Source organism: Musca autumnalis, unplaced genomic scaffold (genome assembly GCF_047663935.1).
Source record: "Musca autumnalis isolate F117 unplaced genomic scaffold, ASM4766393v1 scaffold_5, whole genome shotgun sequence".
Taxonomy (NCBI): domain Eukaryota; kingdom Metazoa; phylum Arthropoda; class Insecta; order Diptera; family Muscidae; genus Musca; species Musca autumnalis.
Window position 1 is genome coordinate 126,559,189 of NW_027412088.1, and position 121,896 is coordinate 126,681,084.

Below are 121,896 nucleotides of genomic sequence, written 5' to 3' on the forward strand. Positions count from 1 at the left end.
AATTCAGATTGGTAAATGGCATCCCCCAAGGTTCTCCGCTGTCTGTAATACTTTTCCAAATTGCGTTCAACCAGATTAGCTACATCATAAATAAATGCCCAAAATTGTATTTACGCCGATGATATTTATATTTTGAGCTGCAACGCGGACAATAATGCAACGAACACGCAGTTTTCCAATATATGCCTTTCATTAAACTGAAAAAGGATCTGCTGCTCAGGTCTTATGTAATCAAGTACCTGTCCTCCAGAAGTTTTGTACACATAAACACTCTAACCTACTTAGTTAAAACCTTGATATTGAGCAAAATTGACTATGGTTTATACCTAATCGGCAACAATCCCAAATCTACGCTCAGCCAAATTAAAGCAGTATACCATGATAGCATCAGAAATAGCATATATGCCTACAGAACAACTCCCATAAACACATTATTAATCGAATCTTGGTTACCTTCCCTTGATCAGAGAATCGCTGATGTGCGTAACCGTTTGTTACCAAAAATTCTGTCATCTAAGTCCTCCATCAAAGACGCAGATATTTCAACAATTTTGAAAGCAAAAAGAATTCCAAAAGTTCCATCGGTTTTATATCTGTCAATAACAAACAACATTCTCAATAACATAGCATAAAGTAAAATACCCCGCATTGCTGTTTTCCGAAAGACAGTGTAATATATCTCTAAGCTTTCTTGGCAAGAGTTCAACCCCCAACGATATATATGCGCAAAATTTCCAACACTTCTGCACACAACACTCTGATTGGAAAATTATCTACACTGATGCTTCCAAAACAGATTCTACAACATCGTATGCAGTAGATGATTGCAATGGAAACATTTTAGCCACAAAAACTCTTATGGACTTTACATCTATATTTACAGCTGAAGCCGCCGGTATTATTGAAGCCATCAACATAGCACTTTTGTCGAAACAGAAAACAATCATTTTTCTGACTGTCCGTGCTCAAAGCGGTCTTAAACGCCTCCAATACAAATTGGGTGTCGGTGAATGAAATTCGAGACTTATTAACAGATGTACGCAACGTACAACATTTTTGGATACCTGGTCATGTCAGCATTACAGAAAATGTAATGTACATGCTGATACAGCTGCTAAGTATGCATGCACAGCACCTTTAATGTATGAGGACATCGTCGAAAAAATAGACTTGAAAACTCATATAGAAGCTGAACTTCGGTGTATATCCAAGCAAAACAGCATGCTCTTCAATCATTTCCATTATAACAACATCAATCGCATTAGCCCTATTTATCCTACAAACGTAGAAAAAAGAAAAATACGGATGTTTTCCAGACTTCGTATGGGCCACACATCACATCAACACCTCCTTAACAAAAACATTGACAACAAATGCCCAAAATGCGGCAATATTAACACCATAGAACATATGCTGCAATCATGCAACTCAATCGGAAATTTACACCATATATACCTCAATCCAATCCAATAAAAAAAAAAAAATCCACGGTAGCGGGTTCTAACGTACCGGATTGACCCGGGACCATAGAGTTTCGGCCAACGGCTGCCAAACCAGCATCAAACCTATGCTTCTACGTAGGTTTCATGCTGCTACAACAACCATATATACCTTAATAATAATAGATTAGAAATTCTTAAGTCACCAACTCCTGTTAACATTAATGCTGTATATAACATTATAACACATTCTCCTATTATTATAGGTCTGTACGATAACTCAAAAGTTTGTACAAATATGCACAAACTTTTACAAAATGCTGTTCGATAACAAACTTGTTCAGTAAAAGAGAAATGGGAAGTACCTGCAAATACTTTTTACTTGCGAAGTTATCGAACAGGCCTTATATAACAAACTTCTTTAAGTTGTAATTAATGTTATAAAAGCGATAGCTGATGGCCTTAGTAGCCAATGCTACCTACTTATTAACTTTGTATTTACTACTAGTTAATGTAAATAAAATAAATTGCTCTTTATTGATATTTTCCCGCAACATGTGAGGGTCATCCGATGCAAATAAATTTAAATACTTTCGCCACTAAACCGCACCAGTTTTAAAATCCAATTTTATAACTTCAGAGGTCATGACAAGGGATTATTATTTCTCTATATTTTTCAATTATTTTCTATTTTTTTTCTTGCTACATAACCGTCAATATCTCTGGATTTTGAAACCTTGTTGACACTTCATCCAAGACATTGGTTCCGAGATTAATATTGAAGACGCGATTAATTTTTTGAAACGGCCAGGATTTTTCAAATAATTTTTTGGCTCTGTTTTTGATTTTCATAGTTCTAAACCATAGTTTCCTTCACTATTTGCGATGCATCTTAGCTTATTATTTATTTTTACGCATTTGTTATGATTTGAAGGAAGCGGCGAAATCATTTTTCACTGATTTTCTTAAAAATTAATGTCGGTAATGACCAAAATTAATGTAACATATCGTCGAAGAAATTAATATAGGAAAATGGGAGAAAATAACCGCGAAAAATATGTCGCAAGATGTTGGAACTAGTGCCAAAACGGTTGTAGAATGTGATAATCTCCAACGGTTGCTATAAAAACCTTTAGCGTGTAACAAAAATTTTATTTTCTCAAAAAAATATGTAAAAGGCAAAATACTTTTTTGAGGTAAAATAGTTTGTGTTGTTATAGATTTTTGCCAATATCTAGGAGACCAATATCATTCGTGAGAATTTGCTTGCGGTAGACGGTTCACGGTAACGCAAAGTTCACACCATCGCCAACAAATCGAATTTGTAAATTCTACAAGGGCAAATATGTCGTTTTGTTCTTCTACCCATTGGATTTTACATTTGTTTGCCCCACCGAAATTATTGCTTTCTCTGATCATGCTGCTGAATTCCCTAAAATTGGCTGTAAAGTAATTGGTTGCTCCACCGACAGTCAATATAACCCCCATTTGGCTTGGATTAACACTCCCCGTAAACAAGGTGGCTTGGGCGAAATGGACATCCCATTGTTGGCTGATAGGTCAAAGAAAATTGCCCGTGATTATGGTGTATTGGATGAACAAACTGGTATCCCGTTCCGTGGTCTTTTCATCATTGACAAAAATCAAAACTTGCCCCAAATAACTGTTAACTGAGTAGTATTGTTTGGTTTGAATGGCAACAATGGGTGTTGCCCCAGCCGGGGATAACGATCTTGGCGCGATGCGGGGGCTAGACGTCACAATGTTCCACTCAGCTTCTTATAGTGTTGATCTGGGGGTTGTGACCGACCAAAGATTATCCACCTCTACTGTCACAAACCAATACAGTGCACTGAACACCCACAGTGTAGGTGTGGATGCCTTGGCACCCTCAGTCTTCACACTCACAAGTGCAACAATTACAAGTATGGACATTGACAACGATTCCCCTAACCTTACGGCCAGCAGCTCTAACTCTGCTACAAATCGGACTGGAAATATGGGCGGGGCCGACGCTCCGGAACTGGACCATATTAACGACAGTTTGAACAGACAGAGCCTTGTACTCCTCAATTTAATTGAGGAAAGCGTCCCCTTGACACTCAAGGAGGAAAGCATGGGAAAAGTTATCGCTGACTGAGGAGGAGGAAGATATGGACGCGACTGTGATCCATGTCCCTACCTCAGCTAATGACCCCCATCCGGTGATGCTTTGGTGTCAGACAATTCCGACAAACCTGTGCGTCTAAGGAAAAAAGCAGTAGAGGAGGAAAGTGGCGCGAGCGAAGAACCTGTCGAAAAGATGGACGATTTGCTGAATCCACAGACCTCCACTTCTGCAAAAGCCAGGGAAACAAGAGACAGAAAATCTTACCGAAGGGCAACTAATTATTGCAATCGGTATGCCAATTAGGACCCCAATACCATCAGCGTAAAGGCATTTCAAATAATACGGTCTAACCTCAAGTACGTGAGGAAATTTGAAAGAGAATATCCTCACGTACCAAAAAGGGAAGTGCGTGTCAGTGAAATCCCTACGGGATCGGGAGTAACCCCCATCGAAACCTCCAAAGAGGTGACGATGGGAGGAGACTTCAGCTCGGACACCCCTTCTTCCAATGCGGCAACGTCGCAGCACTCAAAGAAGGCTGAGAAGAAGCCAAAAAGGAAGAAGAAGGGGTCCAAATCCTCTGGGAGGGTATCGACTGATTCTGTAGCTGGCCCATCTTCTAAACCCCAACAAAGGGCGATAGAGGTGAGTAGGCTGATGATACAGAAGATACCATCCGACACAAGTGGTAACACGAGCGGGCGGAAAAGTGATGGGTCAGTGACGGCATTGGCTTCCTCCAAGGAAAGTGGACCTCGGTCGACCGATCCAAAATCACAACCAGTGGTTGTGAAGAGGATGAGGTCTTCCGAGGAACAACCTCCTTCAGCGAAGTAGTCTACGTTGACACAGCCGATCTATCCGTCGGCATCGTTTGCTTTGGTGACTAGGAAGGCTAGTGAGGGGAGCACTATTGAAGAGTTTTTCGCGGCCTTGAATGGGGACAAGATGAGGACATGTATAGTTGCTAAAAAGAATCTTAACCTAATCCTTCTGTCCAATTACAGTAGAGGTGACATAACCACGGTACGGATCGAAGAAAGTCGGAGCAAACCCTTAGTTTTGTCTTCGATTTAACTGAGGACTCTTGTCCAATCACCTATCCGGGGAAGAAATCCCCACCGGTGTGGTGGACTAAAAAATTAGCCAAGCTGCGTAAAGCAGAAATCATACAATAAAGCCAGTAAGACTAAACTCAGTACGGATTGGGATGCCTACAAGGTCAATTTCAATAAGTACACGAGTGAAATCAAGAAAGCTAAACGAAATTCTTGGGTTAGTTTCAGTGAGTCTATAGAAGGATTTAGTAAAGCTGTCAGGTTTCATAAGATACTATCTAAGGACGCAAAACCCATAGGTAGTATCAAACGGAGCGATGGTTCCTGGACTAACTCCGGTCTAGACAATTTGGATCTGCTGTCAGGGGTTCATTTTCCCGGTTGTGTTGACTTTGACGGAGAATTGCCAACAGCAAATCTCAACAGCTGATTAACAGAATAACTAATCACACAAGAATTCGGTGGGCGATTAATGTGTATTTATTTATTGAACAAATAGAATATGAATAAAATAATTTAATGAAATATTACAGAACTCAAATTCAAAGCATACTATGTAGTTAATAATTATATATTCTACAGTAACAAACATATCATTTCCTCCTTGCCAATTTCTTTGTAATTAACGCAGAATATCGTTCTGGCTTGCGCTTAAACCTTTGTGATCTTCTTACTTGTGGGTTATGCATCTGAAAATAAAGATGACTGTGAACCCCGGCCTAGTTCCGGCATTGCAAACTGGTCAACATTGTGAGCTTGTTCTCTAGTTTGGATTGGACTCGTGGGTTCTTCCAACATATTCCCCGGAAAACTGGCATTCGCACTTAAAGTTGGCTCCAAACAATTTGGTACGAAATTTAGTGATGTGGGATAGTTCGAAATACTATTCGGCTGTTGCAACTCTAATTTGATTTCGATGCTTTCTTACAGTCTTGTTTTCAAATTTAATAAGGTACATGACATTTCCAAGACGTTTCAAAATAGTACCATGCAACCATCTTTCTCCCACCCCAAAATTCTTGAAATATACTTGATCATTAATTCGTAAATATTTTACAGATGAATAATGATCCGAATCATTATCCTCTGGATCTTTTGATGGGCTAAGTAGGGATAATAAAGTTCGAGGTTGACGGCCATGAATTATTTCAGCAGGGGATTTACCAAATTTATTTGGAGTTGTTCTATATGTAGTAAGATATGCTAACAGTGAAGTTTCTATGTTACTGCCACCAATCAATTGCTTCTTCAATGACGTTTTGAACGTTCTAACAAATCTCTCAGCTTGGCCGTTAGATGCAGGATGAAAAGGCGATGTTGTTAAATGCTGAACACCATTGGCTTCACAGAATTTCTTAAATTCTTTGGCTGTGAACTGCGTTCCATTATCTGTAACGATAGTTTCTGGTAAACCTTCAATGGAAAATATACTTTGCAAGGCCTTTATGGTCGTTTTCATCTTAAACACATATGGGTACTGGGAATAGGAATCGACAACAATCAGCCATACGGAATTGTTGAAAGGTCCAGCAAAATCTAGATGTATTCTCTGCCAAGGTGCAGTAGGTAAAGGCCAAGAAAAAAACTGTTTCGGTGGATCAGGGCTACAATTGATGCAGGATCGGCAAGTTGAAACTATCTTACATATATCGTCGTCAATTTTGGGCCAGCAGCAATATCGTCTGCTTATTTGCTTCATGCATCAAATCTAAATTTTTTGATCTAAGTAATGGAATTACAATTCGGCTGTAATCTTTTTGCAAAATTAATATGCCTTTACAATGCGTAAAATTAAGCCGTTGTCGGAAATATGGAATCAAATCCGAATCTGTTACTTTTTCAGGCCACCCGTTCATTACATAATGCATAATTTTTTGTTTTGTTCATTACATAATACATAATTTTGTTCCATCTGAATTTCATTCAACTCAATCGATTTATCAAATTCATCATCTCCTTTAAACGGAAGTCTTGAGAGAGCATCAGCATTCTCGTGGTCCTTTGTATTTTTGTATTGTATTGTATAATTATATCCAGAAAGAGTCAAAGACCACCTTTGAAGTCGGTGCGCTGTCGTATTATTGATTCCCTTCATTGGACTGAATATTGAAACTAGTGGCTTATGATCTGTTATTAAAGTAAAATTCCGACCGTAAGTAGTCATGGAATTTCCGAACTCCAAAAATAATCGATAACCCCTCCTTCTCTATCTGACTATAATTTTTCTGATTGTCTGACAAAGTTTTTGATGCGTAAGCTATAGGGCGCTCTGATCCATCAGGAAATCTATGTGAAATCACTGCACCCACACCATAAGATGATGCATCTGTTGCTAGCACTATAGGTAAATTTTCATCGAAATGTACTAACTGAGCTATGTTCACCAACTGCCGTTTTAATTCTTGAAATGCTTCTTCTTGTTCACGCTTCCAAACAAATGCATTTTTCTTACGAAGTAAATTAAGAGGACCGCAAACAGTAGAATAATTCTTAATAAAACTACAGTAATAATTAACTTTTCCCATAAATGACTGTAGTTCCGAAACATTCTTGGGACGCGGAAGGTTTGAAATAGCTTCTGTTGTCGTCTCCGAAGGGTAAATACCAGATTCAGTAATTACGTGAGCAAGATACTCAACATTTGGCTGTAAAAACGAACATTTGGATGAATTACACCGAAATCCGCTTTCTTTTAATCTGTGGAACAAGTCTTTTAAGTTATGCAAATGTTCTTCTTCGGTCGCTCCTGTAACTATTATATCATCTAGATAATTGACACAGCCAGGAATACCACTGATTACCTGCTCAATCAGACGCTGAAAAATAGCTGGACCACTGGCCACTCCAAATGGCAATCTTTCATATTGAAATAAACCCAACGGTGTGTTAACCACTAACAGTGATTTCGATTCTTCGTCCATTTCTACTTGCATGTATGCATCCGATAAATCTATCTTTGAAAAGTATTTACTGTTCCTTAACTTGTGAAAAAGGTCTCGAGTTCGAGGAATAGGATATTGCTCTATATCCATCTGGGGGTTTATAGTAAGTTTGAAGTCTGCACAAACTCGAATCTTGTTATTGGGCTTCGGAACGATAACAAGTGGCGAGGCCCACTGGCTATGTTTGATAGGTTTCCATATACCAAGTGCTATCAAACGCTCCGCTTCTTCTTTAAACGAATCCATTAAAGCATAGGGTATTGGCCTGGGTTTATAGAACTTTGGTCTTGCATCGGATTTAATGTAGATGTGACCTTTCATGGTCTTGCATAATTCAAGCTCGTTCGAAAATAATTCACGGAACTCATTGCAAATAGACTTCAATCCAATATTCTCCTCTACTTTGAAAACCTGAATGGCCTTAAATTCATCATACCAATTTAGTCCAAGTATATTTGAACATTGCATAGAATCCGCCACAATAAGTTCTACCCGCTTGCGTTCGTTTTGGATTTGAACATCAACTTCTAACGAACCTAAGACCATGTTTATATTATAGCCTTTTGAAGGGTTAACCTTCTTACTGAAGATTCGTTTGACGTATACGTAAAGGAATTGACATTTGAAACCCAATGGGTTTGTTAAATCCGGTTATATATAAACGTACTATAATACTGGAATCTGGGCATTACCATATCCAAAAAGTTTAACTGTTGATGACTTTAGGGGCGGGCTACTGAAATTTCACATCTTTGTCATTTAATTTAAGATCTACAAACAATTTATTGCCAGATCTTGCAATTGCTGTTTCTTTGGCATCACATGACAATATTACGTTATCTTCTTCTATTGATCCATTATTGTTGTTACCATCGGGTGGTGACTCATCTAATGCTTTGAGGTTTGTGTTGATCTACAAACTGGTGCAATGTGTCCTATTTTCTTGCAAATATAACATTGGGCTTTTAGGTACTTACTGTTCGCCCTATCGTGGTTTATAAAACAACCGTTACATGCTGGCCACTATTGTTTTGTCAACTGCATCCTGTTTTCCTTATTTTGATATTGCTGATTTGATTTTCTCGAGGCTTGTTTTACAGCGAATATATTATTATCGTCATTACTATTCGCTTTTATATTGCTTATTGTTCTTTGTGTGGATTCGAATGTTTCTGCAATCTGTACAACCTCTTTCAGAGTTGGTTCATCCTTATGCAAAGCTGCCGTTCTTACAGGCTCGTCTGGCGTATACAAAATAACAATATCTCAAATGAGTTCATCAGAAAAATCACATGCACAATTTGCGTTTTTGCATACAAAATTACATTCTCTAGTCATACCTCTCAGTTCAGCAATACATTGTTTATAAGTCTCGTTTTCAAGTTTTGATCTTTTATAAACATCATACCTTGACTTGATTACATGTATCTTACTCTTGTAATGGCCATCCAAACTTTTAATTATTTCGGAATATGCTATTGTTTGCAAACTCTCTTTGCCAATCAATTTTTCCAATAGTCGAACAGTTTTATCACCAATCCATGACAGCAAAAATGACCTCTTTCGATCCTCATCTTCCACGCCGTAAGCCTTAAAGTGCTCCTCCAATTTTCTCCTGTATGAACCAAAATCGCTGCACTCTTCGTCAAAATGATGAAATTTTGGAACTACATTGTTGGTCGCTGTCACGCTGGCAACCGGACTTGACATCCGCTGATTCAATATCCCAGTAAAGAATTCTTGCTGCTGCATAAGCATTTGCTGTGCCCAGGCTTGTTGCCTTCCCATTAATTCTTCAAAAACTTTTTCCATTTGAAATATTTTATTTTTTCTCGTCGCCAAATAATGTGTATTTATTTATTGAACAAAGAGAATATGAATAAAATAATTTAATGAAATATTACAGAACTCAAATTCAAAGCATACTATATAGTTAATAATTATATATTCTACAGTAATAAACATATCAGCGATCAACAGTTTCCAGCCTTATAAATCACCAGGACCGGATGGTATAATACCGGCAATGCTACAGAATGTGGCTGAGCCGGCAATATCAATCCTGGTAGAAATTATCAAGGCTTTTTTATTGTTATCGTACATACCTGGTCTGTGGAAGGAGGTTAAGGTGACTTACATCTCCAAAGCGGGGAAGCCAAGTCATACTTTGCCAAAAGACTACAGACCAATTAGTCTTTCTTCCTTTCTTTTGAAAACATTAGAAAGGTTACTGGATCTTGAAATTAGAACACAATTAAACCCCAATAACATCAGCAAATCACAACATGCTTACACTAAGGGCAAATCAGTTGAGACTGCCCTGCATGAGGTGGTCGGGCATGTTGAGAAGCATATGGAAAATTCACACTTCACGCTGGCGGGCTTCCTTGATATAGAGGGGGCTTTCAATAACGTGAAGCTTGAATCAATCCACAATGCTCTCAGCAACGCAGGTGTTTCCTCCATCCTTGTGGAATGGATTCATTAGTACAACTCGCAAACTGGGCGTAAACCCGGAGAAAACCGAGCTAAGAAACGCAAAGTTCCCTATTTTGAGCCTCCAGTCCTGTACGGGGTGGCCCTGGAACTTTCTACGGAAGCTAAATACCTTGTCCGTGATCGCTTGTCATGGAAAAGAAATTAGAGGAGCGAACGAAGAAATGACTCATGGCACTCTATTCCTGTAAGAACTCCATTGCGAAGCCCGGGATTGAGACCACAGATCATACACTGGCTATATGTAACCGTGGTCCTGCCCGTACTTACCTATGGTGGACTGGTCTGGTGGCAAGCTCTTGGGAACAAAGCGTTACTCTCCAAATTATCGAGTGTACAAAGCACCGCGTCACTGCTGATTACCGGATCGATTGAAATCACTCCTCAAGCTGTTTTAAACGTCATCCTTGATCTCCAACCTCTGGATATCCTAATCCAGTTTCAGGCGGCGAGAACTGCTTTTAGACTCCGGGAGTCAGGGTGTTGGCGTGGTTCACACTTTGGACACTACTCGAATGTCCTAAAACTAGTTGATAGTCGACTTGAGTTAGGTGACAATGGTTGCGTGAGCGATTATATGCCTACCCCATTCAAGTTTGACTCCTTAACTGTTATCTCCCCAAGCAGAGACGCATGGGCTCAGTACATATCTCCTCTGGACGGACTGGCAATTTACACAGACGGGTACAAGATGGAAGAAGGTACTGGCGCTGACGTCTTCTGCGAGATTCCACTAATTAAAAATCCATATAAGCTTGACGATAATTATTGTAGTGGTTTTCAGGCGGAGATTCTTGCTATCAGGAAAGCAGCTGAATTGGTGAAATGGCTTGAAGGCAGTCTTACAGGACCGGTGACTATATATGTATGTCGATAGTAAAGCGGCCCTCAGGGCTCTCAAGTCACGGACCATAAATTCAAGAGCTATTCTTGATTGTAGAAGAGCTCTGCAGTATACACACGATATCGTAAAGCTATGTTGGGTTCCGGGTCATAGCAACATCATGGGAAACGAGATAGCAGATGAACTGGCTCGAGGTGGCTCTAGGTCTATCGACTTATCAGTTGATGAAACCATCAACATCAAATGTTGCAGCAAACACCGAGAAATAAAATAATAATAAGTAATTTTTTGAATTCTTTCCATTTGATTCATTTTCATTAAATACAAATGAAAAATAAATATACATACATCTACATTATTGAATTTCTTTTGTTCTTTGTATTGATATCAAATAAATGAAATGAAATAAATAAAATTAAAAACAAATAAACACAGTTTATTTTTTAATTCTCTTAGTGGACTAAATACCAAATTGTATTCGTGATACATACATATATACATATGTTCCCACAACACCCCCGAAGGAACTAGGACCTTCTCTCAATATCAATAATGCAAGCCGATTCACATTAGCTAAATTATTAGGACCTATTTTTTCCACTTACACCACTTATAGAGAAGTTTTTCATAGCTGAAATAATGAGGAAATATAATTTTATGTTCTGTTCATAGATTGAACAGCACACCTTCTGAGATGACGTGCCAATATAAGTATATAAGTAGGGAGTAAGATGTTTTTTACAGGGGTGAGTTAACCCGAGTTAGTTAGTTCTGAACGAGTACTATAACTTATTAATTGCGTGTTTTTACATTTTTGGGACTAATGATGCAATGCTGGTACACATCATACACATCTATATATCTAGATAGACTATGCGATACTATTAGGAATCAACGTAAAGGACATTATTTACAAAATAAGTAGAAAATGTTGAAAATATTGAGTATTTGATTTCAGTTAGATTGTTATCTGAGATCAGATAGAGGAACTTGTACATGCAAGGAACATCCTGGAAAAAGATTACAAAATAAGTAGAAAATGTTGAAAATATTGAGTATTTGATTTCAGTCAAATGCAAATTGGAGGCAAACTAGAACACAGTTTCATCCTGAAAAACTATTACCTTCAAATGTCAATAGGACCTCATTTGCAAAGTAACTTAAATACAATGAACTTATTTTAGGCATTAATACGCAAAAAGTTAATTTGTTCCCAGTCCTTCTTATCCTTCTTATTCTACCAGTGGAAATCATTTTTGATAAAAAAGTGGGACAGCGGGACTCGAAGTGAAACGGGAACAATTCATTATTATTACCAAACTTAAGAAATATTCCATTCGATACCCTCTTTTCATGCGCTTCTCAACAACAGAAACTTTAAGATGTTTGTAAAGTAACATTTATTGCCAGATTTAAACCAAGGAGCCGATATTGAATCATAAAGAAAAACGACGTCGAGAGAAAAACGAAACAAAAAACAAGATGCGAAACAAATGCCGAATTGCCGAATTCAAGTCAATGTCTGGAAATGTTAGTTGGAGTTGGTTGGAGATGGATTGTCATTTAGAAACATTGCAATATTGTTGTTTGGTTCCTGCCAGGATTCCATGTTTGTATGTTTGTTGCTGTATTCGTAATAGCCGAATATTTAGTATATTTCATAAGTAAATGAAGAATACAAAAATAATTTATTTATTTATTTATCCAATCAATACAAAAATACAAAGAAAGCAAATAAAAGTTGAAATTGTTCCCAACAAATCAAAACAAAATCAGATGTTTTCGTATTCCTGTCAGATTAGATTTGTTTTGTTTACATTTGGTCTGTTCCTTTACTTTTGAAAGTGGTAAAACCGGCAAAAGTAGCAAAAGTTGTAATCTGCTTCCATATGAATTGTATGGTGCCTGAAGTAAAGGAACGATTTTCGAGTAAAAAGTTGTAAAACTTGAAGATTCTTGCACGTAAAGGAACAGAGCTATTAATGTTATTCCCGTCAAAACAGAATCAGATGTTTTCGTATTCCCGTAAGAGACCTGCGCCGAGCAAATTTGTCGACGGCGGCTTATGTTGAAAAATCGACATTTGTCGTACGAAATTAGTGTATGTGATAGATTTTGAGCTCCTATTTACTAAAAATAAATAAGCGATGATGAAGATCAAACAGTTTTTGAAATAAATCGCCAAAATATTAGAATATTATGATCATAGAAAAAGAGAAAAATCTCATGTTACATATATTTTCGGCCGATTTCCTATTTTTTATGCACCAAGCACGTTATACATATATGCCCAATTTCGCTGAAATTTGGAATGTGTTACAGAACTTGGTCTAGAAATAAATATGCCAAATTATATGGAAATCGGTTCAGATTTGGATATAGCTCCTATATATATTTTCGTCCGATTTTCCACATTTTATGCACCAAACACGCTATATACATATGTTCAATTTCGCTAAAATTTAGAGGGTCTGACGTAATTTGTTCTAGAAATAAATGTGTTAAATTATATCGTGATCGGTTTAGAATTGGATATAGCTCCTACATATATTTTCGGCCGATTTCCTGTATTTTATGCACCAAACTCGCTATATATGTCCAATTTCGCTGAAAATTGAAATGCGTAACGGGATTTGGTGTAGACATAAATGTGTCAAATTATATCGAGACCGGTTCAAATTTGGACACACTATATATGTCCAATTTCACTGAAATTTGGAAAGCGTGACGGAATTCGTTCTAGAAATAAATGGGACAAATATTGAAATATTGGCCCACCCCTTAGATTACCCCACATAAACACAAAACATTTTTACGCAAGTGCAGTTTAGGGACTCTTGTCGGGTCGGCATGAAATTTTTTGCAGCAGTAGATTTTTTTCGGGAGATCTTCAATGAGAGGGCACATCAAAGATGGCTATTGGAACCTGGTTGTAGGGTATCCAAGGTAATCTGGCCTGTGGTTTCTCGTTGAAGAACGGCTTCCCTCCTCTCACTTGATAAGTTAGGGATGAACATCGCGGTGGGACTTATAACAGGTCACTGCAGAGTGAGGTCCCTAACTTCAAAATGGGACGACAGTCGCATGGACTACTGCAGACTATGTACACATACATACATGCATACATGCAAGACATCTGCCCAGTATGCGGCATGGGCCCGCACGACACACAACACCTTTTTAACTGCCCCGCCAAACCTACCCATCTAACTCCAGTGGATCTGTGGCTACATCCCATCGAAGCAGCCACTTTCTGGAACTGGAGATAGACCCAGAGCCAGATTGAACAGAGGAACGAACAAATAAACATAACAAAAACACTGTTACAACAACAACTGCAGACTATGTGAAGATGCTGAGGTGATAGAGACTGTCGAACATCTTCTTTGTAGGTGTCCCATGTTGCAAACAAGGAGATACCGTACACTAGGCAGATATGAGATAGACACTCTAACCTTCCTGTCTAACATAGATCCCATCGTCCTACTCAACTTTGCATGGCTTGGCAAAGGTCCTTGGCATAATTCCTTGGCGTCAATCTCTACATATCCCATCATCACTATTCATCATCTCTATCCTATCATTCTCATCTCATCAAGCTGCATCAACACTCTATCATCTCCTTCATCTTAAATCATCTCAACAACACCCCTCCATCATCTTTAAATCATCATCTCCATCATCTTTAAATAGCCTACACAGAATGAACACAATGAACCAACGGTCTCCGAGTGAAGCAGTCACCTATTCTAATAGAGGGCTGCGCATCCTTAAACCTAACCTATGGGTGTTGAGATTTTTGCTTTTTATAAAAGCAAACACGATCACGACTTTGTTAAAAATGTTTCTAAAAACTATTTTCAAAGAAAAGTGCCCTGATTATACCCTACACCACCCTGTATCTCTTTCTGAGCCGATTTATGCACGTCCGTCCGTCCGTTCGCAGCGACATTGATGAAATTTGGAATGAGTGATGGAATTAGGTCTATAGATAAATGTTCCAAATTATATCGAAATCGGTTCAGATTTGGATATAGCTCCCATATATATTTTCGCCCGATTTAAGGTATTTGATGCACCAAAGACGCTATGTATTTCTAATTTTGATGAAATTTGGAATATGTGACGGTGTTTCGTCTAGAAATATATGAGTCTAATTATATCGTAATCTGTTCACATTTGGATTTAGCTCTCATATATATATATTACCTATTCACAGTGGTGTAGGGTATCATATAGTCGGCCCCGCCCGACTTTGATCTTTTCCTTACTGGTTTTTACCTCTATCAGAGCAACTCCGTTAAAAGCTATGTTCCTTTAGGTTCAAGAATCTTCAAGTTTTACTAATTTTTACTCGAAAAGCGTTCCTTTACTTCAGACACAATACAATTCATATGGGAGCAGTTTACAACTTTTACTACTTTTGCCGGTTTTACCATTTTCAGAAGTAAAGGGACAGACCAAAAGTCTAGTATAATATAGGGCAAGCCTGGCTAATACAGGACTTTACATATGTATATCATTAGATTGTACGTACTCTGGACATAAGCCTTAATGATTTTTCCAAGTTATTTTTTGAAAAATAACTTCATAAACTATAAATTTCTAGCTAAATTGCCTACAAAGGGACATTAATTACAATCATGCCAAAATTACGTCAGGAACATCATTTTTCTATCGGAATCAATGACAAAACGATAAGGAACCAATTATTGCACCATTCTGACTAAAATTGCGAAAATTTTGGAAATTATTAATCGATTATTGTGGTTCATCATTTTCAATACTCAATTTAAAAATGACCATTTGCAAGTTTGATCAGCTGATTTAAAGTCAAATGTTTTGTGGCGGACTTTGCTTCTTGGCAAAGCATAAACAAACATATGGTTATTAAAATAATTACAAGATAAAAAGAGAAGAAATAACCAAATAAATTATGGAAAACGACTTATTTTGTAAAATAACTTATTTTGCAGTTTGTGGTGATTGTTTTTTTTTTTTTAAAGTATCAAATCCCAAAAGCGGCGCATACATTGAGTAGGAGGAACACAATGTGGACGGCCAGCCGTTAAAATTTATGATATGGAAAGAGAATTATTTTTGTAGCTATTTATAATCAAATAGTTTTCGTAAACAAGCTTCGATTGTTAAATTAAATCTAATCCGCCAAACTTATTCTTTAAATCAGCTGACTTCTTGCAAGTTTTTGCAAATTGTTGTTCGATAGATAGCATTTCGCAAATTTTGAGCTTCGGTAGAGTAAAATTAGTGGAGAGAAGTTACTGAGAACTTATTGAGTACTTGCAAGTACTTTTTACTTGCGAAGTTATCGTACAGACCTAACTTTTCAGCCTATAAAATTGTTTTTTGATTTTTTAAAAAGTCTCCACTCGTTTCCAAGTTATGAAGGTTTGCATTTTTTATTTCAGATTGCATCATTTTCAGTGACAGTCACTGTATGTATTATCAAAAAACGACGTTTTTAAATTTAACATTATTTTTTGGCATTTTAATATTAATTTTAACATTTTTTAGCATTATTTCAAAGCAGATTTAGCTGCAACACTTTTTAAGATCTCGTAAAATCGTCTTACGCAATTTTTTCAAGTGAGCGGTAGCTCAAGTAAATAGTATAAGCCTTGGAACAAATTGATTATACGAACATCTGGCAGAAAAATCTGAAATTTTTACAACAGGTAGTTCTTCTCGTCCTAATTAAGTCCATACTTGCCGAGAAATGGGCCTTTGAAGTTCCGAAAATTCCCTTGTTTATAACTTCGTCATAAAGCTTGCGGAATACACTATTATATGCAGTACAATGGATATCTAAATAGCCGGCCTTCGGCCGGGGATTTAAAACTTTCTCCTATGAACAGGATCAAACCTCGGGCACGGGAACAAAATTTTCCTTTAAATAGTAATTTTTTCAAGTAAACAAGGGAATTTTCGGAATTTCAGATGCCCATATCTCGGTAAGTATGGACTTCTCTTTTCATAGAAACAGAATTGAGCCCCTGATACATAAAGCTAAAATACCTGCTCTGGAGTAAGTGTGTCACATGGAAAAGTCAGAAAAGTGCAACCTAATAAGAAGCACTCATCACGAGTGACTAGGTAAAACCATTGCCCTCCCAGCACAATATATAGAAACTATTCCGACTTGTTGCAGACAAGTTTTAACGCCATCTTTAGTATCGGCATGACGTTATATTTTCTGATGAGATTAAAATTATGCTGTACTATGTACTACGATGGGTCTCAAAAACTGTTGCGAAAACACCTTACAGCCATGGAAAACAAAAATTTAATACATGCCGTAAAGTTCGGAAAACTATCATTTATGCTATGGGGCTGTATACCAAGAAGTGACGTAGGAAACATGCAGATTTTGGAGGAAACAATGACAGAGCAAGTTTATTTAGATGTTTTAAAACATGATTTAACCAAAAGCGTCAAGAAATTTAGGCCTGTTGGTCCTGAATATTCAAACAAATTGCAATATAAGGGCTTAAGTTGAATGTTTTCATTAAGCTCGGATCGGGACCAAATTTATTTCACAGGTAGGTCTCGTCACCCTGATCACAAATATATATAACATTTATTGCGGAAGTCCATACTTCCCGAGATATGGGCCTCTGAAGTTCCGAAAATTCCCTTGTTAAAGGCCGACTATTTAGACAAAAATGTATGATTTTAAAGGAAATGTTGTTCCCGTTTCTTAGATTTGCACCTGTCCATAGGAGAAAGTCTTAAATCCCCGGCCGAATTGTGATTTTAAAGAAAATTTGGTTCCCGTTCCCTAGATTCGAATCTGTCCATAGGAGAAAGTCTTAAATCCCCGGCCGAAGGCCGGCTATTTAGAGTAAATGTATGATTTTAAAGACAATTTTGTTGCCGTTCCCTAGATTTGCACCTGTCCATAGAAAAAGTCTTAAATCCTCGGCCGAAGACCGTCTATTTATAGTAAAATGTATAAATATTATAGTATATTCCTTAAGCTTTACAGTAGTATCTATTATCGTTATCCGTTCAAAAATAGCGAAGTTACACACAAAGGAATATTCGGAACTTCAGAGGCCCATATCTCGGGAAGTATGGACTTCCGCAATAAATGTTATATATATTTGTGATCAGGGTGACGAGACCTACCTGTGAAAAAATTTGGTCCCGAACAGAGCTTAATGAAAACATTCAACTTGCTCCAATATAAGTACTATCCAAGACAACGCCCCTATGTTGAAAAATCGACATTTGTCGTACGAAATTAGTGTATGTGATAGATTTTGAGCTCCTATTTACTAAAAATAAATAAGCGATGATGAAGATCAAACAGTTTTTGAAATAAATCGCCAAAATATTAGAATATTATGATCATAGAAAAAGAGAAAAATCTCATGTTACATATATTTTCGGCCGATTTCCTATTTTTTATGCACCAAGCACGTTATACATATATGCCCAATTTCGCTGAAATTTGGAATGTGTTACAGAACTTGGTCTAGAAATAAATGTGCCAAATTATATGGAAATCGGTTCAGATTTGGATATTTTCGTCCGATTTTCCACATTTTATGCACCAAACACGCTATATACATTTGTCCAATTTCGCTAAAATTTAGAGGGTCTGACGTAATTTGTTCTAGAAATAAATGTGTTAAATTATATCGTGATCGGTTTAGAATTGGATATAGCTCCTGTATATATTTTCGGCCGATTTCCTGTATTTTATGCACCAAACTCGCTATATATGTCCAATTTCGCTGAAAATTGAAATGCGTAGACATAAATGTGTCAAATTATATCGAGACCGGTTCAAATTTGGACACACTATATATGTCCAATTTCACTGAAATTTGGAAAGCGTGACGGAATTCGTTCTAGAAATAAATGGGACAAATATTGAAATATTGGCCCACCCCTTAGATTACCCCACATAAACACAAAACATTTTTACGCAAGTGCAGTTTAGGGACTCTTGTCGGGTCGGCATGAAATTTTTTGCAGCAGTAGATTTTTTTCGGGAGATCTTCAATGAGAGGGCACATCAAAGATGGCTATTGGAACCTGGTTGTAGGGTATCCAAGGTAATCTGGCCTGTGGTTTCTCGTTGAAGAACGGCTTCCCTCCTCTCACTTGATAAGTTAGGGATGAACATCGCGGTGGGACTTATAACAGGTCACTGCAGAGTGAGGTCCCTAACTTCAAAATGGGACGACAGTCGCATGGACTACTGCAGACTATGTACACATACATACATACATGCATACATGCAAGACATCTGCCCAGTATGCGGCATGGGCCCGCACGACACACAACACCTTTTTAACTGCTCCGCCAAACCTACCCATCTAACTCCAGTGGATCTGTGGCTACATCCCATCGAAGCAGCCACTTTCTGGAACTGGAGATAGACCCAGAGCCAGATTTAACAGAGGAACGAACAAATAAACATAGCAAAAACACTGTTACAACAACAACTGCAGACTATGTGAAGATGCTGAGGTGATAGAGACTGTCGAACATCTTCTTTGTAGGTGTCCCATGTTGCAAACAAGGAGATACCGTACACTAGGCAGATATGAGATAGACACTCTAACCTTCCTGTCTAACATAGATCCCATCGTCCTACTCAACTTTGCATGGCTTGGCAAAGGTCCTTGGCATAATTCCTTGGCGTCAATCTCTACATATCCCATCATCACTATTCATCATCTCTATCCTATCATTCTCATCTCATCAAGCTGCATCAACACTCTATCATCTCCTTCATCTTAAATCATCTCAACAACACCCCTCCATCATCTTTAAATCATCATCTCCATCATCTTTAAATAGCCTACACAGAATGAACACAATGAACCAACGGTCTCCGAGTGAAGCAGTCACCTATTCTAATAGAGGGCTGCGCATCCTTAAACCTAACCTATGGGTGTTGAGATTTTTGCTTTTTATAAAAGCAAACACGATCACGACTTTGTTAAAAATGTTTCTAAAAACTATTTTCAAAGAAAAGTGCCCTGATTATACCCTACACCACCCTGTATCTCTTTCTGAGCCGATTTATGCACGTCCGTCCGTCCGTTCGCAGCGACATTGATGAAATTTGGAATGAGTGATGGAATTAGGTCTATAGATAAATGTTCCAAATTATATCGAAATCGGTTCAGATTTGGATATAGCTCCCATATATATTTTCGCCCGATTTAAGGTATTTGATGCACCAAAGACGCTATGTATTTCTAATTTTGATGAAATTTGGAATATGTGGTCTAGAAATATATGAGTCTAATTATATCGTAATCTGTTCACATTTGGATTTAGCTCTCATATATATATTACCTATTCACAGTGGTGTAGGGTATCATATAGTCGGCCCCGCCCGACTTTGATCTTTTCCTTACTGGTTTTTACCTCTATCAGAGCAACTCCGTTAAAAGCTATGTTCCTTTAGGTTCAAGAATCTTCAAGTTTTACTAATTTTTACTCGAAAAGCGTTCCTTTACTTCAGACACAATACAATTCATATGGGAGCAGTTTACAACTTTTACTACTTTTGCCGGTTTTACCATTTTCAGAAGTAAAGGGACAGACCAAAAGTCTAGTATAATATAGGGCAAGCCTGGCTAATACAGGACTTTACATATGTATATCATTAGATTGTACGTACTCTGGACATAAGCCTTAATGATTTTTCCAAGTTATTTTTTGAAAAATAACTTCATAAACTATAAATTTCTAGCTAAATTGCCTACAAAGGGACATTAATTACAATCATGCCAAAATTACGTCAGGAACATCATTTTTCTATCGGAATCAATGACAAAACGATAAGGAACCAATTATTGCACCATTCTGACTAAAATTGCGAAAATTTTGGAAATTATTAATCGATTATTGTGGTTCATCATTTTCAATACTCAATTTAAAAATGACCATTTGCAAGTTTGATCAGCTGATTTAAAGTCAAATGTTTTGTGGCGGACTTTGCTTCTTGGCAAAGCATAAACAAACATATGGTTATTAAAATAATTACAAGATAAAAAGAGAAGAAATAACCAAATAAATTATGGAAAACGACTTATTTTGTAAAATAACTTATTTTGCAGTTTGTGGTGATTGTTTTTTTTTTCTAAAGTATCAAATCCCAAAAGCGGCGCATACATTGAGTAGGAGGAACACAATGTGGACGGCCAGCCGTTAAAATTTATGATATGGAAAGAGAATTATTTTTGTAGCTATTTATAATCAAATAGTTCTCGTAAACAAGCTTCGATTGTTAAATTAAATCTAATCCGCCAAACTTATTCTTTAAATCAGCTGACTTCTTGCAAGTTTTTGCAAATTGTTGTTCGATAGATAACATTTCGCAAATTTTGAGCTTCGGTAGAGTAAAATTAGTGGAGAGAAGTTACTGAGAACTTATTGAGTACTTGCAAGTACTTTTTACTTGCGAAGTTATCGTACAGACCTAACTTTTCAGCCTATAAAATTGTTTTTTGATTTTTTAAAAAGTCTCCACTCGTTTCCAAGTTATGAAGGTTTGCATTTTTTATTTCAGATTGCATCATTTTCAGTGACAGTCACTGTATGTATTATCAAAAAACGACGTTTTTAAATTTAACATTATTTTTTGGCATTTTAATATTTATTTTAACATTTTTTAGCATTATTTCAAAGCAGATTTAGCTGCAACACTTTTTAAGATCTCGTAAAATCGTCTTACGCAATTTTTTCAAGTGAGCGGTAGCTCAAGTAAATAGTATAAGCCTTGGAACAAATTGATTATACGAACATCTGGCAGAAAAATCTGAAATTTTTACAACAGGTAGTTCTTCTCGTCCTAATTAAGTCCATACTTGCCGAGAAATGGGCCTTTGAAGTTCCGAAAATTCCCTTGTTTATAACTTCGTCATAAAGCTTGCGGAATACACTATTATATGCAGTACAATGGATATCTAAATAGCCGGCCTTCGGCCGGGGATTTAAAACTTTCTCCTATGAACAGGATCAAACCTCGGGCACGGGAACAAAATTTTCCTTTAAATTGTAATTTTTTCACGTAAACAAGGGAATTTTCGGAATTTCAGATGCCCATATCTCGGTAAGTATGGACTTCTCTTTTCATAGAAACAGAATTGAGCCCCTGATACATAAAGCTAAAATACCTGCTCTGGAGTAAGTGTGTCACATGGAAAAGTCAGAAAAGTGCAACCTAATAAGAAGCACTCATCACGAGTGACTAGGTAAAACCATTGCCCTCCCAGCACAATATATAGAAACTATTCCGACTTGTTGCAGACAAGTTTTAACGCCATCTTTAGTATCGGCATGACGTTATATTTTCTGATGAGATTAAAATTATGCTGTACTATGTACTACGATGGGTCTCAAAAACTGTTGCGAAAACACCTTACAGCCATGGAAAACAAAAATTTAATACATGCCGTAAAGTTCGGAAAACTATCATTTATGCTATGGGGCTGTATACCAAGAAGTGACGTAGGAAACATCCAGATTTTGGAGGAAACAATGACAGAGCAAGTTTATTTAGATGTTTTAAAACATGATTTAACCAAAAGCGTCAAGAAATTTAGGCCTGTTGGTCCTGAAAATTCAAACAAATTGCAATATAAGGGCTTAAGTTGAATGTTTTCATTAAGCTCGGATCGGGACCAAATTTATTTCACAGGTAGGTCTCGTCACCCTGATCACAAATATATATAACATTTATTGCGGAAGTCCATACTTCCCGAGATATGGGCCTCTGAAGTTCCAATATAAGTACTATCCAAGACAACGCCCCTAAGCAAAAATCTAATTTATGTAGGACTTGGTTGTTATACAACTGTACCAAAGTCATTTACACCCCGTTCCAATGCCTAGATATTAACCCCATCGACATTTCATGGGTACACCTGAAGGAAAAAGTCGGGAATAGGCCGCCCACTAACAGGAAATTTCGTAAAGGACCAATGCAATCATTTTCACTTTTACTCAAAGTGGTAGGTAAAAAATCATTTCCATCGGGACTAGGAATCCATTTAATATTTGGTAGATTGAAATCTCCAAGGGCCAACCAGAATATCATTCGGGTTCGCTGTTTGAAAGGCATGCATAATAGAATTAGTTTGTTTTACGTAAATGTCAATGTTTGAACCAGGAGGAATATATGAACAAGTCACGAAAATACATAAATTATTTAGACGAATCTTCACGCCAACTATTTCAATATCAATTGCTAAGGGGAAAGATATTGATTCGGAAGGATATTGTGAAGAGACAGCAATGAGAACACCACCGCCTCTGTTTTTTGAATTGTCATTACGATCCTGTCTGAAAATCTGGAATTTTTGACATAGAATTTCAGAATCATAAATATTTTGTTTTAACCAAGTTTCAGTAAATGCTATCAGATCTTGATTTAAATCGTAACTATCCTTGAACAGGGATGATAATTTAGAGTTCAAACCTCGGACATTTTGATGTACAATATTAAAATCATGATTACTAACAGTAGGTGCAGTATTTAGTTTTTTGATGAGACAGGTGGTAGATATACTATATCGGATTGCGGATCATCTTTATAAATATATTCTTGAATAATTGCTTTCGGAGGCCAAAATGATAGATTAACAACTGTTTTAAATACGTCTTCAGGAACAATAATTTTGAAAGAGGCCTTGCTTCGCCTTTGGGCATAATTGCATTATTGAGCTATAATTTCAATGTTAGAGTTTAACTTATTTCTTACATATGAGATTATTTGATCAGCAGCAAATCGATCGGCGAATATAGTTCGTTTAGGTACAACCACTCTTAAATTGGTAGGACTTGGAGAAACAGGTGTCCTTAATATATTTGGAGATTTAGGTGTAGCCTGAGGCGAAAAGAATGATGATTTTGAACAAGACGGAGTTGGAGTTATTTCATTTGAAAGATTACGGCTTTCTATTGGTAAATTAGTTGATGTACTTTTAGAAGGCGTATCATTTATTAAAATCGACGGAATTGTTTTGGCTAAAGCACTCTGCGAAGATTCAGACGTATCATAAAATGGTTCAGTCGTATCATAAGATGGCTTCTTCCTTTTTCTAATGGAGTCTAACGGAGATTCTATAAGATCTTCTAAGGGGGAAGCTTTATAAAATAACTCTTTATATTTAATAAATCTGTCCATCAACGAATTAAGATCAAGGGTTATTTGATTGAATTCGGTGCGTGTCTTCTTGAAGAAAGAGTAAAACTCTGTATTATATATTCGGCATTTAGGGCAACACCATCGCAAACCCTTATTCTCCATTAGATGATCAGCAGTTCGTGGATTTAACTCAACACATTTAATGTGCTGAGCATCAAGACAGAGCCAGCATGAAATCATTCTTTCGGTGATATCAGTAATTCGGCAGTTTACATGTGAACAACTCATTTTGATAAGTATCTTTGGCAGCAAGGGACTTTCAATTTCGATTAACAGAATGTTAATGTGACAGGTGTAGAGCTTTAATACTGTTGTGTTTATGCTTGTTACGAACCACGAACAAAAGGTAATACAGAAAGCTTTGAGACAATTGTGTCTATGTTTGGTACTAATCACGCACAAAGAAAGAGTGAATCAGCTTGTTCTTTATGAATTGTGTTGAAACAAAGCTTTTCGCAGTAGACACCAGCTCCGGTACCTTCCATCTTGGAACCGCCTGTGTAGAAAGCCAGACTTCAATATCTTCACATATTTGGACTGGTGATATATAGTCGCTGAATTTCCCCTGTGGATTTAAGCTAAGGTTTGGTGCTAGCTCCTGAAGAATGCATCAATGTCCATAGAAGCTGTCGCGCCATAGGACATGTAATTCTACTGTAACGCACATATTGATTTGTTTACTTTTGATAAAATTCGGTTTTTTGAAAATAAATGCATTATATTATATTAAATACATAACACATATTATTATATTAAATATATAACACATACCATTTCAGCACTAAATAAATGTCAATTGCCAGCGCAATACAAATCGTAACACAGCACAAATTTGCAAATACTGCGCAATGTGACGCGTCGCGTGACATTTATGAACTCGAGGCGTTGTCTATAAAAATACACTGCATTTATGAAGTCAAGACGATATCACGAATTGCATCATGTTGCGTTTATGAAGTGCGCCACAATTTTTCAAAACAAAAACAAACCCTGTGGGAAGCATGGGGTCATGTGTCGACATGTCACTACTTTGTCTACTATGAGGGCGCTGACAACACAGTTGGTGAAACTTAGACAATTAGACATTTTGTGGAACCTTAAGAGAAGATTGTGGAGCCTGACAAATACAGTTAGTCGACTAAATTTATGCAAACGATGAATTTTTAAAAATTTAGATTTTTAATTAGGAATTACTACAAGAAATTTTTCAATAATGTTGGGTTTTTGTACATATCTGTTGATTTACCTGTTAATGAAAACATCAAGCCAATAAATGCAGAAATCGGTGGAAATAACGAAAACAACGAGCAAAAAGGATAGGTACCTTGTTTTTGTGGTGTCAACTAAATAATTGTAAGATGAATAAATGTGCAATAAAATCGTAAGATTTTTTGCAATTAAGGAATTTCATGATATGCGGACATTTAGATCGATAATTTTTGATGATAAATTAATTGTTGTGTGTGTAACATAGACGGTATATTCAGAAAAAGAGAAAGTCAGGTAAACGGATTTCGGAAAATCCGCCAGAGAAAGCGCTAAAATTGTCTCTCATAAGCTAAGAACTGTATACAACATACTATACCATACCGAGAGAGAAGGCAGGCTCAAACTAAAGAAGTTACATGGCACGCCCAAAATAGTAATCCCACGAATTGACAGGAGAATGATAAAGGAAATTGACGAAAGACCCCAAAGCAGCACCACAAAATTGACTTTTCTAATTAAAAAAGATTTTGAAGTATGTGCAGTCCCCCCAAAAATATATTGACTACCCAAAATCCATAAGGAGGACACACCTTTGCGTCCAATATGCTCATTCCTCCCAGCACAATATATAGAAACTATTTAGACTTGTTACAGACAAATTTTCACGCAAACTTTAGTATTGTGATGACGTAATATTTTCCGATGAGACTAAAATTATGTTTTTCTATAACGATTGACCCCAAAAAGTATTGTGAAAAACCCTTACAACCATGGAAAACAAAAATTTAATACATACCGTAAAGTTCGGAAAACTTTCAGTTATGGTATGCAGTGACGTTGGTAACATCCAGATTTTGGAGGAAACAATGACAAAGTAGGTTTTTTTAGATGTTTTACAAAAATTATTTAACCAACATCGCACAGTGGTGCCGCTCCCTTGTAAAGATGGACAAAAATAGAAGGAGTTGACCTAGGTCAATGAATTTTTGTACAAGTACTTATGAGCGCATAGGAATGAAAAATTCAAACTTTGGTCCAAATCGGTTCAGATTTGGATATAGCCCCCATATATATCTTTCCCCGATTTTGCTACATCTCAGTCAATTTTGATCGAATAGCCTTCAAATTAAATACGTGATATTTTCATAAGCCCATAATTAGATCTACCGATTTTGAGAAAAATCGGTTCAGATTTGGATATAGCCCCCATATATATCTTTCCCCGATATTGCTATATCTCAGCCAATTTTGATCGAACAGCCTTCAAACTAAATATGTGATATTTTCATAAGCCCATAATTAGTTTTACCGATTTTGAGAAAAATCGGTTCAGACAACGCAAAAATGCATTAACAAATATAAAACGAATTAGTCAAATAAAGTGAATTGGTAAAGTGAGGCAAAATAAGAAAACATGGATTTTTTGTTCAAACTGTCTATGATAATCTGGTTGTGTCTCAAAGAATCGGATTTTGTCGGATGTAATTTTTGCATAATTTTATTCGAAAGGGATATCTGTTTCATGTACGAAATGGCCGAAGCTGCAATTTGCTCTAATTTTTAAATACGCTTCATGAAAGAAACGAAATGCATTAGTTTTGTATAAAATGTTATTGCTTCAATCAACATAACGGTACTTTATATATAAACATTTTTTTCACAAAGAGGAATTCCATTGACCACTCTTTAATTCCCATTTCAAAAGATGTAATAATTCCATTAACTTCTTTAAATACAGTTCGTTGAACATGTGGTCTGTTTTTATATAAATTTCAATATAAATTACCAACGAAAAATGTTATATGTTTGGGGGGCTATAACTTTAAAGTAACACCATATATCGACAAAATTCTTTCAGAAATGTCCTATTTGAAGTGTTCTCTATAAAATGAAATCATAAAATTTTAAAAAAGTCAACAACACATTTTTCGATTTTTGTCCACTGGGGCATCTGTGCATCGTCAACAAATTTAGGTCTGTTGACTCTGGAAATTCAAGCAAGTTGCAATATAAGTACTACCAAGACAACGATCCTAAGCATAAATGTTATTTATGTAGGACTTGGTGGTTGTTGACACACCAGTTCAAAGTCTATATATTAACCTTATCGACAATTCATGGATTCACCTGAAGAGAAAAGTCGGGAATAGGTCGCCCACTAACAGGAGGGACTAAATAAAATGCAATAAAGAAGTATGGCAAAAATACCATTGGAATATGGCATTCCTAAACTTCTTTATTAAATTCAGATACGTTTACAAGCTGGTTTTGATGCTAAAGTTGGGCATACGAAATATTAGAACCAAATTTTCGAAAAATACCGTGAAAGACTGAAAAGTTGTGAATTTTGCAATTCTTTAGTTGACAGTGCAAATAATGAGTTGTTCTCATTTTTGTTAATTTTAAGAAAATGTTTAGTGAAATTTAGCTACTTTTTATTTTATTATATTAATAAACATCTCTAAGAATTATACTGTTAACAAAAATATTAAAAATTATATTTATTTACACCAATAAAATGATGTTTTATTTTAAATTTGTAACAATTTTGGTTTTGCAATAATTAAGTTGACTAACTGTATACACAACTGTCTGCAAGTTACTTGCATGTGTAATCATTAGGTAAGCCTTAAATATAAACTCAAACTCTGTGTTACATCAAATAATCTGAGAGTGCTTATAGACGCAACGTACATCCCTATAATCGTACCTCTAGTTAACTAGAAGGATAATGAATAGCACGAGCAATGTGGTCCCTGTGCAGCGGATTTCTTACAATATACACTACAATATCAATATGATAAAATTCTTCAGCCGAATGTCAACAACTTGAGACCTGCGCCGAGCAAAGTTTGTCGGCGGCGGCGGCTTATGTTGAAAAATGTCAGCGGCGGCTATCAGCCGGCTGTGAGCCGATGTTTAAGGGGTGTTTACACTATCTATCAATGTCATATGAGCTGTCACTCTTTTATCCATTCGACATCCTTTATGTTTGTCAAAGTCCATGCCACTTTTATTTTTTGCGTTCACACTAGCATACAATTGCATATTATCACAAAATATAAATCACTCCTGAAATCTCATAGGGATTTCATTTGACGTTTAACCTATGGATTTGACAGTTGAAATCGAGTGGATTTCGTAAATGTAAACCAAGCATTAACAACTTTAATCGCACTCACATTTTCGTTTTCTCTATGGGTTTTCTACACGGTATGTTTTTTACATATTCATGCATAGCAAATGTCACTTTTTTCGCCAATATGTAATTCCTTCTGCAGGGCAAAATTTTATTTTTCATTCCTTTTCTGTTGTTTTTTTGTATCGCGTACAAACAAAACAGCTGTTTTATTTTTAGGTTTTTGCCTTTTTAGGGGCGAAGGCCATTATTTGTGAGATTTAATTAATTTAATTAATCGAGCTTTTTATGACCTAAGGAGATTACATTGAAAAATTGATATCTAGCGAAGTCCTACACACACATCAACCACTATGCGACGATCGTTTCGTTAGCTGGTTAGGCTAACATCATCAGGCATATTAGATGTTGTTGTTGTTGCTAGACAATTTTCGCCATTTGGAACTCCTATTTATGCATCCAAGATTGCAATTTTGCATTTGTGAAGTTCAAATTGAAGCTTTTTATTTCCAAAGACGACTCATTTGTCCCCCTTCTATTGCAGAAATCAATTTTTTCAATGTTGCATTCATATTACAGTCGATGGCTTTTTTCCACCGTAGACTGTAAATATGTCTTTCACATCGAAAGATTTTTTAAGTGGATTGTGGTTTAGAACGCTAAGACGTCAGCAACATTGTCTGTTAGTTGGCGACGACCCAGGTTCGAATCCCAGCCGGGCTCAGCTGAATGTTTTATTTTTAGGTTTTTGCCTTTTTAGGGGCGAAGGCCATTATTTGTGAGATTTAATTAATTTAATTAATCGAGCTTTTTATGACCTAAGGAGATTACATTGAAAAATTGATATCTAGCGAAGTCCTACACACACATCAACCACTATGCGACGATCGTTTCGTTAGCTGGTTAGGCTAACATCATCAGGCATATTAGATATTGTTGTTGTTGCTAGACAATTTTCGCCATTTGGAGCTCCTATTTATGCATCCAAGATTGCAATTTTGCATTTGTGAAGTTCAAATTGAAGCTTTTTATTTCCAAAGACGACTCATTTGTCCCCCTTCTATTGCAGAAATCAATTTTTTCAATGTTGCATTCATATTACAGTCGATGGCTTTTTTCCACCGTAGACTGTAAATATGTCTTTCACATCGAAAGATTTTTTAAGTGGATTGTGGTTTAGAACGCTAAGACGTCAGCAACATTGTCTGTTAGTTGGCGACGACCCTTTGGTTTTTACATATTGTTACGAATGTAACTGATAGGTTTAAGTTAGTTTAGTTTAATTTCCGTTAATTTAAAAATTTGAATTGTAACGTAAAGTTTTTATTACGCAGTTACTTTATTTAAGCAACAACAACTACCATGTAGAATTCTCTTGATCATTCTAGTTGTCACATTACCTTTTTGTTAATGTTCTTTTGTTTGTTTTGCCATAATCATGTAATTATCGTTTAGTTTGTTACTTCTTTTCTTGCATTTAGTTGTTGTTGTAGTTACGTCATTACTGTGCTTGTATGTATGTGAGTATAGTTGTTCGCTTAGTGCGAATGTGCGTCTGTGTGTTCATTGCACAGATTCGAGATGTTGCCAGATTTCTAGATATTTCTAGACCAAGGAGATTTTGGGTATAAATAGAGTTACGAATGGCAACATTGGGTGAGTCGTGTTTTAAGCGTTGAACTGAACAGATCGGTTAAATAAGAGCTGCGTGCTAACTAGAGACTTGCTGTGTGCATTGTAATTAAAGTCGGTTCTGAATAAGTGTAATAAAGTAAATAAAGCATTGTAGAAACGTAATCTAAAACGAACCCTGTTTTAATTTGTACAAATCGTATCGGGGAATAAAACAACGTCTACACGGAGATTAGTTAAATCTAATTCCGTAACAATTGGTGTCAGCAGTGAGATTACGATCATCCTACAATGAAGTTTAAGGATCTGCGAGTGGAAGACTTGAAGAAGGAGCTAAGTAAGTTGGAGTTGTGTTCTACTGGCAACAAGGCCGAACTACAAAAACGCTTGTTGGAAGAGTTCGAGCGCCGTGGAATGAACATCGACGCATATGAGTTCGACAGTAAGGAGGAAGTCGAGTTGTCGGCAAAGGGCGAATCCTCCGTTGAGGAAGTTTCATCGGTAGCTGCCAGTGGAGACGATTTGAAATCAATGCTGGCTATGATGATGCTGGAAATTAAGAAAATAGAAGGTAGCTCCATGGAAATGAATAAGAAAAATGAAGAAACTTCCAGACTTATGATGGAGAAATTAGATGCTAAAATGGAAGAAAATTCCAGAAAGAGTGAAGAATATTCCAGGAAATTGGAGGAAAAGTTAGAAGAGAACTCTAGAAATATTAACGAGAAACTCGAGAACATCACGTTAGTGATTGAAAAGAGAGTAGAAAACGTGGAAGTACAAATGAAAGAGTTGGATAAAAAGATTTTGTCTGTTGACGAGAAAGTTCTGGCCCATGATGAGAAATTTGTGAACCTTGAAAAGAAAATGTCGGAACTGGAAATCAAAGGTGGCCCAGTGAGAGCTATTCATAACACGTTAAAAATTAAGCCTCCAGTGTTCGACGGCTCTACCTCTTTCAATGTGTTCAAATTACAGTTCGAGACATTGGCTGCTAGAGATTCTTGGAACGACAACGACAAGGCGGTATCACTCCTTATGGCATTGAAGGGTGATGCTGCTGACGTATTACAGAGTATTCCCGCCGCTTCTAGGAACAACTATGGAGATATAATGGCTGCTCTTGAACGTAAGTACGGTAGTGAACACAAGCAAGAGATCTACCGAATGGAACTGAGGGGAAGAGTCCAGAAGCCAGATGAGACCTTACAAGACTTTGCGGCTGATATAGAGCGATTGGCGCAGCTGGCATATCCAGGAGAGACACATCCATTGGTGGACCGCATAAAGATTGAAACATTTGCTAGTGGTATTCGTGATCCAGAGATAAAATTTGCGACGTATGCGGCACCGATAGGAACATTTGCAGAAACCGTGTCATTTGCCCTGGCCCAAGAAACCGCGAGGATGCTGGTGAAACCTAAAGCTTACAACGTGCGGAGGCTGCAAGTTGAGGACAACAATTCTCAGACCGTTGTCGATCCGCTAAAGGATGCACTAATGCGTGTGAAACGAGGGGCTGGTAAAACGAGAAAGACTTGCTACAACTGTCGTAAAGCTGGACACATTGCACGAGAATGCATATTGCAACGACCAAGGCTCAGATCTACCTCACCGCCTTCAAAAAGCGACGGCCAACCGGTGGCCAAGAATCTGGAAAGAGAGACATCAGGTGAATCAAATAAAGTGAATTCCGTCAATCACGAGACGCCGATGGCAGAGGATGAAAACGATGGTCCCACTATCTCTATAGCCATAGTCCAGCAGGAGAATCACAACTTGACGGTTAAAGGCTTCGTCAATGGTGTATTTCGTACCTTGACATTGGACACTGGTGCAACAAAGTCCATTATTAGACCGGATTTGGTAAAAGGGAAGGTATTGCCGTTAAATGGAGTCAAATTGCGGACGGCCACAGGCGAGACTGCGACGGTGCATGGAAAGGCCTACCAAAGGCTGAGCATGGGTAGAAAATCGGTAAATTTCGATTTTATAGTGGCCGATATTGTGGACGAAGTTATACTTGGTGTAGACTTCATGATTGCCTTCGATATCAACCTGGACATAAAGCACCATGTGATGACATGGTCCAATGTGGAAATACCGATAAGTGTGGGCTACAACGAGAAAAGCAAACATCGCCCAAAGGCAGAATCCGGAGAGATCGCTGTCGATGTCCGTACGCTGAAGGTGGAAGCCGCCGACAATTGGCCCGTAGGAAAGCGGAAGAATCCAGCAACGAAGACGAGAAAGCGAAGATGTATGTCGAGGAAAGGTCCATCGAAAAGCGGCCGTACAACAAGGAAGGACAAGTCCGATGACGACCAGGTGGCACTTAGGAAGGTGACCACAAAGAAAGAAGGTATAACGTCAGGATTCCTGGAGAGAAAGCAATGTCGTTCAGAAGAGCAAAAGTCCAAAGCTGACGCAGTAGAGGGTACATCAAAAACAGTTGCCATCACTACGGAACGAGAATTGCGTCTAGTCAAGAGGAACAGGCTTAAGCGGGAGGCTGTGTTACCATTGCCCATACCACCGAGAGGGAACTGTGCCTATTCGGGACGAACAGGCTTAAGCGGGAGGCAATGTTACGAATGTAACTGATAGGTTTAAGTTAGTTTAGTTTAATTCCGTTAATTTAAAAATTTGAATTGTAACGTAAAGTTTTTATTACGCAGTTACTTTATTTAAGCAACAACAACTACCATGTAGAATTCTCTTGATCATTCTAGTTGTCACATTACCTTTTTGTTAATGTTCTTTTGTTTGTTTTGCCATAATCATGTAATTATCGTTTAGTTTGTTACTTCTTTTCTTGCATTTAGTTGTTGTTGTAGTTACGTCATTACTGTGCTTGTATGTATGTGAGTATAGTTGTTCGCTTAGTGCGAATGTGCGTCTGTGTGTTCATTGCACAGATTCGAGATGTTGCCAGATTTCTAGATATTTCTAGACCAAGGAGATTTTGGGTATAAATAGAGTTACGAATGGCAACATTGGGTGAGTCGTGTTTTAAGCGTTGAACTGAACAGATCGGTTAAATAAGAGCTGCGTGCTAACAAGAGACTTGCTGTGTGCTTTGTAATTAAAGTCGGTTCTGAATAAGTGTAATAAAGTAAATAAAGCATTGTAGAAACGTAATCTAAAACGAACCCTGTTTTAATTGGTACAAATCGTATCGGGGAATAAAACAACGTCTACACGGAGATTAGTTAAATCTAATTCCGTAACAATATGTATGCACATAACGCTTTGATGAATTGAAATTTCTGCATGGTTCACACCATGGTACAATAATTCTTAGGTAGGCCACAGCTAACAGCTAATTACAATTTTTTTTTTGTTATGGCTTAATCTGTCAAAACCGTGTTGACATGCAGAGTTGATATTTATTATTGATCAAAAAATTCAACTCTGTTTTGTTTTCATTTCAACATTTTGTTCTTCTTCTTCTTTGTATACTCATCCGTTATCATTCATCAACACAATTTTGACGTTTTAAGCCATAGCAACAGGGTTGTATTTTTTTGGCGATTCTCATACCTGGCCTACCTATGAATTATTGTACCATGGTTCACACCATATGTACAAAATTCAGATTTGTGACAGTTGGTATGCACGAATATGTAAAAACCATACCGTGTAGAAACCCCATTACCGATTTCCTTCATTTTTGGTAAAATTGTTAGGGGTAGTTTACACTATATGTAAATTCACCCCTGCACCCTGTTTATCGTCAAATGCTTAAATTTGACCTTTTTGCTGTCATTAACGAGCTAGCACTTGAAAAAGCTTCTTCTGATGATGCGCTCGTTGGTGGGATACATAAAAGTGAAGAGGCTAATTTCGCCATTTTGTCTTTTATGTTATCGAAAAGAATAATAAAATTTTTTAGATTCTTGCAGTACTGGAACAGACCATATACGTTCAAACTGGAATGGCAAATTTTCTTCTCAATTTCTTTTAAAATTAGTAGTTTAGGCACGCAAATAATGTTTTTGTCAAGTTTCTGTTTCTTCTTCACACTCATTTTCTCATTTGATCATTCAAAGGCAATAGAAATGTGATATTTATTATAGAAATTAAATTTAATTAAAAAATAAAAAATACATATGTACATATATGTTTACTATTAATTGGTCTGTTCCTTTACTTTAAAAAATGGTAACAGTGGCAAAAAATGGTAAAAGTGGTGAACTGGTCTCATATAAATTGTATGCTTCTTAAAGTAAAGGAACGCTTTGCAGGTTAAAAATGGTAAGAAATGGTAACCTCAGGCAGGTAAAGGAACAGAGCTAATTTTTACTGATAATTTGTTGTTCAATTTACTTTTCATCACAAAATTTTTTAATTCAAATGTATGCGCTGCTGTTTATTTGCCAGCGGAGAAAATAAAATGATAGAAAATTCAGAAAAAACTGCGAAGAATAATGAAACAAAACATAATTTGCGAGTACAGGGGTGTGTGTACCCCCTTAATTCCTCTCTACTCCCTCTCCCATAAACTCAATTTTTATTTCCCATAACTTTGAACACCTAAACACCGAATAAGGAATTTTTAATGTTGTTTATAACACGTGCCGCTACTCACAACGGACCGTATATGCCGAGCCCTTTAGGTCCAAAATTCAACGGATTTTTTGCGTCGGTTTGATAGAGTAAAGCGAAGAATGCTAGCAACGAGCTAATTGAGTTTGGGCCTATATATTTTCAAAAATTACACGCCACGTAGAAACCAAACTCGTCGGTATAGACCACTACCTACCCGTTATATAGGCGTTGAAATTACGGACATAAAGGCCCCGGCACATAAGGTCGGTTGAGCGTCGCGTTACAACAACCGCATGAAAACTTCAAGAACAAACTGAGCATCACTTATAAATTGTTCATGTGGTTGTTTTCAACTCGCAACGCGGGCTTAAAGGCCCTGGCACATACGGTCCGTTGGATGGCACTTTGTGACACCAAGTCTTTAAAGGCCTAGGCACATACGGTCCTTTGTGAGTCCCGTAACGCGTCGAATACAACAACCACATAAAAATGAGTAAGTGATGCCAAGTTTGTTCTTGAAATTTTCATGTGGTTGTTGTAACGTTGTATATATGTTGTAACGCGGCGCTCAACGGAGCGTATGTATTTGACACTTTAGTTATCTTTACCTACGCGTTTGGTAATTTCTACATGTCATTTATCAAGCGTTTACGCATGACAGGACAGTTGACTTCATGTATTGATTGTCAAAATCCCGAAACTTGCCTGTGTGACGTAGGCGTCCCGACAACTGCAAAAATAGTTGTAAAATTATGAATGTTTTCCGTTCACATATTCTGTTTTTGTTCAGGTTCTTTTGTTTCAACACATTTCAATTATTATTCCACTAAGTTTTACAAAAATGTTAAAATTTATTTACCCGACTGTCTATGGAAAAATTATGGACAACTGGAAGACACCCAGCAAAAAAATTTGGAAGTTGTGCAGGTGGAGTTATGATTTCAATACATCCTTCGATGCAATCAATACGGAGTTAGGAAAAATGTACTCCGTTGGATACTTTTTATAAGCAGATGCTTTAGAGATCCCTACAAAACAAAATCAGTTGGTTGATCCCTACCCGCCGCTGCCGACAGCAGCCGACAAATGTACCATGCAAAAAGTTTGCAGTTTAATCAGTACAAGTGTACAGTGCAATTACCGTTGCAGTACATTTTTTCCTACCCAGCAAAAAGTTTGCATCCGCGGATGCAGTTGAATCACTTAAAGTGTACAGTACAAGTGCCGTTGGAGTACATCTTTTCCTATGAATTCACTTATGAATTTTACAAGAGAGCGCGCAGGTAGGATGCACTCCATTTTGCTTCCACAGCACACAGCTAGGATGCACTCCATTTTCGATCCAAATCACAGCTTTTGATGTAGTGTTTCGGATTGAATTTAAAGGCACTCTTCGGATTGCATTTTTAATCAAAACAAGAACACAAAGAACTTTATTATATAAACACAAATTAAAAAGTTTCCATTAAATTCAATCACATTTGAGCTTACTTCCTCCGTTTTCGATTTATTCCAAGCGCATCTGATTTTCTTTCATCATCCTAAAGTTGTTTTATGTTGCCTTCCCATCACTAGTTCAGCTTTCGAAATGGACTTCAACTCCACTCCATTAAAAATTTCCGTCTCGTGAATTACAGCAAAAATGTTCGCAACTTAAGTTGTTATTTCTTTATTTTATAACAAATTCTTCGAAATGTATACACTCTTGTTTATCTTTTGAAGAAGTGTGTAGGGATCAACCAACTGTTTCTTCTGTAGGGATCTCTAGAGCAACTGCTTATAAAATGTATCGAACGGAGTGCATTTTTCATAACTCTGTTAGACTACATCGAAAGATGTTGTGAAATCATAATTCGAATTGCACAACTTCCAAAATTTTTTGCTGGGTTGTTTATCATTTGAAGAAACAAAGACATAAATACAACTAAAACATGACAAAATGCATGCAACAAAAAAATGTTTACGAAACTTTGTATAGAAACATTACCCTTAACAGGTTGCAGTTAATTCAAAATCGCAACCAAGGAGGAACATTTCATGTAATGGTATCAGAAACGAAATTTATGAATTCAAGGATCTATTCAAGAATAATTCTATGTCAATTGGATCGGTAAATTCGGTTAAATACGTAAAAATGTATAAAAGAAAAAAATGTTATATCACCATATCGTGATATAACATTATGTTAAATTCAAAAGCCATTCACTGAAGAATGATAGCAAAAACAATGTCTTATCTTGTTGTATTTATGTCTTTGGAAGAAATGTCAACCAACTGTTTTTTTCGGTAGGGATCTCTACAGCAACTGCTTACAAAATGTATCGAACGGATTGCATTTTTCATAACTCGGTTGGACTACATCGAAAGATGTTGTGAAATCATAACTCCAATTGCACAACTTCCAAAATTTTTTGCTGGGGTGATTTCGATGTTGACTTCGCTGAAATCACGAAATGAGATGATTTCATTTTTGTATGCAAAATCATGATAAATTTTGCTTGACTCCGCGCGAAATTACGAAACGCCTTCGAAATCACGAAACGGCGCCGAATGTAAACCAAACATAATGCCCGTAATTTCAACGCCTAGGTAAACTTGTAGGTAGCTACCTACCTATTAGTTATCTTTACCTACGCGTTTAATAATTTCTACTTGCCATTTACCGAGGCGTGTAGTTTTTGAAAACACGTGGTAACATTGGTGATTTTCATTCATGATTTCGCAAAATCATTGCCACACAGAAGTGTTTTACAACTTTTAACACAATAGCAACGATCAACCAGGTAAACACGGCCGTTTTCGACCCGGTAACGTTACTTATGGATTGAAACGGGGGGTATCTATGAACTCATAGATAACTACGCGTAGAAATTACGGGCATAAATGGTCTTCTATATATTGACAAAAATCTATAACAACACAAACTATTTTACCTCAAAAAAGTATTTTGCCTTTAAAGCCTTTACCTAATTAACTGCGTGTGCGTTCAAAAAAACAAAAACAAAATACATACATGTATTTCAAATTGAAAACAATACATGTATTTTGTTTTTTTGAACGCACACGCAACACGCAGTTAATTAGGTAAAGGCTTAACATATTTTTTGAGAAAATGACATTTATTTTACACGCTAAGGATTTTTATAGTAACTGTTTGCGGAGCAATAAAAAGAAATAAAAAAACCAAAACGAAAAACACCAGTATCAATTCTTTTGATAATAAAAATAATAAAATCTCTTTATTGAATAAATATTGTTGGAAACAATATTTTTACCTTTTTATTTACAGTGGTGTTGTTTGGTGGACGAAAATCCAAAGAGAAGTGAAGTATAATAGTAACGAGTAAGCTAGGTGTTGCAAAGTGGCGCGAATTTAACTCGTTAGAATTTGACATATATCACTTGGTGCGAATGCACAAAGTTGCATTTGGGTTAGAGATACGCAAATTCTAACGGCAGAAGAAATTAAGTTTCCTAAAATGCGGAAATCATTTGGAATTAAACATTTCTCGGCCACCTTGGAACATCCAGCGATGTTACAACTAAAAAAACTTAATATCTAGTTATGAATGTGTATATATATATATGAAATTTCAAGGGTAGAACCGTCAATGGTGAGCATTTGTTTTCAATTAATTTATTATTCATTTTTTCTTAAACAACTGACTCGGAGAGTCCATGCCAGCTAACATTGGCGCTACAACTTCAACTTACATACTACAGGGCCCAGTAATAACCCACCCAAATATGGTGAGTTGAGCCAACGGAAAACCCGGGTTCGAGAAGGTTTGCATCTTTATGATTCTGGGGTAAACCTCAGACCCAAGAATGAGACCTATGTGTCCCGCCCTATAGAACTCGGGATCTGCTAATTGTAGACCAGCATATCTTTCCTTAATACTCTCTGGTGCTGACGTCGAAGGTTTCACGATATTTCGTAACGGCATGACCTGCGCAAACACCGTCACGTTTAGGGCCCGTTCATACAAAGACCCCACATTTATTTGGGAAAACATGCCATGTCCCATTGGCACCACACCCAACTGAAGCTTCTCCGCAAGCGACTGGCAGATCCGACTGTGCCCCGAACACGAGTCTAAAAGAGCCCTTACGGGTATTCTTCTCTCACCTATATTGATGTTCACAATCATTGTTGGGGTCAATGTCACGGTTGGCTGGAAGGAAAGCAAAGGAGCGGACATGGGGATGGGATTTTGGAAGGGAGTGAAAGATATTTCGTTGTTAGAGGATGGGACAGAAGGATGTGAACGCACATTTCTGCGGTTTGGCCTCCTAAGATCCAGATTTGGTGAATTGTTTGTGGGGTGTAGCAGAGTGTGGTGATCACGTTGACAGATCTGGCATCTTTTTGGGTTCCGACAATTCCTGTAAAAATGGTCCTCATTAAGACAGTTCGAACACAACCGTTTGGACACCACGACCCGAACTTTGCCCTCATGGGACAAACTTTGAAATTTACCACAGTCACGAAGTTTGTGACCGTGATTGCAGAATGCGCAGCGCTGTTCACTTCTTCTCGAACCTGAGTTTTTCCGAATAGATACAGTCGACGGAGCCGACTTACTTTGGTCCGCGGATACGGAATTCTTCAACGGTTCACCCGAAGCCTTTGGTGCAACCTCCCGGATAGGAGCGGCTTCCGTGATATCTAAATCAAAGCTAGGAGCCCGAGGTGTGTGTGCAGTCTCCCGGATAGGAGTCACCTCGTCTCTATTTGCCTTAAGGGCACTACCATCATCTACTGGAGGACGGGGTGCAACCTCCCGGATAAGAGCCGCCTCCATTTTCTCCGCAATATTCGGATCTTCCTTATCAATTTTCTTTTCAGGAGCCATCTTTACATCGCAGTCCCTCTCCTCATCAGACATCAATAGCTCGTCTTCAAAGTTGGGGAGGGTAGCGGCAATCTTGCTCATATTTTCCATTCTATGAAAAAGAGAGATGCCGCGATAATATTATAAGAAACAATTACTCGTTGGCCAGAATGACCAACTTGACTACCGGTCGTCTTACAACACCGTTTTCTGTGCGGACATCCGCCACGCGTACGTGTCCGTCGACACCCGGAAACACGTTGATAACGCGACCTAGTTTCCACGAAGTGGGGGGTAATTGTTCATTACGAATGACGACTAAATCGTCCGTCTGTATATCGCGCTCCGGATATTTCCATTTATAGCGCTTGTGAAGACCTTTCAAATACTCTTCCTTCCACCGAAGGCAGAATTGTTGAGTTAAAGCTTTCATTTTTCTAAACCGGTTAACGATATGCAGGGGAGATTCATTTATTGTTGGCTCCGGAGGAGCAAGAATTGGAGATCCTATCAAAAAATGTCCCGGAGTAAGTGCCACTTGAGAATCTGGACTGTCGTTCATAGGACACAGTGGCCGCGAATTTAAACATGCTTCTATCCTACATAGAAGTGTAGACAGTTCCTCAAACGTATATTTTATGTTCTTTGCATGCTTCTTAAAATGCATCTTGAAACTTTTCACAGCTGCTTCCCAAAGGCCACCCATATGTGGAGCCCCAGCAGCTATGAAATTCCATGTTATTTCCTGATAACTCAATTCAGAACATATACGCTCACGACTTTCCCTCAAGAAACCTTTGAAATCCTCCTCTAGGTGTCGCGAAGCTCCAACGAAGTTGGTGCCGTTATCCGAAAACATCGTTTTAGGACAACCGCGACGCGAAATAAATCTATGAAATGCTGCTAGGAAAGTTGTTGTGAATAAATCAGAAGCAGCTTCTAAGTGTACGGCCTTTGTCGAAAAACAAACAAAAACGCAGATGTATCCTTTAGTAATCTTGCAACATCTGCCCGTGAATGACTTTATGTCAGCAGGCCCTGCAAAATCTACCCCTGTGGTAGCAAATGGCCTAGTGAAAGTTGTTCTCTCCGGAGGAAGAGCTGCCATGATTTGAGTACAAACTCGACTTTTGTACAATGAACAACGCATGCAACGACTAATTACTGTACGAATCAATGTAGTGAGACGAGGTACCCAATATTCACTACGAACGAGACGCAACATTAATTGAATTTGTCCATGGATTGAACGAATGTGAATATCCTGCAGTAACAAATAAGTAAAGCGACTATGATATGGAAGTAGTATAGGATGAGTCTCCGAAGGAGAAAGAGTTGGCGACCTAACTAAACGCCCATTGATTCTCATAACACCGGCTTCATCTAAATACGGATTTAATGACAAAATCGAACTTTTAGGATGCAACGGCTTTTTATTTAACAGACAATCATACTCTTCTGCATAATGTACCTTCTGAGCTAAAATTGCTAAACGTATTTTAACACAATGAATCTCAGAACTTGAAAGAGCTATTTCCTCAAAATTATGATTTCCTTTATGCAGACGATGAGTGTTGTGGAAAAACCTAATCATGTATCCAATGGCCCCTATAGCCGTTTTCAAACACGAAAATCTTTCTAAAATGTCAGAATATTCTGAAAAGAACGAGACATGACTTTTAACACCTCGCATCTCTACATCCGTATCAAGAGACGATAAATCAGGAATATTCCATTGCGACCTATCAGAACGAAGCCAAGTAGGACCACACCACCACATTTCAGATGCAGCTAAGTCTGCCGGCGAAAGTCCACGACTACCTAAATCTGCGGGATTGTCTTCTGAGCGCACGTGATACCAATTTTCTTGACCAACGTTTTCATGAATTCTGTTCACCCTATTGGCAACGAACGTTGTCCAAGTTGAAGGGGTTTTTTTTAAGCCACGAGAGGACGATCGTAGAATCTGTCCAGCAATATATCCTATGAAAATCTATACCAATCTCAGAAATAATTGATTTCACCAACTCTGAAGCCAAAACTGCACCACATAGTTCCAACCTAGGCAATGAAATCGACTTAAGCGGAGCAACCTTGGTCTTACAAGATAGTAAATTTGTGTAAATTTGCCCATTCGGTGTGACAATACGAATATATATCACCCCCGCGTATGCCTTTACTGAGGCATCAGAAAAAACGTGAAGTTCGGCTTGACAATCTGGGGCATAATTAACCCATCGAGGAATGTTATTGTAATTAACATCCTTATAGGTGTTCACAAAACTTTGCCATTCACTTGCCGTCGAAGATGGTAGTGAATCATCCCAGTCAATTTTATCTTGCCAAACCTTTTGCATTATAATTTTGGCTACCACTATCACTGGTCCTAACCAGCCTACAGGATCAAACAACTTTGCGATAGTGGATAAAACTTCCCGTTTGGTATATTTATCTTTGTGAGCGAGAGGGTTCACACTGAAATAGAACAGATCTGTTTGCGCGTTCCATCGAATCCCTAGAGGTTTGGAACTACTCGCTTCTACGAATGTAAGAAGCTTTGTGTCGTACAAATGTTCAGGGGGCAAGCTTTCTAGTATGGTACGGTCATTCGACGTCCACTTTCTTAATTCAAATTTGGCAGATAATAATGCTTGAATCAGTTCATCACGAGCCTTTTGAGCGGAGCCCAAATCGTGATAACCTGCCAAAACGTCATCCACATACATACACCTACGTAAGATGTGGGCTGCAAGCGGAAATTCCCTTTCAGTATCGTCAGCTAATTGTAATAAAGTCCGTATAGCTAAATACGGTGCACAGTTTGGAGCTGTTTGGAGCTCATAGTCTTGAATGTCTTGGTCGGGAGAATCCCTAAAAACTATTCTTTGAAGAGGTGTGTGTTGGGAACAAACTCTAATTTGGCGATACATTTGAGTTATATCGCAGTTAAAGACAAACTGGAAGAGTCTCCATCTTAATATAAGCAGGACTAAATCTAACTGCAAAGTGGGACCTACATACAAAATGTCGTTAAGACTTTTGCCACTAGAAGTTCCGCTAGAGGCGTTGAAAACGACTCTTAATTTGGTAGTGGGCTTCTCTGGATTTATCACAGGGTGATGAGGCAAATAGCAAACCATGGAAGTGGCTGAAGAAACAGGCTTCATGTGACCTAACTCTAAATATTCCTATCGTACACCTCCTTAATTTCTGGTTTTCGTAAGAGGGAAGCCTCGTTACGAAGGAATTGTCGTAAAGAATTCGTTCTTGAATGTCCTAACGCTGATTGACCTAAATATTCTGGCTTAATGGGAAGGGTGACCACATATCTGCCCTCAGAGTCCCGGACAGTAGTGGACTTGAAATTCTCCTCACAAAATTTGTCCGATGGAGACAAAATTGACCGTTTAGGGGGTTCCTCTAATTCCCAAAAACGTAACAATGCCTTGTCTACATTTGCCTCTTCTGAATAGTTAAGAGTAGTGGAATGTACCCTCACACTGGAATTTGGAACTGGGCCGGTAACTATCCACCCGAAAACTGTCTTCTGCGCCACTAATGAATCTAACAGATTAATATGAGTTCCCTGCAATAAAATTCGTGGGTATAAATCTGCTCCTATTAACATATCTACCGGTCTACAGTCGAATAACTGTGTATCTGCCAAACGAAGATTTGGCAATCGTGAAGCGAACTCAGGACTAACCAAAAAGGATGGTAAATTGCCTGAAATACTAGGAATCACTAGCGCCGTTAACTGAAATACCAAAGAATCCTGTATAGGAGAGGCAATATTCAGCGAACATATCTTCCTAGAAGTAGTGGCCACTGTCTGATTTACCCCTGAAACCGTGGCAAGAGTCGAACTTGCGGAGATACCTAACTGACGCTGCAATTTTTCGGTTATAAAAGAGGCTTCAGACGCTGGATCGATGAGAGCACGAGCAGGATAATTAATACCGTGATGAATAATGTTCACCATGGCCGTGCCCAATAAAACATTTCTATTCTGGGAAACATGGAGGGTGTTAAAATTTGACTGACCAGACGTCAAACCTGACGAAGTCGATGGACCATTTTGATCAATAGCGGAGGAAGAAGGTGGAGCTGAAGAAGAGTTCGAATTTCTTTGTAGTGGAGCAGCTGATCTAGAAGCATTTGAAACATTTGAAGATTCTCTATGAAGTAGCGTATGATGCCGTTTATTACACTTACCACAACTATGCTTACTAATACATTTCTTTACTTCATGCCCAACAGTCAAACAATTCAAACAACACTGGTGTCTACGAATCACCGAATAGCGACTTTCGACTGTCATTTTTATGAACTCTAGACATAAACGCAAGGAATGAACAGATCTGGGACAGAGAACGCAACATTTTTGAGAAGGAGCGGAAGAAGATTTAGTCGAGGCTTTAGTTACGTGAGAGCGAATCTTTTTATCACCTTTTTTGGAAGAATCTATACCCCTTATATCTCGAAGACATGTTAAAGTTTGAATTCTTTCCGAAAGGAAACAATCCAAATCTTTCCAAGTTGACAATGCAGATTTGTCCTTTACTGTATGTTCCCACAAGGTGACAGTATCTTTGGGCAACCTTTGAATACAAGTGAAAACTAATATTGGGTCCCAATCAGCTGTAGAGACATCATAAATGGCCATTGCAGAAATGCAACCATTTATTCCTCTTTGTAAATTTTTCAATCCTGAACAAGATTCGTTTTCAAGGACCGGAAGATCGAATAGTAATTTCAATTGATTATTGACAAGTATACGAACATTGTCATAAGTGGCCTTTAATGCCTTCCACGCTAAGTCAAAACTCTTATGGGTAAGAGGAAACTTGGAAACTATATCCTTCGGTTCGCCACTTGTCTTTTTCAATAAGTGACATAACCTTTCAATGTCACTTAGACTGTTATTTTTAATAAAAACAGCGGAGAAGAAATCCCTAAATGTCGGCCAGGAAAGGAAATCCCCGTTGAAAACATCAATATCGCAAGGAGGTAGATGCAAATTATGAAAATTACTTTCACCTAAGTACGCTGACGCTCCCATTGATGATCCCGTGCGATGAGAAACCTGAGAAATAGGTAAACTATCATCGGAACCATTGTACTCCGATCGCAGGGTACTATTTCCATTGTGCCCAATATTGGCCGAAGAGGTCTTCGGTGTTCTAACTTTATCCAATTTCCTATTAATCATGGCAATGCTATTTATGAATGCCTTAAACGCTACCTGGTATTTACTCTCAGCCGAGGTAACATCTGTAGGATCAGGATGATCAGAAGTTTTTAGGTAATTAAGACATTCATCATACCTATCTTTGACTTTTCCCCACATTTCCTTTACTTCAACGGCTTGCGCCTCAAGAATGTAAACATCAAAATCTTCATCTCGGAGAGCAGATAGATTTTGATCGAAAGTGATAAGGAAATCAGTGGCTCTAATGAAAAAGTCCAAAGGAGTAAGCGACATTTTGATTAGAATTTAAGTTAATTGACCGAAAGCACAAAAAATCCAAAAAATATACAAATCTTCTAAAATCGCCAAAAAATTAGCCAAACACCAAATGAATTATAAAAAATTCACTATATTCTGTTTTCGAATAAAAATTCTAAGATCCAAAAACCACCAATGTAAACAAAAATTTATAGAAACGCTTCAAAAAATTCGAAAAAAATTGAGTAAATCCAAAAATATTTAGAATCGGTATCGAAAAATACCAAAATTTTCTTTTAATGTATCGAAAAATACTCCAAACCCCAAGAAAATTCAACAAAAATTACGAATTAATTTTTCTCAGTGTAACGAAAAGTAACACAATTTTCCTCAGTGTATCAAAAAAAATCGGTTAGCTGTGTCGAAAAATACACAACCCAATTATTTTTCAAGAAGAAGGGGAAAAAATTCAAAAACTTCAAAAAATCTCGAAATTCGAAAAAATTTCGCCCAAAAGTAGGGTGTACGGACTGTAAAATACACCCGAACTACCAACAACAACAATACATTTTTTCAAAAAATCAATAAATTTTATAAGTAGTTCAGATAAATATAGAAATATATTTATAATAATCAAAATTATTCACTTATTTAATTTTACTTTATACCGAGTGTAGGGTGCACCGTAGGTCGACCCGTTTAATAATTTTTTCACTCGTATAAATTCTTCAACAAAAATCGATAAAAAAATTTAAAATTTTAATGTAAGACTTTCGTCAATTGGGATAGATGACAAAGAACTCAGGTGCATTCGGAGTCTGTACTGGCATCAAACTGCACAGATTGATGTCAACGGCAATCTTACCGACGATATACTGATATCAAGAGGGGTCAGGCAAGGCTGTATCTTATCTCCGTTGCTGTTTAACATATACTCAGAGAGAATTTTCCAAGAATCCGTCAAAAATATAAAAGAAGGAATAAAACTAAACGGTACTTATATTAACAACATCCGATATGCAGATGACACCACAGTATTAGCCGATAGTATATCCGGACTTCAAAAACTAGTAAATGCACTCACTTCACGCAGCGAATCATATGGTCTTAAAATTAACACACACAAAACAAAACTGATGATTGTTAGTAAGAAAAATTCGCACAATGAAACAATGTTAAAAATAAACAACGCACACGTCGAAAGAGTACAAAGTTTTAAATACCTCGGGGTTCTAATTAATGACCAATGGGATCCCTCAAAGGAAATAAGATGTCGTATAGAAATGGCAAGAGATGCATTCTTCAAATATAAAAAAGTTTTGACCAACCATGATATAAACATTGAGACAAAAGTACGATTTATTAAATGTTATGTATGGTCAGTCTTATTATACGCTGCAGAAGTCTGGACCATTAAAGCTGCTGACATAAAAAGACTAGAAGCCTTCGAAATGTGGATTTATCGAAGAGTATTAAAAATACCTTGGACTGCACACGTCACAAATCTCGAAGTACTGACAAAAATGAACCAACGGAGAGAACTTTTATCTGTCATCAAAAAACGAAAAACGGCATACTTAGGACACATCATGCGACATGGAAAGTATAAGCTCCTGCAGGCAATACTTAAAATTACCATTGAAGGACGCCGTACCAGAGGCAGAAAAGAGATGTCTTGGATAAAAAACATAGAAGACTGGACAAATATCAACAACACGGCTAATCTTCTCAGTATATCAAGAAATAGAAGCAGTTTTGAAAGAATTATCAATAATTTATAAATGTCATGAAAAAAATATCACATTTGTAATCTATGTAATTGCAATGAAATATGCTACAATTGTATGGTCGCTTATATTCGAATACCGAATTTGCAAATAAAGAAGAAGAAGAAAATGCGGAAATCATTTGGAATTAAACAGTAACAGTTGGTGGTTATCACATTCTACAACCGTTTGGGCAACAGTTCCAACATCTTGCGACATGTTTTCGCGGTTATTTTCTCCACTTTCCTACATATATTAATTTCTTCGACAATATGTTACATCAATTTTGGTCATTACCGACATTAATCTCTAAGAAAATCAGTGAAAAATGATTCACCGCTACCTTCAAATCATAACAAGTGAGTAAAAAATAAATTAAAAGCTAAGATGCATCGCAAATAGTGAAAGAAATAACAGTTTGGAACTAGGAAAATAAGGAGCAGAAACAAAAAACATTAAAAAAATCGCGAAGATCTTTCCTGGCCGCTTCCAAAAATTAATCGGGTCTCCAATATTGATCTCGGAACCAATGTTTTGGATAAAGTGTCCATAAGTTTCCAAAATCCAGAGATATTGATGGTTATGTAGGAAGAAAAAAATTAGAAAATAGAGAGAAACAATCATCCCTTTTCAAGACCTCTGATGTTATACAATCGGATTTAAAAAATGGTGCGGTTTAGTGGCGAATGATTTAAATATATGTGCGTCGGATGACCCTCACATTTTACATGAAAATAAAGAGTAATCTATTTTGTCATATTTATTTCAAAAATAGTAGCTCTGTTCCAGAACTAAAAAGTTTTTACAATTTTTACCACTTTTACACATTTTGCGTTCCCGTACACAAAATTTATATGAAAATCGTTTACAACTTTTACGACTTTTACCACTTTTAAAGTACGGTAACAGGCCAAATATGTATTTTTCTTGCCATAATACCGTCAATATCATTAGATTTAGCACCTTGTGGACACTGCATCCAAGATATTGGTTCCGAGATCAATATTGAAGACCCGATTAATTTTTGGAAGCGGTCAGGAAAGATTTTCGCGATTATTTAAATGTTTTTTGTTTCTGCTCTTGATTTTCATAGTTCCAAACTGTTATTTCTTTCACTATTTGCGACGATCTTAGCTTTTAATTTGTAAACATAGTTGTAGCGTGTAAAATAAATGTCAAATGAGGTAAAATAGTTTGTGTCTTTATAGATTTTTGTCAATATATAGAAGACCATTAAGCCTTTCGCAGCGCTTTTTGCTGACATTGGATCCTAAACTATCCACAAACATACTATCAGGCATGTCACAGATTCCGATCGGAATGGTTTCAATTCCGTAATTTCATTTCGATCGTTTTTGTTTTAGCTTCTTCAGATGGGTGTAATGGTATGCACGCCCGCCTTGCACGCAGAAGGTCGGGGGTTTGATTCCTCGGCCAAGCAACATCAAACATTTTTCAACGGTGGCAAAATACCCCTCAGTAATGTTGGCGACATTTCCTGAGTATTTCAGCCTTGAAAAACTTCTCCACAAGTGGTGTCTTAAGACACGCCGTTCGGACTCGGCGATAAACAGTAGGTCCCATATCATTGAGCTAAATATGAATCGGGGTGCACTCATTGATATGAGAGAAGTCTCCCTTGTCCCGTATGGGATGTTGTGGAACAATGTTTTTTTCTTTTTTTTTTTTTCTTCAGATTCCGATCGATTTTGTAAAATCGGAAAACTTCATTATTTAGTATAAATAGGAAATTAAATGTCAATTTGTTAACAAAACAACATTCTTATTATTTCTAAGTGTTTTTAGAGTGTTTTAAAGTGGCTAATGTAAAAAAAAAATAAAAATACAATTCCGTTTGCAAAATCAAAGATGGTTTCATTCCGAAAAATTCTTCGTTTTCTGAAGAAGCTAAATACGGAATTAATTCCACTTTCGATCGGAATTCGTTTCTGTGACATGCCTGTATATACAAATATTCCACTTTTTGAACTCAAATTGGATGGTTTTAAACGATTTTTTTTTAAATTTTTTTTAATAATCTAAAGAGCCCAAACACTTAACTGACTCACTGTATATATTCCCAGCAAAAAGTTTGCATCCGCGGATGCAGTTGAATCGCTACAAGTGTACATTACAAGAGCCGTTGGAGTACATATTTTTCTATGAATTCACTTATGAATTTTACAAGGGAGCGCGCAGCTAGGATGCACTCCATTTTGCTTCCACAGCACACAGCTAGGATGCAGTCCATTTTCGATCCAAATCACAGCTTTTGATGTAGTGTTTTGGATTGAATTTAAAGGCAATCTTCGGATTGCATTTGTAGTCAGTCTAAAGATGCAATAAAAATGCAAGATATTGCAAAATATCCCAGAATAAATAAAATTAATTTATTATTTGTGTGAAACAATAATACAAAGAACTTTATTATATAAACACAAATTAAAAAAGTTTCCATTATATTCAATCAAATTTGAGTTTACTTTCTCCGTTCTCCAATTAATCCAAGCGCATCTGATTTTGCTTCATCCTCCTAAAGGGTTTTTATGTTGCCTTCCCATCACTAGTTCAGCCTTCGACGTGGACTCCAACTGCACTCCACTCCATTAAAAATGTACGTCTCGTGAATTACCGCAAAAATGTTCGCAAGTCCCGGTCCACACTAGCGCGAATTTCATGAAATTAGCTTTTCTTAAATCGAATTCCCCACTAAAGCAATTTTATGATTTTTCTCTACCACGGAGGTCGATCTAAAGACGCATAATTTCATGCAATTTTTTCAATGAAATCACTCTAGTGTGGACCGGGACCAACTTAAGTTTTTATTTCTTTATTTTATTACAAATTCTTAGAAATGTATACACTCTCTCTTATTTTTACAATAAATGATTTCGCCAGCGGCGGGTAGGGATCAAGCAACTGTTTTTTTTTGTAGGGATCTCTAAAGCAACTGATTACAAATTGTATCCAACGGAGTGAATTTTTCATAACTCCGTGTGGACTGCATCGAAGGATGTTGTGAAATCATAACTCCACATGCACAAATTCCAAAATTTTTTGTTGGGTTTTTATTGGAATTCAAACTTCAAATGTGTGTTTGTCAATATTTCGGCGAATTCGTACTACAACCATTTGTTTTGACGTTTCATATTGGAACAACTGTGATACCACTAATCTAATGTCCACTTAAAAATTCCACTTTTGAGGATGCTCTAAAGTAAATTGTAACACAATCATTTTATTTGTTATTCAACTAAACTAATTTTCTCTATTTTCATTAAAGAGTACGAAATTCCTGATTCCCCCACTGTGTCTAGTGATCGGCAACAATTGACAAATGGCTAATGGGTACTTTACACGATATGTATTTTACATATGGGTTGCCACTTTGCGTATACATTTTGTATATAAAAAGTGACAACCCATATGCAAAACACATATCGTGTAAAGTACCCATAAGCAATGTTTTGGATCCACACTACTGACCTGGGGCTCAATTCTTGTTCTATGAAAATTTGAAATGAAAACTTTTATAAAGGCAATAAATGTCAAATGAAAAATTTTATAAGGCAACTATTTTTCATTTCAAATTTTCACAGAACAAGAATCCAGCCCCTGGACCAACTTCATTCAACCTGCACATACAACTTAAACCCGAAGCTGTTAGCAATACCTAGGTATTTGAATTGAATTTGAATTGGTTTCATCATTTATGGACTTTATCAAACCCAATTGGCACAAAAATTGTCATTGTTTGGAAAACAAATGATTTGAGGTACATGAATGAATGGTTGATCTATAGCTTCACATGGCCAAGACGGAAACTAATTGAAGGTCCACATATATTCATAGTTTGCAGTTCATAGTACGGAGTTAAAAACAATGGACCAATTTTTCAAAACGTATGCATTTGATCTCGAAAAATTGTACCATCATAACTGGGACTGTATACAGAACATGTTACCAAAAATTAAAAATCATCCCAGACGAGTCCTTAAACTGCACTCTTTCTGAATTTTTTAACTTTTTTCTTTTGCCATATTTATTTCATTTGCATAATTTTGTTTGTATTTTTATTTCTTTCTTGTACGTATTAGTTGATAACCATTTATTGTTATTAAAATAATACGTAATAGTTTTAAGTTCTTCATTGTAACGTTTCGAATTCTTTAATTGTTATACAAGTCTCAATAAACTTCAACTTCAACTTCTTGTACGTATTGCTTGTTTTCCTTTTAATATGACAATCAGCTGAAATTCAACATCATTACATGGAAACATTTTCATTTTTCGGTAGTTTATGTCAAAAAAAAACAGGATTGCTTATAATATAATTTTCGTGCGTTGTTTAGAATAAATGACGCAGCTATCGTCATTTATTTTTGTATGGTAAATGACGCAAAATGTTGCCTGTTTTAGCAAATAAATGGCAAAACAGCTCTAAATGACGAAAAAGTAAAAAGTCTCTAAAAATAATAGTGTATACATATCTAAGAATTTATTATAAAATAAAGAAATAAAAACTTAAGTTGTGAACATTTTTGCGGTAATTCACGAGACGGAAATATTTAATGGAGTGGAGTCCAGTTGGAGTCAATGTCGAAAGCTGAACTAGTGATTGGAAGGCAACATTAAAAACCTTTAGGATGATGAAGCAAAATCAGATGCGCTTGGATTAATTGGAGAACGGAGAAAGTAATCTCAAATGTGATTGAATTTAATGGAAACTTTTTTTAATTTGTGTTAATATAATAAAGTTCTTTGTGCTATTGTTTGACACAAATAATAAATACATTTTATTTATTTTGGGATATTTCGCAATGGCTTGCATTTTTATTGCATCATTAGACTGACTAAAAATCCAATCCGAAGAGTGCCTATAAATTTAATCCAAAACACTACATCAAAAACTGTGATTTTGATCGAAAATGGACTGCATCCTAGCTGTGTGCTGTGGAAGCAAAATGGAGTGCATCCTAGCTGCGCGCTGTCTTGTAGAATTCATAGGTGAATTCATAGAAAAAGATGTACTCCAACGGAATTTGTACTGTACACTTGTAGCGATTCAACTGCATCCGCGGATGCAAACTTTTTGCTAGGGATGTACTCCAACGGCACTTGTACTGTACACTTGTAGCGATTAAACTGCATCCGCGGATGCAAACTTTTTGCTGGGTTTATTTTTGCCTAAAAACCCAGCAAAAAGTTTGCATCCGCGGATACAGTTGAATCACTACAAGTGTACGGTACATTTGCTGTTGGAGTACATATTTTCCTATGAATTCACTTATGAATTTTACAAGAGAGCGCGCAGCTAGGATGCACTCCGTTTTGCTTCCACAGCACACAGATAGTATGCAGTCCATCACGGCTTAAGATGCAGTTCTTTGAATTGAATTTATATGCGTTCTTCGGATTGCATTTTTAATCAGTCTAAAGATGTAATTAAAATGCAAGCCATTGCGAAATATCCCAAAATAAATAAAATGCATTTATTATTTGTGTAAAACAAGAACACAAAGAACTTTATTATATAAACACAAATTAAAAAAAGTTTCCATTAAATTCAATCACATTTGAGCTTACTTATTTCGTTCTCGATTTAATATAAGCGCATCTGATTTTCTTTCATCATCCTAAAGTTTTTATGTTGCATTACCATCACTAGTTCACCTTTCGACATGGACTCCAACTCCACTCCATTAAAAATTTCCGTCTCGTGAATTACCGCAAAAAATGTCGCAACTTAAGTTGTTATTTCTATATTTTATAACAAATTCTTCGAAATATATACACTCTCGTTTATCTTTTGAAGAAATGTGTAGGGATCAACCAACTGTTTTTTCCTGTAGAGATCTCTACAGCAACTGCTTATAAAATGTATCGGACGGAGTGCATTTTTCATAACTCTGTTGGAGTACATCCATAGATGTGGTGAAATCATAACTCCAATTGCACAACTTCCAAAAATGTTTGCTGGGAAGTATCAAAAGTTGCAACACTTTTCACGTATCAGAATAAACAAGGTAGATAGTGAATTGCTGCAAAAAATTTTAGTATCAAAATTTTTAAACAAAAACAAAATTTACAAAAACAACATTGTTGTTGTTGAAAATTAATTGTCAAAGAAAATATTGAATAATAGGGTCGTTCCAAATTCTTTTTCAGGGAAAACATAAAAGATTTTTGAAAATCCTCTAAAATAGAACAAATTTGAATCAAAATGTAAATATAACGCAATTAGGACTCTCGTAGCTAATTTTTATTCATGGTGGAATAAGAAGGTGTTACATCAAATCATGTCAAACGTCAAATTTGCTCACAATAATACATTACTGTGAATTGCTTGTTTACATTTTGTATGTGATTTTATTCACAATAACGCATTTTGACAACTGGTATGAAGATCAGCTGTTGTTGGCGTTACACCTTATTATTCCACCATAGCTCTGTTCCTTTACGTGCAATAATCTTCAAGTTTTACCACTTTTTACTCGAAAAGCGTTCCTTTACTTCGGACACCATATCATTCATATGGAAGCAGTTTACAACTTTTGCCGGTTTTACCATTTTCAAAAATAAAGGAACAGACCACATGTTTTTATTACACGTTTAGGATTAAAAGCAGTATTTTATGGTAGCAAATTTCGATATTTCAAATTTAATTTTGAAAACTCTACTTACACTTCTACCTTATAAATATAAATATGATTTGGTTACAATTTTATTTTTCATTGTGTTGCCGTACTTTTTTAATGGTAATATTAGAAAAAAGAGCTAATTGTCAAAAATTGCTTCCCCATACAAATATCTTAAAAAATACGGGAACGGAAATTGCAAAACCTACAGCAGAAATGTCAAAATTAACGTATCAGCTATCGTATTTAGATGCCAATGGACATGCTGCAAGTTTCTACTAGACCAAAATTGTATGGTGAAAACAGGAGAAGAGGGTGTTATTCGGCGCTATTTTTGTTCAAAAAGAAGTGCAAGTCTTGCTAGATTTCGGAGTACGGTTACGCATTTTTAGCACTAAACGGGAAAACTGCTGCAAGTTCCCAGCAAAAAAATTTTGAAGTTGTGCATGTGGAGTTATGATTTCACAACATCCTTCGATGCAGTCCACACGGAGTTATGAAAAATGCACTCCGTTGGATACAATTTATAAGCAGTTGCTTATAAAAAAGCAGTTGGTTGATCCCTACCCACCGCTGGTGAAATCATTTATTCTAAAAATAAGAATGTACACATTTCTAAGAATTTATTATAAAATAAAGAAATAAAAACTTAAGCTGCGAATTTAATGGGAACTTTTTTTTTTTTTTAATTTGTGTTAATATAATAAAGTTCTTTGTGTTATTGTTTTACACAAATAATAAATGCATTTTATTTATTCTGGGATATTTCGCAATGGCTTGCATTTTTATTGCATCATTAGACTGACTAAAAATGCAATTCGAAGAGTGCTTTTAAATTCAATCCAAAACACTATATCAAAAACTGTGATTTGGATCGAAAATGGAGTGCATCCAAGCTGTGAATTCATAGGAAAAGATGTACTCCAACGGCAAATGTACCGTACACTTGTAGTGATTCAACTGAATCCGCGGATGCAAACTTTTTGCTGGGAAATATCCCAGAATAAATAAAATGCAATTATTATTTTTATAAAACAATAATACAAAGAACTTTATTATATAAACAAAAATTAAAAAAAGCTTCCATTAAATTCAATAATATTTGAGTTTACTTTCTCCGTTCTCCATTTAATCCAAGCGCATCTGATTTTGATTCATCATCCTAAAGGTTTTTTTATTTTGCCTTCCCATCACTAGTTCAGCTTTCGACTTCCAACTGGACTCCACTCCATTAAAAATTTCCGTCGCATGAGTTACCTCAAAAATGTTCGCAACTTGAGTTTTTATTTATTTTATAACAAATTCTTAGAAATGTATACACTCTCTCTTATTTTTAGAATAAATGATTTCGTCAGCGGCGGGTAGGGATCAACCAACTGGTTTTTTTGTAGGGATCTCTAAAGCAACTGGTTGCAAATTGTATCCAACGGAGTGTATTTTTCATAACCAAGTGTGTACTGCATCGAAGGATGTTGTAAAATCATAACTCCATTTGCACAACTTCCAACATTTTTTCCTGGGTTACTATTTGTAGGTATGTCAAGCTTAATCTCATATTTGTTGTTTTCAAATTTAAAAACAACAGGTTCATGGTTTAATAATAAAGGTTAGCCAAAGCTTTGTGTCAATTTAAATTTTTTTATACGAGTATGCCTAAAACTTCAAAACAATATAAACAAACTGTGTATGTGTGTGTGCTGTTTGAATAATATGCCAAACAATTTTAAAAACAATCGAATTCAATGATTTTTAAAAATGTTTTTAGATCATTTGTATGGAAGAGATTGGTGAGATTTGCATTGAAACAATCAGTTGATCATATTCACAAATCGATTATGTGGAGAAAACATAACTCTTCATTCATTTTTCTCGTTTTTTATAAAATGCTCAAAAAATGCATTGTAAACAAACTCACATGTTGCTTTTATTTTGAAGTTTTAGGAATTCAAGAAAAACAAGGGTTCTATAGATTTCTTTCATTTAAATCTACCTCTTTACTTATACCATGAACAGGTTTAAAGTGGGATGTAATTAAAATTGCTTACTTTAGGGGATGGCAGAGAAGATTTGTTTCGTCCAACGCCACTTTTACTCATCAGTTCTCTTAGTCCCGGTCCACACTACAGTAATTTTACTGACATTTTGATATGAAATTATGCGTCTCTTCCCTCGCCAAGGGTAACAATCTTGACGCGATGCGGGGGCTTAAGGTCACAATTTCCTCAACCCAATCTTCTGGAGCTTGGGTTGAGGAAATTGTGGCCGACCAAAGGTTACCCACGAAGTGATCTCCGTCGTAATAGAGATCCCCTAATGCCGGGGTGTCAGGCGAACGCGTGCCTATCGGTGTTCTTACGGTTTGCAGTTAGGGTACCAACTGTAGTAGAACGGAGCCTCATAGAATAACCTGGACGCCTCAATGCAGTATAGACTTAGTTGTAAAGTCCTTGCCATGGTACTGGAGGGCTATGACATGGTCGACCTCCATTCCCCCAATAAATTAATGACTTATGGATTCGAAATTATTACAAAACAAAACAAAAACCCCAAAACCCACAGTTGACAACAATCTTGCAATGCCCACGGATTATGATATGACCACAACCAGTTCTGACGCTAATCAACCTGCGGTTGGTAGGACATCAGCGCTGGAAGGGGACGGACGAATAACGCCTGATTTTAAAGTCGTAGAGGACAGTCTTGCTGAGCAGACAGCTCCTAGCCATGCTGGAGCGGATAGTATCCCCAAGTCCAGATCGGAGATGTGTTTCCGCTGAGGAGGAGGACAGCTTATCTGACGACGAACTCAACAACACAGTCGTTCCAGCGACTGTAGTTGCAGATAAGCTGTCCTCCGACTCAACGAAAATTACAAAACCTGCAGACACGAGGCTACCAGAGACCCGGGATATCAGAATATCGGCCGGAGCCGATAAGCCGAAACTACAGAGGCAACAGGCCACGGAGGATGGAACAGCGACAAAGTCTTGGACGAAAAAATTCCCACCACCTCAAAAAATGGCGGTAGTCGACTGACGAAAGAGAGGAGAGGTTACCGAAGGTCATTGCATAATCTTGTCCATCTCAATGAGAGACTGCAAATTAATAAAAACCAACCTCAATGTGGTGAGCAAATTCGAAAGGAAATACCCTCACCTACCAAAGAGGAATGTTGATATTGATAGGCAGTCTCGCATCAAGATGGTCGATAAGATCCTGCTTGAGTCAACGCCAACAGAAGCTCCCACAGCCCACAAGGCTCAAAACACGAGCGATGTTTGCTTGACTCAGCCACCTAAGATGATGCCACCCTCGAATGAGAAGCCTCAAAATCCAGGGGAGGTGAGAACCGGGAAGCCTGTCCCAGAATCGGACTCTGTAATTGGGCATGCGCTTAACCCTACTTCACCGAAAAACCCGGTGAAGAGGGTTAGATCTACGGAGGAACCGCATCCCAGTGCTAAGAGACCCATTCCGAGACAGGGCTCAAGGCCCTCTACCTCCTCTGCCCGTTACCAAAGGAACGAGAGCGAGAAGACCACCAAGACGAACTTGAGTCACAAGGTGACTTCTCGATCTCCTCCTAAAAGTAACGAGATGAGGAAGAGAAACAAATCGGAAAGACCGATGGTGCCGGATGAACTGCGAATAGCAGTCATCGACAAAGCTGATCCAGAAGGCAGGATCAGTGATGGACACTGGCGGCTGATTGAGAATCAGCTGCGTGATATAGTCTTAGCAGGAGAAGGGGAGCCTCCAAAGCACACCCGATTCGGCAGTGCCGACCCCTACAGGGGCATCAAGGTCATCTGCTGTGAAAACAGGGAATCTCTGAACTTCCTTGTCGACACAATAGATGACCTTGGTGAACTCTGGGAGGAGGGTTGTCAACTGTCGACCGTGGGTGTAAATGAAATCCCTAAGAGAAGGGTATTGTCAGCATGGGTACCACCGCCCGCGGTCGAACCATCAAGAATACTGACAATACTCAGTAGACAGAACCCGGAACGGAATCGCGAGGGAAAACTGCACTTTGGCCTAGGATGTATAAGGTTCCGCCTAGGTCAAAGACAGTAAAGGAACGACAGCAGCAGCCGCTTCGCATCATGCAGATCAACCTGCATCACTGCAAAGCGGCTGCTGCTGAACTTCTACTTTCCCTCAAAAAATCCGAAGTTGACACCGCTTTGGTACAGGAACCTTATCTCTATAAAAATAAGGTTGCCGGCCTTAGCGATGGCAACTATACTACCTTCGCCACATCCAGTGGAGACAAGGTAAGAACCTGTATAGTTGCCAAAAAGAATCTTAATCTAATGTATCTCTCCAATTACAGCGGAGGAGATATCACGGCTGTTATAATGCAAGATAGGTCACAAAAATCCACCATCTTCGCGTCAATTTACATGCCATACGAGAGCCCTGACCCACCTGGCCAACATGTTGAAAGTCTCATAGAAATGATGGGAAGCACCTGCCTAATTATCATGGGGTGCGATGCCAACGCCCATCATTTCCACTGGGGAAGCAGTGACACGAATGCTAGGGGTGAGTCTGTATTCGCTATTATACTGAAATATAATATGAGAATATGTAATAGGGGAAATGAGAGCACTTTTCAAAATAAAAATAGGGAGGAAGTTATTGACATAACCCTCATCAATAAAGACGAATCCCAATCATTGACTGGAAAGTATCCAAAGAGTGTTCCTTTTGTGATCACCGGAAGATACTCTTCCAAGTCTCTGTTGACGGAATTCGGCAACCACCACATAGGAATCCGCGGAAAACCGACTGGGACAAGTTTGCTGAACTAGTAACCTCAAAGCTGGAGGCACCCCGCTATCCCACAACTACTAATGAGGTTAATAATGCAGTGAAACATGTAACAGAGGTTTTAATGGATAGCTATGAGGCCTCCTCCCCACTTACACACCCTGGCAGGAGAAGCCAACCGGTTTGGTGGTCAAAAGAACTTGCCAATCTTAGGAAAACAAGCAGAAGATTATATAATAAGGCCAATAAAACAAAGTTGTCCACCGATTGGGAGAACTATAAAGTGTCTTTCAATAAGTACAACAGCGAAATTAAGGAGGCTAAACGCAAATCCTGGATTTGCTTTAGCGAGACTATAGAGGGAGTTAAAGATGTGTCCAGATTCCGTAAGGTACTATCAAAGGACCCGAAGACCATTGGTAGCATCAAACGGGACGACGGCACATGGACCAACTCGGCCCTAGAGGCTTTAGATCTCCTAGCTAAGACTCACTTCCCCAATTGTATGGATGTATCAGAGCAACCTGAAGCTCTAACGATACACAACCATACCACCGAAGACTTGAATGTTATAGAGGAAATCATAAGCCGACCAAAAATTAAATGGGCCATTAACACATTCAAGCCCTTCAAATCACCAGGTCCGGACAGAATCATACCTGCAATGCTGCATAATGTATTGGGGGCACTGATTCCACATCTGGAACTTATTTTCAGGGCTTGTTTGTGTTTATCTTACATACCGGTTCTATGGAGAGAAGTAACTGTGGTGTACATCCCAAAAGCGGGGAAGTCAAGTCACACACTTCCAAAGTATATAGACCAATTAGTCTCTCTTCCTTTTTATTAAAAACTCTAGAGAGGCTACTAGATCTTGGCATTAGGGCCAAGCTTTCGGCCACAGATTTAAGTTCTGCCCAACATGCCTACCTGAGAGGCAAATCGGTAGAAACAGCGCTGAATGAAGTAGTAGGACATATCGAGAGGAATATGGAGGGATCGAACTACACGTTAGCAGCCTTTCTTGATATTGACGGGGCCTTCAATAACGTTAGACTCGAATCCATTCATAGCTATCTCATAAATTTAGGTATCTCCTCCACACTGATCAATTGGATTGACGGCATGCTCATCAGTCGAATAATCAACTCAAACATCGGTGGGAGTTCCATTCGGAAATATGTCACTAGAGGTACACCTCGTGGTGGTGTCATACTACTGTGGCTTCTAGTGATAAACGAGATACTGATGAAATTTGATAGATTACACATTACAACGGTAGCATATGCCGACGATGTCGTCATTATGTTTAGCGGAAAGTTCCCACAAACACTATCGGAACTAATGCAAGGAGCTTTAATCAAATTGTCAAGATGGGCATCCAACAATGGTCTTGGAGTGAACCCATCAAAGACTGAACTAGTTCTTTTTACGAACAAAAGGAAAGTCAGACCTTTCACCCTACCAATGCTGGACGGAGTTAATCTTGAACTCTCCTCGGAAGCCAAATACCTCGGGATCATTCTGGACCACCAATTAACGTGGAAAAGAAATGTCGAGGAACGCGCCAAGAGAGGTCTAATAGCTCTATACTCCTGCAAAAATTCCATAGGCAAGAGTTGGGGTCTGAAACCAACGGTCATCCATTGGATATATACGACCGTAGTACGCCCAATTCTTAACTATGGCTCTCTGGAATGGTGGAATGCTCTGAATAAAACTACATATCTTAGCAAACTGAACAGCACCCAAAGAGCGGCATCACTTTTAATTACTGGTGTCACAAGGAGCACTCCACAAGCGGCTCTAAATGTACTACTTGATCTGCATCCGCTGGACGTTGTAGTACAAGAACAAGCGGCAAAGAGTGCAATCCGGCTCAAGGAGCTAGGTTCATGGCGCAGCTCAGACTATGGTCGAACTGCAATCCTACGTCGATTCGAACTACCAATATCCTCCGGGAACGTCAGTGACTATATATCACCACAAATGTGCTTCGAGGAAACGAAGGTGCACATACCCCATAGGGATGAGTGGACACGTAGCAGCCCACCTCTAGACGGTATAGAGATCTATACTGATGGCTTTAAGATGGAAACAGGCACAGGAGCAGGTGTCTATAGCGAATCCCTCGATATACAAACCTCATACAGGCTGAACGAATATTGTAGTGTCTTCCAAGCCGAAGTTTTTGCAATCAGGAAAGATGCGGAACTGATTAACAACTTGAAAGAGGACTTATCTGGACCGGTGACTATCTTTGTCGATAGCCAAGCGGCCCTTAAATCACTCAAGTCACATCATATCAACTCCGCGGCGGTTCTAGACTTCAAACTCGCTTTGGGGTCACTAAAATCAATCGTCACCTTGTTTTGGGTCCCAGGACACTGCAACATCAAAGGGAATGAAGCAGCCGATGAACTCGCACGCCGCGGATCGGAGTCACCAAACATCACAGCTGACAACTCCATCAAGCCACCAATGTGCCACTTCATGAAAATAATAGAACAGGGCTGTCGGGATAAGTTTCGGCAACTCTGGCAAAATACGTCAAGCTGCAACACTTCAAGGGCCATCTGACCAAAAACATCCCAGCAGAGAACCGCCTCACTGCTCACGTTGAAGAAACTTGACATTAGACAAGCAGTGGGCATTATTACTGGCCATGGCAGAATAAGAGCAATGACGTGCAAGTGGGAGGAAAGCTCGGCTGAACACTGCAGGCTGTACGATGATGAAGAGGAACTAGAAACCATCGAGCACCTGTTATGCAGGTGTCCTATGTTAATCTCCAGAAGACTGCATACCATAGGAGAACATATAACTAATGTCCTTAACAGCTTTCTGCGAAACAGAACCGTCAAAATTGCTCTATCTCGCAAAGGGCCTGATATGGCTCCAACAAACAGCATTTAATCAAACACAAACTACAACCACAAACATACAATAACCCGGAAATTCTACCCACACTCTACCAGCTAACACCATCTACTATCTTGTTCTTTCTCTCTTCAGTTATCTACCAGGATGAACACAATGGACCTCAAGGTCTCCGAGTGGAGCAGTTGTCTACTAAGACAGACACCTAATTTCATGAAATTTTTTAATGAGATTCACGCTAGTGTGGACCGGGACTATGTAAACCAAATTAACTACTCCCACTGTCATGTGTCTCCACATTGCAGAGAATGCACATAACTATTTTGATAGTTGTCGAAAAATAACAACAACCAATCGTCCACTGTGCTTTGTGTGTCTATTTTTAGATTAACTTTGGCTGTTTTGTTGAGATGTGCGTTTTACTTACTATTTGTAGGTAAGTCAAGCTTAATCTCATATATGTTGTTTTCAAATTTAATAAAGTTGTAAAGTTCTATATTGTCGTATATTTTTGATGATTAATTCAATTTACAACAACTTGTTTTGAAAATTCATGTTCATCTACCTTGATTATTCTCAGCAAAAAGTTTACATCCGCGGATGCAGTTGAATCACTACAAGTGTACAGTACAAGTGCCGTTGGGGTACATTTTTTTTCTATGAATTCACTTGAATTTTACAAGGGAGCGCGCAGCTAAGATGCACTCCATTTTGCTTCCACAGCACACAGCAGGGATGCACTCCATTTTCGATCCAAATCACAGCTTTTGATGTAGTGTTTTGGATTGAATTTAAAGGCATTCTTCGTATTGCATTTTTAATCAGCCAAAGATGCAAAAAAAAAAATGCAAGCCATTGCGAAATATCCCAGAATAAATAAAATGCATTTATTATTTGTGTAAAACAATAATACAAGGAACTTTATTATATAAACACAAATTAAAAAAGTCTCCATTAAATTCAATCACATTTGAGTTTACTTTCTCCGTTCTCGATTTAATCCAAGCGCATCTGATTTTGTTTCATCATCCTAAAGGTATTTAATGTTGCCTTCCCATCACTAGGCCCCGGTCCACACTAGCGTGAATTTAATTAAAAACATGGTTTAATAAGAAAGGTTAGCTAAAGCTTCCTGTCAATTTAATTTTTTTCTTTCGACTGTTCCTAAAACGTCAACACAATATACACAATCTTTGTATGTTTGTGTGCTGTTTGAATAATATGCCAAACTATTTTAAAAGCAATCGAATTCAATGGTTTTTAAAATAGTTTTTAGAACATTTGTATGGAAGAAATTTGTCAGCTTTTAATTGAAAAAACATTTTATCATATGCACAACTCGATTATGTGGAGAAACCTTGACCTTTCATTCATTTTTCGTGTTTTTTATAAAATGCTCAACATTGGTATTATAAACAAACCCACTTGTTGCTTTTGTGTTTACTAATTTTGATGTTTTAGGAATTCAGGAAAAACAAGGGTTCTATAGATTTTTTCCATTTAAATCTACCTCTTTACTTATACCATGATTACAAATTTCATGAAATTAGGCGTTCTTAAATCGAATTACCCACTACAGCAATTTTATGATTTTACTCTACTATGGAAGTCGATCTAGAGACGCATAATTTCATGCAATTTTTTCAGTGAAATCACTCTAGTGTGGACCGGGACCAACTTAAGTTTTTATTTCTTTATTTTATTACAAATTCTTAGAAATGTATACACTCTCTCTTATTTTTACAATAAATGATTTCGCCAGCGGCGGGTAGGGATCAAGCAACTGTTTTTTTTTTGTAGGGATCTCTAAAGCAACTGATTACAAATTGTATCCAACGGAGTGAATTTTTCATAACTCCGTGTGGACTGCATCGAAGGATGTTGTGAAATCATAACTTCACATGCACAAATTCCAAAAATTTTTGTTGGGTTTTTATTGGAATTCAAACTTCAAATGTGTGTTTGTCAATATTTCGGCGAATTCGTACTACAACCATTTGTTTTGACGTTTCATATTGGAACAACTGTGATACCACTAATCTAATGTCCACTTAAAAATTCCACTTTTGAGGATGCTCTAAAGTAAATTGTAACACAATCATTTTATTTGTTATTCAACTAAACTCATTTTCTCTATTTTCATTAAAGAGTACGAAATTCCTGATTCCCCCACTGTGTCTAGTGATCGGCAACAATTGACAAATGGCTAATGGGTACTTTACACGATATGTATTTTACATATGGGTTGCCACTTTGCGTATACATTTTGTATATAAAAAGTGACAACCCATATGCAAAACACATATCGTGTAAAGTACCCATAAGCAATGTTTTGGATCCACACTACTGACCTGGGGCTCAATTCTTGTTCTATGAAAATTTGAAATGAAAACTTTTATAAAGGCAATAAATGTCAAATGAAAAATTTTATAAGGCAACTATTTTTCATTTCAAATTTTCACAGAACAAGAATCCAGCCCCTGGACCAACTTCATTCAACCTGCACATACAACTTAAACCCGAAGCTGTTAGCAATACCTAGGTATTTGAATTGAATTTGAATTGGTTTCATCATTTATGGACTTTATCAAACCCAATTGGCACAAAAATTGTCATTGTTTGGAAAACAAATGATTTGAGGTACATGAATGAATGGTTGATCTATAGCTTCACATGGCCAAGACGGAAACTAATTGAAGGTCCACATATATTCATAGTTTGCAGTTCATAGTACGGAGTTAAAAACAATGGACCAATTTTTCAAAACGTATGCATTTGATCTCGAAAAATTGTACCATCATAACTGGGACTGTATACAGAACATGTTACCAAAAATTAAAAATCATCCCAGACGAGTCCTTAAACTGCACTCTTTCTGAATTTTTTAACTTTTTTCTTTTGCCATATTTATTTCATTTGCATAATTTTGTTTGTATTTTTATTTCTTTCTTGTACGTATTAGTTGATAACCATTTATTGTTATTAAAATAATACGTAATAGTTTTAAGTTCTTCATTGTAACGTTTCGAATTCTTTAATTGTTATACAAGTCTCAATAAACTTCAACTTCAACTTCTTGTACGTATTGCTTGTTTTCCTTTTAATATGACAATCAGCTGAAATTCAACATCATTACATGGAAACATTTTCATTTTTCGGTAGTTTATGTCAAAAAAAAAACAGGATTGCTTATAATATAATTTTCGTGCGTTGTTTAGAATAAATGACGCAGCTATCGTCATTTATTTTTGTATGGTAAATGACGCAAAATGTTGCCTGTTTTAGCAAATAAATGGCAAAACAGCTCTAAATGACGAAAAAGTAAAAAGTCTCTAAAAATAATAGTGTATACATATCTAAGAATTTATTATAAAATAAAGAAATAAAAATTTAAGTTGTGAACATTTTTGCGGTAATTCACGAGACGGAAATATTTAATGGAGTGGAGTCCAGTTGGAGTCAATGTCGAAAGCTGAACTAGTGATTGGAAGGCAACATTAAAAACCTTTAGGATGATGAAGCAAAATCAGATGCGCTTGGATTAATTGGAGAACGGAGAAAGTAATCTCAAATGTGATTGAATTTAATGGAAACTTTTTTTAATTTGTGTTAATATAATAAAGTTCTTTGTGCTATTGTTTGACACAAATAATAAATACATTTTATTTATTTTGGGATATTTCGCAAAGGCTTGCATTTTTATTGCATCATTAGACTGACTAAAAATCCAATCCGAAGAGTGCCTATAAATTTAATCCAAAACACTACATCAAAAACTGTGATTTTGATCGAAAATGGACTGCATCCTAGCTGTGTGCTGTGGAAGCAAAATGGAGTGCATCCTAGCTGCGCGCTGTCTTGTAGAATTCTTAGGTGAATTCATAGAAAAAGATGTACTCCAACGGAATTTGTACTGTACACTTGTAGTGATTCAACTGCATCCGCGGATGCAAACTTTTTGCTAGGGATGTACTCCAACGGCACTTGTACTGTACACTTGTAGTGATTCAACTGCATCCGCGGATGCAAACTTTTTGCTGGGTTTGTTTTTGCCTAAAAACCCAGCAAAAAGTTTGCATCCGCGGATACAGTTGAATCACTACAAGTGTACGGTACATTTGCTGTTGGAGTACATTGGCCTGTTCCCGTACTTTATAAAGTGGTAAAAGTCGTAAAAGTTGTAAAAGTCGTAAACGATTTTCATATAAATTTTGTGTACGGGAACGCAAAATGTGTAAAAGTGGTAAAAATTGTAAAAACTTTTTAGTTCTGGAACAGAGCTCATATTTTCCTATGAATTCACTTATGAATTTTACAAGAGAGCGCGCAGCTAGGATGCACTCCATTTTGCTTCCACAGCACACAGATAGTATGCAGTCCATCACGGCTTAAGATGCAGTTCTTTGAATTGAATTTATATGCGTTCTTCGGATTGCATTTTTAATCAGTCTAAAGATGTAATTAAAATGCAAGCCATTGCGAAATATCCCAAAATAAATAAAATGCATTTATTATTTGTGTAAAACAAGAACACAAAGAACTTTATTATATAAACACAAATTAAAAAAAGTTTCCATTAAATTCAATCACATTTGAGCTTACTTATTTCGTTCTCGATTTAATATAAGCGCATCTGATTTTCTTTCATCATCCTAAAGTTTTTATGTTGCATTACCATCACTAGTTCATCTTTCGACATGGACTCCAACTCCACTCCATTAAAAATTTCCGTCTCGTGAATTACCGCAAAAAATGTCGCAACTTAAGTTGTTATTTCTATATTTTATAACAAATTCTTCGAAATATATACACTCTCGTTTATCTTTTGAAGAAATGTGTAGGGATCAACCAACTGTTTTTTCCTGTAGAGATCTCTACAGCAACTGCTTATAAAATGTATCGGACGGAGTGCATTTTTCATAACTCTGTTGGAGTACATCCATAGATGTGGTGAAATCATAACTCCAATTGCACAACTTCCAAAAATTTTTGCTGGGAAGTATCAAAAGTTGCAACACTTTTCACGTATCAGAATAAACAAGGTAGATAGTGAATTGCTGCAAAAAATTTTAGTATCACAATTTTTAAACAAAAACAAAATTTACAAAAACAACATTGTTGTTGTTGAAAATTAATTGTCAAAGAAAATATTGAATAATAGGGTCGTTCCAAATTCTTTTTCAGGGAAAACATAAAAGATTTTTGAAAATCCTCTAAAATAGAACAAATTTGAATCAAAATGTAAATATAACGCAATTAGGACTCTCGTAGCTAATTTTTATTCATGGTGGAATAAGAAGGTGTTACATCAAATCATGTCAAGCGTCAAATTTGCTCACAATAATGCATTACTGTGAATTGCTTGTTTACATTTTGTATGTGATTTTATTCACAATAACGCATTTTGACAACTGGTATGAAGATCAGCTGTTGTTGGCGTTACACCTTATTATTCCACCATAGCTCTGTTCCTTTACGTGCAATAATCTTCAAGTTTTACCACTTTTTACTCGAAAAGCGTTCCTTTACTTCGGACACCATATCATTCATATGGAAGCAGTTTACAACTTTTGCCGGTTTTACCATTTTCAAAAATAAATTAAATTCAATCACATTTGAGTTTACTTTCTCCGTTCTCGATTTAATCCAAGCGCATCTGATTTTGTTTCATCATCCTAAAGGTTTTTAATGTTGCCTTCCCATCACTAGTTCAGCTTTCGACATGGACTCCAACTGCACTCCACTCCACTAAAAATTTCCGTCTCGTGAACTACGGCAAAACTGTTCGCAGCTGAGATTTTAATTTCTTTATTTTATAACAAATTCTTAGAAATGTATACACTCCCTCTTATTTTTAGAATAAATGATTTCCCCAGCGGCGGGTAGGGATCAACCAACTGTTTTTATTTTTTTGAAGGGATCTCTAAAGCTACTTATAAAATGTATCCAACGGAGTACATTTTTTATAACTCCGTGTGGACTGCATCGAAGGATGTTGTGAAATCATAACTCCACCTGCACAACTTCCAAAATTTTGTTGCTGGGTTGTGATATGTTTGAAATCAACAAGTGGATTTAGAGCGCAAGTGTAAACTTGGCATTAAAAAGAAATACCCCAAAAATCGTAAAATCCCAGATATTTATTCCCCTTTTCCAAAGAAAATTCCCAATACTGACAACGTTGTCCCTTATGGAACGCAAATTTTTTAGACTTTCACTTTTATCTGGAATTTTTCAGCTGTCAAAATATTTGAGGTTATGTTTCTAATATACATATGTTCTCGAAGTTTCAGACAAAACAAGAGAATAAGTGAATAAGTTTGCGGAAAAATAAAATAATTAAAAATGGCAAAGTGGGGTGAAGGTGATCCACGCTGGATTGTTGAGGAACGTCCTGACGCTACAAACGTAAATAATTGGCATTGGACAGAAAAAAATGCCACACCTTGGTCAAAGGACAGATTTCACCAGCTCTTCAAAAATATAAAGATTGGTATGCTTACAGAACTTTGCCGGAAATAATAAATAATGTTTGTAATTTTTTAGGTAATGCAAATATTGAATGCGTTATTGAATCTATAGACAAATGTAGTGGTGAAGCGACTGCGAATAATCGTAAAGGAAAACTTATATTTTTCTACGAATGGGAATTGACACTAAACTGGGTTGGTTTCTTTAAGAATAATGAAAAGAAACATAAAGGTAAAGCAACTATACCAAACCTCTCAGAAGAGAATGAATTGGACGATGTGGAAATAACTATTACCATTGATGAATCCAACGAAGAATCTGAAGCTTTAAAACAATTTATGTATAACAATGGTCGAGAGAAAATAAGGCAATTATTGGGCATTTATATAAAAGAGCTTAAGGAGGAGTACTCCAAAAACCTGATTCTACCTAACAAGAACTCGGAAAAAGCGCAAGCATCGTATAATAATGAACCCAAAGGAAAAAATTCATTCAATTATGATGGTTCACGTTCTAACGCATCAAAAGAGGTCACGACCCTTGGCTGTAAGTTAGACGTACGAACGCTTACTATTGAAGAAGAATTTCAGTGTAGTGCAAATGATCTCTATAACGCTCTAACCAAACCGGATATGGTTACATCCTTTACAAGGGCTCCAGCGAAAGTCGAAGCATCACGCGGGGGAGAGTAAGTAAATGTATATTATTTATATATTTTGCTCATGTGAATGCCTAAAATCAAAACATTAGACACCATCTCGAATGCGTGCAGAAATTCATTTCGTGGATAAATAATGTTTCTTTTTAGGCACCTTAATGGAAAAGGTAGTTACATTTGAAAAATCCCATATTCGTTTTAGGTGATTGCACTTTTGCTTTTTTGATGTCTTGCCACAGCTACTGCATTATTTGAAATTATTATCATTTGAAAATATTGAGAAGTTTTAAGAACATCGCTGACTTCATTATTTCGATATTACTTCCGTGCACAGTGGTCCCACTTGTGTGAAATAGTGTTAAAAATAGTTCTAAACGAGCTCCTGGATATTTTAATCAAATGTTTATAACGAGCCAAAAATAATAGAAAAGGATTTTCGACGCTTTGAGCAACATTTTCCAACTGATGTGACTGTAATTTTGCATTTTGAGCTCTCAGTGAACAAAAAACCTCCTTGAAAAAAATGCTCAACATCCCAGTAAAATGTTAGCATCTTCATCGATTAATTTTATATGAGGGTGGACCTCAAAAGATTTTTCATTTTTGATCCAAATGTTTTAACATGCCATATTTACCAACCCATTCACATGTAATTTTCACCAATGCTATAACATGCATGCCATTTTCATCAATGGTTTGACACGAATTTCTAGTTCGTGAATTACTTTTTATTTCTAATTTTGTTATATTATAACAAACATTTTGGAAAATTTATTTAATAATATGAATTTTATAGTGAATATAAGATTAATATAAAAAGACAATAGCATTGGCTGCAGAGGCCATCAGCTAATACATTGTATATAAATTAACTTATTTAAAGTAGCGAACAAGTAAATTACTGTTTTTGTATTCGGTATGAAATTGTAGATAGATTTGATGTTGTCAGCACTGGGGTTTCTAAGCATTTCCATTCCATTATTGTGGAGTGTTGTTGTTGCATGATTGATAGGCTGGTGCAAGAATCTAGTATTTGCTGGACGGATGTTATGTTGCCACAGTTAATACATTTGTTTTCAAGGTTCTTGTTTTGATTTTCGTATAATTGACCTTTGATCACTATCTTCTTCTGTTCATTTGGCTTTAGGTCAGTAGAAATAAAAAACACAAAGTTCGTTTTTTAATGTTGATTTATTTTTCCGATATTTCGACTATCATCGATAGTCATCATCAGGGAGTTGTTGGCTTTAAAAAAACAAATAACTATTTTTATAAAAATATAAAACAATTGTTGCGAAAAATAATTGCATAGTTTTGTTATTCTCTCAACTTAACACATCTTCTTTTATTGACAAGAGTTTTCCATCTAAATTTTCTTGTGCTTTTCAATGACATCCTGTAAGTCTGCGCACAGTGTTCGGTGTCTGTCTTATAATTCATACGTTGATTATTTGGTACGTTTACAATATGTAGCATTTCTAGGCTATATCTGCCTTTATAATTGTTTTCTTGTGCTAGGATCTCTACATCTTTGAAGTTAGGTGTATGTCATTTCTGTATGCAGGCTGTTTTTTAATCTACCGGCTTAATTTTGGCTTTTTGCTCCGATTTATGGGAGATAAGTCATGTTTTTAGTTTAGATTTTGTTGTACCAACATATTTTTTTTTTGACATACGTTGGATCCGTCACCATTACATTTAATCTTATAGACAAGATTTGATTTGTCTTCGTGGGGTATTTTTGATTTCGTTCGACTGAAGAAATTGTTATTTGTGTTGGTGGTTTTGAAGGCCAGTTGGTATTTTTCTTTATTATACATGTTGGAGGAAGAAAATCTCTCCGAAAACCCAGGTATGTATGTAGCTCTTTTATATGTCTTTTCCGAGGTTTGTGTAACTTGACGTGGACCATTATTTTGTAGATGTTGATGTGTGGAATTTGTATGTCCCATTCGGAGTTGGTAGAAAGTCCAAATTTGTTTTTTATTCATATTAGTAGGCTATACGGTGTTGATAATATCTAATATCTTGGAAATGTTGATCACGTTTGGAACAAATACGGTTTTTTAGATCAAGCTTCTCAATCAAGGGATCATTTACTAATGGTGCTATACACACATACATATTTGGCTGCCGAATTTGCATTTACATTTCCTTTTATTCCAACAGAATAGCTTTATAATGTTGATATAGGAAATAAGGCAGTCTCGTATTTTATTAATAGATTTTCATTTTGTGTTATAAATGTTTGCAACTTCCTTTAAAACTGATCGAATGTCGGAGAAAATGACAGTCTTACATTTGGTAATATCTATTGCAGATAAAATTCCAGCAGCTTCGGCGCTAAAAATTGAAGACATATTATTTAGTCTTCATCTACTGCGCACACTGTGTTACAATGGTCTTTTGATGCATCGGTGTAAAAGAAATTCAACACCGCATGCTAACTAATAAAAAGTTTGACATATTGCGAATATACATTGGTTGGCGTACAATATTTTTTTATTTATTTATTTCAATTTTCATATGCCCAGTAAACTACAGTATAATGTTCAATTTAATATTATATAAAATAGCTTAAATATAACAAGGGAGGGATATTAGAACTACTCAAAAAAAAAAAAAAAAATGCTATGTATAAAAAAGGTGGCTGTAATTATAAAATATAAAATGTAAATAAAAAACATTTTGATTAATTGAATTTTGATACTCCAAGAATGGAAAGGATTTTAAACTACTCCAAAAGAAATACAGCATTCATAATAAGAGCAATATAAATATGTATAAATAATATTAAATTTTTTATTTTTTTTTGATTAATGAGAATTTCAAAAACAAATATTCTATGAAAAGATCATTAAATGCAAAGTAAGAATTTGAACTACTCCAATAAAACTACATTTGCATCTGAATATGAAATGAACCACTCAGTGATGTGCCTAAATATTTCAAGCAAAATACGACACAGTGACTACATTCAAATTCACATGTATGCAGCATAGGAAAAAAAAATATTTAAAGCATTTGAGCAATAAGCGGATAATATAAAAATTAATATCAGATCAAAATTGGGAGTAACGTGAAACAAGATACTCCAACATTTTCCTGCGGAATACAACTAATGAAAGACCAAACACTTATAAGGGTAGCGGCAATACATTATATACTCTAGCTACTCGAACAAGAAACGATCGCTCTAATGAAGGTGTGAGCAAAGGAATGCGAATTTGGGGGTTCCGACATGATCTTGTAAAACTGAATAAATTTACAAAGTAAAGTGGCGCCTGCATCTTAAAGCATTTGTAGAAGAGAAGGAACATTCGTAATTTAATAAAATCATGAAATTTGCAACCTAAAAAATCAATAACAAAAGGAGTGACATGCTGCAATCTTTTAAGCGAATAGACAAATCTTACTACTTTATTAAAGGCAAATTGAAGCTTCTTAAGTACAAAACCAAAGGTTCCTGAAAAGACTTCTATGTTTTACATGATTATTGGCATTATCAATGCTTTTACAATGTATTTTTTTATATTATTCGAAAGTCATAATTCGGTGCTATAAAGCTTCCTTAACATAAAGTTAATTTTGGAAACCAATGAATTGATTCAGTCTTGTTCTTCTTACAATTGAGAAGACGAGAGGCAAAAAATAAAAACAAGCAAAATTAAGAGAACGTGCGATAATGCAGTTGCTGCCCCGTCAAGGCATTATAACATGACAAAAAAACAAAAAACTAATGATTCTCCTCAGAGAGGAAATCAAAACTACTTTCTCCCTCTCCAAGTGGTGGATCCAGATGATGACGATAACATAAATGATGATACAGTTATCGATAATCCAATCAAAGATAAAATTCCTCCAATAACAATATTAAAATGCAAAGTGGAACAAGTCTATGAAATGTGTAGAATTCTGAATGTTACTTCTTACTCAGTAAGAAAAATTTCAATAGGATTAAAACTTTTCTTAACCAAGAAAGAAGATATGGAGTTAATGTGCAAGGCATTAAGTGAACAATTTAGTATGGAGTTCTTCTCGTTTCTTCCTAAACAGGAAAAGCCATTCAAGGCAATTTTACTTCAAATGGATAAAATGGATCCAAAGATAGTCAAAAAATATCTCATTGAAATGGGACTTAAGTGCGTGGATGTCAAGTTGGTGATTAGGAAGTCTAATAATTATCGCCCTTATGAAAATATAATTTATGTTGTTTATTTCGAAAGGAAATCGGTAACATTAAAAGAGTTGCGTCAAAATTCTGACATTAATAAACTTAGAGTCCGTTGGGAATACCAAAAACCCAATAAAGGAAAAATTACGCAATGTTACAACTGCCAAATGTTTGGCCATGGATCTAATCGTTGTAGGGTCAAAACCTTCTGTGCTGTTTGCGCAGGCAATCACTTAACCACCGAATGTAATGCTACAATCCAGAAATGTGCCAACTGTAATTGTGACCATAAATCTTCGTCATCAGGTTGCCCAAGTCGATTGAGATATATTGAATTGAAGAAACGTTATGAAACTCGCAGCGTTAAAAAACCGTCTGCGCAGTTCGAGAAAAATCTTAATTTCTTTCACGAATTTCCAAATTCGTTGAGACAGGAAAACGTACCCAATTTTTCTGGATGGAATGTTCCCCAAAATAATAGCCAGTCCAATAATAATTTATTTTCTCTTGAAGAGATGAAAAATATTACTTTTGAACTAATTTCGAGTTTGAGGAAATGTAAGTCTAAAGCTGACCAGTTTGAGGTCATCACTAATTTAGCATTCAAATTTTTATCATGAACACCCAAAACTTAAATATAATGACATGGAATGCCCGCGGCATCCGGAATTGAAGAATTATTGCACTTTATTGAAAAACACAATGTTGATATTTGCCTGTTAAACGAAACATGGTTAAATAGAAATTGCTCTTTAAAAAACAGGAAATGCAACGTCGGCGCAGTTGCCATTCTTGTTAAGAAATGCATAAAACATCAACTATTACCACCTCTAAATACGAATAATATAGAGAACATTGGAATAAAAATATACACAGGTGACGATTACTTACACATATATTCCTGCTACTTTCCAGGTGGAAGTTCTAACGCTATATTAAGAAATCGTTTCGCATCAGATTTACGCAAATTGACGACAAATTCTAACAAGTTTTTACTTGGAGGAGATTTTAACTGCAGACACTGTTATTGGGGATGTTCAAGAAATAACGCATGGGGTAATTTGTTATACGACAATCTTCAACACAACAACCTTCAGATAGTATTCTCATCAAAAAACTCTTATATACCAGCTGATCCAAGAAGGCGTCCATCAAATTTGGATATTTTTCTTACAAACATATCTCAAAATGTGATTTCTATTAATAGCATCAACGATCTAAATTCAGATCACTTACCAGTCGTGTGCGAAATAAATTTGAACGTAAGAACTACTACTGGTATATACCTTGACTATAATAAGGCAAATTGGTCCCGTTATAAACGTTTCATCAGTGAACATTTACCTAATTCGGAAGAAGCCGTGCTATGTGGAAATACAAATCAAATTGACACACATATTGAATCATTTACGAACACCATAAAATCCGCAATTGATTACAGTGTACCTAAACTTAAAATAACTCCACAGAAAAAGTCGATACCAAACTTTATTAAAGTTTTAATCCTGCATAGAAACATATACAAAAGAAATTTCAAAAGATTCAGAGATGTTGGCGATAGACTTGCTATGAACCGCTTAAATAAAAGGATAAATCATGAATTAATTATGTTCAGAAACCAATCTTGGAACAAAATGTTATCAGAATTACATCCTTCCTCTAAACCACTATGGAAAGTCTCCAAAATCTGACTAACAACCTTAGTGACACCGCAACGATTTCTGAAGTCAACGCAAAAATTGCTGGAATTAATCAACAGATTGCAGTCTTAGATAATGATTCTTTTATAAATTTGGCTCATGTGGAGGTCATATTGCCTAAGAAGGGGAAACAATACCTTACACACATTTTAAACTCCTGTCTGAAACTTTCATACTTTCCTGTTGTCTGGAAATGTTCTAAAACCATTCCTTTGCTCATCCATAAGTAAAGTTTTGGAAACCATCATCAAAGACAAAATACTACATTGTATTAATACGAATAATGTCCTCCCACCCCAACAATTCGGCTTTAGGAGAGAACATAATACAGCTCACCCAGTTTACAAAATTAAAAAGATGGTAATGGAAAATTTCAATTCTGGTAAATCCACCGGAATGGTACTGCTAGATATTAAAGCTGCTTTTGATTCTGTTTGGCACGACGGCCTCATCTACAAACTGAGAAAATTAAATTTTCCATTATTCCTCATAAAAATTATTCAAAGCTTTTTAAAAGAGAGATCCTTTAAAGTATTTATTGGAACAACTTCTTCTGATGAAATGTGTATAAATGCTGGAGGCCCTCAGGGATCATGCTTATCTCCAATATTATACAACATTTTCACTTCTGACATTCCAACTTTTAGTAGCTGCACAACTTCCATATTTGCAGATGACACTTCCATTTTATGTTCGGATACTTACTTCACAAATATCATTAATGAATTGGAATCAGCTTTATCGGTCCTAAACTTATATTTCCAAAAATGGAAAATTCTATTAAATCATGAAAAAACTGATGCCATATACTTTACCAGGAAGCGTAAATCATGTTTCTTACCAAATAGGCCATTACTTTTCAATAACTACAGCATTGAATGGAAGGATAGCGTCAAATACCTCGGAGTTGTACTCGACAAAAGAATTAACTTTAAGCTCCACATCCCATATATCGTGGACAAAATCAACAAGGTCACCAGAATGCTGTACCCGCTAATCAACAGGAAATCTGAACTTAGCTTGGAGAACAAATTGCTCTTATTTAAATCAATATTTCAACCCATAATGTATTACTGTGCCCCTGTTTGGTCTTCTTCTGCCAAATGCCACATCAAAAAGCTACAAGTTTCACAGAACAAACTCCTCAAAATGATTTATAACCTTCCTTGGCTGTACTCAACAAATAGACTACACTCGTTAACTGGGATTATCATGGTACAGGATAGGATAAATATCCTGACAAGCAATTTTAAAGAAAGATGTCAAACATCACAATACCGTCACATTAATGACCCAGCAAAATTTGACGGAAGGGGTTCTTTGCGATGACGTGATTTCATGTCATCTTTTGCATTGGTTCAAAGGAAGTCGTGAAAGATCCGATCTTTTCATTAGGATTTGAACCAATGCCAAGGAAGTCGTGAAAGATCCGATCTTTTCATCAGCATTTGTACCCATTCCATCGATCCAATAGAGATGATGTTTGTGTTTTTATTTACACACCTGTTTATTTTCATTTTGGTATGTTCCAGTACTGCAAAAATCTACTAATTTTTACTATTTTTTTTCGATAACATAAAGGAAAAATTGTTATCGTAGTAAAAATAAGTAGATTCTTGCAGTTTCTGGAACAGACCAAAGTTGTAAGAACTGTCGTCGTGATGTTGTCTTACATTTCCTGCATATCAAACAACTAAAATTTCTAAACAATTGGTATTATATGAAGTCCCAACCATCGAGCTAAAAATAGTATCGGACTGCACACATTGCTATTTTAAAAGTTCCCTTGTCTGTTCTAAATCTGACATAGAATGAAATCAATAAAATCTCGCTTCTTGGAATTTGAAAAAAAAGTCCGAAACGAAAAGGAACAAGAATCTGAAAATAAAGAAGAAAGTCTCTCCTCCTCGTTCGTTACATTTTGTTCTTAGAGATCCCTAAAGCAAGCCGGGTTGTAGATCCCTACATATTTCCGTCACTAAACAAAAGAGTATAAATTACCAAAATGTTGTTATAAAATAACAAAATTATAAAATAAAAGTAATTTACGAAATAAAAATACCTAAAGGAGTGCATTTGGAGTCCATGTTGAAATCTGAACTGGTGATGGGAAGATACTTGAAAAAACCTTTTGTAAGATGAAAGAATATCAGTTGCGGAGAACGGAGGAAGTAATCTTTTGCGTTGCAGCGGTGGTGATTACATTGCAATTTTGGATGTAAACTTTTGAAAAACTAAACTAATAAATTAATTGTAGCTATTTCATGAATTCGTTTGAATTAATAAAGAGTTTTGTTTTTCATGAAAACCATATTTCAATGCAGCATTTCCATTTTCCAAACAAGACATGAAAATTTCATGCCAAGGGGTTGGTGAAAATGACATGCCAAAGCATTGGTTAAAATGACATGTCAAAGCATGGGTGGAAATGACATGCCAAAGCATTGGTGGAAATGACATGTCAACGCATTGGTTAAAATGACATGCTTAGGATCCAGAAAAGAACGTCATCTTTTGGGGTCCACGCTCATATTAAATTCATCGATGAAGATGCTAAAAAGATGACATGCTAGATCACTTGCACCCATGATTGAATGTCATCTTTGGCATCGAACATTTTGCTGGGTATAAAAACACAAACATCATCTCTATTGGATCGATGGAATGGGTACAAATGCTGATGAAAAGATCGGATCTTTCACGACTTCCTTGGCATTGGTTCAAATCCTAATGAAAAGATCGGATCTTTCACGACTTCCTTTGAACCAATGCAAAAGATGACATGAAATCACGTCATCGCAAAGAACCCCTTCCGTCAAATTTTGCTGGGCGAATAATACACAGAATATTTTGGCCAAGAAAAATCAAAAACGAAGAACTACTCCTATTAGCCAATGAGGAACCTATAGGAAAGCAAATAAAAAGACGGAAATGGAAGTGGATAGGACACACACTTCGTAAATCACAAGAAAGTATTGCAAGAGCAGCATTAGAATGGAACCCACAAGGCACTAGAAGACCGGGAAGACCAAAGAACACAGGGCGACGAACAGTGCTTGCCGAATTGAATAAGATCAACAATTCATATAATGAAATAAAAGTAATATGTAATGATAGAATAAGTTGGAAAAACATTGTAGAAGTCCTATGTTCCCATGAGGAATAAATAAAGGAAAAAAATGCAATCAGGACGTACACTTTTTATAGGTTTAAGGCAGGATAAACCCTTTGAAATGTCTTCAGTTCTGAGAAACGACATACTAAGGTTATCCATGTTGGGTAACTGATATGGATATTGGGTATCCAAGAAACTATTGCTATACGAATATGTTGAAGCATAAAATTTAGTAAAACATTCAGCGATATCACGATCGCTAACGAATTCATTCCCAGCAAAATTTGACGGAAGGGGTTCTTTGCGATGACGTGATTTCATGTCATCTTTTTCATTGGTTCAAAGGAAGTCGTGGAAGATCCGATCTTTTCATTAGGATTTGAACCAATGCAAAGGAAGTCGTGAAAGATCCGATCTTTTCATCAGCATTTGTACCCATTCCATCGATCCAATAGAGATGATGTTTGTGTTTTTATTTACACACCTGTTTATTTTCATTTTGGTATGTTCCAGTACTGCAAAAATCTACTAATTTTTACTATTTATTCCGATAACATAAAGGAAAAATTGTTATCGTAGTAAAAATAAGTAGATTCTTGCAGTTTCTGGAACAGACCAAAGTTGTTAGAACTGTTCGTGATGTTGTCTTACATTTCCTGCATATCAAACAACTAAAACTTCTAAACAATTGGTATTATATGAGCTAAAAATAGAATCGGACTGCACACATTGCTATTCTAAAAGTTCCCTTGTCTGTTCTAAATCTGATATAGAATGAAATCAATCAAATCTCGCTTCTTGGAATTTGAAAAAAAGTTCGAAACGAAAAGGGACAAGAATCTGAAAATAAAGAAGAAACTACTTTTGGAAAGAAACAATTAAAAATAAATTAATTAAGCATAAATGGTATTTTCCATAAAAAGTCTCTCCTCCCCGTTCGGTACATTTTGTTCTTAGAGATCCCTAAAGCAAGTCGGGTTGTAGATCCCTACATATTTCCGTCACTAAACAAAAGAGTATAAATTACCAAAATGTTGTTATAAAATAACAAATTATAAAAGTAATTTACGAAATAAAAATACTTAAAGGAGTGCATTTGGAGTCCATGTCGAAATCTGAACTGGTGATGGGAAGATAATTGAAAAAACCTTTTGTAAGATGAAAGAATATCAGTTGCGGAGAACGGAGGAAGTAATCTTTTGCGTTGCAGCGGTGGTGATTACATTGCAATTTTGGATGTAAACTTTTGAAAAACTAAACTGATAAATTAATTGTAGTTATTTCATGAATTCGTTTGAATTAATAAAGAGTTTTGTTTTTCATGAAAACCATATTTCAATACAGCATTTCCATTTTCCAAACAATATGAAAATTTCATGCCAAGTGGTTGGTGGAAATGACATGTCAACGCATTGGTTAAAATGACATGCTTAGGATCCAGAAAAGAACGTCATCTTTTGGGGTCCACGCTCATATAAAATTCATCGATGAAGATGCTAAAAAGATGACATGCTAGATCACTTGCACCCATGATTGAATGTCATCTTTGGCATCGAACATTTTGCTGGGTTATTATTATATTTTATTAAATGAGGTCTACGGGTACTTTTTCGTTTTAAATTAACAAAATCATAGAATGATTTTGGATCGGATTTAATATTTATTTTAATTTTATGAATGCACATTTTATATGACCTGTGAGATTCAATGTTGTACTTTGATCTAGCAATGGAATAATTTAAATAATCTATAGTAGATCCTGACTTTTTAAATTTTTTGAAAAGTCTATTTTTAGATTTTTTAGAGCGGACAATTCGGATGTAATCCACGGCAATTTATTAGAAGAATTTATTCTAACTTTTGGTACACATTCCCAGCAAAATGTTCGATGCCAAAGATGACATTCAATCATGGGTGCAAGTGATCTAGCATGTCATCTTTTTAGCATCTTCATCGATGAATTTAATATGAGCGTGGACCCCAAAAGATGACGTTCTTTTCTGGATCCTAAGCATGTCATTTTAACCAATGCGTTGACATGTCATTTCCACCAATGCTTTGGCATGTCATTTCCACCCATGCTTTGACATGTCATTTTAACCAATGCTTTGGCATGTCATTTTCACCAACCCCTTGGCATGAAATTTTCATGTCTTGTTTGGAAAATGGAAATGCTGCATTGAAATATGGTTTTCATGAAAAACAAAACTCTTTATTAATTCAAACGAATTCATGAAATAGCTACAATTAATTTATTAGTTTAGTTTTTCAAAAGTTTACATCCAAAATTGCAATGTAATCACCACCGCTGCAACGCAAAAGATTACTTCCTCCGTTCTCCGCAACTGATATTCTTTCATCTTACAAAAGGTTTTTTCAAGTATCTTCCCATCACCAGTTCAGATTTCAACATGGACTCCAAATGCACTCCTTTAGGTATTTTTATTTCGTAAATTACTTTTATTTTATAATTTTGTTATTTTATAACAACATTTTGGTAATTTATACTCTTTTGTTTAGTGACGGAAATATGTAGGGATCTACAACCCGGCTTGCTTTAGGGATCTCTAAGAACAAAATGTAACGAACGAGGAGGAGAGACTTTCTTCTTTATTTTCAGATTCTTGTTCCTTTTCGTTTCGGACTTTTTTTTCAAATTCCAAGAAGCGAGATTTTATTGATTTCATTCTATGTCAGATTTAGAACAGACAAGGGAACTTTTAAAATAGCAATGTGTGCAGTCCGATACTATTTTTAGCTCGATGGTTGGGACTTCATATAATACCAATTGTTTAGAAATTTTAGTTGTTTGATATGCAGGAAATGTAAGACAACATCACGACGACAGTTCTTACAACTTTGGTCTGTTCCAGAAACTGCAAGAATCTACTTATTTTTACTACGATAACAATTTTTCCTTTATGTTATCGAAAAAAAATAGTAAAAATTAGTAGATTTTTGCAGTACTGGAACATACCAAAATGAAAATAAACAGGTGTGTAAATAAAAACACAAACATCATCTCTATTGGATCGATGGAATGGGTACAAATGCTGATGAAAAGATCGGATCTTTCACGACTTCCTTGGCATTGGTTCAAATCCTAATGAAAAGATCGGATCTTTCACGACTTCCTTTGAACCAATGCAAAAGATGACATGAAATCACGTCATCGCAAAGAACCCCTTCCGTCAAATTTTGCTGGGATTCATTAAGAAAATTATTCAGTACGTCATGAAATTTATTAACAGCCTGTTCAATGTCAAATTGATTATTACAGTGAAACAAAGAGGCCCATTCTGTGGTAGTAATGAGAAGATGCAGTTTTTGAAAGTTAGTTTTCTTAAAGTTGAAAACAGATTTGAATGTTCTAGAAGTTAGTGGTGTTGAAATTGGGGAGTTATAAATCAACTGTATACAATGTGAGGGATGATGGTAATCTACAGGAATAGATACAGGATGAATTCTCGAAATTTCAAAACTTAGAGTATTACTTATTTGTTACATTATTTATTTGATACATATTTACAGTGCTGCTCAAAACATTTGCAACTGGAATGACTACTTCACTTTTTATATAGTTCTGAGGTAATTTATGGATTTGAAATGCAAATATTGTTGTAGGTTGATTGTTTATTAACCCCTTTTTAAAGATTTAAAAAAGTATTGGCAATAATTGCACTTCTTTTACAAAAATACACGAAACAAAGCTCGGACTCACTTTTGGTCCTGCTCAAAACATTTGCAACTTAGAAAATTTGATTCAAAATCTGAAGATATTTTTTGTGTTTTGATAATATATTGTGAGCTTAACCTTTTATTTATTATCTGGACACATCATGAAGGTACCCAGGTAACTAAATAAATTAATATATCCTTTTGAATCCTGTCTCTAAGGATAATTATTAAATACAAAAGTTGTATTAGATATCTAATAGTGTAGATTCCATTTTAGGGTCCCGGAGCCTTTTATATGAATTCAGATCACTTAAGCTGATCGGGTCCGATAAGAACACAAAAAATATTTGCAAAAAATTGCTACTTTTACGTGGTTATACATACGTTTTGTTTGGGTATTATGCCAAAAAACCGTCTTATACGACATCTGTGGTATGTACGTGGTGCGATTTCGACATATTATATGTCTGGTTAGTTTTTAAATCCAATAAATATCTCGGCCTTATGCCTCTAGTACAATCTCTGTCCATAAAAATACCTCCAGGTAAATATAAAACACCATCTTCGTTTTGGGTCAACTTTTTTGTATAAGGGGACAAATTCTATTATCACTCGACTTGGTGATCAAGTACATTTTTCAAGCCATATAACTCAAATATTGATTTAAGTCGACGAAAAATACTCGATTTTATAACTCCAAAATCAATTCCAAACATTTTTTGCAAAATGTATATGAAAATCTGAACTTTTCCTGGAAATTACTGTTTTCCTAAAATTTGTCCATATTGGTACACCGGTATCTATGGTGTGTATCAGAGGGTTTTGTATAGATTTATCGATGTAAAGCCCTTATTTAACGTCTGTTGATGACCATTGAGGGATCTGCTTAATAATTCGCATCATTATTTGATTATCCCCAGCAGTAGATCTAGTGGTACATTCACCTCCTTCCCATCTTATCGCAATTTTAGTACTTTTTACTCGGTATACAGCTCAATTTTAAACATTGTCATGTTCTTATATTTATTTCTGGACTGCGTTGGATCCACAATTTTCAGAAATAAGCATTTTTCATATCCTTGATACAAATTTCGGACCATAAATTTTGTTTTTATTAAAAAATTAGAAATGTCTTGTTTTCGGCATTCTTGTCTGTCAAAATTAAACATAGGCGGAATAAAATGTATTCCTCAATTAAGCTTTTTGCCCCCTTCATCTGATTAAAAACCATCTTATGCCAATCAATACAAAAAACTCGACAAAAATTAGGTAATTAATATTCGAACCACGGAGTTGCATATGTTTTGAGCAGGCTAAAACACGTGATCCTCCGACATTTCACACATTTCTGTAACATAAGTGTTAAGAACTGAATAATCATTTTAAAATCTTGAATGTAGGGTCAATAAAGAATCAAATTGCAAAAATAAATATATTTCAAAACATAAAATGTCTTTAAAAATAGTCTAAATGTGATACAGGCATCTGAGTTGCAAATGTTTTGAGCAGCACTGTATATCTGAGAAGCGAGTTACAACATTAAAAGAGAGCTGGTTCGTATTCTCATTTGGGGTCAATGGTGTCATACCATCAGAGTCCTCAAGCGAAAGCCACTTTATTGACGGTAAATTAAAGTCTCCTAGAATTAGAATTTTATCAGTATCACACATTCTCGTAGCTATTGAGTTTATTGCAGACAAATGTTGAAAATACAGATTGTGGTCAGTGCAGGTGGTTTATATGAACAGGACAATATTCCACGAAACAACTTATCGCTTTTCACTTTGCACTTATCAAAAATTAGCAGAAGAAAACGTTGGTGGAGCAGAAATTAAAAAGAGCAAATAATTGTTAAGAACTTAGACACTCAATTAACATATCACTTTCCAAAAATAACGGTTCTGTGGAACACAAAAATGTGAAAATGTTCAAAAATATTGCTAAGTGCAAAGTTGATAAGTTGTTTCGTGGAATAGGGCCCAGGTAACAAATAATTTAAATTTGACAAATTCAATACAGACTCCGATAAACTCGATGTCATATATGCCATTTAATCTAATAATATTAGAAGGGTATTTGGAAACGACTGCAATTAGAACACCGCCAGATTTTTTAATGACTCGATCTTTTCTAAAAATTTGATATCTTGAGCATAATATTTCGCTATTTAAAACAAAAGGTTTCAGCCAAGTTTCTGAGAATACTATAATTTGAAACTCGAAATCGAGTTCGTGCGACGGGCAAGTTTGTTCATAACCGTCTAGGAGAACGTTGATAAGATAGTTCATAGAGCCGTCTATAGCTTCAGTAGAATTGAGAGTTTGTGGACTCCTAAGTCTAGGTGTAGACAGATCTCTAAATTCCTCACAATTATTTTTTTTTTTATTTTTTAATTATTTTTGATTTTTTTATTTATTTACTTTGCAATTGAAGCCGGTTTACAATTCTATGGCCAATTTAAATATAATTACAACGAATCCACATGAATATTATAGCTACTCGAAAATATAAATAAGTACCCAATAGAAAGTGTCTTCAAGACAACATTAATGACTCGTGCACGACATTTCCAATTCGTTCACGACTCTTTGCAGACAGCCCTTTGGGATCGTTGACGACTTTTTTCATTTCATTTCATTTTTTCATTTATTCATCAATTGTAATATAAAAAAGCCAACATGGCCAATAACTTATATTATATTATCTTACTACAATATCCAAACATCAAGAACTTAGAAGTAAATAATTAAAATTAAATATATATATACATAAATAAAATATATACATAAATACTATGCATACTATGATTAATGACTATCAAAGGAATTCATGGAAATACAAATATAAATAGACTCCCTATTCATAGCCACTAACCACTGCACTTCACAATTGTTAAGAAAAGTGGAGGGGAGATGAGCAAGGGACGTCCCTAGACAATAAATGCTATGTTTCACTCAATCACTAGAATGAACATAGAAGGTCTACAGGAATCACACCCATAAAAAAAGTCAAAAAAAAAAAAAAACAAACAATATAAATATGGCTCCCCAGCCCCAAAAATCACAAATATATATGTATACCCTGTAACTAGTAAACAAACATTAATCTACATCAGGGGTGAGCACGCCTGTGTGCTAGCACACAGGTAAATTGCGAAAACGTACTCTTAGTTTTTTGTTAACCATAAACAATTAAAAGTTTATGCAATTTTTTATTTATATTTTTTAATAATTTGCATTGTGGACGATTTTAGACAACATTACTGTTTAAAAAATGTTGAAATAAGTAATGAAACATCAAGAAAAATTAAATATTAATTCTCCCTTAAATTTGCCTCTCTCTCAATTTTGCTCAGCCTTGGTCTACATTAATCTATTAGAGAGATGCTCAAAACACCTTTCACTTTTTCACACAAGTGTCCCAGTATTCATGCACGACAACTTGGACGACAAGGTAAGCGAAGCTGTCGTCGACGACGACTTCGAAGATAAAAACCTTACTTTTCGTTAACGATCCTTTCGCAGACAATGTCTTGTAACTTGTCACCAACGACCCTCCTAAAGATAATTTTATTTGCATACATAAATATGTTTTTAAAATTTTTTATTTTATTAACATACAAAATATACATATAAAAATATACTACATAATATAAAAGCATTCCCGCTGCAGTGTGATCTTTAATCCAGAACGGCCCAAGACTCCATTTAACAAGAACTCCTAGGACAGCAAGACTTTTTAGCCAAATTCTGCAAATAATAAAACATTATGCGCAATCTTGTGATGTATAAATATATGTATGTCATTTATACACTTACCTTTAATTGTTTCCACTATAATAGACTCCAAAAAATAATCTAATTCTACGTTGATTGCTTCATCCTATGTTAAAGAAACAAACAAAATCATTGTTTTAAAGTTCATGTGTATGTCAGTCATACTATTTCTCACTTACCTCCAGCTGTTTAGAAAAATGTCACGAATTTTTAATTCAAACTGCAATGTTTGACTGATTTCAGTCGTATTGAAATATTAACAATTTCTAGATATGTGAACAATTATTTCATAGCATATTTTGTTTGATTATTTTTGTTTTTTTCTGGCGACACATTGCAAGAAATTGTCATGCATCATGTCGTGCACGACAATTTCGAAAATTTCATCAACGAATCGTCGACGAAAATGTCATCGAAGACTCGATTTTCTATTGGGTAATTAAATATATTTTAATAATTTTAACAAGTAATATACATTAATGATTTTAAAGAATTAATTCAAATTTGTTTAAAATAACTAGCATAACATTATTTCATAGCTACTTATAGAAAAAAGTATTATTTATAATAACTTCTGAATTATTTTAATAAGTAATATAGTTTTTGTTTGAAACGTCTATCATTACATTATTTCATAGCTACTCGGTTTATTCCCTACTCTTAGTTCTCCTCGGACAGAGTATAGACTTGTGATGCTACTCAAAAACGGCTAAACCCATTTTCCTAAAATTTTTAGAGAATGTACAGGGATGAATCCTGGTGAAAATAACTTCGCAATATTGGCAAAAATTACGAATATCGGTTGGAAATTAATTTGCGAGTCAATTGTGTTTGGGGCTTTAAGACGCGACGACGTCCGTTGAATATTTTATATCTACAAAATTATGGAACGGATCTGCATGAAATTTGCAAACAATGTTCAAAGTTGTACCATGGTAAAAATAGATAATATATTTTGATGAATTTCATTTCAGATTTCATCTGTATGGCGGCAATGTGCATGGTGTTTTCGATGAACTCGCTCCTGAAAAGAGGCTATCACTTCGATGGCGGCTGAAATCATGGCCATCCGGACATTACTCGAACGTTATAATAGAATTTGAGGAAATGGTAAGTTAATCGTTGAATTTACGATGAACATAGAATATACGTACTTCACATCAAGCTATAAAGGTCGCCTAGAAAATAACCCAGACTTCCGTAGTTAGAATAAACCATATTTAAATATATTAAAAATTCAAATATAGTATGAACAAGTAAAAAAGTATCAGTTGGCTTTGCCGACAGAGATACAGGGTTGGTCACACAATTAGCACACCCCACTACCAACATTTATTTTGGCTAAAAAGACCTTCAAAAGTAGTTGTATTGAATAAAGTATTTGTACTAAATGAAGCAAATGAGGTCATCTTTTTTATTTTAATTTTTCCAATATTTCGCAATTACTCTAAATTGCATCTTCAGGGAAAATATTAATAACTTATAAAACTAGTGTCAAGAGTGCAATATTTACACTCGACGACGACGATAGTGAAGTCTATCATAGTTATAATTCTGCTTGCTTTGTTAAGATTTTTGTCGCATTTGGCTCTTCACGGTGGTTTGAACTATCAGATCAGACCAACAAGTTCAGGACTAAGATACCTCAGATGATTTATCATTTTGTTATATCCTTTATCTGATATTTGTTTCGTATTTCAATAAATCTTCAATGCGATTTAGGTCTTTTGTTTGGACCTAAAAAATATTTCTGAGTTTCGTTTTCACTATTTGTTGTATTAAACTCAATCTATTGTCTCTAATCCTTTTCAACCTATTGATTATGTTTACCCAATCCATCCAATATTATATCTACATAAACATTATCTTATTCATTATACATTTTGTAAAATCAATAACCCACACTCTCATTTATAACACTAAGTTGTTGTCGTTTGTTACAAAATAAATAAACAAAATAAAAAACGGCGCGTTAAACCAGGCTCGAAAGATGAAACACACAAAGTGCTTCTACGACCTCTTGTTCTTGGGAAGTCAGCTGGGAAGTAGTTTTAAAACATTCTCGCCTACATTGAACTTGGATTTGTCAATCGCAGACTATTCTTATAGAAATCGCGTGAATATGTTTGGTTGATGTCCGAATGTGCTGCCAAACTTGCAGTCAAAAATCCCTCTCAACAATACTTCTTATAAGTCTGTACGCAGGTACAGAAGCTCTTGACTTAACATCCGCTCAAGCTGGTAAGACCCCATTATTCTAGGCATTCGTACACTGCTAAGGCTTGTTTCTCCCCTGAGCTACTGTCAGTTTCAGGAACGCCCAGGAGTTGTTCTTTACCCCCGAACCAGATGATACCAGAACAGCAACCCGTTCTTTCTGCAACAATGTTTTGGGAATACCTGGTTATAGTTTTCCATGCCAGTACACGCAAATAGCCTTGTTTTGGGGTATATTCCTTGAAGTTGTTGCGAGTATTTTTCACTGTTTATTCTCCGTAATAAACGGATAAAGCTTCTAAAGATCTTATATTTGTTGGGGTCCTCTCCGAGAGCTTCTACTGTAGATAAAATGATACGACTAACGTTCCTATAGGGCACTTTACAGGGATCCAGCAGAAATGACAATTTCATGGTTAGGAGTTTTTGTTGAAGCCGCGCTTGATTATTTTCGGGACATATGGTTCTTCAGATTCTACGAAGCGTTTAGCATCAAAAGAAGACCTAGACCTCATTGAAAATCTATTGAAATACGAAAACATAGACAGAAAAAGGAAATAAAAAAATGATAAATCACCTATGGTATCTTAGTCCTGAACTTGTTGACTTGGCATTGTTTGATCCGACAGTGCAAAACACCGTAAAGAGTCAAATGGCGACAAAAATCTTAACAAAGCGAAGATGGAAACTTCTCCGGAAATATTCGACCCAAACTTACAAAAGAACAACTGTTCGAAATTCATAAAAAAGTCACATTAACTCCGAGTCGAGCTCACCACAGATTACAACCAATTAATTACAAAGGACGAGCAACTAAAACAATGCGTTCTCCAAGTAGTCGGCTATACCCAGATAGGCTCCATTTTCGCCCTAAGGCGTACGTAGTCACGTTAATCGGGACACTGGCTTTCTATCTCGAATTCAGTAATACTTGCGAATTTTGTTTCTGAATATAAAATAAACAGAATGGCCTTTTATTTAATGCATAATACGGGCATATAGCTTTAACCGTTCCACAGATATGGGTCGCCGAGAGAGACGAGATTTTCATAACTTCGAGGCAATGGTGCTCAATTGGCAATCTTAATCTTAAATCTATCTAAAATCTAACCTAAGTAAGCAGTTTAGGCGGCACCCCCGCCATAAAAAATCCGACACCGATTTCTTCCCTTTGAGTTAAAACCAGCATATAGCTACAAATTAAGACAAAGAAAATATTGAATTTACAAAAAATGATTGATATTTTATCAAATTTTTTATTTTTGCATAGTTTAACAATAAAAATAGTATTACAATACCATATATCCTAAATCACACCGTCGTTAGAGGTATCAATAACATAATAATCTGTTTAAAAATCGACGTTAAATGGCCAATAGTCTTAATTTAGGACACTTTAAAGTTTTTTGATGATTTTTTCCAACTTTAATTGTAAATTTTACGACTTTTATGACGATTTTCGCCCAAAAACTGTTTGCATATTTTTTGCATATTCTGCATATTTTGCATATTTTTTGCATATTCAGCTTATTTTGCATATTTTGCATATTTTTTGCATATATTTTGCATATTTTTTGCATATTTTTGATATGAAACCAAATATCGAAAAATTGACCCTTAAAACGCCTAGATTCAAAATTTGAGTCCAATCGGATGAGAAATAAAAAACATGCAAAAATCCGATGTCTAGTAATCACGCTACAGGTCGCAGTTTTGATCGTCACCAAATTTTGGGTGTTGATGAGGGTCCCGGAGGAGAAGAAGCCTATTGATTTTGGTGATGGTCGGATAATATTCAGGGGTCGGAATGGGCAAAAATCTTATTTGGAGAATAAGTCAACGTTTTATTTCAAAGCGAATATCTCTGTATCTATAAGGGGCATATCAAAGGCAAAACCTGCTAATGAAAGCAGAAAATATCACCTTTACAACGATGTATAGTAGGTTGTCGTAGGTGGTCAAACAACGAAGATATCGCAATAGTCGCTAATAGAACCCAACTTTTCATTCAGTCGATTTTAATTCTAATGACGAATAACACAGCTTTTGTTGGGGACTTTCCAAAAACAAAGCCTGGCTATGAAAGTAGAAAATCCTGTCTTTACAATGATGCAAAGTAGGTTAGCGTAGGTGGCCAAATAACGGAGATATCACAATAGTCGGTAATACATCCCATTTTTCCACTTTTAAAGAAATCACGCTACAGGTCGTAATTTTGACGGGATCGTCACGAAATTTTTGGGGGTTAATGGGAGTCCTACAGAGGAAGAAGCCTATTGATTTTGGTGATGGTCGGATAATATTCAGGGGTCGGAATGGGCAAAAAACTTATTTGGAGAAAAAGTCATCGTTTTATTTCAAAGCGAATATCTCCGCTTCTATAAGGGGTAATATAGGAAGAAATAAAAAATAATTAAAAAAATAAGTTACAATGTTTTATTTATAAAATCACTTAAAACTAGAACATAATTTTTAATGATGGATTCTCTCAAATAAAACGCTTGCCCTTTAATATCGCCACAATTTTTAATTCAAATGCAAGCGTTTTATTTGAGAGATTTAATCATTAAAAATTATTTTCTAGTTAACTTATTTTTTAACTATTTTTTATTTTTAACTTTTCAGCATTTAACATTTAATTATAGCCAATTTAGGCCGAAAATGTAGATAAAAACTTTAAAATACCTGAAATCGTGTTGTACCGTTATATATAGGGGCTATACCTAAACCTTGACCTGAGTCCAACATTTTTAGTGAGGAAGTTTCTGTACCATTGGGAATCCCAAATGCCAAGTTATAGCCAATTCGGCCTAAACATTTAAACAGAATTCTTAAAATACTATAAATCGGGTGGTACCGCTATATAGGGGCTCTAAGAAAAAATGGACCCTCATTGGTTTTGGTTTCATATTCATGTATTGTCATCCAAATCTGAAAAGTGTGCAAAGTTTTAGTTCGATTGGTCAACTACAACTGTGTGGAAAATAAGTTACTAGATTTGAACTAAACGGACACCAAAGCAAGTTAAATAAAATACTGTAAAATGGGGGTTTTCACAATAGACTCCATTTTCACCCTAAGGCGTTTTCGGGACATTGGCTTTATAATCTTGAATTCAGTACTACCTACGTATTTTGTTGTTCGGCAAGATATATTTAAATTAGTATGGCATGGTCACCGTGGTGCAATGGCACGTCCGCCTTGCACTCAGAAGGTCTGCGGTTCGAATCCCAGGCCAAGCAACATCAAATTTTCAACGGTGGCAAAATTCCCCCTCAGTAATGCTGGCGACATTTCCTGAGTATTTAAGCCATGAAAAACTTCTCTACAAGTGGTGTCGTAAGACACGCCGTCGGGCTCGGCAATAAAAAGTAGGTCCATATCATTGAGCCAATATGAATCGGCGTTTAACCGTTTCATAGATATGGGTAGCTGAAGTCGTCAAATAGCCAAAAAATCGAGATTTTCATAACTACGAGGCCCAGTGGTATGTGTTAACATATTTCAATTGTGCTCAAACTTTAACAATCTTAAAATCTCTCCAAACTAAACACTTTAGGGGAGTGCCGCATAAAAAAATCCGACATCGATGTTTTCCCTTTGAGTTAAAACCAGACTAATGCAACAAATTAAGACAAAGAAAATATTCAATTTTAAATAAAATTTTTGACAATTTAACAAATTTTATATTTTTGAATAGGTTAATAACGGCCAACAATTTTAATTTAGGACACTTTGATGATTTTTCCCAACTTTAATTGTCAGTTTTACGACTTTTATGACGATTTTCGGCCAAAATTGCATATTTTTTGCATATTCTGCATATTTTGTGCATATGCAAAATATGCAAAATAAATACAAAATATGACCCTGCCATTGAATTTAGACTTTTTTGTTTGTTTTTTTTTCTTTATTTTTATGACATTTCGGGTTTTATCAGATATATACATACATATATATAAAGAGTTTAGGAAATTTAATTTTCCTTTTCTACTTAATTATAATATTTGTTTGTAACAATATGATTTATGATTAAACTCTTCTTAATATGTTTGTTCGGCTTGAGGTCATCAAAAAATAAAAACAGCTTGTAGTTAGTTTTTTATTTTATAACTTTTATTTTTCCGATATTTCGATAGTCGTCGACTATCATCATCAGGGTTGTTAACTTTAAAAATAAGAAAACAATAACACTTGGTTATATAAAATTGTTAAAACAAAAATTAAAAATTAATTAACAATAATTACATTTGTTAGTTTTTGTTAATAAATTGACGAAAATTCTCTTCCACTCATGCTCAAACGTGTTTTCCTACTGAAGTGTTTTTGTGCTTTTCTATTGTGCTTCTATAGATTTGAGCACAATGTTCTGTATCTGTCTTGTAGTTGATGCGGTGTTGTGTTGGTACATTTATGATGTGTAGCATTTCCAGCATGTATCGTCGTCGGTAGTTGTTTTCTTGCGACAGTATTTTTACTTCTTTTAGATCAGGTGTATGTCCTGTAGCTGCACAGTGTGCTGCTAGTGCAGTTTTTTGTTCTATTGGCTTGTTTTTTATTCTTTGGTCAGATTTATGACCACTGAGCCTTGTTTTTAATTTTGTTTTTGTGGTACCAACATATACTTTTTCGCACTTGTTGGAAGCATCACCGTTGCATTTTATTTTGTATACCACATTTGATTTTTCCTCGTTAGGAATTTTTGCCTTTGTGCGGCTGAAGAAGTTGTTGTTGGTGTTAACACTTTTCATGGCAATTTGATATTGTTCTCTATTAAACAAGTTTGAGTTAGAAAAACGTTCTGAGAAACCGGGTACATATGTCGATCTCTTGTATATCTTTTCTGTTTTTGGATCTGTGTTGCCAGTTTTGCTGTTTTTTACTTGTCTTATTAGATCATTAATTGTTTTGCTTGGAAAGTCATTCATGGCTAAAATCTTTTTAATTTTGATTTCATTGTGTGCGTGAAACTTTTTATCGCTAATATTGAGCACTCTTCGGATGAAGTTTGTAGCAGTATTTATTTTTATGCGTCGTGGATGTTTTGAATTATAGTTAATAATTCTTCCAGACGCAGTTGGTTTTTGATACCAATCTAGGAACAGTCTGTTACCTTGTCTGATTACCAGTGAGTCTAGGTATGCTAACTGATTGTTTTTCTCACTCTCCATTGTGAAACGAAGCTGTTGGTTATATGTATTTAAAAGATTAAGGGTAGTATCGACTTCATCCCTTTTTAATATGCAGAATATGTCATCGACATACTTGGTCAGGATCCTTGGTTTTTTATTCAAAGTCTCTAAAGTCTCGTCCAGTAATTTCTCCATAACAATATCAGCGATTATTGGTGATATTGGAGAACCCATTGGCATACCTTTTAATTGTTCATATATTTTGCCATTATATATGAAATAAAGTGAGTCTTTTATACACATGGAGAGAATATCTATAAATAGATTCATTGGAATGTTTGTGTGTTCTTTGAGTGTGGTCCACTTTTCTTTTATGATGGTTATTGCACGATTTACAGGCACACTAGGGAATAAAGAAACGACATCAAAGGAAATCAAAATTTCGTCATCACTAATAAATTGTTGGTTCACCCTAGATTTGAACTCGCAGGCATCTTTTATATTGTATTTTGAGTCTTTCGTCAAAGATTTCAAAATGTTGGATATGTATTTCGATAACTCGTACGTTGGTGAATTTATAAAAGAACATATGGGACGTAATGGAGTCCCTTCCTTATGAATTTTTGGTAGTCCATAGATTTTTGGTACTACCGAAGTCCTGTTTATAAGTTTATGTTTATCATTTTCATTGATGACTTTTAATTCAAAGAGTTGCATTACAATTTTGTTGCACCTTTCTTGTAAAGAAGTTGTAGGATCCTTTCTTACTCGTCTGTACGTGCACATATCCATTAGTAGTTGTTGCATTTTTGACTCATATTCGCTTTTTAGCATAGCAACCGTTTTTCCGCCTTTATCTGAATTAAGGATTAATATCTCTTTATTCTCTTTTATGAATTTATTAGTTTGTCTCACTGTATTTAAAATAAAGCGATCTCTTTTACTCAATTTAAAGTTGCGCATGTGGTCGTTGATGAGAGTAACTAAGTTTATTCTCGCATTCTCTTGTTGTTCTCTGCTCACCAGTGTCTGGATACAGTCCTCTCCCTCAGCAATAATATTGAACAGTGGGAAAGTAGTCTTTGTTGTTGGGAGCGCGAATTTAGGTCCTAATGAAAGCAACCATTCCACATTAGTAGGTATGTTGGTGTTCGTTGTATTAACAAACCACTCTTTTTTGTGTTCTGTGATCAGTTCCCGATGTTGTTGTTGTTTTAATTTTTTCCAATTTCTTGATGTGAGTGGTTTTATGTTTTCGGCTTTTTGTTTGAGTGATGATGTTTTCACTCTCAGTGAAAAATGTAAAATCTTCTCTATGTAAGAGATTGGCGAGTTTGTCTTTAGCAATCTTTAAGCTCTCCATTGCCATGTGTGATTGTTTATGTTTCTCTTGTATGAGAAGTTTGAGAATTTTAATGTGGAAATTGTATGTAAGGGTATCTAATGTTGTCTTTGTATTTGTTGGTATTATGTTGTTGGTTTTGAACATAGTGTGGGTGTTCTTAGTTGAGTTTGTAATAAAATTGGGTATTATGCCTCTTTCTCTGCATTTTATGAGGAAAGTTGTCGTTGCTTTCAGGCGTGCTGATTGCCTGTTACATTTTGTATATTGCTTGATGATTTTCTTCGTTTCATCATCATATTTTTGTTTTAAATTTTTATATAATTTCATGTTGAAGTTTGGTTATTTTGCGGCGTGCCTTCCGTGTTTTTATTTATTTTGTATTATAGTTGACCTTTGGACTTACTCTTCTTAATATGTTTGTTCGGCTTGAGGTCATCAAAAAATAAAAACAGTTTGTAGTTAGTTTTTTTATTTTATAACTTTTATTTTTCCGATATTTCGATAGTCGTCGACTATCATCATCAGGGTTGTTAACTTTAAAAATAAGAAAACAATAACACTTGGTTATATAAAATTGTTAAAACAAAAATTAAAAATTAATTAACAATAATTACATTTGTTAGTTTTTGTTAATAAATTGACGAAAATTCTCTTCCACTCATGCTCAAACGTGTTTTCCTACTGAAGTGTTTTTGTGCTTTTCTATTGTGCTTCTATAGATTTGAGCACAATGTTCTGTATCTGTCTTGTAGTTGATGCGGTGTTGTGTTGGTACATTTATGATGTGTAGCATTTCCAGCATGTATCGTCGTCGGTAGTTGTTTTCTTGCGACAGTATTTTTACTTCTTTTAGATCAGGTGTATGTCCTGTAGCTGCACAGTGTGCTGCTAGTGCAGTTTTTTGTTCTATTGGCTTGTTTTTTATTCTTTGGTCAGATTTATGACCACTGAGCCTTGTTTTTAATTTTGTTTTTGTGGTACCAACATATACTTTTTCGCACTTGTTGGAAGCATCACCGTTGCATTTTATTTTGTATACCACATTTGATTTTTCCTCGTTAGGAATTTTTGCCTTTGTGCGGCTGAAGAAGTTGTTGTTGGTGTTATCACTTTTCATGGCAATTTGATATTGTTCTCTATTAAACAAGTTTGAGTTAGAAAAACGTTCTGAGAAACCGGGTACATATGTCGATCGCTTGTATATCTTTTCTGTTTTTGGATCTGTGTTGCCAGTTTTGCTGTTTTTTACTTGTCTTATTAGATCATTAATTGTTTTGCTTGGAAAGTCATTCATGGCTAAAATCTTTTTAATTTTGATTTCATTGTGTGCGTGAAACTTTTTATCGCTAATATTGAGCACTCTACGGATGAAGTTTGTAGCAGTATTTATTTTTATGCGTCGTGGATGTTTTGAATTATAGTTAATAATTCTTCCAGACGCAGTTGGTTTTTGATACCAATCTAGGAACAGTCTGTTACCTTGTCTGATTACCAGTGAGTCTAGGTATGCTAACTGATTGTTTTTCTCACTCTCCATTGTGAAACGAAGCTGTTGGTTATATGTACACTAGCGGTCATCTGAATAGGTTTGAATTTTTTTCTTTTTATATTGTAAGGTATCTTCTGATGTGTTCGTATTGCAGATCCATAATATTTAGTTTTTGAGAGTCCTATACTATGCCAACATTCCCAAGAAAAAACTTGACGGTGTTGCCATATTTTCGGAAAATATCCCAATTATAATAAAAAATGTACAAAAAGTGACCAATTTTTGCGATCATCAGAATAGGTTTGAATCAAATAAAATTGAAAAATTGTACTATCCAAGCAAATATTGCGCAGTTTTTTGGTTTAGTTTAGTAAAATGGAACATTCTGATAAATCCTACAACAAATTTGACCCGCTTTATTTGGAACGTGGGTTCAATTCTCAACATTGAAAAGTTACCAAGAACTTTCAGATAAAATCAATAAATATTCAAACCAAAACGTTTTATAAACTTGCTTTAAATGACTTTTTGATTTCGTTAGATCTCTTCTGAGCTTCGAAAATTGTCTGAAAGCAAATACCAAGTGTAGCCATATTATTAGGATCGATAAAAGAGAAAGGTCATTGAAAATAGTTGGTATTTTAGTTCAAGTTTCATTTTTTAACTATCCTTGCATTACAAATTTATGTGCTATCATGCTCACAAATCCACCATAGTTGCCCACATGTGTCATAAATGTTCGAAAATTGGTATGGAAGAATGTTTCTTCGACGACAATAAAGTAGAAAATTGTAATTCAGATTTAAGTCAAAGGGGCATGATATCGCCGACTTTTGTAGTGCTGTATAACCTCAGTAGTCCATTCTTTTGTACTTATTCGTGTTTGTTTTATGACTTGTGAACAGAAAAAAACTGTTTGACCTGACTATATAGGTATTACAGCACTATAACAGTCGGTGATATCATGCCCCTTTGACTTAAATTTGAATCACAATTTTCTACTTTATTGTCGTCGATAAAACATTCTTCCAGACCAATTTTCGAACATTTATGATGCATGTGGTCAACTATGGTGGATTTGTGAGCATGATAATACTTAGATTTGTACTGCAAGGTTAGTTAAAAAATGAAACTTGTACTAAAATACCAACTATTTTCAATGACCTTTCTATTTTATCGATCCTAATAATATGGCTACACTTGGTACTTGCTTTCAGACAATTTTCGAAGCTCAGAAGAGATCTAACGAAATCAAAATGTCGTTTAAAGCAAGTTTATAAAACGTTTTGGTTTGAATATTTCTTGATTTTATCTGAAAGTTCTTGGTAACTTTTCAATGTTGAGAATTGAACCCACGTTCCAAATAAAGCGGGTCAAATTTGTTGTAGGATTTATCAGAATGTTCCATTTTACTAAACTAAACCAAAAAACTGCGCAATATTTGCTTGGATAGTACAATTTTTCAATTTTATTTGATTCAAACCTATTCTGATGATCGCAAAAATTGGTCACTTTTTGTACATTTTTTATTATAATTGGGATATTTTCCGAAAATATGGCAACACCGTCAAGTTTTTTCTTGGGAATGTTGGCATAGTGTAGGGCTCTCAAAAACTAAATAGTATGGATCTGCAATACGAACGCATCAGAAGATACCTTAACATATAAAAAGAAAAAAAATCAAACCTATTCAGATGACCGCTAGTGTATTTAAAAGATTAAGGGTAGTATCGAAAAGGGATGACCCTTTTTAATATGCAGAATATGTCATCGACATACTTGGTCAGGATCCTTGGTTTTTTATTCAAAGTCTCTAAAGTCTCGTCCAGTAATTTCTCCATAACAATATCAGCGATTATTGGTGATATTGGAGAACCCATTGGCATACCTTTTAATTGTTCATATATTTTGCCATTATATATGAAATAACGTGAGTCTTTTATACACATGGAGAGAATATCTATAAATAGATTCATTGGAATGTTTGTGTGTTCTTTGAGTGTGGTCCACTTTTCTTTTATGATGGTTATTGCACGATTTACAGGCACACTAGGGAATAAAGAAACGACATCAAAGGAAATCAAAATTTCGTCATCACTAATAAATTGTTGGTTCACCCTAGATTTGAACTCGCAGGCATCTTTTATATTGTATTTTGAGTCTTTCGTCAAAGATTTCAAAATGTTGGATATGTATTTCGATAACTCGTACGTTGGTGAATTTATAAAAGAACATATGGGACGTAATGGAGTCCCTTCCTTATGAATTTTTGGTAGTCCATAGATTTTTGGTACTACCGAAGTCCTGTTTATAAGTTTATGTTTATCATTTTCATTGATGACTTTTAATTCAAAGAGTTGCATTACAATTTTGTTGCACCTTTCTTGTAAAGAAGTTGTAGGATCCTTTCTTACTCGTCTGTACGTGCACATATCCATTAGTAGTTGTTGCATTTTTGACTCATATTCGCTTTTTAGCATAGCAACCGTTTTTCCGCCTTTATCTGAATTAAGGATTAATATCTCTTTATTCTCTTTTATGAATTTATTAGTTTGTCTCACTGTATTTAAAATAAAGCGATCTCTTTTACTCAATTTAAAGTTGCGCATGTGGTCGTTGATGAGAGTAACTAAGTTTATTCTCGCATTCTCTTGTTGTTCTCTGCTCACCAGTGTCTGGATACAGTCCTCTCCCTCAGCAATAATATTGAACAGTGGGAAAGTAGTCTTTGTTGTTGGGAGCGCGAATTTAGGTCCTAATGAAAGCAACCATTCCACATTAGTAGGTATGTTGGTGTTCGTTGTATTAACAAACCACTCTTTTTTGTGTTCTGTGATCAGTTCCCGATGTTGTTGTTGTTTTAATTTTTTCCAATTTCTTGATGTGAGTGGTTTTATGTTTTCGGCTTTTTGTTTGAGTGATGATGTTTTCACTCTCAGTGAAAAATGTAAAATCTTCTCTATGTAAGAGATTGGCGAGTTTGTCTTTAGCAATCTTTAAGCTCTCCATTGCCATGTGTGATTGTTTATGTTTCTCTTGTATGAGAAGTTTGAGAATTTTAATGTGGAAATTGTATGTAAGGGTATCTAATGTTGTCTTTGTATTTGTTGGTATTATGTTGTTGGTTTTGAACATAGTGTGGGTGTTCTTAGTTGAGTTTGTAATAAAATTGGGTATTATGCCTCTTTCTCTGCATTTTATGAGGAAAGTTGTCGTTGCTTTCAGGCGTGCTGATTGCCTGTTACATTTTGTATATTGCTTGATGATTTTCTTCGTTTCATCATCATATTTTTGTTTTAAATTTTTATATAATTTCATGTTGAAGTTTGGTTATTTTGCGGCGTGCCTTCCGTGTTTTTATTTATTTTGTATTATAGTTGACCTTTGGACTTACTCTTCTTAATATGTTTGTTCGGCTTGAGGTCATCAAAAAATAAAAACAGTTTGTAGTTAGTTTTTTTATTTTATAACTTTTATTTTTCCGATATTTCGATAGTCGTCGACTATCATCATCAGGGTTGTTAACTTTAAAAATAAGAAAACAATAACACTTGGTTATATAAAATTGTTAAAACAAAAATTAAAAATTAATTAACAATAATTACATTTGTTAGTTTTTGTTAATAAATTGACGAAAATTCTCTTCCACTCATGCTCAAACGTGTTTTCCTACTGAAGTGTTTTTGTGCTTTTCTATTGTGCTTCTATAGATTTGAGCACAATGTTCTGTATCTGTCTTGTAGTTGATGCGGTGTTGTGTTGGTACATTTATGATGTGTAGCATTTCCAGCATGTATCGTCGTCGGTAGTTGTTTTCTTGCGACAGTATTTTTACTTCTTTTAGATCAGGTGTATGTCCTGTAGCTGCACAGTGTGCTGCTAGTGCAGTTTTTTGTTCTATTGGCTTGTTTTTTATTCTTTGGTCAGATTTATGACCACTGAGCCTTGTTTTTAATTTTGTTTTTGTGGTACCAACATATACTTTTTCGCACTTGTTGGAAGCATCACCGTTGCATTTTATTTTGTATACCACATTTGATTTTTCCTCGTTAGGAATTTTTGCCTTTGTGCGGCTGAAGAAGTTGTTGTTGGTGTTATCACTTTTCATGGCAATTTGATATTGTTCTCTATTAAACAAGTTTGAGTTAGAAAAACGTTCTGAGAAACCGGGTACATATGTCGATCTCTTGTATATCTTTTCTGTTTTTGGATCTGTGTTGCCAGTTTTGCTGTTTTTTACTTGTCTTGTTAGATCATTAATTGTTTTGCTTGGAAAGTCATTCATGGCTAAAATCTTTTTAATTTTGATTTCATTGTGTGCGTGAAACTTTTTATCGCTAATATTGAGCACTCTACGGATGAAGTTTGTAGCAGTATTTATTTTTATGCGTCGTGGATGTTTTGAATTATAGTTAATAATTCTTCCAGACGCAGTTGGTTTTTGATACCAATCTAGGAACAGTCTGTTACCTTGTCTGATTACCAGTGAGTCTAGGTATGCTAACTGATTGTTTTTCTCACTCTCCATTGTGAAACGAAGCTGTTGGTTATATGTATTTAAAAGATTAAGGGTAGTATCGACTTCATCCCTTTTTAATATGCAGAATATGTCATCGACATACTTGTTAATACAACGAACACCAACATACCTACTAATGTGGAATGGTTGCTTTCATTAGGACCTAAATTCGCGCTCCCAACAACAAAGACTACTTTCCCACTGTTCAATATTATTGCTGAGGGAGAGGACTGTATCCAGACACTGGTGAGCAGAGAACAACAAGAGAATGCGAGAATAAACTTAGTTACTCTCATCAACGACCACATGCGCAACTTTAAATTGAGTAAAAGAGATCGCTTTATTTTAAATACAGTGAGACAAACTAATAAATTCATAAAAGAGAATAAAGAGATATTAATCCTTAATTCAGATAAAGGCGGAAAAACGGTTGCTATGCTAAAAAGCGAATATGAGTCAAAAATGCAACAACTACTAATGGATATGTGCACGTACAGACGAGTAAGAAAGGATCCTACAACTTCTTTACAAGAAAGGTGCAACAAAATTGTAATGCAACTCTTTGAATTAAAAGTCATCAATGAAAATGATAAACATAAACTTATAAACAGGACTTCGGTAGTACCAAAAATCTATGGACTACCAAAAATTCATAAGGAAGGGACTCCATTACGTCCCATATGTTCTTTTATAAATTCACCAACGTACGAGTTATCGAAATACATATCCAACATTTTGAAATCTTTGACGAAAGACTCAAAATACAATATAAAAGATGCCTGCGAGTTCAAATCTAGGGTGAACCAACAATTTATTAGTGATGACGAAATTTTGATTTCCTTTGATGTCGTTTCTTTATTCCCTAGTGTGCCTGTAAATCGTGCAATAACCATCATAAAAGAAAAGTGGACCACACTCAAAGAACACACAAACATTCCAATGAATCTATTTATAGATATTCTCTCCATGTGTATAAAAGACTCACGTTATTTCATATATAATGGCAAAATATATGAACAATTAAAAGGTATGCCAATGGGTTCTCCAATATCACCAATAATCGCTGATATTGTTATGGAGAAATTACTGTTATGGAGAAATCCTGACCAAGTATGTCGATGACATATTCTGCATATTAAAAAGGGATGAAGTCGATACTACCCTTAATCTTTTAAATACATATAACCAACAGCTTCGTTTCACAATGGAGAGTGAGAAAAACAATCAGTTAGCATACCTAGACTCACTGGTAATCAGACAAGGTAACAGACTGTTCCTAGATTGGTATCAAAAACCAACTGCGTCTGGAAGAATTATTAACTATAATTCAAAACATCCACGACGCATAAAAATAAATACTGCTACAAACTTCATCCGTAGAGTGCTCAATATTAGCGATAAAAAGTTTCACGCACACAATGAAATCAAAATTAAAAAGATTTTAGCCATGAATGACTTTCCAAGCAAAACAATTAATGATCTAATAAGACAAGTAAAAAACAGCAAAACTGGCAACACAGATCCAAAAACAGAAAAGATATACAAGAGATCGACATATGTACCCGGTTTCTCAGAACGTTTTTCTAACTCAAACTTGTTTAATAGAGAACAATATCAAATTTCCATGAAAAGTGATAACACCAACAACAACTTCTTCAGCCGCACAAAGGCAAAAATTCCTAACGAGGAAAAATCAAATGTGGTATACAAAATAAAATGCAACGGTGATGCTTCCAACAAGTGCGAAAAAGTATATGTTGGTACCACAAAAACAAAATTAAAAACAAGGCTCAGTGGTCATAAATCTGACCAAAGAATAAAAAACAAGCCAATAGAACAAAAAACTGCACTAGCAGCACACTGTGCAGCTACAGGACATACACCTGATCTAAAAGAAGTAAAAATACTGTCGCAAGAAAACAACTACCGACGACGATACATGCTGGAAATGCTACACATCATAAATGTACCAACACAACACCGCATCAACTACAAGACAGATACAGAACATTGTGCTCAAATCTATAGAAGCACAATAGAAAAGCACAAAAACACTTCAGTAGGAAAACACGTTTGAGCATGAGTGGAAGAGAATTTTCGTCAATTTATTAACAAAAACTAACAAATGTAATTATTGTTAATTAATTTTTAATTTTTGTTTTAAAAATTTTATATAACCAAGTGTTATTGTTTTCTTATTTTTAAAGTTAACAACCCTGATGATGATAGTCGACGACTATCGAAATATCGGAAAAATAAAAGTTATAAAATAAAAAACTAACTACAAGCTGTTTTTATTTTTTGATGACCTCAAGCCGAACAAACATATTAAGAAGAGTAAGTCCAAAGGTCAACTATAATACAAAATAAATTTATGATTAAACATTTTGATATTAGATACATAAGGAAAAAAAATTGAACCTTAAAATTGTTTGACTAGATGGGGGTTGGATTTTTACATCCATTTATGAAACAAGTTCATTTATGTGAGTATAGGACGAAGAAATACATCTTGTCTCAAAATTGGTCCTGAATATTTCAAGTTTTTCCTTAACGAGCTGAAATCCGGATAGGGAGTGCAGTCTTTGCGTGGAATAATACATCGGAAGATTAAATATCATTTTCAGCAGCTTATTTTGAACAATTTGCAGTTTCTTTATATGGTTATTTGCAGCGTTTGAAAATAATGGTGCACAATAATATATTATTGGCAAAAATATTGGTTTAAGTATCAATTTTTTATTCTCTATATTTAATCCAGATTTTCTGTTTATAAATGGATACATAATCCTCGTTATTTTATTTGTTTTATTCACAACATAGGAAATGTGGTCACCAAAATTAAGTTTTTTGTCCAGTATGACTCCCAAGTATTTAACATTGTTTTCCCACTCTATATTGCAATTTAAAAATTGTAGTGGATTTTGGGGTAAAAAACATGTTTTCCTCTTCCTCGAGAAATAAATAGCTTGGGGTTTCTCAGGATTTACCATTATTTTCCATTTCTTGAAATAATCGTTTAATTTAACTAGTCCTTCTTGAAGATGCTCCAATATCGTATTGGAGTACAATCCAGTACTAGTTATTGAGGTGTCGTCAGCAAAAATTGAAATAACGCAGTTATTTATTGCTGGTATATCAGATGTATATATGTTATATAAGATTGGTGATAAACAAGAACCCTGTGGGCAGCCATTTGGTATATTTACGGTTTTGGATTTGGAAGCTCCAATGTGGACACAGAAAGACCTTCCCTTAATATAGCTGTTTATTATTTTAATAATTTGAAGGGGAAATCCAAATTTATTCATTTTGTAAATAAGTCCGTTGTGCCAGACTCCGTCGAATGCAGCTTTTATGTCTAGTAGTACCATTCCAGTAGATAAGGATTTGATAAAATTACTTTTCACCATATTGTTTATTTTTAAAAGTGGGTGACATGTTATGTGTTATGTTCGAAAACCAAACTGTTGTTTTGGCAAAACATTATTGTTGTCTATGTGATCGATTAGTAGCTCCTGAATGACCTTTTCGTATATTTTGCTTATACTGGATAATAAGCTAATAGGTCTATATGATTTAGGATCGTCAAAAGGTTTGTTTATTTTATGAATTGGAACAGTTTTTGAAAGTTTCCATTCTCGTGGAAAATAGCACATACGTAAACAGGCATTTAGAATGTTTGTTAAGTATATAATACCATTTCTGCGCAACATTTCTAAGCACTTGTTGCTTATGCCATCGATGCCAGGTGCTTTTTTGTTTTTTAATTTTTTAATTAAACTTGAAACTTTTCCTACTGAAGTGAATTTCAGGCTAGACGGTTCTGGTCGAGAGGAGTTTATGTCTTCCACGGTATTGTTAACCTCGCTTATAGTATTGGCATCGCTCAGAGTTTCAGAAATGGTGTGATTACTGAGAAAGTTGTCCGCTAATATTTCACATTTTTCACCTTCAGTAAAATATGTTTGGTTGTTTGTCTTTAGTGCTTTTGATAATTTCCAAAAAGGAGATGATGATTTTTCAAGTTCAGTCAGCGTTTTGTTCCATTTTTTATTTCGAAGATTTGTCAATTCGGCATTTATCCTTCTATTGAGTAAGTTCATTTGCTGTCTATCACTAGTATCTCTGAAACGCTTCCAATTTCTTTTGTATATGTTTCTAAACTGGATCAATTCTTTTATATGTTGAGGAATATCATTAGCTGGAATACGAACTCTGCACTTTGGAACACTAACATCAATGGCTTCTTTAATCATTTCTGTGAAATGATTTATGACGTGGTCGATATTTGATTCAGAAGTGTCTTCTATTTGCCTCAGACCAGCTTTTCTGTTGATAAATGATTTGTAACGATGCCACTTAGCTTTGTTGAAATTGTAGTACGAGTTATCTAATAAATCGGACATTATAGTTAATCTCTATTTTAATTGGAAGATGATCGGAAGCCAAGTTATTTAGAGTTTTTACCGAGCTTATAAATGTTGGCATATCGGTCAATAAGATATCTAGGGTGGAAGATTGTCTCCTTGGGTCTGCGGGAATATAAGTGCATTCCTGCGGGAACATAACATTGAAAGCATTTGTTTGTAGCTTATCATACAATATATTACCCCAAACATTACTTCTTCGACAACCCCAATACTGATGCCTGCAGTTAAAGTCTCCAGCAAGAACAACATTCTTGACGCTGGTCAATTTATGGATATCCGACAGGAACTCTTGTTTTTTCTGGGTATCACGAACACCACCAGGGAAATAACAAGAAAAAATATTGAGAACATTGCTATTGTAATAAACTTGAATTCCAATATTTTCAATAAGGGAAGTATTTATAGGCCTTAACATCTTATGACGAATATTTTTCCTTATTAAAATAGCAACACCTCCTCCTCTTCTTTCTGCACGTTCGTTGCGATAACATATGGAGGAATTGTGTCTTATTGAAATACTTGAATTTAACCAAGTTTCGCTTAGAAGACAAATATCAATTTCATTTATATTTAGGAAGCTATATAGTTCTTGATGTTTATTGCGAATGCCTCTGGCATTCCAGGAAACTATTTTCAATGGTTTGATCGATTTAAACATTTGAAGGCAATATCAGTTACCACTTCAAATTGTTCTTGTTTTGATTTGCAATTTTTTAATTTTGAAATCAATTCAAAGGTGATATTTTTCAGTTCTTCAACTGAAAATAAATTGTTTGTTTCCGTCTGTCTCCAATTAGACGTGATATTTGTGTTAGGATATTTCTGATGTAATTTATTCGGAAAATTTTGTGCAATGTTTTGAAAACGTGGGTAATTAGAATGCATTCGAGACTTTTTAGGCTTGAGCCTCTCCCTAAGTTCCAAGTATTTCATTCTACTGGGACATTCCAGGGAATTCGATTTATGTTCGCCTCCACAATTGGCACATTTTAAACGGGTTTCCTTACATTCAGCAGTTAAGTGGTTTCCTGCACAATTGGCACAAAAAGATTTAACTTTGCACCTACTGGATCCATGTCCGAACATCTGACAATTATGACATTGTGTTAGTTTATGTTGGTTCGGTTTTTGATACTCCCAATTAACATTTAAATATCCAATTTTTGAGTGGAGTTCTCTCAATTCCTTCATTGTAACGGACTTCCGTTCGAAATAAACAACATAAATAACCTGTTCCTCATTATTTACCTTTCTAATAATGATTTTAACATCCAGACATTTTAATCCTTCTTCAATCAAAAGCTTTTTGACTATTTCAGGATCCCTCTTATCATACTTTAGCAGTATGGCCTTATAAGGTTTATCGTATTTTGTACCATACGTAAAAAATTCAAATTCGAATTGCGTTGATGCTTTTTCGCATATCAATTTGAAATCATCTTGCTTGGCACATAATAATTTAAGCCCAATTGATATCTTTTTAATTGAAAAATCGATAACTTTCAATACTCTGCACATTTCCAGTACTTGTTCAACTTTGAATTTAAGAAGAGTTATTGGTGGCACTCTCACCTTAGGTTTATTATCGTTATCGATAACAATTTCGTCACCTGCATTGGTATCTTCATTCTCATCATCAACCGTTTGAAGCGGGTGAAAATAATTCTGATTTTCTCCTCTCGGAGAATTAGACGTTTTAGTCTTTTTAGTCATGGTAGAACCATGAGTAACGGAGTCTGCAACGCGAGACCGTTTAATGTTGTTGTTTTATTTTGATGAAAAAGAATAAATGTGTGTGCTTTGTTTGTTACTGTCACTTGCTAATGCGAAAAAAAACACGTCTTTACTTGAGTAGCAAATGATCTAAACTGATTTAGACTTCTTTGAAACGAATTTTGGTCCAATCAGAATCTTCGTATCTTTATTATTAAAAAATATGCAAATATGCAAAATCCGATGTCTAGTGATTACAAGGTTTAGATGGACAGACGGACGGACACAAATAGCCAGATCGACTCAGCTCGTCGAGACATTAATTTTGGTATATATAAGTATGGGTCTACGAACATTATTTCGATGCGTTACAAACTTTTTGGCCAAAACCAACTTATAATACCCTCCCCACATAGTGGTGTAGGGTATATATATATAAAAAAAACAAAATATGGACAAGGCTTAAAAAATAAGGTTAGCCTTAAGGATGCGCAGCGATCTAATGAATAGGGGGTTATCATGAATGAAATTTGTTTGAGTGAGTTTTGTTTTTTCAGCCGTTGTGGACGGAAGGAAGAATTGACAGAGATATTCAGAGAGATAGTAAAAAGTCAAGTGAGGGAGAGAAAATATGTCTTTATGAGCTTTATGGTGCTGTAGGTAGCTCATTCTCGCTGCAGCCACATCAGACCCTTTGCAATAAGAAGCTGACTTGTTGGCTCGGTTTGATAGATGGTCGTGAGAAATTGGATCGCGTGTTCAACCATTATAAGCGTACGATTGATTTTATCGTCTACATGCCATTTTTGCAGTGCAAACCCGCCATATTATTGATAGTATGGGAACTGAATGATTTAAAGGGCCGCTTGTCAATCCATATAGTCAACTATTTCCCTTTTCATGTTCCCTCTCAGTTCTGCTGCTTTTTCGATTACAAAGTAATTGACAAGTATATGTTTTCAAACTACGAAAACCAACACTTTTTATGTATTAATTAGTGAAAAATGACTAATAGTTGTGATAAAAATGTCGGATTTTTTGCAAAAATTAGTTGGTCGACTTGTTTAATGCCTTGTTCGTACTGACGATAATTTGCTCTATATTCGTTGTTCGAGCCCAAATTATGTATTAATTACTTCAATTTCCATACAAAATTCTGAGCACGAAGAACGATTTTTGTACATTGTTCAATTTAAGGGCTAAACAAAATACATGTATTTCAAATTGAAAACAAAAACAAATACATTCATTTATTTATTTACAAAGATTTTATAAATTAATTTATAAAATATAGATTTAAAGGCGCCGGGTGACTGAGACCATGTGCGCGCGATTGAAAATAATGGGATATTTTTATATGATTACAATAGCTATTTTACAATGATAATAAAAAAATATTTCGAAGTACATATATATACATGTATTTACAAATTTCAAATGGATTCTGAGCTTAAACATCACGGATATTATGGATGAGTAGGGCTGAGCATATTTTAGATAGAAAAACTTTTGATGAACAATCCAGGATATTTACAATATCGCTATTAATAGCGGAGGCTCGGCATTCCACCAATATGTGCGAAATAGTCAAATAGTCGCCACAAAAAGAACAAAGTGCAGGCATTGTGTTTTCATAATAATGTCGAGTGTTGAACAAACATTTCCAACCCTAAGTCGGGCTAGGAGATTGCAATCCGACCTACCGAGGTAAAAATTGTAACGTTTGCGGGGAATGTTCGGGTTAACTAGTTTTAGAAATGTTCTGGATGATTGCCAATTTAAAAGGTCTTTTGCGTGTTGCATAGATTTATACACGCTGAACAAACTGAAGTGAAAACATGGCATTTCTGAGACGTGTTGTAAATTTAGTGCTTCTTTCGCAGTCATGTCGGCGAAATTATTGCATTTGATACTAGAGTGAGAAGGTATCCATAATATAAGAACCGTATATTGGCTCGGAATATGGATAACATCGTTGTAGATGTTTCCTTTGTTTTTGAGAAGAGCTTTAGCTACACTAAGGTTATCGATGCATATTAAGGTTTTTTCTCCTTTTCTGGTCAGAGAAATTGCTGTTTTAACAGCGCATAGTTAACAGCATATAGTTAGGTAAACGAGATTTACAAAGGGATAAGAAATTGTTAGTTGATTGTTGCATGATTACAGAGAATGATTTGCATTCCGCGTTGAACGAGCCATCTGTGAATAATAGTAAGTTTAGATTAAATAATGAGATTTTTTCATGTAAAAGTTTTTCATAGCATATTTTACTTGTTTTGTTTTTTACTTTACTAAAAAAGTATAAGGTGGTATCGATCGCAACAATGTTGCCACTATGAGAGTTTTGAGTAGGTTTGGGAGGAAGAGGTATTCCGAAAGAGTGAAATACATTTAAGACTTTGTCGATAGAGGACAAGGGTAATAAATACAAAATTTACATGATCCCAAAATTTGCAGTGACGAGCATGAGAACGTAGAGTAAGAACTTTACTGCCCAGGCTAATGGAGAATTTATCTAAAAGAAGTCGGAAATCATTATATTTTACCTCAACGTGTAAGGTTTCTAGAGGTGTAGATCGAAGAAGACCCGTTGCAGTTCTGAAACATTTGTTTATGGCTACGTCGATCTTTTTTATATTAGTAATTGAAGTAAATCCGTAAATAGTTATGCAATGTGGAATTGTGCCAAAAACCAAGGATCTGCAGATATCAATCGCTGTGTCTATGTGGGGGCCTTTTGTTTTTGAACAGATGAGACGAAGAAGATTGTTGATCTTGCCAAGTCTTAACAAATACATGTTTTTTGTTTTTGTTTTTTTTTTTCGAACGCACACGTAACACGCAATTAATTAGGTAAAGCCTTAAATCACTCTCCTAAGAAATGAGAGTATTTATCGAAATAAATTAACTTTGACAGGTGGTTAGGAAGGATCCCACCAGAACTCGAGATGGGGAATTAGCTTTCCTGTTGCACCAGTATGTTCAATAGAGACCTATCTCGCTTGCGCCTGGCTCTAATGAACCGTACATGGAATTTATGGGGTAGCAGTCATGTCTGGAACTGCCGAGGAAGGAAGGAACGTGTCACAGTTCTGCAGACATAATCAGCAGCGTTGTGCCAAAGGAACTATATGGAACTACCTAGTTCACTTCGCAGTTCCAATGACCCACTTTTTTTCTTTGAACAAACTGCGTATAATTAATATCACACGTTACATTTCATGATGTTACTCATACGTTTTGGAACTAGTACATGGAACTAGATTACCCAATTTTAATAACCAGAGACATGCGCCGAGCAAATTTATCGGCGGCTTTGAGCCGGCGGTGAGCCGAATTTTTTTAAATAATTTTATTAAATTCCCAGCAAAATGTTCGATGCCATAGATGCTATTCAATCATGGGTGCTGTGATCTGGCATTTCATCTTTTTAACATCTTCATCGATGAATTGTATATGAGCGTGGACCCCAAAAGATGCTATTCATTTTGGATCCAAAGCATGTCATTTACACCAATGCTTTGACATGTCATTTTCACCAAACGCAGCAAATTCAAACACTGGTTCATTAACAAAAATTTGGCAATTTGTTTTAAATTATTTACTGTTTGGGTGCCATCGTGGTGCAATGGTATGGACACCCGCCTTGCACACATAAGGTCGTAGGTTCGATTCCCCGGCCAGGCAACATCAAAAAACTTTCCAACGATGGCAACATAACCCTCAATAATGTTGACGACATTTCCTGAGTATTTCAGCCATGTAAAACTTCTCTACAAAAGTGGTGGCTTAGTCACGCCGTTCGGACTCGGCGATAAACTGAAACTGTAGGTCCCATATCATTGAGCTAATATAAATCGGGGTGCACTCATTGATATGAGAGAAGTCTCCCTTGTCCCTTATGGGATGTTTGTGGAACAATTTATATATACTGTTTACATCAACATTATAAATCGTCTTCATTTTTTTTGTTCAAAAAATAGGAGTGTGGAAGAAAAAGGACAAAACAAATATTTGTATTTGAGCTTAGGACAAATTTGTCAATATTTAAGTTGTTAGTAGTGAATCCAATAGATTTGAAGGCTGTTTGAAAACAAAAAAATGTCACGAACAGGTCATGGTCCTTGCGGCGATTATTCCCATAATTTGAGCACTTATTGGGTAATTTAATAGTTTTTTTTAACTCTGGCTGCTACTTCGAACTATATATTATGAAGCATTAAACCTATGCTTCTGTGTAGGTTTAAATGCTGTTAAACCACAACAAGACTATATATTGATGAAGACATATTACATTGATGAACGCAAAGCAATGTCAAATGTTGTTCCTTGTTGCAATTATGAAGTCTGCCCTTCATATAAAATTAAGCTTATTGAGTATTATGAGAGAGCAATTTTTTATCGTATTTTGAAAACTTAAATTTTTTAAAAAACCTAGCGAAAACTAATTCGATTCTTGCATTATGTTTTTTTTTTTCAGAAAAATTGTACGCGGATGAAACTGACGCAATCTGGAATTCCTGCGTCAGAGTATGGGACAATGAAGACAAATTGGAATCGCTACTATTGGCATAGTATTAAACAAACTTTTGGATTTGGGGTTCCACTGGCAGATGTATTATGAATCGCATACACATAACGAAGTCCAATAAAGTTACTTGGTTGAAATGAAATTTAGAATAAATTTTAAATAAAAAAAAAAAAAAAAAAAAAAAAAACGGAATAAAACAACAGATTTTTTGTGATTCATATTTTTTTTTTTTTTTTTTTTTTTGAAAAATTCGATGCACCATAAGTGTGTGTATTTAAGCATGGACATTTTTATATTCGTAATATGTGCCAAAAACGTGTTATCCCTAGAGCAAAAACTAATTTTTTAGATCGTTCTTTCATCTGTAAGAGCACATTTTCTACTAAATTACTTTTGAAATTTTTGTTGTTGAAAAATATTGCATACAGGGGCCTAATTACGTGATTCGATTCGATCGAGTATTTGCTCGTGAAAAAGATTTCGACACGATAAAAAAGCGGCATGACGAGATTCGATCGAAATCGTTGATCGAATGTTTCGAGAATAACCGGTAATCGAACTATGAAAACCTATGTGTACTATAGGGAATATTATGAAGGTAGATGTAAAAAATGGTGTTTGTTTAAAAAGCATAGTACACACGGTCCAACAAAACTGACAGTCAACGTACTTTTAGGGCATTCTTCAGGCAAAAAAAAACTTTTTGTTAGCTAAAAATGATTGAAATACAACATTTAAGGTATAATTTAGTGATTAGGAAAGTAATTATTCAGCTAGACTTTGATATTAACGAAATAGACCTCGATGACTGTCAGTTTTGTTGGACCGTGTGTACTATGCTAAAGCAAAAACTATAAAAACAAAATTATGAATGATAAATGTAAATGTTTGTTTAACAATACATTGAATAATAATTTCTGAATGAAGTTGAGCTAAGAAAAAAAGAAAATGATTAATTCTTGCAAAATCTTTTTGACATTGTAGTAACAGATTGCTAGTACATCTACCTTAATAATCCTCTCTCAAAATAAATGAGAGAGAGTTTGGTGGGTGTTTTGCATTAGCCTCTCTGAGAGAATATTTCCTTTGGTAAACAACGGGGGATGAAATGTTTATAATGTACTTCACTTATGAAGTAAAGGCTATTAATATTAAATATTTTTTTTCTGTTTTGCAAAAATGCTTATTTTTCAACTTTTTTTAATGACTGCAAAACTATATGGTTAATGATTGCTTGCATTTTGATTCTAAATTTATCACAATTTCTAAAAACGACTACAAAGGATTTTTAGCAATTTCTCTTGTTATATTGTCTAAAAAATGCTGCCAATTATTTACTAACATCGTTTTTCTTCTATAAAACGACAACAAACAACAATTTTTACATTTTAAACAAAAAGACAATAAAAAATCGTTCATTTTATTTGTTTACGATAGGCAATTTGGCCTCGAGAAATTACTCGCAAATTTATGCTCAATTATTCGATAATTTTACTCGATAACGAGTGTTGTCATCCCAACTTTGAGTACTCAGGTCGAAACAACTCGATATCGTATCACATAATTAGGCCCCAGGCATGTCACAGATTCCGATCGGAATGGTTTCAATTCCGCAATTTCATTTCGATCGTTTTTGTTTTAGCTTCTTCAGATTCCGATCGATTTGGTGAATTTCGGAATTGTCATTATTTAGCATAAATATGGCAACGTTAGACGAAAAAGGATCAAAACAAAAACCATATGATTAGAAAACACTGTAGAAGTTTAAATTGTGAAAAAATATTCTATTAAAAGGAAGTTTTTTGTGCGAAAAGAACGTTAACTTTTACAAAATGCCGGGAGTTTCTATTGTTTCTGTAATTGAGGCGCAAAGTAATGAACACAATACGGAAAAAATACGTCGAATGAATTTAAGAGATACTTCGGACCCCTTGTTCTACCTTAGTGCAGTGTGAGCATAAAATCTATAAAGATTTTTTCTTGTGCCGAATTTCTGTGTCTGACCCTAAATTATTAAACATTAATTAATACATCAAAAGAACATACAGTTTGTCAAGTAATTGTTTTCGAACTAAGAACACTAAATTTTTTCTGTATTAATTTATGAAAAATGGCTGATAATTATTATAAAAATGTCGGGTTTTTTGCAAAAATTAGTTAGACATCTTATTTAGGACAAGACAAAGGTGGATAAAGAAAAAATTAACCCACGTAGTCCAACAAAAATAACGGAAACCAACAACTACATGTAATGCAAGTTGTCAAATAAATGTTTTCGAAATGTAATAGAGGTTCCAAAATACCCCATATTTTCGGTAAATACTTGAAAATCACGACATTTTATGAATTTTGTTCTTAACAGGGATTAACTACTAACAAGTATCAACAATATTAGACATCGAACACCCGTACTAGGAGGGTTACCATATGGACCAAAGAAGTACCAGGTCATCTTACATCCTATAGGTCTAAAACCGGAATATCTGAAAACTAAGACGTTTTATGAGTTTCTTTAGTTCACTAGGATGGATTGGCATCAACTAAAATAAATATTACCTTCAGAATAATTAAATCAGGAGGGTTGCCAGATCAACTAAAAAGGTACCAGATTATATAAACAGTAAATGAGACCAACTGAATCCAAAACCAGGGCTTAAGATTTGTTTATTTAACTCAAAATGAATTAAGGGATAAGGCAATTCTCCAAAACAAATCAAAATATGACATAAAAGTACAAAAATCGATAAGAAATACATATGCAAGATATTGTCAGTCTATACTGATTTTATAATAGACATCCGATTTCAACTGTTTAGAGCCAGTTCAGAGTAATTCTCTAATTTTTTTGGCTCCGATGGTAACACTGAAGCATTATTTTCCTGTCAGCATTATTTCCCCGTCAAAAATATGGTGCAGTAGTACTGCAGAGTGCTCGAAATATGACCAATTGATCGTAGCACGTATTTCTGAAAATTGTCGCAATGTGTACCCCATACATTTCTAAACAATATTATTATCCTACTGCGATATTTCCGATTGTTTCTTGAAATCTCATTATATCTTAATTAATTTGAAGTGAAACAACAAACTTCGGTGCCCTCTTTTGAGACACGGGTGGTCTCGTTTACTGTTTATGTAATCGGGTACCCTCCTGATTTAATTATTCTGAAGGTAATATTTATTTTAGTTGATGCCAATCCATCCTAGTGAACTAAAGAAACTCATAAAACGTCTTAGTTTTCAGATATTCCCGGTTTAAGACCTATAGGACCCTATTTACATGCAAGATGACCTGGTACTTCTTTGGTCCATATGGCAACCCTCCTAGTATGGATATTCGATGTCTAATATTGTTGATACTTGTTAGTAGTTAATCCTTGTTAAGAATAAAATTCATAAAATGTCATGATTTTCAAGTATTTACCGAAAATATGGGGTATTTTGGAACCTCTATTACGTTTCGAAAACATTTATTTGACAACTTGCATTACATGTAGTTGTTGGTTTCCGTTATTTTTGTTGGACTACGTGGGTTAATTTTTTCTTTATCCACCTTGTCTTGTCCTAAATAAGACGTCCAACTAATTTTTGCAAAAAACCCGACATTTTTACCACAATTATGACTAATTTTTTCATAAATTATGTTGCGTGGTTCTTCTTATTAAATGTTTATTTTAATTGTTTTAAAAGATGGCAGCAATTCCGCATACATGGTACGCACAGAAAAATTAAGCGGAAATGCTAACGGATGGAATGGGTATCTAAAAGGTGATGCCAGGCACAGGGTTGTATGGTCCGAGTTAATCCTGAACAATGAACGTATGACAGAATACAACACTGTGGGTACCTACAGGGTTTCTTAAGCCGAGTAGATAGGAAAAAAGTAAATAAATGTCGGAAAATATGGAAAAAGCATGAAAAGCGGGAAAGGTCTGTGCTTTTCCTGGCGTATAAAAGGGCCATAACCAACCAATCTGACTCTTTTTGTCAAGTTGTGTTTCACGGGGAACCCTAAGAGAACCATCAGTTATAGAACCTGGTCCTTTAAATTATGACCAAGTTTTGTTTCCCAAAAATAAATAAAAAAAAACCCCAAAACAGTTGTGGAATAAAATTATTTTTATTTGAAGACTGATTCGTCTTATTTAAAATCCCATGAAGTGGGCTTTAACAAACATAAGTAAGTGTAGTTTTGTACGAATATTGCGTGTTGGCTATGTTAACGTTGTGTGGTGTTTCGTTGTTTTCCTTTTATTTTAAAGATATCGCCAACAGTCAAAATAAGGCAATCGCTGGCCTCCTCGACAGTCCGCAAGGAGGAGGTCAGATATATTTATCCAAAAATCCGGAAAATTTGTTAATTCTGAGGAGCTGGCTCCATACATCCCAATTGATGGCAGGATAAATCTTGGGAAATCCTGAAACATAAAAAAAACCAAACATTCTATTAATTATTCATGTAAAGTCCAGGTAACATTAGTCTAAACACGTACTTTCTTGCTTGTTAAATATTTCCTCGGGTTGCTGGACGGCCCGTGTTGATCATCTGTGACCTGAAAAGAAAAATGAGATGACAAAAAAAAAAGTAAATTAATAATTTGATAATGACAAAATCAAGAATTAAAAAAAGAAAAGAAAAAAAAAACTCATAGTATGAATAAAAAAAAGAAAAAAAAAGCAAAGAATCTTATAAGAGAAAATCTATTGTTTTATGTGTTTAACCTAGGTTAAGTTGTGTTGTTAAGTGCTGTCTATTAAGTGTTACAAATAAGTCAATTTTCTTTGTGAGGGACATTAACCCCTATTTAATTGAATTTCGAGTGTAGGGTTGCCCCAAATTACGTAGAATCTGGTATCCAGCGTTTGATTGGTTTTTGCATGGACGAATCAATGTGTCCAAAGACCCCCTAAAAGAGCTCTGTTAGGAAGGTATAGTTGAATTAGTAATAAAGGCCATATTTGGCATCATTTTTGTTGTTCTACGAAATATTAAGGGTAATCCGAGTCAATGACTCGTTTATAATTGTTTCCGGAGTTAGTGTTCCATAAATCGACGTGTTAAATGTATGGTTAAATGTTAGGTTTAAGTAAGAAAAATGATATATGTAATAAATGATTCCATTGTTTGAAGGTTTTAAAATCAATATGATGTGCTAATTGTTTTTTTGTTAATGAGAGGAAAGTGGGTGAATATAGCCTGAGGTGAGTGTCGGTGGAAAATGGGGCCCTTAAGAAGTTTTTGCTATTTGGATCTGAGGGTCAAGGATGGGCGGGCGAAGTGTGGGAGTCAATCCATCAAGCTCCCTTGTTCTAGGTGTACCGTGTGTTTGTGATCGTTTTATTTTTATGTTCGTGTAGTGTTTATTTATAATTGTTCGTCCCCTAGGGCTACGGTGGAATGGGTTGGGACCGCCCTGAAGATGGCCCCCTGAGCTAGTTGGTACCTCCCCGTAGCGCCACTGCAGGTGGCACGTAACAATATGGCGCCCAAACGAAAGCATTAAATATAGTAACTGTGCAATACCACCCAAAGCACAAATCAATAGACCATAGGGTTACCATAGAAGAAAACGGCAATCGCATTTTCTATTTAAAACTTTCTATGTTTGCTACCACAACTTTAGTCCTAAAGCTAGTGATAATTGTGCAATAATTAGATTAGATTTTAGAAAATAAGGATTCCCGTTCCACATACTAGGGTCAGTTGCAATAATCTTGTTAGTCTAGTGTAACAACGAATGTATTGTTTGTATGACCTGTCCTTTTTGTAATTTTTTTTTCGTATTTCTTTATGTTTGTTAGATGCAATAGACGTAGGGTTTGTATAGGGGAAAGGGTGCAATGACTTCGGCGAAGAAGATTTCGCAGATTGCTTTGCACAATGAGTACTCGTTCACGAGATCTTTTTTTTGAAATGTGATCGAAAAATTGCCGTGGTACTACCCTTAAGACGTTATATGTTGTTCACGTCAAGAGTAAAACCAATATTTAGAGTTTGCATAGGGGAATGGGCAATGGCCACTATGATATAATTTTCGTAGGCGTGCATTGTCCTATAGTACTCTGTCACGAGATCTTTTTTCTAACAATTGTCCGGAAAACTGCCGTGGTGCGACCTCGTAATATTGAATTTTGTTCTTGTAGTTTGTTAAGTACAGTCTACAGGTACACCAAGACAACCATGTTAGGACACTCAATCAAAAAGAAAATAAAAAGAAATAAAAAAATTCCCCACCATTTACCTCACAGGCTATTGAAAACACACGCACAACCTCTCATATGCAAAAAAATGTAATACAAAAAAACTAACCAAATAAAACCAATATGTTATGTTTTTACCTAATGATTCTATTACCCTTTAATAATTTTCTAATAATATACTAATATATATGTTTAGAGTGTAGTAATAGTTTATAGTATTTTAATGTTTTATGTTTTTTTTTTTTGTTAATCACCATACCCATATCTTTTTAAATGTTTCTATTCATTTACATATTCATTTTTCCTTTGGTTACATTTTTTCATATTAGTTTTTTTTATCCTATAAAAAAGGAGAACGATTTTTTATGTTTGCCTAACCAAATAGAGCTGCCAGATAAATTAAAATCAAAATGTTGCCTGCAAATATTTTATTTCATAATGTTTATTGACGGTTTTCTCCCAAGATTGTTTTTCTATACACACCAATAAAATAATAATTTCCAATGCCCGGCTTAAGAGACTAATCAGGGTGTGGGAGTTCCCCACGTTGGGCCAAAAGTTAGTATAATATACTTAAATGACAACAAGATACAAAAATAAAACGATCTCCTCCTGAGCATAAAATAATTATACTCAAAACGCATATTGCTACCCTAGGTTAGATAATCTGGACTAAAACCATATGTAAAACTTGCTAATGTGTTCATCATTCTGAAAGCGTTCTAGAAATTCCATCTGTAAAGTATTTGGGACTAAAAGCGCCCCACTGTATTTCAGTTGTGTTAACCAACACCAAATCATATAGCCCAAAACCACCTACACATAGCCCAATCTTTAATTGCAAAACCAGAACGTCTATTTATCATCTTCACAAAATAGTAATAAACACGATCACCCACCGAAAAACTAACAATCTGAAAATCAAAACAACATATGCTAGAAGAGACCATGTTAAATTCAATAAATTAAAGAAATAATATTTAAAAATGGTAGAATCAAATAAAATTCCAAAAAAAAAATCATATAAAAGAAATATAAAAAAAAATAGTTAAACTATAAATACACAAATAACAGGTTGTGGGAACTGTATGTCGTTTTGGAATGGTGTGCAAATGTGACAGCAGGTAAACAAAAACTACTCCACGTAATTTGTAATGATAAGGCCAACTGGTGTACCGAGCATCCATACTTCTGGTTTCGTTTATTGTCCTTCAATAAATTTTCCTGCACGGAAAACACGGTAGATGTACGCCAACCTAGGCACACTTACAATTCACAAATTTCCCTCGTATACTGTGCTAAATTTTTATTGGCCACGTAAAACGTACATCCCTATCAACTTTATTCGCAGCCACACCGCACATAATCAGTTTTACTACGAAACAACTTAAGGACAGACTCACCTGAGTATATTAGTATTCCTTGGGTTTGGTGATAGAGACGAGGAGAATTATGTTGATTACCATTCAATAATAACGCCATAAGAACAAGATCTGGAACGAAACAAAATATTTTTAGTGAAAAGAAATACCATGATTGTTTCTCATATAAAAAAAAATTTAAAACATTTGTTAGTACAATCTTTAACACAAGCACTTCACAAATCTTGTACGATGTCAAGTCAAATTATGGTGGTTAAATTGTTAGAATGTTCTTGTTTTTTTTTTCACCAAATCACATTTTCTGTAGACCATAAAAATGAACATAGTTATTCACATACCAGAATAAAATTTGCAGTATTATATTGTCATTGAATTGACGGCATTATCCCACATCAATAAACCACAATACGACCTTTTTGTTATTTTCTTTCACTATGTCCGAATGACATTTTTTCCAATCTGTTTATATTTTTTCTGATAAGTATAAACACAGCAAGCAATCAGTATGTATTGCGCAGGTATTGGGATTGACTTTCTGTCTTACTGCTTTTTCATTTTTTTGCACAGTATTGAAAACACAAAATTTGGTTTAACCATGGCCATAAATACTTTTCACTCAACAAATGTTATCCACGCACACACACACATTTTGATTCATTCATAAACCGATTCACTTACATTACATATTTATTTATGTTGCACATCAACCTGTCCGCTCTAGTATCCAAACAAAGCCTTCATATATTTTTTATTGGCACCCGGCAAGTCAGCAAATACGAAGGCTCATCTGCCAAATATAGAGATGGAACAAGATGACCGGCTAAATTTATGGGCATATGAATCAATACGAGGTGTCTAACACACCACGTCTTCTTGGTTGCACACAAGGGTCGATTATGTTATACAAGGCAAAAGTTTCCACCCACAGCAACGAAAGCAAAACCTAAAAGAGGGAAACAAAAAGAGATTAGTTAGGTGTTACCTACATACATACGTTAATCAATCTACGTGGTCAATGTTTGTTTGAGAAGAACATGTCATAGAAAGACGCTTAGGAAGGGAGATATTTCTATGTGACCACGAACGTGTCATAACACACAATTATAACCCGAAACAACTCACCTCTTGATTAAACAGCAAGATAAACACCACCTACAATGCCAAAATATTGAATGTTGCCTTCAAATTAGAAGCAACATTGAGGTGTCCAGTATACCATCCGCTCTTTTATAAATCCCATAGACACCATTTGCATCCAAGTTAGGCCAACTACCTGAAAATAACGAGAAAATAAATATTGATTTACACAAAATGTAAAAACAAAAATATTACCTGTTTCCATTGATGGGTAAATGCTTCTTGCTGTGTGAGCAACAACGTTGAAAAATATGCCCACACAGGTAAAAGTAGACGCCGTCAGGTCGTATGCATTTGGCTTTGATAAGTGCAAAGGAAAGTAATGAACAAAAACAATGTTGACTTCAACTATGTAAACGCGTCAACATCAGTGGATGAATGGTCTGATGTGTATATGTGTGGTGAGACAACGAGTTCTGTGCGTGAGTAATAACTGGTTTTGTGAATGAGGGGACAAAGGCGTACACATGTAATTACATGTGTAAAAACGGCCGCCAAGAACATAGAGGTCATGAATCGGAGACTTTTCTGGCAATGTACACAAACACACGTACTTACACGTGTAAAATAGGACGCCAAGCACATTTTTTTGTATAAATCGAAGACTTTCCTGCCTGGGACTTTCTGGAAAATAACAGGATAGAATTATTACATGTTTATTTTCATTAAATACCAAAAGCTCACCTTCTTACGTACAGATAGCCCGATTCCGCCAAAAATACAAGCCATGCGGTGTTGTCCGACTACCATTTTCGTACCTTCAATGTCCATTTTTTTTATAACACACAATTTCAGAAATCACACGCACATCACCGTTTTCGTCGTGTTCCTCCGCAACGGCGAAGTTTTGTTGCGTGGTTCTTCTTATTAAATGTTTATTTTAATTGTTTTAAAAGATGGCAGCAATTCCGCATACATGGTACGCACAGAAAAATTAAGCGGAAATGCTAACGGATGGAATGGGTATCTAAAAGGTGATGCCAGGCACAGGGTTGTATGGTCCGAGTTAATCCTGAACAATGAACGTATGACAGAATACAACACTGTGGGTACCTACAGGGTTTCTTAAGCCGAGTAGATAGGAAAAAAGTAAATAAATGTCGGAAAATATGGAAAAAGCATGAAAAGCGGGAAAGGTCTGTGCTTTTCCTGGCGTATAAAAGGGCCATAACCAACCAATCTGACTCTTTTTGTCAAGTTGTGTTTCACGGGGAACCCTAAGAGAACCATCAGTTATAGAACCTGGTCCTTTAAATTATGACCAAGTTTTGTTTCCCAAAAATAAATAAAAAAAAAAACCCCAAAACAGTTGTGGAATAAAATTATTTTTATTTGAAGACTGATTCGTCTTATTTAAAATCCCATGAAGTGGGCTTTAACAAACATAAGTAAGTGTAGTTTTGTACGAATATTGCGTGTTGGCTATGTTAACGTTGTGTGGTGTTTCGTTGTTTTCCTTTTATTTTAAAGATATCGCCAACAGTCAAAATAAGGCAATCGCTGGCCTCCTCGACAGTCCGCAAGGAGGAGGTCAGATATATTTATCCAAAAATCCGGAAAATTTGTTAATTCTGAGGAGCTGGCTCCATACATCCCAATTGATGGCAGGATAAATCTTGGGAAATCCTGAAACATAAAAAAAACCAAACATTCTATTAATTATTCATGTAAAGTCCAGGTAACATTAGTCTAAACACGTACTTTCTTGCTTGTTAAATATTTCCTCGGGTTGCTGGACGGCCCGTGTTGATCATCTGTGACCTGAAAAGAAAAATGAGATGACAAAAAAAAAAGTAAATTAATAATTTGATAATGACAAAATCAAGAATTAAAAAAAGAAAAGAAAAAAAAAACTCATAGTATGAATAAAAAAAAGAAAAAAAAAGCAAAGAATCTTATAAGAGAAAATCTATTGTTTTATGTGTTTAACCTAGGTTAAGTTGTGTTGTTAAGTGCTGTCTATTAAGTGTTACAAATAAGTCAATTTTCTTTGTGAGGGACATTAACCCCTATTTAATTGAATTTCGAGTGTAGGGTTGCCCCAAATTACGTAGAATCTGGTATCCAGCGTTTGATTGGTTTTTGCATGGACGAATCAATGTGTCCAAAGACCCCCTAAAAGAGCTCTGTTAGGAAGGTATAGTTGAATTAGTAATAAAGGCCATATTTGGCATCATTTTTGTTGTTCTACGAAATATTAAGGGTAATCCGAGTCAATGACTCGTTTATAATTGTTTCCGGAGTTAGTGTTCCATAAATCGACGTGTTAAATGTATGGTTAAATGTTAGGTTTAAGTAAGAAAAATGATATATGTAATAAATGATTCCATTGTTTGAAGGTTTTAAAATCAATATGATGTGCTAATTGTTTTTTTGTTAATGAGAGGAAAGTGGGTGAATATAGCCTGAGGTGAGTGTCGGTGGAAAATGGGGCCCTTAAGAAGTTTTTGCTATTTGGATCTGAGGGTCAAGGATGGGCGGGCGAAGTGTGGGAGTCAATCCATCAAGCTCCCTTGTTCTAGGTGTACCGTGTGTTTGTGATCGTTTTATTTTTATGTTCGTGTAGTGTTTATTTATAATTGTTCGTCCCCTAGGGCTACGGTGGAATGGGTTGGGACCGCCCTGAAGATGGCCCCCTGAGCTAGTTGGTACCTCCCCGTAGCGCCACTGCAGGTGGCACGTAACAATTAATACAGAAAAATGTCTGTTTTCTTGTTTCGAAAACAATTACTTGACAAACTGTATTTAAAAATACTTACATTTTGTACGAAACTCCTTGTTTGAGTTATTTTTTGTTATGTTTTCTTTTTATCTTCCCTTTAAGTTGTCATTCGTAATGCCATACTGTTTAGTTTTTGCAAACGATTAATATTTGTTCGAAGAAAAAAATCGATTTTAACGAAAATATTATGTGGCAACACTTCGTTAACAAGTGGTTTCGTTGATTGAGAAATAATGAAAATTTGGCAATTTTTTAATTAAAATGATAAAAAATATGAAAATAAATGTGATTTTGATAATAAATTAATAATTTTATTGTTTTTAAGTGTTTTTGGAGTGTTATAAAGTGACATACAGTTTGTCAAGTAATTGTTTTCGAACCAAGTAAACTAAATTTTTTCTGAACTAATTTATGAAAAATGGCTGATAATTATGATAAAAATGTCGGGTTTTTTGCAAAAATTAGTTGAACGACTCATTTAAGACAGGACAGGATGAATAAAGAAAAAATTAACCCACGTAGTCCAATAAAAATAACGAAA

The 121,896-nt window shown here is 35.4% G+C and overlaps 3 protein-coding genes across 5 annotated transcripts; 2 read left to right on the forward strand and 1 right to left on the reverse strand.

The window, feature by feature from the left end:
- The first annotated feature begins 57,412 nt into the window (after window positions 1-57,412).
- Window positions 57,413-63,172, forward strand: LOC141386750 (uncharacterized). Its single transcript, XM_073955670.1, has 3 exons — window positions 57,413-57,854; window positions 58,124-58,723; window positions 63,111-63,172. The coding sequence occupies exons 1-3, from the start codon at window positions 57,413-57,415 to the stop codon at window positions 63,170-63,172; spliced, it is 1,104 nt and encodes a 367-aa protein (XP_073811771.1).
- A 4,005-nt stretch (window positions 63,173-67,177) lies between these two features.
- On the forward strand, window positions 67,178-110,115 carry LOC141405255 (activator of 90 kDa heat shock protein ATPase homolog 1). The gene is made up of 4 exons (XM_073989367.1): window positions 67,178-67,455; window positions 67,509-68,121; window positions 85,509-85,644; window positions 109,863-110,115. Exons 1-4 carry the CDS (start codon window positions 67,308-67,310, stop codon window positions 110,004-110,006), a joined length of 1,041 nt encoding a protein of 346 aa, XP_073845468.1. The 5' UTR covers window positions 67,178-67,307; the 3' UTR covers window positions 110,007-110,115.
- A 3,899-nt stretch (window positions 110,116-114,014) lies between these two features.
- LOC141405258 (uncharacterized) lies at window positions 114,015-120,462 on the reverse strand. Of its 3 annotated transcripts, none has more exons than XR_012413169.1 (8): window positions 120,335-120,462; window positions 119,318-120,259; window positions 119,192-119,257; window positions 118,619-118,765; window positions 118,175-118,439; window positions 117,518-117,607; window positions 114,407-114,466; window positions 114,015-114,331 (listed from the first exon to the last, which is right to left on the reverse strand). XR_012413169.1 is itself a non-coding variant. In XM_073989371.1 (8 exons), the coding sequence occupies exons 1-4, from the start codon at window positions 119,402-119,404 to the stop codon at window positions 118,683-118,685; spliced, it is 339 nt and encodes a 112-aa protein (XP_073845472.1). In that variant the 5' UTR covers window positions 119,405-119,459; the 3' UTR covers window positions 114,015-114,331; window positions 114,407-114,466; window positions 117,518-117,607; window positions 118,175-118,439; window positions 118,619-118,682. The 3 variants fall into 3 exon arrangements, 2 of the variants coding, with proteins under 2 accessions (XP_073845472.1, XP_073845471.1); XM_073989371.1 differs by lacking the exon at window positions 120,335-120,462 and adding an exon at window positions 118,829-118,931 and having other exon boundaries at window positions 119,318-119,459; XM_073989370.1 differs by lacking the exon at window positions 120,335-120,462 and adding an exon at window positions 118,829-118,931 and having other exon boundaries at window positions 118,619-118,769; window positions 119,318-119,459.
- Between the last annotated feature and the right edge of the window lie 1,434 nt (window positions 120,463-121,896).

Excerpts from the sequence above, each read along its gene's own strand:
- LOC141386750 (XM_073955670.1), top strand. The coding sequence starts at position 57,413 with ATGCAGATCAACCTGCATCACTGCAAAGCGGCTGCTGCTGAACTTCTA. Across the intron at positions 57,855-58,123 it reads CAGTGACACGAATGCTAGGG|TAACCTCAAAGCTGGAGGCA; the intron begins GTGAGTCTGTAT and ends TTGCTGAACTAG. Across the intron at positions 58,724-63,110 it reads CAAGCCCTTCAAATCACCAG|AGTACGAAATTCCTGATTCC; the intron begins GTCCGGACAGAA and ends TTTTCATTAAAG.
- LOC141405255 (XM_073989367.1), top strand. The coding sequence starts at position 67,308 with ATGGCAAAGTGGGGTGAAGGTGATCCACGCTGGATTGTTGAGGAACGT. Across the intron at positions 67,456-67,508 it reads CTTCAAAAATATAAAGATTG|GTAATGCAAATATTGAATGC; the intron begins GTATGCTTACAG and ends GTAATTTTTTAG. Across the intron at positions 85,645-109,862 it reads TAATAGAATTTGAGGAAATG|AAAAATTGTACGCGGATGAA; the intron begins GTAAGTTAATCG and ends TTTTTTTTTCAG.
- LOC141405258 (XM_073989370.1), bottom strand. The coding sequence starts at position 119,404 with ATGGACATTGAAGGTACGAAAATGGTAGTCGGACAACACCGCATGGCT. Across the intron at positions 119,258-119,317 it reads GGCTATCTGTACGTAAGAAG|AAAGTCCCAGGCAGGAAAGT; the intron begins GTGAGCTTTTGG and ends GTTATTTTCCAG. Across the intron at positions 118,770-118,828 it reads TTACCCATCAATGGAAACAG|GTAGTTGGCCTAACTTGGAT; the intron begins GTAATATTTTTG and ends CGTTATTTTCAG.